Source organism: Myotis yumanensis, unplaced genomic scaffold, assembly GCF_028538775.1.
Source record: "Myotis yumanensis isolate MYYU_CA2020_CCGP unplaced genomic scaffold, mMyoYum1.0.hap1 SCAF_1, whole genome shotgun sequence".
NCBI classification, from domain to species: domain Eukaryota; kingdom Metazoa; phylum Chordata; class Mammalia; order Chiroptera; family Vespertilionidae; genus Myotis; species Myotis yumanensis.
The window spans coordinates 59,681,696-59,825,874 of NW_027223752.1; the positions used below are offsets into that span (position 1 = coordinate 59,681,696).

The 144,179-nt window shown below is 40.8% G+C and overlaps 5 protein-coding genes and 1 non-coding gene across 18 annotated transcripts in view; 4 read left to right on the plus strand and 2 right to left on the minus strand.

Moving 5' to 3' along the window:
• Positions 1 to 1,460: 1,460 nt before the first annotated feature.
• Positions 1,461 to 9,665, minus strand: PIERCE2 (piercer of microtubule wall 2). The gene is made up of 2 exons (XM_070404472.1): positions 9,439 to 9,665; positions 1,461 to 1,921 (listed from the first exon to the last, which is right to left on the minus strand). The coding sequence occupies exons 1-2, from the start codon at positions 9,451 to 9,453 to the stop codon at positions 1,574 to 1,576; spliced, it is 363 nt and encodes a 120-aa protein (XP_070260573.1). The 5' UTR covers positions 9,454 to 9,665; the 3' UTR covers positions 1,461 to 1,573.
• Positions 9,666 to 9,842: 177 nt separating this feature from the next.
• CCPG1 (cell cycle progression 1) lies at positions 9,843 to 59,550 on the plus strand. Of its 4 annotated transcripts, none has more exons than XM_070422261.1 (11): positions 9,843 to 9,969; positions 28,662 to 28,730; positions 31,866 to 31,986; positions 34,774 to 34,850; positions 36,545 to 36,749; positions 38,724 to 38,819; positions 40,544 to 40,795; positions 46,645 to 46,766; positions 49,124 to 50,532; positions 52,905 to 53,002; positions 53,540 to 54,067. In XM_070422261.1, exons 2-11 carry the CDS (start codon positions 28,671 to 28,673, stop codon positions 53,554 to 53,556), a joined length of 2,457 nt encoding a protein of 818 aa, XP_070278362.1. In that variant the 5' UTR covers positions 9,843 to 9,969; positions 28,662 to 28,670; the 3' UTR covers positions 53,557 to 54,067. The 4 variants fall into 4 exon arrangements, with proteins under 4 accessions (XP_070278362.1, XP_070278342.1, XP_070278368.1 ...); XM_070422241.1 differs by lacking the exon at positions 53,540 to 54,067 and adding an exon at positions 59,019 to 59,550 and having other exon boundaries at positions 9,845 to 9,969; XM_070422250.1 differs by lacking the exons at positions 38,724 to 38,819; positions 53,540 to 54,067 and adding an exon at positions 59,019 to 59,549 and having other exon boundaries at positions 9,846 to 9,969.
• LOC139000067 (U6 spliceosomal RNA) lies at positions 46,016 to 46,122 on the plus strand. The gene has a single exon (XR_011469517.1). It is a non-coding gene; the product is annotated as a U6 spliceosomal RNA (small nuclear RNA).
• On the minus strand, positions 53,625 to 81,312 carry PIGB (phosphatidylinositol glycan anchor biosynthesis class B). Of its 2 annotated transcripts, none has more exons than XM_070422289.1 (12): positions 80,800 to 81,312; positions 79,160 to 79,295; positions 78,612 to 78,729; positions 73,898 to 74,002; positions 71,104 to 71,222; positions 68,112 to 68,252; positions 66,545 to 66,596; positions 65,038 to 65,249; positions 64,399 to 64,463; positions 56,120 to 56,333; positions 54,336 to 54,516; positions 53,625 to 54,024 (listed from the first exon to the last, which is right to left on the minus strand). In XM_070422289.1, the coding sequence occupies exons 1-12, from the start codon at positions 80,927 to 80,929 to the stop codon at positions 53,887 to 53,889; spliced, it is 1,611 nt and encodes a 536-aa protein (XP_070278390.1). In that variant the 5' UTR covers positions 80,930 to 81,312; the 3' UTR covers positions 53,625 to 53,886. The 2 variants fall into 2 exon arrangements, with proteins under 2 accessions (XP_070278390.1, XP_070278379.1); XM_070422278.1 differs by having other exon boundaries at positions 71,104 to 71,234.
• PIGBOS1 (PIGB opposite strand 1) lies at positions 80,772 to 84,379 on the plus strand. Of its 6 annotated transcripts, none has more exons than XM_070422344.1 (2): positions 80,772 to 80,970; positions 84,001 to 84,379. In XM_070422344.1, the coding sequence occupies exon 2, from the start codon at positions 84,075 to 84,077 to the stop codon at positions 84,237 to 84,239; it is 165 nt and encodes a 54-aa protein (XP_070278445.1). In that variant the 5' UTR covers positions 80,772 to 80,970; positions 84,001 to 84,074; the 3' UTR covers positions 84,240 to 84,379. The 6 variants fall into 6 exon arrangements, with proteins under 6 accessions (XP_070278445.1, XP_070278424.1, XP_070278414.1 ...); XM_070422323.1 differs by lacking the exon at positions 80,772 to 80,970 and adding an exon at positions 81,048 to 81,326; XM_070422313.1 differs by lacking the exon at positions 80,772 to 80,970 and adding an exon at positions 81,049 to 81,332.
• A 16,135-nt stretch (positions 84,380 to 100,514) lies between these two features.
• RAB27A (RAB27A, member RAS oncogene family) overlaps positions 100,515 to 144,179 on the plus strand; it is a 66,985-nt gene continuing 23,320 nt past the window's right edge. Inside the window, exons 1-4 of one of the 4 annotated variants that reach the window (XM_070422374.1) lie at positions 100,515 to 100,641; positions 117,048 to 117,165; positions 128,226 to 128,283; positions 142,456 to 142,628. In XM_070422374.1, coding sequence (XP_070278475.1) covers positions 142,476 to 142,628 — 153 coding nt within the window. In that variant the 5' untranslated portion in view covers positions 100,515 to 100,641; positions 117,048 to 117,165; positions 128,226 to 128,283; positions 142,456 to 142,475. Of the gene's footprint in view, positions 100,642 to 117,047; positions 117,166 to 128,225; positions 128,284 to 141,134; positions 141,199 to 142,455; positions 142,629 to 144,179 lie in introns of those variants that run through there. The other 3 variants (XM_070422365.1, XM_070422382.1, XM_070422392.1) reach the window with 3 other exon arrangements.

Below are 144,179 nucleotides of genomic sequence, written 5' to 3' on the forward strand. Positions count from 1 at the left end.
TGAAGCTGCAGAGTGAATGAGCTCTTTCCTCACATCAAGCCATTTTTGTAAATAGGTGGTCAAGCTTTTCTGATCCCCTAGTGACTCACAAGATTATTCATCCTAACTGATGTTAATATCCTGAGCCTAAAACAAAGAGAAAAATAGAAATAGTGACAGTAACAGTTTTTGGTCAAAACAAAAATCCTCTTTGGATTTCTTTCAGTTAGCAAAAACGGGTACTAATGTAGGTCATCTGTAGGTCATGAATTGGTGTAATGCAAACTTTCAGAAAGTATTTTAAATAAACATTGCCTTTATAATTATTCAAAGTGTGTTTATATATATTTTGGGACACCCCATATAAACATAAATATTTTAGAATATTTTATTCCCCAATGCCCCCTTTCTCTGACTTCCCAGTAAGCCAAAGCAGGCCAGTCTAGGTCAATTCCCCACCTAGTCCCTCTCTCGTTGCTTCTTCTATCCTAGGCCCTTCCTTGTTTCACTGACCCAGCTTTAATAAATGTCTTCTAAAAACCACCTGGACTCATACTATGAAATCTTTCCTGCACGAAGTCAAGAACCCACACACTACCAGTGGCCCTAGGTAGACCTGATCAGGGCCAGGCCCTTTCCTGGTAACAAAACAACAAAAGTAACATACATAAATGTCTTTTTTTTTTATAGTATGTATATTTACATAGTATAGTGTCTACCATAAGTAGGGGTTCAATAACTACTTGCTGGCTTGGCCAGTGTGGCTCAGTGGTTGAGCATTGACCTATGAACCAGGAGGTCACAATTTGATTCCCAGTCAGGGCACTTGCCCGGGTTGCAGCTTGATCCCCAGTGCGGGGTGTAGGAGGCAGCCCATCAATGAGTCTCTCTCATCATTGATGTTTCTCTCTCTCCCTTCCTCTCTGAAATCAATTTAAAAATAATTACTTGGTGAATGAATGGATGAATAACAAGTCCTCTCACCCTATCAGGATAGCTCAGTTGGTTAGATTGTCATCCCGATCCACCAAGGTTGTGAGTTCAATCTCCAGTCAGGGCCCATACAAGAAGCAACCAATGAATATATAAATAAGTGAAACAACAAATTGATGTTTCTCTCTCTAATCAATATTTTAAAATGGGGGAAAAAATGTCCTCTCTTCCATGAGCCTAGCAGAGGGAATTAACATTTCCCCAGGTTCTAAGCCATTACTTGAAATAACACACAAGTGGGAAATTACTGGTCAGATTCTTCCTTAATTCAATCTTTTTCTTAGAGCTCCTATGTTCCTTTGTCTTGATAAATATATCCAGTAGACAACTGAGATCATGAAAGTTTTTTTTAAGATTGTGGAATACATGAACTAAATAAAGCTAAGATGTACAAAAATGCTTCTACCTTTTATTCTGCTATTCTAACACATTTTTAAGAAGTCAGTGTCACTCAGTTATCAGTTGAAATACTTTATTTCTTACAAATATTTTTTAAAATTAAAATCTTTCCATATTCCCAATTAGGTATTCTAGCCTTAGACTTAAAACTCATTTTTTTTTCTGAGTATATTTTCTGTTAAATATACAAAAGAATATATTTTCATTGATTATGTTGAAAATTATGAAAATTATAGGTTCTGGTTCTGTCAGGTGCAGTATTTAGAGTGTTATTTTGATAAAATCCAGTAGCTCTGATATGCCTTGAAAATTCTAGCTCTTTTGGAGTATAAATGCAGGGGAAAAACTGTGGCGTAGGTATACATTCACCATAAGTACTTGAATTGGTTTTATACATAATCATCTTAGGCTCTGACAGTGAGGTAGCTGTAAGGAGTGTTTTTGGATCCAACATACATGAAAACACAGGATTGCCAGGGTTCACACAAGTAGGCAGTTGTTGAGGTTTCATTTCTGTGTCTGAAGTTGAAGGTAAAGTACTTTTTTTATCCTAAAATATAAACACATCAAATCATTCTCAATTATAAAGTTGTTGATGGGAGGAAACACCAAAACTATTAAACTTAGCCCCAGCCCTAATTTTAATACCACTCATAAAAATTAACTCAAAAAAATTTACTCAAAATGAAGACTTAAATGTAAGGCCTGAAACTGCAAAACTCTAGGGAAAAAGTAGGAAAAAACTCATTAGTCTTCACAACAGGTTTTTGGATGTCACACCAAAAGCACAAGTAACACATGCAGAATAAACAAGTGGGACTATATCAAACCAAAAAGTCTGTACACAGCATAGGAAACCATGAACAGAATGAGACAACAACTTAAACAATGGGACAAAATGTCTGCAAACTATATATCCGATAAGAGGTTAATATTAAAAAACATACAAGGAACTCATATAATTCGAAAGCAAAAACCCCACACCAAACAATGGTCTGATTAAAAAATGGACAGAAGAGATCCAAAATGGCAGCGGAGTAAGTGGAAGCTACACTGACACTCTCCCAGGACCAAACTGGAAATACAACTAAAATACAGAAAAACCAGCCCCCAAAATCAACTGAAGACTAGCTGGAGAGAACCTTGATAACCAAGGAGGGAAAGTGGAGACTGCATAGAGACTGGTAGGAAATGCGGAGGCATGAAAGGGCTGGCCAGGCTCCCAGGGACAGTAGCTGAAGTGCAGGAAGTATATCTCAACTGTGGGGGGTTCCCACTGAGAACTCTGGAGTCTAAACCCCAAGCTTGGCTCCCCAGCCCAGAGCACCAGAACTGAGAAAGGTGCCCACATAATATCTGGCTGTGAAAAGCAGCAGGTTTGCTGCCTGCCAAGGAGAGATGGCTTGAAATTCACACACCCTCTTAAAGGGCCAATGCACAAAATTTTATGTGCAGCCACTCACCTTGGGCCTGGCAGAGGGAGCACAGAGTGGACTGGAGGTGTGTGAGTAGAGTCCAGGGTTGGGGGCTCTGGGTTTGGAGCTTAGAGGGCAGCCACCTTGGTTTTCTGTGCTGAGTCATTCACTCATGCTGCTGAGGACATCTTTCTCTGGCAGTACTTTCCTATCCAAGTGGTTTTTGCCTAGGAGAAGGCAGTTGCCCCACCCTGTTGGAAGACTTCTCACCCAACCCCGTGGTCAATAGCCTGAGGTTAATCAGTGTCAATCCCACTGCAGGTAGAGGTGGATCTCTGGAGGCTTTGAGTCTTTGCCTGGTCTCCTTCTGGGCCTGGGGCTAGATAAAGCAGACCCTGGTGCACATCTTGGTCTTTCCAAAGGCACCCAGCCCCAGCAGAGGAAGACACAAGTTGTGGGTTGCTGAGAGCTCCTAACAGGGTACTTAGGGTCAGTCACAAACAGCTTCTGACATTGTCCTGCACTAGAGATTTGGAGTCATAGCAGATCTACCTAATACACAGACACAAACCCAAACAGGCAGCCAAAGTGGTGAGACAAAAAAAGCCCTAAATGCAAGAGAATTCTCCAGAAGAGCTAAATGAAATGGAAATAAGAAACTGATCAGATATAGAGTTCAGAATAATGATGGCAAGTATGCTCAACACCATGAGAAAAGACACAGTAATTATGAAAAAAGACCAGTCTGAAATGAAGAATGACCTAACGCTAATAAAGAACACATTGGAAGGAATACAGCCAATTAGGGGAAGCCAAGGATTGAATCAGTGAATCAGAAGACAGGGTAGAAGAAAATCACTCCATCAGAGAACCAAAAAGAAAAAACAGGAATTTACAGGAGGAAACCAAGATGGCGGCATAGGTAAACACCAGAGTTTACTGCCTCGAACAACCACTTCAAAAATACAACTAAAAGATGGAACGGACATCATCCAGAACCACAGGAAGGCTGGCTAAGTGGAAGTTCTACAACTAGGAGGAAAGAGAATAGCATACCGAGACTGAGAGGAGGCGCAGTGCTGAAGTGAAATACTAAGGTGTGGAGCGCATGTGGAGAGGGCTGGTGGCTGAGGGCGCGGTTGTTGTTTTCAATTGGGAGGGAGTCTCAGACTCTGAGCTCCAGATCTGGGCGAGTCTCTAGGGACCCAGACTCAAACGGGAGAAGCGGGACTGTCTGGCTTCGGTCGGAACTTGAAGGCAGCTTTCTCTCCAAGGTTTGCAGTGGTTGCTGGGACTCTGAGAAGCAGAGCCCCTGGGGACAGGACCGAGAGCAGCCATAACTGCTCGCTCCACCCGCCCTGTAGATCCCTGGGCACCCGCCCCGCCCAAGCCCTGCACAGAGGCATTTGCCGGATAGCCTTAGGCAAATGCTAGATTAGCACCGCCCTAGAGATCCAGCACAGAAGTTCTTCCACTGCAGACACAGCTGATTCTCATAGCCAGTTAGCCTGGAGGTCAAATCACCCCCAGTATTACCGACAACAATCAAGGCTTACCTACAACAAGACTTTACACAAAGACCACAAGGGGGTGCACCAAGAAAGCATAAAAAAATGTGGAGACAAACATGACAGAAATGGAGGATATAGAGCTCAAAACCGCACTTTTAAGGTCTTTCAATATTTTTCTAGAAACTGCCGATAAGCTTAATGAGATCTACAAGAAATCTAATGAGACCCTTGATGCTGTGATAAAGAACCAACTAGAAATTAAGCATACACTGACTGAAATAAAGAATATTATACAGACTCCCAACAGCAGATCAGAGGAGCGCAAGAATCAAGTCAAATATTTGAAATGCGAAGAAGCAAAAAACACCCAACCAGAAAAGCAAAATGAAAAAAGAATCCGAAAATATGAAGATAGTGTAAGGAGCCTCTGGGACAGCTTCAAGCATACCAACATCAGAATTATAGGGGTACCAGAAGATGAGAGAGAGCAAGATATTGAAAACCTATTTGAAGAAATAATGACAGAAAACTTCCCCCACCTGGTGAAAGAAATAGACTTACAGGTCCAGGAAGTGCAGGGAACCCCAAACAAAAGGAATCCAAAGAGGACCACACCAAGACACATCATAATTAAAATGCCAAGAGCAAAAGACAAAGAGAGAATCTTAAAAGCAGCAAGAGAAAGAAACTCAGTTACCTATAAGGGAGTACCCATAGGACTATCAGCTGATTTCTCAACAGAAATTTTGCAGGCCAGAAGGGAGTGGCAAGAAATATTCAAAGTGATGAATGCCAAGAGCCTACAACCAAGATTACTTTATCCAGCAAAGCTATCATTCAGAATTGAAGGTCAGATAAAGAGCTTCACAGATAAGGAAAAGCTAAAGGAGTTCATCACCACCAAACCAGTATTATATGAAATGCTGAAAGGTATCCTTTAAGAAGAGGAAGAAGAAGAAAAAGGTAAAGATACAAATTATGAACAACAAATACACATCTATCAACAAGTGAATCTAAGAATCAAGTGAATAAATAATTTGATGTACAGAATGAACTGGTGATTATAATAGAATCAGGGGCATAGAAAGGGAATGGACTGACTATTCTTGGGGGGGAAAGGGGTGTGGGAGATGCAGGAAGAGACTGGACAAAAATCATGCACCTATGGATGAGGACAGTGTGTGGGGAGTGAGGGCGGAGGGTGGGGCGGGAACTGGGAGGAGGGGAGTCATGGGGGGAAAAAAGAGGAACAAATGTAATAATCTGAACAATAAAGATTTAATTTAAAAAAAAAAAAGAAAAAACAGGACAGCTTAAGGAAGCTGTGAGACAACATAAAAACGTAACAATATTCGCATCATAGGAGTGCCAGAAGGGGAATAAAGTGAGCAAAGGATAGAGAACTTGTTAGAAGTAATAATAGCAGAACTCTTCCCTAACCTGGTGAAGGAAAAAGTCATACAAGTTCAGGAGGCACAGAAAGTCTCAAGCAAGAAGAATCTAAACAGGTCCATGCACAGACATATAATAAAAATGCCAAAAATTAAAGAAATTAAAGAAATCATCAACAAAATGAAAATGGAGCCAACTGTATGGGAGAACATACTTGGCAATGATACATCTGATAAAGGATCAATATCCAAAATATATAAGTAACTCACTACAGCAGATTTTGATTCATGAAACTAAGACCCTTTAAGACTTCTAAATCCTTAAAATTAGCAAGCATATAATCTGCTTCTTCAACTCTAAAAGGAGATAAAAATGTTTATAGAGCTGTTCTGTCAAACTAATGTGAGGACAAAGCCTTTTCTGAGTTGCATACTTGGATCAGATTAGTTAGGTTCCTCTTAGTGTAACCCAACTCACCCTGAATTCCTGGGTTATCTACAATAATAAAAGTGTAATATACTAATTAGACCGGACATCCTTCCAGACGAAGCTGCGGCGGTAGGGGCTGAGGCAGAGGCCCCCAGCCATGGCAGTGGTGGGGGCCAAGCCCCTTGCACCAATTTCATGCATTGGGCCTCTAGGTCTATATAATGTCTCAGCAAAGTTAAATTTACTAATGTTCAGAACCTATTAGTTGTAAAAGCTTGAGTTCAAATCTGCAAATGTGAAGTATTTAGTACACTTTCTCTTTCTTTTCCTTTGTTCAGATTTAAATGATTATCAACCTATGATCCAACCCTTCATCATTATCATTTCCCTTTTGTATATCATATGTAAAACTGGTTTTCAAAAGCTGCCTTAGTCTGTGCTTATGAAGATATATATACTGAAAGAAAATTGGATGTAAAGATAAATTGCTATGTAAAATGGAATCATTTTTTATCATTTTCTTTTTTGCACGTTTACCTCAATGCTTTTGTATGCTCTTCCAGAATTCAGTTCTGAAATTTACAGGTTAACAACACTACATTAGTATGCTACAATCTATAAATATAAAAGGCTAATATGCAAAGTGTCCCCTCGGGAGTTCGGTCAGGAGACTGGGAGTTTGATCAATCGCTATGATGTATGCTGACCACCAGGGGGTGGCATAGAATGAAGGGAGGCCCCAGCTGGCAGCCAGAAGGCCCCGATCGTCCCTGATCGCCAGCCAGGCCTAGGGACCCTACCCATGCAAAAATTCGTGCACCAGGCCTCTAGTTTACTAATATTCAGTTCATACTCATATATCTTATGGGAAGCTGGCAAAATTAGAAATAGAACTCATCAGATTTTGCTATTTATTCTTTTTGATGCTGCGTATTAATTTTTTTTTTTTAAATATCAAGAGCACAGACATTGGATGATAATAAACTCCCAGCATCCTATGGTGTATCAACAGGACAGCTTTTCTCAAAATGTCTAGGTTACCTCTGCACAGGGAAAGCCTCTTAGGTGGAAGGTGACTGCCCTGTGATTTGTGGGGAAAAGTACCAACTCTAATTTATGGACACCCAGTCAGTTTGCCCAGGAGAACCTCTTTCACAGAGGACTCTCATCAAATCACTCTCTACTTCTGGTTCTAAATTTTGATCAGCTTTGGTGCAAAATGTAATACAGAAAACCAAATCTAGTTAAAATAGAGGATAAGTCAGCTGATAAGCTTTGTTGGTATAATTTATATCACACAATCTGGAAATTAGTGTTTACCTAAATCTTTTAGACCTCCAGGATAATTCACAAATGTTTATAGACTTAGAAACAAAATACACACTACTTTCACTTTTTTGTCATAGGCCCTCACTGCAGCTTTCTTATTTGGGTTTCACCCTCCTCAAATCTCATATTCTTAAAATGTGAAGTTCAAACTGTATACAGTTTAAAATAAAACTAAACAAAATAGTCTAATACAGTGATGGCGAACCTATGACACGTGTGTCAGAGATGACACGCGAACTCATTTTTTTGGTTGATTTTTCTTTGTTAAATGCCATTTAAATATATAAAACAAATATCAAAAATATAAGTCTTTGTTTTACTATGGTTGCAAATATCAAAAAATTTCTATATGTGACACAGCACCAGAGTTAAGTTAGGGCAGGGATCCTCAAACTACGGCCTGCGGGCCACATGCGGCCCGCTGTATCCGGCCCACCGGGTGTTTTTGCCGCTGCCTGTTGCTTAGCAGCCGACGAGGCCCGCAGTGCGCATGTGTGGAATATCCGTCACACTCTCCAACTCCCCTCCTCTCTCTGTCTCTGGACTCCTTCTCTCAGTCTCGGGTGTGATCGGAGGAGTCACGAGCTTGCCTGTGCAGAGCCTGCTGCTGCCTGAGGACCGAGGTAAGAACAAGTTAGGAGGTCTATTTTTTTTTATTTTGCAGTTAGTAGGGCCTTTTTTTTTTTTTGAAGTTTTATTTTTTTACTTCAAAATAAGATATGTGCAGTGTGCATAGGAATTTGTTCATAGTTTTTTTTAAACTATAGTCCGGCCCTCCAACGGTCTGAGGGACAGTGAACTGGCCCCGTTTAAAAAGTTTGAGGACCCCTGAGTTAGGGTTTTTCAAAATGCTGACATGCCGAGCTCAAAAGGTTCGCCATCACTGGTCTAATACAAAGAATAATAAAATGATTATTTTAAGTTCTCTGTCAGTTATGCATGGGTTCAGCAACTGTTTTTTACTTAAGGATAAAAAGATAAATTAAAATTGTAAATGATTATTTTAAAATTGACTATGTCGTAGAATTGGCTTGGGAAAGAATACAATCCTACAAATAGATGATAGTAGCTTTCTTACTAATTTAATTTGTAAGGCTTTCCTAGAATTAGAAAAAGCCTGGCCACTTTAATTTTTCAAAGTCCTTCAGTATAAACACATATTAAAAAATATAGAAGCCATTGAAATAATAAAAATATTTCTTAGCCCTAGCTGGTTTTGCTCAGTGGATAGAGCAATGTCAGGGCCCAGGTTTGATTAGGGTCTAGGACACATGCCCGGGCTGCAGGCCTATCCCCTGAAGGGGGCGTGCAGGAGGCAGCCTATCAATGATTCTCTCTCATCATTAATGTTTCTATCTCCCTCTCCCTTCCTCTCTCTTAAATCAATAAAAGTATATTTTAAAAAAATATTTCTTAGAGAAGCTGTAATTATAAATTATTTTTTTTTCTTTTTTGGTGTCACAGTTGATGTTAACTATAGTAACGTCCAAAGCAAAAAAACACACAAAAGTGTAAGTTTGAGACACCTTTTGTTTCTGTTGAGGCCCACCATCTTTCTTGTTAATGTTTTTCTTAACTTTTTTATTCCTTCCACAATTGGGGGACAGCTAAAGCTTAGCTTTCTAGTTTCCATCAACAGTATGAGTGCACTTACCTTTTGTAGCTCGTATTTGAGCAAGGTACAATGTAAATAAACGAAAAATGAACAAGGTACATTTTTTGTTGTTCAAAGCCATCACCTCATGGTTCGCCATACGGTGCGAGTTGCGTACCATCCCCAATCATCTTTATACCTTTAGAGCAATTCTGGCTTAATTCAACATTGCACATTTGCATCTGTGTAGCTCAGTGGCTGCCTAGAAAGGTGGTGTTTGTTGTAGTTTTGTGGAATTTTTTTTTTGTTTTTTTTTAGGATGGTGCCCCAAATTTAAAGCAAAGTAGACGAACATTCAAAAACATCTAGCCCTCTGTCCAAACCCACTCAGCCATACCCGGTCATTCTCCATATCTTTCTTTTATCGTCAAAGGCAGTCTTTTTCTTCAGCGGATGACGAGGCGGCCAAAGGATGCGGCTTTTTATGTACACCCAATTAAAGCCTGAAAGAGAAGGGAAAACATGGGCTGGATCAAAATCCCGGGCAGTCCTCAGGGTTGGAACCATGAATCCTTTGGAGCGATTGTAGCAGCCCGTCTCCATAGCAACCTTCCGCGGCGCCTCTCTGCCTTTAGAGCGGCCGGGCCCGGATGTTATGAGACTCGTGGCTTCCTGCGGTCTCCCCGCGGCGGGCTGCGCTGCTTTTCGGGAGTCGTAGTTCTTCCCTCCGCTGCCGCCCGACGCAAGACGCGGGGCGAGACTACGAGTCCCAGCATGCACTGCGGCGCTCCGCCGGCCGCCTCCTCTCGGGAGCGGACGCCTGCGAGCAGGTTGTTGTTTTTATAAGAAGCGTCACTGGGCTCGGAGCTGTGACCAACGCCACCGCAACAGCCGGCACTTTGGGGCGGAGGTGGCGCTGCCCCTTCAGGTACGGCCCGGGGTGGGTTTGGGCCTCAGGAGAGGAGTCGCGGCCACCTTTCGGGGCCCTGGCTAGCACCCGCGGCTCATAAGCCTGGCGGAGGCATTCGCGCGGTCTCCTCTGAGGCTGAGCTCGGAGTTCGACTCCTGCCGCCTGGTGCGTGTGGCCGCACCGGTGGCCTCGGAACCGGAGTCTGCAAAGAGCCGGTGTCGGTTCCTGAGACGTCGGGTCTGGTGGTCCTGCAGCCTCTGACTGCCACGTGCAGACCCCAGCGCTGCGCTCAAGGTGCGGGGGAAGCGTGCGGCTCGCGGACCCTCCTTCCTCCCCTGGGCTGGCTCGGGTGAGAATCCATATGGTGAGATGTTCCGTGCGTCACCCTGCCGGGTTTTCAGCCGGCCCATCTTTTTTTGGTGACGTTTGAGCCCCGTGATGCCAGGAATAGAGAAATTAAATATTAAATAGTGCAGGTGAGATTTCTGCTCGTACACCAGGCGCTCCATATCCTTGTCCTCCTCCAGCGGCCCCCTTTAGCGTCGGCTTTCTAATCGAGAAATCTGCTGGATTAGCTCTCCATAGAGTGCCTCGCAAACCTTACATGCTTCCCTTGTTTGATGAATCCAACTCTGCCAGTGGGAGTGCCAGTTTTAACGAACTCAGTCCATTAAGGTACTTTGTTGCGGGGATGAAATTTACACTGCTTCATTCTAGCTTTATTGAAAAAACGGAATGGAGTTTTCTTGTAGCTAGAACAGGTATTACGAATTTTAGGAGACTTGCATTTTCCGGTAAGATCGCATCCTTTGGATAGTGCTTGAAATGTCACTATTAGCCCATCATATCCTTTGGCTTAAGGTTTTAATATTATTAGGCTCCAAATTTTCGGTGATATTTATCACACCACCCTAGTGTGAATGGTTTATTCTTTTCTGAGCTCTGAGCCTAAAAGGGAAGGGAAAGAGAAAGTGTGTGGGTGGGGGAGGGTGTAGGTATTTTTTATTTTTAAATTAATTTATTACCTATTATAACTTGAAGTTAACAGAATTCTAATTCTTTTTTTAAAAAAATAGTTTTTTATTGAAACATCAGTGATGAGAAAGAATCATTGATCCGCTATCTCCTGCACACCCCCTACTGGGGCTCGAGCCTGCAACCCTGGCATGTGCACAGATTGGCATCTAACCATGACCTCCTGGTTCATGGGGCCATGCTCAACCAGTGAGCCACATTGGCCCGGAAGGGGGGTATTCTTTTAAAACATAAATTTAACCCTTTACCTACGGATGGGATTCGAATTAAAGAAGCTGTTAAAATCATTCTTAAATGTGCGAAATAGTAATTTTTAAGTAAAATAGGTTAGAGAATAGTGTGATTCTAATTTTGTAAACTACATAGAATGTAGAGTAATTATATGCCTTTGAAATGTCAATGTAAGAAACATTTAAACCTGTAGAGTTTTTATGAGTTTATTTGAGCCAAATTGAGACAGTTGCTGGGAAGCAAAATCTCAGTGGATTGAGAAAATGCTCCAGAGAATAGCAGCTTTGCACCTTACTTTATACATTCTAATCAAAGAGGAGGAATAAGGATTACATGAAATCCATTGATAATAGAATATTAGGAAAGTGGGAGAAAGCAAAGCAGGGAAATCTCTGGGATTAGATAAAGAGTAAAATAAATAGACACATACTTTTACATTTGTGGATATAGGATAACTAGCAGTTAACAACATGGTAACAATAACAATGAGGGTTTTTGTGGTCTGCTCTGATGCAGTGAGGGGTCTGGTAAAAGGAAATTAGCCAGAAATTGCAAAGGTATGTTATGACCAAAGACCTCCCCTGAACTTGTCAGGTTTAATATGTGGTCCCTTTTTGGTCCACAGAAATAAGACTGAAAGGATAGTTTTAATTATAAAAGTGAAATTACAAATAATTTTTTATTTTTATTTTAAAATATATTTTTATTGATTTCAGAAAGAATTTTTATTTTATTGATTTTATTGACTTCAGAGAGAGAAACATCAATGATGAGAGAGAATCATTGATCAGCTGCCTCCTGCATGCCCCACAGTAGAGATCGAGTCTGCAACCCCGGCATGTGCCCTGACCAGGAATTAAACCATGACCCTGGTTCATAGATCAGTGCTCAACTACTGAGCCATGCTGGTCTGGCACAAATAATTTTTTCTTTATACTTTCTGGTATTTCCCAAATTTTCTATAGAAAAAAACCTTAATTTAAAAATGGAGACAGGTGTAGCAATTCTAGTTATAAAGACTCTTTAAACATTACTTAAAGAAGCAAATAAGTCACAATGAAAAATGTAACTCTTGAAAGGGACAAGAGTTCATTAGTTGGACTAGAAAGGTAAAAAAAAAACCCATGACAATAATTCTTAGTATTTGTACATCTCATCTGACTTTGCTCTGTTTTCTTTTCACTTAATACAGTAAAATCAAAGAAAAATGTGCTAAGCCTTTCTTCAATTAAGGCAGTGAAATCTTGATTATTTTAATAAATCCATCAGGTGATAAAATACGGAGATATTAATCTGAAAATATATCCAGATCTGGATATAACAAATCTATCATTTGTTATTTTGTAAGCACTTGACAGTGGAAATGTTGAGCAATTATTATAAAATGGGAATTTTAAATTTGTTTTCATTGAATCACTTTGAGTACTATTTTGAATTTATGTTAATTTTTGTTTCCTATTATGGGTGTTAGATATGGTAGGTAATTAGCATATTATTAAGCCTACATTTTGTTGTGTGTTTTTTTTTTTACATACAGGAAGGGCCATATTGTTCTGTAGGAACAGTTGATGTATTTTTGTAATTATCAGCCTTGAAAAATTGGGGTTTACCTTTTTGCCATTTTACTGTGTTGGCTCAATATCTTAATAGATACATGAGTCCATTTACAGGACATAAGAAGCATGTATAGTTAACATGTTTGATTTATGAACTGTTCACAAGTATTGTGGTTCAGGTTGTATAATTGTATTCTTATCCAAGTTAAATAAGATTTCTAAAAATTAAGTGAACTGCTAAAATCATAGAAGTAGCAGTTTCTGAGCATGTAAAGAATGTGGACACAGCAGCAAGGCCTGTAAGCCCAGGGTGTTTTAAAACAGAAAATGCAGACTCATCTAACACTGCGGAACTACTAGGGCTGGATTGTTTTTGTGTTGGTGTGTGGTTAAGGTGAGGAAGTTGCCAATTGTAAGTGATAATTTACATTTTCAAGAATTGTCTTCCTGGCAGTTATGCAATTTTGACTAGATTAAAACAGCTAAAAAATATAAGTCAGCTTCAAAGATCATGTCCAATAAACTTGAAAAAAATATCTTAAATTGAGTTCTAAAATGAAATTTAGCTCTGTAATATGGGGAGGATTACAGCTAACTGAGGAATTTTTATTTTAAGGGCATTTAATGTGTGGAAACCTGTTTAAAGGTCTGTAGAGTTTTCTGAAGGAAGTATTAGGAAATGAGTTAAGTAAGTAAAAGAATTTCCTCTGTCATCCCGGGAAGTCAAAATCTAATTTTTTATTAGTACTTGTCTATAAATTACTATCCTGAAACCTTACTTCTGGTTCATATTGCCAGTGCGATGGAATGTAAAAAAAATTGGATTGGGAGTCAGATGTTTAATTATGTTTTGCAAGTACTACAATGTTATGGGTCCCTGTTGTTTCTATTTGTGTTGTAAATAATAGCCAATTGCTTTACTTCATGGGGTATTGGTGAAGATCAATCAGATATGAAAATGCTACCACTTTGTAAGAGTGACTCATGGGAAGTATTAATGGCCTGCTAGCATTTACATAAAACATATGTATTTGAAGTGTGATGACTCAATGTAATATATATTTTTTTGACTGGGAAGTTTGGAGAAAAGTCAAAGGTGATCTTTATTTGATATTTCTGGTATAGCTGTTTGGCTTTTTTTTTTTTTTGGATTGAAGGAAACCTGGCTCCTCTCCTGATTGTGACTTTGCATTCTGCTGCCTTAAAGGTCCTGAAACTGAAGTGTGCTTTTATGGTTGTGCTTTTAATTTTGGTTTTGATTTGTTTTAATCGCACATCTAAAGTATAAGGAAGATAAGTCTCACTTAACAGAAGAAAGTAGATGTTGTTTTTAATATTTTAAAATAGCACTTTAAGTTGAACTGGCCCTCTGAGAGAGAGAAATTGTATGTGTAGTAAGCACTGGTCTTTCAGTGCAAGAAATAGTTTAGGCCCTAGCCGGTTTGGCCCAGTGGATAGGCCAAAGGACTAAAGGGTCCCAGGTCCCATTCTAGTCAAGGGCACATGTACCTTCGTTGCAGACTCTGGTGGAGGGCGCGTCTGGGAGGCAACCACTCAACATCTCTCTCTTACATCCATGTTTCTCCCTCTGTGTCTCTCCCCCTCCATTCCACTCTCTAAAACTGAATGGAAAAATATCTTTAGGTGAGGATTAAAAAATAAAATAAATAGTTTAGAACTTAGATGCCTCCTTCTGGGGAAGTCAGTTTTGCCTCTTAGGTTCACATATTGTATACAAGCATAAGGTCTTTTAGAAACTTGTCAATAAATTCTGAGGACTTAATGAAAATAAATATAAGTAAATAGAGTAAAAGCAAAAAAATAGGTTATTTATTATGGGTTGGTAAAACCACTTATTTGATTAGTTAATAATGCAAATAACATCTTTACTAACATTTTTATCTAATGTTACTACTAGAAAGTAACAATGAATATATACTTAATTATTCTGTAATAAGGTGTACAAACTTTGAAAAAATTAAAACAATAAAAATTTATAAAATTCCTTTGTTTTCCATCTTTTCATCTTTTTTCTCAAATGAAAAAGCTGAAGACAATTGTAAAAAAAAATTAGGACAGGTAATCCTTTTGTGAAAAGTATGTTTAAAATAAACAAAAATATAGCTTATGTGGCACTCTCCCTCTGGAGAGCAGGCCCGTGCCTCTCCCTTTCCCTTCTCCCTCCCCTTCCCTGCAAAAAAAAAAAAAAAGATGAAGTGATGAATATATATATTTTAACAAGTGGAAACAGATTACTTTTTAAGAAATTGAGAATAGAAGAAAACAGAGTCAGGACCCAAAAGTCTTACTTATCCCTAGTAGGGAAAAAAGGGCCCCCACCAGGGGCTCTGGTGTCCAAATAAGGGCAGTATGGACCTGACTGAGTTTATATATTTGTTGGCTCTTTCAGGTTTGTCCAAAATTAAGATATGACAATCCGGAAAGTAAGGATTTTTCTCAGAAAGAATACCTTGTGAAAGGAATATTTCCATACTAACAGGTATCTTAATTTTCCCATAGCCTTTTGGATTCGTATTGTTTATTCACTTCATTTCAAACTTTTTATCAAAGGTGTGGCTTCTTTTAGATTGAGGCAAAAGGAGATATTTTTATCTTCAAATATGGCAATAGTTGCTTTTGTTTCCCAATTTGAGGGATGTTGCATCATAGAAGGAAACTTGTGAAGAAATTGTATTTTGACTCACTTCTTGCGGAGTTTATTTTCTAGATCAAAAGGTTTATCTGTTGTATGTAACAGTATCCTGGGCATGAATAAAATGAAATTACTGCTCCTGTTTAAGATATTTTTCCAGATGCCTATCTTTTGTGATAGATTTCAGTGTTTTAAATGGTATGCCACTCCATTAGAAGTAGGAGAGCAGTTAGGCATCAATCAGGCTGGCAGGGGAGTGGTTAGGGGATGATCAGGCTGGCAGGCAGAAGTGGTTAGGGGCAATCAGGCAGGCATGCAGGCATGCAGTTAGGAGCCAGCAGTCCCGGATTGTGAGGGGGATGTCCAACTGTTGGTGTAGGCCTGATCCTACAGGTCTAAACCAGCAGTCGGACATCCCCCAAGGGGTCCCAGATTGGAGAGGGTGCAGGCTGGGCTGAAGGACACCCCCCACTCCATGCACGAATTTCGTGCACCGGGCCTCTAGTGTCTTAATATGATTCTCTTGAAGAAACTGATCACCTGGAAGATGATTGGATTTGTATCATTCGCTGTACATAAAATTGGGTTTGTCTTTTCATTTTTAAAAATGTTTATAAAAAATATATTTTTAAAAAATGTTTATTTTTGCCCTGACAGTGTAGTTCAATTGGTTATGGCATCATCTCCATATGCCAAGGGGGTTCGATTCCCCTGTCAGGGCACATGAAAGACTCAACCAATGAATGCATAAATAAGTGGAAAAATAAAGCGATATTTCTCTCTCTAAAAAAATCAATAAATAGCCCTAGCTGGTTTGGCTCAGTGGATAGAGTGTCAGCCCTTGAACTGAAGGGTCTTGGGTTTGATTCTGGTCAAGGGCACGTACTGACCAGGCAGAAAAGACATTTAAAGTTTTTCATTAGTTGGGATATAGAATCTTCTTCCTTTTCTCAAATGAAGTCCAGTTTAGAGTAGACATTTTCATATCCTTTTGGGGAGATAAAAGTTTCAGAACCTTTGAAAACCATTATAGAAATAGGTTCTTGAAAGTTATCTAGGCTGACTCTCATCTTTGATCACATTTATAGTGCACAGCACTTTTGGGACCTTTGCTGTCAGCCCATTGGTTGTCTTTTGTCGGAATTATAGACCTATGGGAGAATAATGCCCCTATTATTCCTCATCATGTCTAATTCTAGAAGATAGAGTGGTGGAAACCTTACTTTTCCATAGTGAAATGTAGCTAACCAGGAATGATGAAGGGCACCATCATGTCAGGTAACATTCACTTAGGTTATATTTTATAGGTAGAATTAATATTGTTGCTGTATTGTTAGTTTTGACAACTACCACCTAAATTGTTTTAAAATTACATCTTTGGCCCATCACTATCTCCTAAATTCAGCCTACTTGTTGTTTCCACTTGGATGTGATAATAGCTGTCTCAGATTTAACATGGCCCAAACTGATTTACCAATTTTCCTTTTATAACTTACTGCTTTTGAAGTCTTCCTGTCTCAATTCTTGTATTTGTTTAGGCCAAGAGTCGTTCCTCTTACCCATTTTTAAGTACATCAGGAAGCACTGTTGACTCTATACCTTTCAAAATATATGTATAATATGTCCATTGTCTTCACTGCTGCCACCCTGTTCCAAACTACCATCATCTCATCTAAATTATTGTAGTAGTTTTGCAAATGTCTTCCTGCCTCTGTCTTTGCCCTTCCATAGTATTGTCTCAGAAGGCAGCCAGAGTGAGCTTTCTATTCCTTTCCTCAAAATCTCCTGTGACTTTTTGTTTCAGTAAAAAGCTAAGGTCTTGGGATCTGTAATTATTATTTGTAAAGCCCTTAAATGCAGAAGGGGTTATGTATTTACTTATGGTCAGAATAATGAGAGAGGAACCTCAGAATTTTGAGTTCCTTGAGGAACAATTTAGGTCACATCACTCAAGAAATCTGTTTACCTTTATTGAGTGCCTAATATGTGTCAAGCATTGTGCTGTTTGGGGAATATATAATAGGCAGGTAAGTAAGCAATTACAGCCCAACATTCTATTTTTAGTAGATTAGGGAAACTGCTGGAGTCTTTGGGACTGAAATCAGGGGATGGTTCACAAAGAAGTGATGTATTAGCTGAGATAGGAAGCAATAGGCAAAGTATTTGGGTTGAGATAAGGTGTGGGGAGTATGCAAAATCTCCAGAGTTAACTGAAAGCCAAATATTTTAGGGGAGTTGAAAAGTCTAGGGGAAAAGGGATTTGCTGAAGAGAAGACAAGATGCTAGAGATAAAAACGAAAAGATACTCCAAGCCTTTGGGCATTGTCTTGAAGACTGTACTTGAAAGCTTAACTTTAAAATATCTTAAGTATCTATACTAATAAAAGGGTAATATGCTAATTAGACCAGACGTCTTCCCGACATCTTTCCTGACAAAGTCAGGCCCAGGCGAAGCCACCCGTGGTCCTGGGGGAAGCCAGCCTGGGTCTCAAGTGCCTGTAGCCAGCCAGAGGGAGGGAAGCCTGGGTCCCGGGTGCAGGGGCCAGGGCAGAGGTGGTTAGGGGCGATTTGGCTGGCCGGGGAGCAGTTAGGGGCGATCAGGCTGGCAGGGGAGCAGTTAGGGGCGATCAGGCAGGCAGGCAGAGGGGTTAGGAGCAATCAGGCAGGCAAGCAGTTAGGAGCCAGCAGTCCCAGATTGTGAGAGGGATCCCCTGCAAGATCGGGCCTAAACCATCAGTCAGACATCCCCTGAGGGATCCCGGATTGGAGAGGGTGCAGGCCAGGCTGAGGGAACTGCCCACCCCCCCATGCATGAATTTCATGCACCAGGCCTCTAGTCTACACTAATAAAAGAGAAACATGGTAATTAGCGTACGACCGCTACCCTTCCCATTGGCTAATCAGCATATCCTTATGCAAATTAACTGTCAGCCAAGATGGCGGTCGGCAGCCATTCACTGAAGTGAGCAAGGAGGCTTGCTTGCTCCAGTGACTGCGGACTCCAACGTTCCCCGCCTGCCGCTGCCTGCCTCTCAGCTGCACCTCTAAGCAACTATGTACTATGTTGCAAATAAGAAGCTAAACAAAACCCCAGAAACCGGCTTTCATTCAGCCAGGCTTCAGCCAGCCGGACCGCAACATTGTATCAATGTTTTCAGCAGAGAGGCCTCAGAGCTAAACCTGGCCCAGAATAAAAAAAAAGAAAAAAGAAAAAAAGGAGCGGTTGGGAGCTTCAGTCACCCGCTTCCGGAAAACAGTCCTCAGCCCCTCACCCAGACTGGCCAGGCACCCCAGTGGGGACCCCCACTCTGATCCAGGACACCCTTCAGGGCAAACCAGCCAGCACCCACCCATGCACCAGGCCTCTATTCTATATAGTAAAAGGGTAATATGCCTCCCGGCACCGGGATCAGCAGAGCAGCGAGGCTCCCGGCACCAGGATCAGCGTGACAGCGGGCAGCGCCCAAACCCCCTGATCGCCCTGCAGCTCTGTTCGTGACAGGGGAAGGCACCCCAACCCCCTGATCAGCCCTGCTCTGTGCCTGATAGGGGGGAGCTCCCCAATCCCAAGATTACCCTGCGGCTCTGTGTTTGACAGGGTGCAGCGCTCTAACCCCCTGATCCGCCCTGCTCTGTGTGTGAAAGGGTGCGGCGCCCCAACCTCCCCCACCCCCGCCCCCACGGGCCCTGCTCTGTGTGTGACAGGGTAGAGCCATAACCTCCCCATCGGCCCTGCCCTGAGTGTGACAGTGGCGGCGCCCCAACCCCCTGATTGGCCCTGCTCTGTGGGTGATAGAGGGTGGCGCCCCAACCCCCCTCCATGGGCCTTGCTCTGTGTGTGACAGGGTAGAGCCATAACCTCCCCATTGGCCCTGCCCTGAGTGTGACAGGATGCAGCGCCCCAACCCCCTGATCCACCCTGCTCTGTGTGTGACAGGGGGCGGTGCCCCAACTCCCCTATCGGCCCTTCTCTGTGAGTGACGGGGGGAGCTCCTCAACCCCCTGATCAGCCCTGCTCTGTGTGTGACAGGGTACGGAGCCCCAACCCCCCTGATGGGCCCTGCTCTGTGAGTGACAGGGGGCAGCGCCCCAACCCCCTGACCGGCCCTGCTCTGTGCGTGACAGGGGGCGGCGCCCCAACCCCCTGATCGGCCCTGCTCTGTGCGTGTCGGGGTGGTGCCGCAACCTCCCCATCGACCCTGCCTTTAGTGTGACAGGAGGCGGTGCCCCAACCCCCCAATTGGCCCTACCCTGAGCGTGACTAGGGGTGGCATCGCAACCTCCCGATCCGCCCTGCTCTGTGCATGACAGTGGGCGGCACCCCAACTCCCCAATTGGCCCTGCTCTGAGCCTGACCAGGGGCTGCACCTAGGAATTGGGCGTGCCCTCTGCCACCCGGGAGCAGACCTAAGCCAGCAGGTCGTTATCTCCTGAGGGGTCCCAGACTGCGAGAGGGCACAGGCCGGGCTGGGGGACCCCGCCCCCCCAGTGCACAAATTTTTGTCCACCGGGCCTCTAGTATATATATAAAAGCCAAGCAACCAGAACACCAGAACGACTGGTTGCTGGGGGGGGGAGGCGGCCCCACCCCCCAGCCAGCTCCGCCCTGATTGGCCCCCATGGGGGGGCCAGCTGGACCCCACCTGTGCACGAATTCGTGCACTGGGCCTCTAGTGTATATATATATTTGTATTGCTTTTAGAGAGGAAGTGAGAGAAAGGGGAGATAGAAACATCAATATTGAGAGAAAATAATTGATTGGCTGCCTCCTGCATGCCCCACACTGGGGATCGAACCCACAATCCTGGCATGTGCCCTGACTGGTAATCGAACAGTGATCTCCTGGTTCATAAGTTGACCCTCAACCACAGCCTAGCTGGCTGGGCAAAAGCTTAACATTTTTTAAAAATATATTTTTATTGATTTCAGAAAGGAAGGGAGAGGGAGAGAGAGATAGAAACAATGATGAGAGAGAATCATTGATCAGCTGCCTCCTGCATGCCCCCCTCTGGGGTTTGAGCCCGAAACCCAGGCATGTGCCCTTGACCAGAATTGAACCCGGGACCTTTCAGTCCTCAGGCCGAAGCTCTATCCACTGAGCCAAACCAGCTTGGGCTAAAAGCTTAACATTTTTAAGGAATGATGTGAGATTATCATTTTAGGAAGATCACTTACAATGGCAGTTTGCAGAGTCAGTGCCTCTAGGGTGGGGCTCAGAAAGTTTTGCTTTAATTGCAGCACATCCAACTCTTTGAGAGCAGCTGAATTAAAATGGTTCTATAGTATGACAGAATTTTGTTTATCCAAACTGTTACTTTGGTGTTATGGCCTGTAAGAATCTTTTCCTTTTTTTTTCTTTTTTTTAATATATTTTTTATTGATTTTTTACAGAGAGGAAGGGAGAGAGATAGAGAGTTAGAAACATCGATGAGAGAGAAACATCGATCAGCTGCCTCCTGCACATCTCCCACCGGGGATGTGCCCGCAACCCAGGTACATGCCCTTGACCGGAATCGAACCCAGGACCCTTCAGTCCACAGGCTGACGCTCTCTCCACTGAGCCAAACCGGTTTCGGCGAGAATCTTTTTCTTATTTGGGCTAGATGTCCATCTTGTCCTTCCTCCAAGACTTTAAACAAAGAATCAAATTAGGGCTTGATTAAATTGGGCTCTTTGATTTGAGAAATTCAAGTATGATAAAGCTGTCCCAATTTAGCTATTTGTATTTAACTTTCTTTTGAAATGTTGTTTTTGTTTATTTCATCTGAGCTATTATTTTGTTACAAAGCAAAAGCTAGGAACTACCTGTTTAAAAGAACTGTTTAAATGGAAATTACTTAGAGAAGGGCATGGGATATACCCATATTAAATATTTCTGATTGGGCCTGGCAACTCAGAAGTTTTGGAACGTTATTAAGAAGATAAAGCATCTAAGTCTTAGGGGTGAGTTATGGAGGAACAGTGAGAATATAGGCTACTAGAAGAGGTTAGAAGGTGGGGTATGCAAAGGGAAGGAGAGAAGCTTTCATATGGTGAAGAGTGCTCTAGGCATCAGCCACTTTTATGTATGTCAAAGTCATATCTACTTTTTGTTCCATAGAGAAAGGTTTTTCCAGTTACCCACTCACTTTACCAGAAACCTGCACTTACTATAGTTGGTTATTTAATTCTCTTAAAAAAAAAATCTTGCTCAACTTCTCAAATTTCTCCTAACTCTTCCCTTTCTTTTTTAACCCCTCCTTTGTCAATACTGGTTAAATTTACATGCTCACTTTTATCATGGAATATCGCACTCATGCCTTGCATCCCATAGGTCTAGGTGCCCTTTAGTTGCTTCCTCATCTTAATATGTGCCTTTTAAAAGATTCGTATCTGTTCTTATAATACTCCATTCATACTCGAATAATTGACTTTCTTAAAACTTTTATATTCTTTAACTTTTTCTGCCTTTACTTTTTTTTAAGCCCGATGAGGGCTGAGACTTATAGTAGTCTGTCTTGTTCTCTTATTTCCAGAGCCAAGAACAGAGCCTTGTATACACTTGGTGCTCAATAACTAAAGGGCTATAAGACTTCAGGAATTTTAACAGGCTGATGCTTTTTAAAAATCAGTTATAGATATATTGTTTATACTTTATGTATTACATATAATTTTACATAATTATAATATTTTATTCTTTCCTCACTGATACAACACAGTCAAAAATCCCATGATAAATGAATTTCTTTAGGTTTCCCTGGTCTTTTCCGCCAGTGTTGTTTTTTGTTTTAATCATTTGTTCTATTACTTAAGAAGGTAGAAAAAGCAATGATATGACTCATGTTGGTTTGTTTCTTTCAAGTGTTTCATATTAGTCTCATGGCTGTGTATGGTTTGGTTGTTAGAATAAGCATAGTTTAGGCAGGATCTGTAACAGTTCCCTGGAGCTATTGTGGAAGAGCTTATGTAATAAATACATAATTGTGAACTTGTTAAAAAGATACATTATTTACTTACTTGTCCAACATGACTCCTTTCAGCCTACCTGGTAAGTAAATATTTAGCCAGTCATTGATTTGCAACCAGTGTATAGTTTAATGCCCCTATAGAAATGAAATACACAGCCCTGGCTGGATAGCTCAGTTAGCTAGAATGTTGTCCCGCCTATAAGCCAAGGTTGCAGGTTTAGTCCATTGTCAGGGCACATACAAGAATCAATCAATGAATGCATACATAAGTGGAACAACAAATCAATGTCTGTCTCTTTCTTCCTCTTTCCCTCCCTCCCTCCTTTCTTCCCTCCCTCCCTCACTCTCTCCTCTCATCTCTCTAAAATCAAATATTTTAAAAAGAAATAAAATACACCATTAAAAATAATGTTAAAGTTACTAAGAGGTAATATTTTCAACTGATGATCCTCATCTATATATATATAAAAAAGGCTAATATGCTAAGTGTCCAACTGTCCGACCAGTTGCTATGACGTGCACTGATCTGGCTCACCTGGAAGATGCAGTGCAGGTGCAGGGCGGGCTCCTCGCAGGAGCCTGGCAACCTGAGCATGGTGGGTTCCCCAGTGCGTGAGCCCTGGTGTCCCAGGGGAAGATAGCAGGGGGAGTGAGAGTGAGCTCAGTGGACACCCCGCATTCTCACTTCACCTTCGTCCCTGTCACCCCCAGGTAGCCAGCTAGAAGTGGCAGCCTCCCTGCCTGTGTGCCACAGGAGGTTGGTCACCACCACCCACCCCTAGTTCCCCATCCCAGCCCTGGGGCCTGGCCCTGATTGGGCGATCAGGGCCTGCCAGCAACGCTGCTGGTTGCCGTCTACAGGACGATCAGTTGGGGCTACCCCCACCCAGCCCCCCCCACTGCTGTGGCCTACTCACCTGCTCCACTATCCCGCTGCTGTCTTGCTCTCTCGTCAGGACCCATTGGGGCCAGCAGCGCCTCCACTGCTGCCCACTGCCAGCGCTGTGTCGCCTACGCCCACCATGTTCCGCGCCGTCCCCTGGTGATCAGTGCACGTCATAGCGAGCATTCGAAATCCCTGTCGAACTCCTGGTTGAACAATTTGCATATTAGACCTTTATTATCTTACCTAATAATAGACAAACATGTAAATTGACCACACCTTCACTACGCTAACCAGCCAATCGGGAGAGTATGCAAATTAACCTAACAAAGATGGCAGTTAATTTGCATATGTAGGCTCCAAGCGGTGGAGTGAAGCCCGACAGCCCCGGGGCCGGAGCAGCAAAGCTGGACAGTCCCAGGGCCGGTTCTGCCGGAGCCCTGCCAGAGTGAAGCCCTGGGTCCTGGGTGCCAGAGGCAAACCGGTGCCAGCAGCCAAGGGAAGGGAAGGCCTGTTGCATGAATCTCGTCATGCAACAGGCCTCTAGTATAGGATATAAAGCTCTCACTAGTGCCAATCGCATGCATGTGTTTCAATCTGTCATTGTTGATCGTGAATTTGGTAGACACTTGTAGTATAGAGAAAGGGTGAATAGTGATATTAAAACATTTCTTCTAATTAATTTCCTTTCAGTGTGCATGAATTCATGCACCGGGCACGAGTCATAAAATAATACTTAAAAACTTTTGATAGTGAGATTTTAAAATTATTTTATTTTAAAATACTTATTTTGTTAATCCCCCCTCCCTTTGGCAACCATCAACTTGTTCTCTATGTGTCTGTTTCTGTTTTGTTTTGTTTAGTCATTTGTTTTGGATTTTTGGATTCCACATATAAGTGAAATATAGTATTTGTTTTTCTCCCTCTGACTTATTTCACTTAGCATAATACCCTCTAAGCCCATCCATGTTCATCCATGTCAGAAATGGCATGATTTCATTCCTTTTTTTGGCCAGATAATATTCTGTTGTATATATGTTCCACGTTGTCTTGATCCAGTTGTCTATGGATGGATACTTAAGGTTGCTTCCACGTCTTTGCTATTGTATAGGGGTTTATATGTCTTTTCAAATTAGTGTTTTTGTTTTCTTAGGGTAAATATCTGGAAGTGGTATTGCTGGTTCTTAAGGCAACTCTATTTTTAATTTTTTTGAGGAACCTCCATATTTTCCATAGTGATCAGTGCACGTCATAGCGAGCATTCGAACTCCCTGTCGAACTCCTGGTTGAACAATTTGCATATTAGACTTTTATTATCTTACCTAATAATAGACAAAATAGTGGCTGTACATATTTACAGTCCCACCTATAGCAAAGGAGTGTTCCCTTTTTTCTACATCCTTGGCAGCACATGTTATTTGTTGATTTTTTGATGATAGACATTCTTACAGTTGTGAGGTGCTGCCTTTGCTTTTGTTCTGTAATGCTTTTCCGTTCTCTTAAGAAATTCTTCCAGTGTTATATTTTCTTTATAAGTGAGGAACCAGAATTTATTTTTGTGTGATTTATCTCAATTTTTAAATGTTGACAGTAACTTCAGTTTAAAAACCTCCCTAGCATGTCTGAAAAACAATGTAACTCATTTATAAATCCTTCTTTGACCTTTCTTCTTTGCTCATGCAAAATTAATTGCTCAGTTTTTGTATAGTCCCATATGTCAGCCCATAATTTTCAAGTGTTGTTAAATAATTTAAACACCAGTAGTAACATATCAAAAAGTTTTTAAAAAACTCATATAAACTAGTTCAATGAGAAAATGGGATTTATATAGTCAATTTAATAAGGAATGCTAAACCCAGCTTGTGTTGCTCAGTTAGTTGAGCATCATCCCCTATACCAGGAGGTCACTCACTGGTTTGATTCCAGGTCAGGACACCCAGGTTGTAGCTCAGTCCCCAGTAGGGGCGTGAAGGAGGCAGCCAATTGATGTTTCTCCCTCACAAATGTTTCTATTTCTCTTTCCCTTTTCCTTCCTCTCTCTGAAGTCAATAAAAATGTATTTTTCTAAAGGAATGCTGAAATAGAATTGCTAAAATATGAAATTGGTTTATCCTATAGGGTCTCAGACTGTAGTCTTTGGAATAATCATCTCTACTGGGCAGAAAAAAATTCGCTGTAATATTTTTTTATAAGTTTATCATTAAATTTGTAAACTGTCCAGCTCCTAATTAGTTGTAAATAGGAAATCAAACAATCAGATGACCTCACATGAACTTATTAGAAAGTGCTAGAGCATGACCTTAAAAGCAACATAATTTTATTTTAGATTGAGACCTTTATCTAAAACATGCTAATATTTTTACTGTAGTAACCAACCACCCCTTTGCATCTTCTCTTTTAAAATATTAATTTATAAATTACTAGAATCATTAATGGAAATTTCAGATATATTTTTTGCTCTGTTCTTATTTGACTATCAGTTCCATATTAAATTTTCTGCAGTAGAGTTCTATTAGAATGCTAACCATCAGCTTGGATCTAATGTGTTCTCAGTATCTACACTAATAAAAGAGAAACATGGTAATTAGCGTACGACCGCTACCCTTCCCATTGGCTAATCAGCATATCCTTATGCAAATTAACTGTCAGCCAACATGGTGGCTGGCAGCCATGCACTGAAGCGAGCAGGGAGGCTTGCTTGCTTCAGTGACTGCGGACTCCAACATTCCCTGCCTAACTTGCCAGCCTCTCAGCTGCAACTCTAAGCAGCTATGTACCATGTTGCAAATAAGAAGCTAAACAAAACCCCAGAAACCAGCCGAACTGAAAGCCAGCCGGACCGCAACATTGTATCGATGTTTTCAGCAGTGAGGCCTCAGAGCTAAAGCTGGCCCAGAATAAAAAATAAAAAAAAAAGAAAACAAGGAGCTGTTGGGAGCTTCAGTCACCGCCTGCCACTCCTGCCTGCTGCTCCTGCTCATCCCGGCCCTGCTGCACTTGCCGTGGGATCGTGCTCAGTCAGTCCCAATTGGGAGAGGCCTGTGCCGCTGTAGTGGCGCTCACCAGCCATGAGCCCTGTGTCTGGCACCCATCCCAAGGGGGTTGGAGGGGGAGGGGCTGGGATGTGATCGGCCCTCCAGGAGGGCAGTAGGATACCCTTGCCATCCGGGGATCTGGATGCATCCTGCTGATGTTCACGCTGGTTGTTGGGAGCCACCTGGCGGCCACTTTTATATTGTTTTTTCCTTGCTGAGCGTCTAGGGAGGGAAAGCGACCGTGGTGCCTGAGATCGACTTCCACTAGACCCACCAGCGCTGGTCTGTTGGTGCCTGGCCCATTCTCCGGAGATTGGACCTGTAGGACTACTGAGGGAGAGAGTGGCTGCTGCTGGGCTGGTGGGCTGCTGGGATGGGTTGGTCAGCTGAACTGTGCTCCTGCAATGGGAATGCATTAACCATCAGGGGGCAGCTCCTGCATTGAGCATCAGCCCCCTGGTGGTCAGTGCGCGTCATAGTGACCGGTCGACTGGTCGGTCCGTCGCTTAGACTTTTATATATATAGACTAGTGGCCCGGTGCACGAAATTTGTGCTTGGGGGGCTCCCTTGGCACAGTCCACACCCTCCAATTGGGGAGCCCTTGGGGGATATCCCTCTCACAATCTGGGACTGCTGGCTCCTAACTGCTCATCTGCCTGCCTGCCTGATCACCCCTAACTGCCCTCCCCTGCCAGCCTGATCTTGCCCCCAACAGCCCTCCCCTGCCAGCCTGATCTTGCCCCCAACAGCCCTCCCCTTCTGGCCTGATCTTGCCCCCAACTGCTGGCTTGATCACCGCTAACTGCCTGTGCTCAGCCCCCACCATCATGGCTTTGTCTGGAAGGAAGTTGGATGTCTGGAAGATGCTGGTTGACCCGATCTAATTAGCATATTACCCTTTTATTAGTATAGATAGATTATATAGGATAGGATTGCTTAAATGGGTGGGAAAGGCCTTTTTCAGCAGGAGGAGATGCTCTTGGCAGACAAAAATACATAATTCCTATATCTGGACTGATAGCCAGCCATATACACTATGCTACCAAACCAGTCATTAAAAAATTGAACCACTTTCTTACACCTTACACCAAACAGCTGTTGCTCTTAAAACTCCTCCTCAGCCCCCACCTTAGGTTCTGCCTTTGCAGTTCACCCAGATTTGGTTCTGATTGGTTGGTTTCTATGCCAGTCAGCATCAAAAGCTCTGCCTCCTAGGCAGCCATTGGCTCCTTGCAGTTCACCCAGATTTGGTTCTGATTGGTCAGTTTCTATGCCAGTCAGCGTCTCCAGGCCTATCTACGGCCTGATCAGAGAGGTGGGGTTGATCAGCAGCCCCTGTGGCTGCTGGCGAGGCCCAGAGAGAGAGAGTGGCAAGGGCTGATCAACAGCTGCCACGGAGGCTGCAGGTCAGACTCTGCTTCTCTCTCCGGGCCTGATCTGCAGCCCCCTCAGTAGTCAGTGCTGGGTTGCCATGCCTGCAGCTGCCGACTTCTGGTGTTTGGTCGTCCGTTCAGTCGTTTTGGATGTTACGGACCCTGGCTCTTTATGTATAGAGAGAGATATCTTATTTTTGAGATGGAGGAAGAGTGACAGAGATAGAAACATCAATGATGCGAGAGACTCATCAGTCAGCTGCCTCCTGGGGATGGAACCCTCAAACTTGGGCATGTACCCTGACCAGGAATGGAACCATGATCTCCTGATTCATAGGTTGATGTTCAACCACTGAGCCACATCAGCTGGGCAGATTTGAAGTTTAAATAGGAGTGTCAGAAAGAAAGGGGAGAACAAACCAGGTAGAGACAAATGTATGTTGGTTTAGGACTAGGTCTAGCTTATTGCCAGTGACAACAGTTTCTAACCAACTTCTGCTCCCCAACCCCTCCTCCACCCCATTTTAATTTCAATTGAAGTATTTGCTGTCTAGACTATTTACAGTTTAGGAGGATCTCCTTGTTTTAAAAGTTTGGTTGTATTTGTTTATTCAGTTAAGCAATCATATCTTGTATGGTAAATTCATGGGTAGGTTGTCTCAGTTTCAAATGAGAGAGAGCAAGTCACTTTTCATACTTGGGTCACATATAGTTCTTTTAATAGGATTTTAAAAAATATGCCCGCCTTCCTGGTATGGCTCAGTGGTTGAGCTTCGAACTATGAACCAGGAGGTCATGGTTTAATTCCTGGTCAGGGCACATGCCTGGGTTGCGGGCTTGTTCCCCATCAGGGGGTGTGCAGGGGGCAGCTGATTGGTGATGCTCTCTCATCATTGATGTTTCTGTCTCTCCCTCACCTTTCCTCACTGAAATCAATAAAAAAAATATTAAAAAATAAAATATGCCTAACATGTCAGTGTATTTTTGTGTTTGTAGACCTGAAAAATGGCTGAAAACTCCAGTGACAGTGATTCATCTTGTGGTTGGACTGTCATCAATCATGAGGTATGCTACTCAATACTTTTTATAAGGCAGTTCTATGTATGTAAAAGGCTAATATGCCAATCGACCGAACAATGGAACGACCGGGGCAGATGCTCAACACAGGAGCTTCCCCCTAGTGGTCAGTGAGCTCCCACAGGGGGAGCGCTGCTTAGCCAGAAGCCGGGCTTAAGGCTGGCAGGTGCAACATCGGTGGCGGGAGCCTCTCACCTCCACGGCAGCGCCATTGACCCCTTGGGGGCCTGCCGGCAGTTGGACATCCCCCAGGGGTCCTGTACTGCAAGAGGGTGCAGGCCAGGCTGAGGGACCTCCCCTCCCCCCAGTGCACAAATGTTGTGCACTGGGCCTCTAGTTTGTAATATTATTGTATTAGCAGTGATGTAAAAATTGAGTTCTTTGAAAGTCAGTATTTTTTCTACATTTAAGCATACGGTTTCATTGTCTCTAGCTTGGACATTTTCCCAGCTGCATTAAACTTCATTACTGAAAACTCTATGAGCCAATATCATTTACATTATTGCACATTACTTTTCTCATCTTTGAGACAGTAGGAAAATATTTATTGAGGGTTTATTATTGGTCAGGTTCTGTGCCTTACCTGTGTTCTCACATAATTTTAAATATCTGGTATAGATCGTTTTCATTCTCATTTCATAGTTGAGAAAAGTAAAGCTTAGAGAGGTTAAGTAATTTTGCCAAAAGTGTGCAACTGGGAAATATCAGAACCTGCATTTAAAAACATCCAGAAAGGAGCATGGAGAATATGTGTTCCACTTGTGATAAATAGTAGTAGAACTTGCTAGGAAAAGCACTATGGCTAGAACTGTATCACGAAATGAATTTTATTATAGAAGTTTGATGTTTCATAATTAGTACATAATAAACATTTTTCTCACACTGGTAATACATGTCAATTACAGAAAAATCATAAAATACTGAAGAATAGAAGCAATATCATAAAAATCATCTATACCTATTCAAAGTTTAATGGATTTATCTGTCTCTCTTTTTGTTTTCAGGATCTCTTAAGCCTCACTTGTTTTTCTTCATTAATAAGGGTTTTAATGGCTGATCTCAGTTGCTTAGAGCATCTTCCTGATATGCCAAAGTTGTGGGTTTGATCCCTGGTCAGGGTACATACAAGAAACAATCAATGAATGCATAAATAAATGGGACAAAAAATTGATATAACTCTCTCTCCCTCTCTCAAATAAATAAAAAATTAAAATGAACAGTATGTCAAACTTCAAAAATATTTTAGATGGTATTTTTTATAATTACTTTGATAATGTGAGGTTTAGACAATTAGTCATATCTTCTAGAAAACAACATTAACAAAAAATGATTGCTTTTCTGCAAGAAAGTTTCAAAATTTAATAGCAACTTTACCAATTGAGTTTGAGATGGTTTCTTTTCTTTCTTCTTTTTTTTTTTTTTATCCTCACCCGAGGATATTTTTCCATTGATTTTTGAGAGAGAATGGAAGAGAGAGGAAAAGACAGAAAGAAACATCTATGTGAGAGAAACACATTGATAGGTTGCCTCCTGCACCAGCTCTGACTAGGGCCTGGGCCAGGGAGGAGCCTGCAACCAAGGTAAGTGCCCTTGAGCGGAATCGGAACTGGGACCCTTTGGTCCACAGGCCGACACTCTATCCACTGTACCAAACGGGCTAGGGCAGTTTCTTTTCTTTATTTGGGTGAGGTAGTTTCGGTTTTTTTTTTGTAAGTCAGTGACTTTTCTGTTTTTAACCTGTTTTCTACCAAGCTTAGCTCAACTCCCTTAGCAACAACTTCTCCTTCAAAGATAATTAACTAGGCAGCTGTGGTAGTCTTACTTGGGAGTGTAGTGTGAAGCAAGACAGTAAGTAAACCTCTCTGGCATGAGGGTATTCTGTGTTAGGGATAGCTTGTCACAGAGTAGATCATATCTATATTTGTATCCCTCTTCCCTTCATATCTAGTTATCAAGTCTTACATGTTTTTGTTTTTGTTTTCCTTTTCCTACTGTCCCCATTCTGATGTAGGCCACAACTGATCTCCCCTGAAACTACCAGTCCATCCCCAACCTTGCCTCGGTTTCTACTATTTCCTCCCACTTTAGGCAACCCCAAAAACTTACATTTAGGATTATTTAAAACCCAATCCTTTAATGAGTTATTTTCATTTGTTGTTGTTGTTGTTGTTGTATGTTTATCAGGAGAACTCAGACCTTTTGGTTTCATAGATTAGTAAACTATAGGAAAATTGAGGGCACGGGTAGAGGCAGAATCAACTAGTGGTTAACTTTATTTCACTAATCAAGACACAAGGAAAAACCCCTCAAAATCCACTAACTATTTATTAAGTAAAAGACAGTCTAACATCAAAGTAGGAAGGACAAGCTTGGAAGAATAAATAATACTCTAAAATTTTATGAGGAACCCCATTAATCTAAATGGGTTCATTGTATGCCTTGCCCTTAAACTTTTTCATTTATACATTGCTATAATAAGTAGTTATTTGCATGTGGCTGTTTCTCTGAATAGGCTGTAAATTTAAAAGTCTAATTTTTTCTACCTATCTTACCTAACAAACTCCGTAATCTTGAGTAGAAGCAAATTAATAAAAATAGCTCACAAACATTTATTCGTTGGGATTCAAATTTATTGCTTGGGTTTGTGAAATAGAGTAGTTAGAGCATTCAACTTTTAGTCTGACTTCACTTTTAGAATCTAAACCTGTTCTCCATTTTGCTGTTTCCCTGCCATAGGCCTTTATGGAGTAAATTGAACAAAAGGTAGTCAGATTAGATACTGCTCTCTTTGGATTATAGCAACATTGGGACTTTAAATAATGGATGCATCTACTTGTATTCAAAACTTTGATGGGTCCTGGCCGGTCTGGTTCAGTGGATGGAGCGTCGGCCTGCGGACTGGGGGGTCCCGGGTTCGATTCTGGTCAGGGGCATGTGCCTTGGTTGTGGGCGCATCCCCAGTGGGGGATGTGCAAGAGGCAGCTGATTGATGTTTCTCTCATTGATGTTTCGAACTCTGTCCCTATCCTTTCCTCTCTGTGAAAGGTCAATAAAATATATTTAAAAAAAAAAAAAAGCTTTGATGAGCTGATAGACAAATAACTGATTTTCACTTTTTCCTAGGGGTCTGATATAGAGATGATGGCTTCTGAACATGGGACAGCCAGTGACAGCTGTGAGCTCCTCCCAGAGTATTCATCTTTAGAGCAAGAGGAGCTACAAGTATTGCAGTTAGAACAAGGAGGTAAGATGTTTAATAAGTTGGATATATTTATTTTTTAAAATTGGACGTGTTTGGGACATTACGAATCTAGGTGGACAGCTAAGTGATTAGGCCATTGAAGGACTAATGTGTTAGTATGGACTAGGTGGGCAACCCTGCAGAGTCTGGTGGTACCAGCCTTCCCAGGGCCTTGTTTATCTGCAGCTGTAGTATATGTTTGAGCTTCCAGATAACTCTTTGATATTGCACATGAGTCCTTCAGTGACTCAATATTATCAATCTTGATTAAGACTAGTGATGTACAAAATTATTAAATTATCACAAGAGATTTACCAAACTTTTCCAGTTATTGTCACACTTCAGAGTACTTTGGTTAGAAGTGGTAAATGGCATTTAACAACTGTGTTACATCTACATTGGGTATAATCCCACTTCCTATGGGATTTGATGTTCACATTAATTATATGAAGAAATATGATGCCCAAATAATGAATGTATATTCTAATCTTCGTATTTAAATTACTTCTAAACTTCTTTTAAAAATTACTAAAAATTTAAACAGAACATTTTCCCCCTGGAGAATCAAGTGGAGGTGTCCAGGCTAGAAATACAATAGATTATACCTGTTAATCTTGTTTTTAGCCTACCTGTTGATTACTGATTTCCTTTGAACAGTGATTGTCAACTTTCATGGATCAGAGATCTCTTTGAGAAACTGAAAGCTAGGGACAGTCCCTCCCAAAAAAATGCATATACTCATGTATCTAAAAACATTTCCATACTTCCTTAGGAGTTCTTGGACTCAAGTCCACCTTTGTTGAGGAGTCTTACCTCCAAATTAATATTCTGTTAGGGACTATAACATACAAAAGCAGTGTATGTTTTTTTTCCTTCTTTTGTATGGATTAAATTATATGGGAAATACATGTTAGGGAAAAAATGATGAGCAAAAAAAGAAATTGAACTACCCATAATTTTTTTGGTCTGGAGATAATTGCTGTAAACATTTGGTATGTGGGAAGGCAGAAATAGGTTTACAGTTATAAGTATGTGAAACACAGAGTTTATTCTTTCTTGTATTACCATTTATTATTGTACTAGAGGCTCAATGCAGCCCCTCACAGCCTTGGCCAGCCCTCGCAGCCCCGACTTCTTCCAGAAGGTCGTCCGGATGGTTGTTCCGCTGTTTGGTCTAATTAGCATATTAGCTCTTTATTATATAGGGCTATTTCCCATATGAACAACTATAAACCTACTTTTGCCCCACCATGTATGTTCTTTGCTATGCATAAATTTACACTTACTATATTATTTTAATACTTGCAAATTTTGTTAATATTGTATAGCCTTTCTAATATGAACTCTTGTACATTTTTCCAAGTCCTTTTTAAAATATGTTTTTATTGATTTTTCAGAGAGAGAGAGAAAGGGGGAGAAAAAGAGAAACATCAATGTGAGAGAGAAACAATCAATTGGTTGCCTCTAGAACAGCACCCTGGTCGTGGACTTCAACCAGCAACTTGGGCATGTGCCCTGACTGGGAATCAAACAGACGACTTTTTTGGTGCAGGGATGATGCTCAACTAACTGAGCTACCCTGGCCAGGGCTCAAGTTCGTGTTTTTTTTTACAGTCTATTTTTTATTATAAACTAGGGACCCGTTGCACGAAATTCGTGCGTGCGTGCGTGCGTGTGTGTGTGTGTGTGTGTGTGTCCTTCAGCCCAGCCTGCACCTTCTCCAATCTGGGACTCCTCGAGGGATGTCTGGTGGGCCCTTACAGCCCCGGCTTCGTCCGGAAGGTCGTCTGGATGGTCGTTCTGCTGTTTGTTCTAATTAGCATATTAGCTCTTTATTATATAGGATTATTTTCCATATGAACTAGTTCATATGGAAAGCGGGCAGTCGGACATCCCTCTCACAATCCAGGACTGCTGGCTCCCAACTGCTCACCTGCCTGCCTGCGTGATTGCCCCTTACCTCTTCTGCCTGCTGGGCTGATCACTCCCTAACCTGCCATCCTGATTGACACCTAACTGCTCCCCTGCCGGCCCGATTGCCCCCAACTGTCGTCCCTTGCCAGCCTGGTCGCCCCTAACTGCCCTCCCCTGCAGGCCTGATTGCCCACAACTGCCCTCCTCTACCGACCTGGTCACCCCCAAATGTCCTCCCCTGCAGGCCTGGTCGTCCCCCCAACTGCCCTCCCTTGCAGGCCTGGATTCCCCCCCAACTGCCTTCCCCTGCTGGCCTGATCGCCCACAACTGCCCTCTCCTGCAGGCCATCTTGTGTGTTGGAATGATGGTCAATTTGCATATTACCTCTTTATTACATAGAATAGTTAGTAATTCGGAGCCATAGTTTTGATTCTTGTGTTGCCAGACATTGATAGTCATTAGAGTAGTGGTACCTTTAGCTTGAATAAACTTTAACAATGCAGGATATGTTCCATCAGATATCTGAGAATTGGTTTTCCATGTTAACAGATTTTTATAAACACCTTGCTTTAAAGTAAGTACTTTGGTATTGTAAGGTAGAGACTGTTTACTTAGAGATTATATTGCTTTAGTTGCTCTTAACTGAGTTCAGTTCAGTGTCTAAAATTATCCCCTGTCAATTTCAAATATTGAAATAATTATATTGAAATACAGATCTTTTTAGCAATAGAAGAATGACTTATGTCATTTGATTATGTCATTTGATTAAATCCACTTTAAAAATTTGAGAATACATTTTTTTGCACCCAGATCATTATATATGTAGATTGCCAAAGTGATAAAATGTAATTGAATTGATTTTTTCTTTATATCAGAGAGCAGCCAAACTGTCACAATGGTAGTGGGAGAAACTGCTTATCCAGCTTTGGAGGAAACACAGTTAGCACTTGTGGTAAGCTTGTGTTTTACTCTGTGGAAATATGGTAAACATAGAGAATGCTAATCAAAGCTTCCATTTCTAGTTGTGCATTCTGTTCCTATTTGAATTAAAAATAAATTTTATTGAAGATTTTGAGAGTTCCCAGATTGATCAGTTAAGGTTAAAGTTGTTAGCTTTTATTTAAACTCCTGATTCAGATGTGTTTTAATTTAGAAAAGTAATTCATTGGTAATGTGTTAAAGTCTTATTCATATAACCACTAATATAATTTTCCTTCAAAGTAGGTTGTATATATATATTTTTTGGTATATAATTTTTATAAGAGTTTAAGCCAAACCCCTGGCATGCTGGGAGCAAGATCTCAAATAAGTTTTGCATTTTCTTTTATGCATTTGAAATTAAGGAAAATTATGTGGGGGCCAGAAAAAGTAAGGTAATGGTTAGATTACATGATAGTTAACAAGATTATGTCCTATCTTGGGTGGTTACAGTTTATTTCATAGGTGCGTTGACCTAGATGTACAGATATAATGGACAGGGCTTGTTTATATGCCTGGGGCATGACTACCTACCATGACTTGCCCAGTTAGGAATTTATGATCAGATCATCCTGTGAGGTTACTTTCCATAGAATCCCCTTTTTTCATCCACATTTCCCCCTTTTGATCATAAATCTGAAGGTCGAATAGTGTGGTCTCTCAGTTCTAGGAAGGCTCATTCTTAAGAAGTCTCCGTATGGATATCATCTTGATTGTTGGTGATGGGGCAACATTGTAAACCCGAGGGTCTGAGTTGAGGCTGCATTTTCCCAAACCAGGAAAGGCAGGTAAATGGAAGGCAGTCAGGTTTTATGGCCTTCATTTAAAAAAAACACTCTGGACCATTTCTATCCTGAGAACTATGATTTGAGTCCTGCCTTCTGTCTCTCATCTTTCTGCATTTGGCATCTAGTATAACACTTATGTAAGCCATGAAAAGAGTATTAACAGTTACACATGTTCAGCCATCATAAACAGTTGAACTATATAGAAAAACACAAAGAACAAGTACAAGTATTATTATGACTAATACCATTAGCAGACAGGAAAAGACAGTCAGACAAAATGGATTCAGAGTTTAACATCAATCCATAGGTATACAGGCCTTGTTGATGTATTGGTATATAGTTTGTCTAATTAGGTTACATTCTTGAATTATATTGAGAAATTAAGCTAAAATCAAGGTCAGTTTTTAATTTGAGAACAAACTAAATCTTATCCTTTAGCATTTACCTGACTTCTAGATAAAACTAGATAGCTAGATGATCTTTACATGGCATAACTGTTAAAGTTTATTGTATACATAACCAGGAAAATTTCATCTGTCTTTTAATGGGCTCCCTGACTACACATAAATAAACCCATGGAACCGGTAAGAAATCCTCTCCTTTCTGTGTTCATTTCGGTTGTAAAGGTGGGCTTCTTAGCTTTTGCAGCCTACAAGGAGTTGTCAGTAGTTAGAGTCCCCAAGGAGTTTGAAGGGGTTTTCATACTAAAAGATGAAGCTACTATTGAGTAATCCTTTCCTATTAGACAGGATTCATATCTTTTATTTCAAGTCCAAATTACCGTACTACTTAAGTACCATTTTACACTTTGAACGGTGTAGAAAAATAAGGCCCTTAAATAATTGTTGAATTTACTATCTTTCAAATTATGATTCCTCAGGGAGAGGAAGAAAAGTCACCTGAAGACAATGTTTCTTTTGGAACTGTCAGTGACGATTCTGATATTGTGACCCTTGAGCCACCTAAGTTAGAAGAAATTGGAAATCAAGAAGAAGCCATAAGTGTTAAAGAAGCACAGAGTCCAGAAGACTTTAACATGGGCTCTTCCTCTAGCAGCCAATACACATTCTGTCCACCAGAAACTGGTAAGAACTATACAAAGAATACACTGATAACAGACGTACAGACTCCTATGACCATATTTTATATAATGACTTGTTTTATAATCCTAAATCTCAAGTTTTGAATATTTGAATTAAACTCAAACATTTTTATAAAATTTACTGTTATATTTAATGTTTTCCTAGACTCTAGGGCCTAGAGCACAGTCTTTTGCTGTAACAATAAATGCCATCTCTTATTAAGTAAAAGACCAAAAAAAAAAAAAAATGCTTTAAGGAGGAGGTTTGTTAATGTCTCAAACACTCCTTTTGACGTATTTTAGATCTTTAAGAGTGGAGATTGTGCCATTTTGCCTAAAAGCAGGAGAATGTTGAGATTTCTACCTACAATGATAAAAATTTTATATTGTAAAAATAGTGAAACTTCTTTCTCTTCAATTATTAGTCATTCAACAAACAGTTACTGAGTGCTACTATGTGCCAAACAGGGCTCAAACAGCTGGCAGTGCAGCGGCATCCCAAAACCCTGACCTTCGGATCATTCATTTTAGATTGAGTTATGAAAATGTACCTATTGTAAGTCACGTTGTTAATGCAGTTAATGTCTATTGTTCAGACAGAATCATTTGGAGGTTAAAATGTGAGTTACTGAACTAATTCCCTCTAAAATTTTTTGGCTCAATTTTAGGGACATATAACATCTTTCAATGTGGTATAACTATTTAGACACAAATTACTAGAAAATACAAGAAACAAACCTGTAATTAACCAACAGTTATTAACCCACAATTATAACTTAAGAGTGATTTATGTGAGACACCTTGGAATACTGCCAGTGATTCCAGTAATTTCTTAATTTGATGCAGAAACAGGAACATGTAGTATCTATTTTAGATCATTTCTTTAGATTTTACCATTCTTTAATATTTACATTTGCCAAAATCAGACAATGGAATTTTTATTCAGTTTAAGTTAATAAAATGTTAAGTAGAGATTTTTTAGTTACCTCATTTAATGAGTTATTTTCAACTAGTGTTTCAATAGTTTGACTATAAACAAGAGCTTGAAAACACTTTATTCAAAATGTTTAAATACTTATGAGATGATCTTAGTGATCAGAGAGAAATTTTGGTGTTGGCTAGAATAGGGCAAACGTAATTGATTTTAGAATCCATTTTGGTCATCGGATTTTATTTATTAAAATATAGGATTCATACTTTTATATATATTCAATTACTTTTTTTAAAGGCTGTGGTGGTTTAATCTGAGAATATTAGTAGGCCAGAAAAGGTAATTAAATGAAGTAGGAGTAGTGGAGAAGGGTCCAAGCAGACATTTAAGAAATTGACGCTATACATGCTGTTACTTTTTTTCAGATACTTGGACACTTCAGAGCACATTATTCTAGTTTTAATCTACTTTCTAAATTTGGACTTCTTGGGAATTTTATAGATTCAGTTAAGAGGTATATTTTATTAGGTGTTTTTATCAATTGCTATCCCTTCCAAAGGAATTACTTCAATAAAGAACATGTTAAAAATAATAAGTTACATTGGACTATGTTGAAAATACTACATATACTAGTATTTATCAGTTGCCCAGAGTTTTTGTTCTCTTTGCCTTATCCCATATTTTTCTCGGTTTAATTTCCTCCTACCCTATTGCTTATTTTGTTTTTTTCCTTTCTTCATCTGTGTTGGATTTCAACTTCAGTTTTTTTCTTCTTCTAAATTAAATTCTTGTGACAGTAATCCCTTGTTTATGTAAGAACACTCCTCTCCTTCTCCATATGACTCTTTCCTCCCCTAAGAGAACAAATTGGTAGTTGTAGAAAAGTTTGTATTGTATATGTTTTTTAAAAAGGCATAATTGTTAGATTCTGATGGAGCACAAATAATAATGTTAAATGATAATTAAAAGTATTTTCAATTCTCTTTTTTTCCTTTTATTCTTTATAATAAAGCTTTATACATCTTTTTTCCTGTTTATTCACAAAAGAAAGGTGGTGGGAGAAGCTGTGGAAGATTCCTGAATGCATAAGGGCATGGGATGGTCAGCTGAAACACCATGTTCCTAGCCAACTCCTTTTCCAAGGTGGTGTGACTAAATCTATCAGCTTTTCTAGAGCTGAGTGTGCCTAGTCACATTTACTACTTACTTAGTGCTTTAAAGATATCTGTTGTCAGCTATGATACTCTAAGCAGGTGTCAAATTTATTTTGTGATAAAGCTGGCTAAGCTTATTGCATGCCTTTGCATTGCTTGCATCTTGGACTGTGGGCCAAATTAAGCTTTAAAAGACTTATAAAAATAAAAATACTTCAGCTATCATATGTATGGGTTAAAAAGATGGAAGCATTAGATAAGGATGTACATTTATTAATACCGGTTAGGCTGGTTTACTTGGAATATATAATGAAGTCCGTATGTTAATGTAGAATTGAAAGTTTATTAAAGGAATTTTGACTAAAGGTTTGTTTTTACATTGACCCATCTTAATGTTGTCAGAAAGTCTGACTTAAATACTCCATCCATGATCATGAATGCCTTTGTATTATGTTATGCTTTATTTAAGTCTTCCTTTCTTTCTCTTTGTCCAAGAAATGTAACCTCACAGCTGAGGCGGCGGCATCTTGGAAAAACTAGTGGTCAGGAATAACCAGATAAACATGATGGGCATAAGGGTCATGAACAAAAGATCTCTCAGTAGCTTCTGTATCACTAAATATTAGGAATATTCATTAGTGCCTTCTGTCTTTGTGTATTTCGTTGTAAATGTGAAAGTTAACTGAACCCTCCATAATCCTCCTTTAAAAAGTATTGCCTAACCTAGGTTACCAGCTTTGCTTTGGCATGGATAACCTGCCTTCTGAAGAACTGTTTTGCTTTTTTAAAGCATGAATGTTTGTTGTTTTGGAGCTCTGTGTATCAAGTTCAAGCTCACATTTTATCCTTACTTTTAATGCTCTTTTTCTTTCTAACTGGTCAGGGGGAATTTCAGAGTCACGTAATTTTCTGTCAACATATAATTTTTTGATAATATAAAACTGTGTTAATAAATTATACATATGAAAAACTGAAGATAATTTTTCTGGTGTATATGTTTTCAGGACCTGTGATTTCTTGTGAATTTTTTTAAAAAGTTATGGTTTACTATTCTTTTCATAAAGGAGCAGCACCAGATTAGTCCTTAATATCGGAGATAGCTATTGTGTCACTTCCTCATGCTGACATATTTACTAGAAGGGTGAAATTAATAGCCTTCTAGTAAGAGTGGCAGTTGAAGGGAAGGGCTCATTTGACTTCTGGAAATCTGTGCTTAACTAGAGTGCTCTGAACCTTGATTATGGACTCATAGAATGGAAGTGAAACTAGAAAAATACCAAGGAACTGCTTGTATATGTCCCTGTGTTCCTTAAACAGTTGAGCTTAAATTGAAATGGAAGAGATACAGGGTGTTTTTTTTCTTTTCTTCTAGAAATAGTATTTGTTTATAGCTCTACTATCAAATAAATTTAAGAGACTATGAGAATGATTGTTCTGATGGTATAAACTATAAGAAAGGTTTAACAATAAAGCAGCTAGACCTTCAAAGGCACAGGATATGATTAACAGATTCTTGTGTATCACAGTTGAAATATTTTATGTTTTGGCATTATGTTCATAACCTTGAAAACTTGAGTTCATGTTGTGTTGTTTTGTTTTTGGCTGTCTTATGTAAAAGAAGCATGTAGGGATGGCATTGATTATTCTAAATCATATATACTAGGGAAACTTTTATAAAAATTTTAAATATTTATCTACTTTTTTTTTTAATAGTATTTTCATCTCAGCCGAGTGACGACAAATCAAGTAGTGATGAAACCAGCCATCAGCCCAGTCCTGCCTTTAGACGCCGCCGTGCTAGGAAGAAAACTATTTCTAGTTCAGAATCTGAAGAACGACTGCTCGCTGACCAAGAAACTGAACCCTCTAAGGAGCTGGGTAAACGCCATTTCAGTAGTGGCCTCAATAAGTGTGTTGTACTTGCTCTGGTGATCGCAATCAGCATGGGATTTGGACATTTCTATGGTAAGTAATTGAAAATTTGTTAAACAAACTGATGGCTTAGGGTAGAGACACTAAGAGTGAGGAAAGCTCATATATTTAATGACAAAGCTATTTTTACTTAAAGTAAGCAGTATTTATTTAAGAAATGTAAGGATTATTGGCATGTATTTTTTTTATAAGGAAAAGATTAGAAGATTAAAAATCTGAAATGCTTACAATGAGGTAAATAGTTTATTTTAGAACCACAATTAAAGTACTTTGAACTCTGACTTTATTAGGAGGATTATCTAAATCCCAGTTGAAATAGTTACAATTGAAATGTCAATAATTGGTGCTCATTATTTCTGCCTTCAGGTTTTTTGTTTTTGTTTTTTTGTTCTTGCCTTCAGGTTTCCCTCAAGCCATATATATATATATATTTTTTTTTTTCTTTATTGATTAAAGTATTATGTGTCCTTAGCCCCCCATTGCCCCCACCCCCACCCCTCCACTCATGCCCTCGCCCCCCTGGTGTCTGTATCCATTGGTTAGGTTTATATACATGCATACAAGTCCTTCAGTTGATCTCTCCTCCTTACCCCCACCCTCCCCTACCTTGTTAACATTTGTAGTTTTGTAGTTTAGCATTACAGTGTACTCTGTTCACTGTTAATCTTGTTAGTGTTTATGTACATTGATTATCTTAATGAAAAGCCTGTGAAAGTCTCTTGGGTAAAAAGAGTAAGGACTTCCATGTGGTGTTATTTTTCATTTGGGAGCCCAACCATTGAATCTTTTTTACCCTCAATATTTTAATATGTAATTTGTTGATCAGAGAGAGGAAGGGAGGAGAGATAGAAACATCAGCAATGAGAGAGAATCACTGATCGGCTGCCTCCTGCATGCCCCCTATTGGGGATCCAGCCCACACCCGGGCATGTGCCCTGACCTGGAATCCAATCGTGACCTCTTGGTTCATGGGTCAGTGCTCAACCACTAAGTCACATTGGGTAGGCCAAATATGAAATCCTATTTAAGGTACTAGAGGCCCAGTGCACGAATTCCTGCATGGGTGGGGTCCAGCCGGCCCGACCCCAATTGGGGCCCTATCAGGGCTGGGTCGACTAGGGGGAGGGGCCATGGGCAATTGGTCGGCGGGGGGTGATTGTGGGTGGGACCAGTGTGGGGGAGGGGCTGCAGGTGGTTGGCCAGCCTGTCCTGCCCCTGATCGGAGTGGGGGGGGGGCTGATCGGGGTGGATCTGGCTGGGGGGAGGGAGGGGCTGTGGGCTGATTGGGGTGGTAAGGGCCTATCAGGGGTGGGGCTGGCTGGGGGGGAGGGAGAGGCTGTGGGCTGATTGGGTGGTGAGGGCCCATCGGGGGCGGGGCTGTCTGGGGGAGGCGCTGCAGGAGGTTTGCCAGCCGGCCCCGCCCCCAATCGGGTGGGTTCACTGGCCACTCTGGACATCATAGCTACTGGTTGTTCTGGTCGTTACTGCATTCTGGTCGCTGGCTTTTATATGTATAGATATACGAATTTGCACAATGCTGAGAGTGAGAACTGAACAGTCACACACTGCTATATTAGAATTAAAACAAATGTCTTAGATCTTGTCAACAAATTTTAGTTTGCCTTATATTAACTACTTTTAGGATTTTTTTTACTACATAATCCACAGTTTAACTTTCTGAAGTATCCCTGTTTTGTTAGTTCCTTCTACCAATGTGTTTCTTATATAAAGATTGAAGAAATACTCCATGTTGATTTGTGGAAAAAATACATTATTCAATGTAGTAGAATGTGAGGTAACTTACTGAAGACAGTCAATACTTGTTTTAAGTTAGAGTCAGTAAAATGTGTTTCTTCTTGTATTTAACTTTATATTAATAAAAATAAGTAATTACACTCCTGCTTGAATTTATTATTGAAATACTATAATTTGTGTCCTTCCTTAAAATTTGTTGTGATGAGATTTGACTTAACTTTTTTATTATCTAGCTGGAGCATATGTGTGAATATATTTTATTTTTTGAGCATGATTTTTTCCCCCCACAGGTAAACCTGGAGGTAACAAAGGAGAAGGTCATCTTAATCTTTTTTCCTACTAAAAATAAAATTAGTAATTTAATGTTAATCCAGATTCCATTAAAACCTCACCAATTGCATGAACTTTTAAGTATTTTGTAGAAAGACCAATTTAGAGAGGAGTGCTTTCAAAATTGAGAAATTACTGCCATTATTTAGGATTTGGGTCATTTGTAAAATTTACTTTGATAATTATATTTACTAAAACATTTTCCTGTACTTCTTGAAATTAACTTTTCAGAATATGAAAAGACTGAGTAACATAATATGAAGAAGGTTTATATAGTAATAAGACTGGCTCAGTGAACATACAAAAACTTACCTGAATAATTATTACTTTTTCAAGATCATTATTTAAACTACATCACATTTTTAAAAAATTCTGTCACTGATCTCAACACTTTAAGAGCTCTTTAGAGTTGACTTCAGAGCCAGTTTGAATTTCTCATGTACCATGAAGTCAGTCATTGTACACCATAATCATTTTCTTTATAATCATTTTTTTAAAAATACATGTTTATTGATATCCGAGAGAGAGAGAGAGAGAGAGAGAGAGAGAGAGAGAGAGAGAAAAAGAAACATCAATAATGAGAATCATTAATCGGCTGCCTCCTGCACACCCCCTACTGGGGATCGAGCACACAACCCAGGCATGTTCCCTGATTAGAAGGAATCATGACCTCCTGGTTCATAGATTGACACTTAGCCACTGAGCCACACCAGCTGGGTTGTTTGATAATCATTTAACAAAAACATACTACTAAGAGAGCCACCCAAAACATTTACCAACTTTGGCTTTATATAATTTTGGAGTTTCAGACCTATCCTGGAAGGAAGAGAAAAGTAGTTTGAGGATAGTAAATTAATGTACTTACAGGTATTTGTGACTGCTTAAGGTTCTGAAACTGCTTATAGAGGTTTAAAGAAAAATCTTCATATATGATGCACCTATCTTCCTTTTCTTTGTTCATAAGCTAGCCATATTCTAAATCATTAGTGAAAGTCAGTTGATTCAGTTTTCTCATGAAGTTGCTTTAAGTATTGGTAGGCTGCCCAGCTCTTGAACAACAACATAACAGAATATAAGTAGGTACCACATTATGTAGAACAGACAAATTATAGCTCAAAGGCTACACTTACTGAGTCATCCTGGAGATGGTAGGATTTGAGGTGTGTTTGGTCTTAATTATGCTTATGCGAAATGGAAGGAAAGTGGAACATTCCTGCAATGGAGAGTCTGATAACTTGAAAGTAAACTTGCTGGGTTTGGGAGCAGTCTGCCTGGACTAGAGCAGAATTGATATTTAGAAATAATGGAGTGTAAGGTTGGACTCTGTGGGATGCTGTTATATTGTAAAACATCTTGGAACTTGGTAGGAGAGTTTGATTTATAGAGTGAACTGATGGCAATAATTTTAGAGAAAAAGTGTAGGAAAGAAAAATGGTATGAGGAAAATTAAAACAGTCATTCGGAAAGTTTTGTAATTTAGATATTCAGTGACCAGGGCAGGGGTGGGCAAAGTTTGTGACTCGAGGGCCACAATGGGTTCTTAAACTGGACCGGAGGGCCGGAACAAAAGCATGGATAGAGTGTTTGTGTGAACTAATATAAATTCAAAGTAAACATCATTACATAAAAGGGTATGGTCTTTTTTTTTTTTTTTAGTTTTATTCATTTCAAACGGGCCGGATCTGGCCCGCGGGCCGTAGTTTGCCCACGGCTGGACCAGGGCCTTAATTATAATGATAGTGCATATGGAGAAAAGGTTAGTGAAATAAGGGATATTGAACTAGTAATGGAAAAGACAACTTTGAGCTAGGAAATGGAGATATTGGTGGTTTGTTTTTTAAATTGCAGTAAGTATGCTACTGCTTTACTTTTGGAGGTGGGGGTGTTAATGGGGAACAGTTTTATTAGATGATAAATAAATAGATGGTGAGCCACTTTGGTTTGTTTGTTTTTACCCAACTTTAGAATGGTTTAGGGCAACAGTTAAAGTTTTAGTTTATTTTATTTTTATGAAGTTGTCCCCAAAATTGTGCCCAACAGGCGGCTGGAAGCTCTGTTGAGATTGGTAGAGAAGTCTTAACAGCAGTGACAGCAAAAACTGACAGTGGGTTATTAAGATTAAGGTAAATAGGCTTGTACCAGAAGGCCAAAGATTATACTTTGAGCAGTAACACTTTATAGTTAGGCAGCTGAAGATGTGTATGTATGGGGGGAGGACCAAAACTTCAGGGAGTGGCTTCCACCTCACTTTTGGAAAAAAACCAAAAACCTAATTGGTTGAAAAAGTCCACATAAAGACAGTCATCAAACATATGCTATGTAATAGTACTGCCAAATCAGATATCAATACATAGTTTTAGGTTATTTTCCAGTGAGCGAAGGAATTCATCCTATTAGAAGTTTGAAAAGAAAGATTTTCAGTCACTCTGGGAATTAAAGATGTATTTATTTCAACAATTTTAAAAATCTGAGATTCTTTTGAGTAATACTGAAACAAATTTGCCATGCTTTTATAAATTAGAAAATTTAAAGAAAGAATGTAAATCCTAACAGTATCAGCTGTTAATTGGTAACAGTTGTCTAATTTGGCAAAAGTTTTTAGTGTTTTTCAAGATGTATTGAAGAAACTAAAAATTAATTTGTAAGAGAAGAAATACTAAACTGTCATTACATCCTTTCATTACAAAACTCTGCGATATCTTTACACAATGCTATGCCACTCAGTAGATATAATATTGTCAAACACGTTTTGCCTTATTTTTTATTTCGTGGTGTTTTTTTCTCATGCATGAAGCATGTAGCAGCATGTGAAAATGCATGTCTTTGCAAATTAACATTTTATATTTTCAAGGTGAAAATAGATAGCATCCTAGTTGGTTTAAGATCCCTTTATCACTGCTGGGATAGGGATAGTGATACTTCAGTACAGACCTAACCAATGCAGTCTTAAAAGATTTGGGCTTTGAATGGTGGATAATCACAGCCAGTTATTTTCCTTGTTATACCTTTTGGGTTTGTGTTATATTACTTAGGTAAAATATAGTAAGAAAAAATATAAATTTTTGTTTTTCCTTATAACCTGTCAGTAGACTTCATGCTTGCTTTCTCTTTATGGGGGAGTGCAGTACTTGATGTACTTCAGAGATCCCTCATAACCAACAGGCCTGAGTGCTCGCTTTGGCAGCATGTATACTGAAATTGGAACAATACCGAGGAGATTAACATGGCCCCTGTGCAAGGATGGCACTCAGATTCGTGAAGCGTTCCATATTTTGTGCAGTGCCCCAGTGGGCATCTTCACACACTTTCATTAGCGTGGAAGAAATATGAGTCAAAGCACAGTGTGTGGCACTCAGAGCAAAATTGTGACTTTTAATTATAAAAGAAACGCCCAAAACCAGACCTGAGTGCCTTTTAGAGTAAGATAAAAACATTACATAAATTGTTTACTTTGTTAGGGTAGTGTGGGCTGCTTGTTTTAATCAAAAGGATTGTGAACCACCTAAATGTCCCTGGTATATGAGAAATAAAACAAAAAATATATTAACCTATTTGGCTTGATCTGTTATATTAACATTGATCTACCACGATTTGATGAATGACAGCGTGAGATTTTACTTATTCATTCTTTGTTTATTATATATTGAGAATGTTTATAGAACTGAAGTGCTGTTATTTTAAAGGAAATGATCCTATCTTGATTAGTTAAATATATGCAGATTAAATGTTTTCTTATGTTTCAAAATATTGGTAATCATAATATGTTATATATCTCTAATAAAAATGTTCATTTTTAGGCACATTTCAGGTTCAGAAACGTCAACAGTTAATCAGAAAGATACATGAAGATGAATTGATTGACATGAAGGACTATCTTTCCCAATGTGATCAGAAACAAGTCTCTGTTACAGATTATAAGGTGTGTACTACTAAACCTATATAATAAAAGGGTAATATGCAAATTGACCAAATAGTGGACCTACCAGAATGCCCTCAGCCCCTTGCCCCAGCCGGCCCCGCCCCCCATCACACAACCCCAGCACTGCCCCTGATCGCCCCCCCACCCCAGCCAGCCTGCTGGCTGAACCCCACCAGTGCATTCGTGCACTGGGTCTCTAGTACATTTTATAAAAATTGTTAACCCATAATATGCTGTTCAGATATAGTTATAGTATAGATTGGTAAATCAGTAATATTAATAATTATTGATTGAATACTTTTTGTGTCTTTGTCACTTTTGTGAGTACCTCACATACAATATTTCTCATTTCTCATCACTACCCTTTGAATTAAGCAAGTGTTAACTTCACTTCAAAGACTGGAAAGAGATTCAAAAAAGCTAAGTAACTTTCCCAAGGCTAGCAACTGGCAGAGCTTAATTCTGACTTCGAAGATGTTAGTCCTAATCACTTATATTACAATTAACCTATCTTAAATTGATATTATATATAACATTATTATTAACTGTATTTTTACAGAGCTGAGCAAAACATTTTCATTCAGTGAGAAAGAGGAGTGTTTGTATCTTAAGCCCTTCCCTTGATCAAAGAAAATAAGCCAGTTTTTTTCTTTTAAGGTTTCTTGTTAGTTCTGATGGAAGAGAGAGCATGTTAATATTTTCCTAAAACTCACCTAACTCCAGCAGGACTGTGCTGTTCATTTTGTCTAGTTACCTAACACATTTGTGGGTTATGAGGACCAGCAGAATAGCTGGTCTCCTGTTTAGTTCTTTCCTGAGAAGGGTGTAGGGATTATAGATAAAATCAGGTTAGGAAAATAAGCTATTCTATTTTTTTTTCAATTCCCCCAAATTTCCTTTATACTTAATTTATGTATTTATCCCGGCCCATAAAGGGTTCTGATTATATTTCTTCTGAAGACAGAATACCACATTTCAGGGAAGGACTACTAAAGTTAATTGTAAATAGTGTAGTTTTCCCTACCTGGTCAGAGGATATTTTTAAGAGTAGGCATTTTCTTTCACCATTATGGTTTTTGGTTCCCTAGGCCACTGGCTTTTAGGAGACCTGCCCTGCATACATCTTTACTGAGTTAGTTCTTGTAGAGCTTTTGTCTCCAGTTGTTAAATGTGGTTTGAATTTTGAAGATCTTCATGGAGGACCTGCTAATGATCTACTTACCAGTCACTTAATTCAAGAATATACAGTTTACTGGATAAGGAATGTTGTGCCTTCTAGTCATTCTGTGGCTGCCTCTGCCTATGCATTTAAAGATATGTCTATAATGAAACTTTAAATTTTAATTTGTTCTCTGAAGAGTCATAAGCCAGACAGTGAAATAACCATTTCAGGTAGTTATTTTTCAAGTGGAAAATACTATCATTCTCTTAAAGGACTTAAACATATACATATATATATATACACACACATATATACATATACACATATATGTATATATGTGTATATATTTGAATATATATATTTATTTATTTCAGAGAGGAAGGGAGAGGGGGAGAGAGATAGAAACATCAATGATGAGAGAGAACCATTGATTGGCTGCCTCCTGCATGCCCCACACTGAGGATTGAGCCCGCAACTAGGAATCGAACCATGCCTCCTGGCTCCCAGGTTGATGCTGAACCACTGAGCCATGCTGGCCCGGTGAACATGAGTTTTTTTTTAAATCAAGGGTGTTGACCTTGGAGTTATATAGCTAATCTGATTAGTTTTTTCAGATTATTTGAATTTGGGAGAATTAGTTATAAATGTTAGCAAGATTCATTCTGTACTTTTAAGGGCAAGAGAAATTATATGATTTATCAGAACTTAGAGATGTTAATTTACATAGGACTACGGTGTTTCAAATAGGATAAAGATTATTGAAAATTTTTTCCTTCAGAGAGTGCAGTATATATAAAGAGAATTTTTTGAAGCATGAAGTCATCTCTCACTTTAACTTTTTTATAAAAAATAATCTCCCTCACACAAGGATCACAGAAGCCTTTAGTCCTGCCTACATTCTCTCTAGGAGCCTTCTCATGAGAGATTAGAATCCTGTAGTCAACAGATAGGAGGCCTATTTCCTTTTCTCCAGTAAGGATTTCAGATGACTATGTGAAACTCATGGACACAGACAGTACGGTGGTGAAGGCCTGGGGTGGGGCGGGATCCAGATGGAGGGAGGCAAACGGGGGAAGAGAGGGGCATCTGTAATACTTTCAACAATAAAGATTTTAAAAACTATATGTCTTAAAGATTTAAATTTAGCTTTTAAAGCACTTGCCATTTTTCTTTCTTCTCTTTCACAAAAATTTAGTCATTGAAGGAAAACCTTGCAAAGTGTTGGACCCTTACTGAAGCAGAGAAGATGTCCTTTGAAACTCAAAAAAAGAGCCTTGATACAGAAAATCAGTATTTAAGAATATCTCTGGAGAAGGAAGAAAAAGCATTGTCTTCATTACAAGAAGAGTTAAGGAAACTAAGAGAACAGATTAGAATATTGGAAGATAAAGGGACAAGTACTGAATTAGGTACTGAAAACCAGAAACTTAAGCAGTATTTGAAAGAAGAAAAGCAGAAAACACGCAGCATGCTCAATCAAAGGGAGACTTTATTGGCAGAAGCAAAGATGCTAAGGAGGGAACTGGAGAGAGAACGACTGAAAACCATGGCTTTAAGGGTGGAACTTCAGCAGTTAAGCTCTAGGCAGTCAGATGGCAACCCAGATTCTCCCAATGTTTTGACAGAAAAAAAGGAAGTAGAAATCTTACGGGAAAGACTCACTGAGCTGGAACGGAAGCTAACCTTTGAACAGCAGCGTTCTGATTTGTGGGAAAGACTGTATATTGAGGCAAAAGATCAAAATGGAAAACAAGAAACTGATGGAAAAAAGAAAGGGAGCAGAGGAAACTACAGGGCCAAAAATAAGTCTAAAGAAACATTTTTGGGTTCAGTTAAGGAAACATTTGATGCCATGAAGAATTCTACCAAAGAATTTGTGAGGCACCACAAAGAAAAAATTAAGCAGGCTAAAGAAGCTGTAAAAGAAAATCTGAAAAAATTCTCAGATTCAGTTAAATCCACTTTCCGACATTTCAAAGATACCACCAAGAATATCTTTGATGAAAAGGGCAATAAAAGATTTGGTGGTTCAAAAGAAGGAGCAGCTAAAAAACCAACAGTTTTTAGTGAATACTTACATCCACAGTATAAGGCTCGTACACAAAACCAGAATAATAGAGGCCCTGCCATGCAAAGAGAGGGAAGGAAAGAAAAGCCAATTCACTTTGAAGAATTTGGGAAAAATACAAATTCACAGAAATGCAGTGCTGAACATGGCTGTAGTGAAAATTATAATTCTTTCAGAAAGTCTTGTTCTGGTGTATTTGAGTGTGCTCAACAGGAATCCATTAACCTTTTTAATATGAAAGTGTCCAATCCTGTAAGGATAGATGAATTTAGACAGTTAATTGAAAGGTACTTATTAGAGAAACTGGATAGTTTTCATCATTGGAAAGAACTTGATCAATTCATCAATAAGTTTTTCATACATGGTATCTTTATACATGATCAGAAGCTCTTCACTGACTTTGTTAATGATGTTAAAGATTATCTTAAAGACATGAAGGAATATCAAGTAGATAATGATGGAGTGTTTGAGAAGTTGGATGGATATATATATAGACACTTCTTTGGTCACACTTTTTCCCCTCCATATGGACCCAGGTCGGTTTACATAGCACCATGTTATTATAATAGTTTTTAACATTTATAGATTGGATAGCATTTTATTATTTGATAAGTTTCTTGGATGTTACTATTTGTAAAGTACTTATACAAAAAAAATAGTGCTATTTGTAAAAGTACTTTATTGCCAGAGAATTTAGAATAAATTAAATTGAAAGATATAATTTCAAGTTAATAGCTATTACAAACTGAAAATTTCATATAATCAGTTTGACTTATGCCAATAGTTTCATTAGCTTATTTTGTTTCTTTTCATTTTAGTGTATATGAAAAGGTAATCACCTTAAGTGAAATTTTCCTTTAATCTTTTATTTACTCACTTTGGGGAAGCTAGGAGTGAACAATTCAAATTAAATTCTGAAGTCAGAAGGGCTCACAAGTAATGATTTGGATGTCCCACTTATTTTCATTTGTCTATTCCATTTGCCAACTAAATTACAATATTTAATACACTTATTACAGAATTATTGTAGTGATATGATTAAAGAGGCAAACTTGACAAGCCACAAGTTCTAATGTGTGTGCTTTGTACATAGCTTCTAAAAATAACTATCTTTTGCTTATCACCTTTATATTCAATAATATAAAACTTGACTAATCTTCAAATGTTAGCTTTATTTTTTACGTTTGAGATAGTTATACAGTGTCCCAAAAAACATGTATACATACTTTAACAGCTGATAGCTCAGTTGATGTTTCTTTCTTTTTAGCCAGACTAAGCTTTGAACAAATAAAATTTATCCAGTAGGCTTTTTTTATGAGGATACATAAAAGATAAAGTTTACGGCACAAAACAGATGAATTGAGGGCACACAAATAGCGAACAAAATGATTCTTGATGTTTGCTTTTCCATTGCTTCGAGTTACCAGCAGTGCCTGGACCAGAATGGTCATCAGTTTGAAAACAGGCATTGACAAAAACCATTCATTTCTGTAAATTCTTTTAAATTTTTAAAATGAACTGTATATTAATAAATACCATCTTTATAATCATTCAAAGTGTGTATACATTTTTGGGGGACACCCTATATATCTGAATAAAAGTAATGTGTCTGTAAAATAATGAGACTGGCGTCATTAGTCATTCAGTGAATATCTAGTGCTTATGCTGAGGAAAGCGCTGTGAGGCTGCACTGAGGAAACAAATGAACAATTCTTGCTGTGAAGGAGCTCACAAGCTTTTGAGAGAGTCAGTAACTAAACTTTTTAAAACTGACTTTTGAAGGAGAAATGAATTTGCCAAGCAGATAGGTATTTGGAGATGTGACGACATGCCACTTTAGGGAGGCAAGATAGTGCTGGGGTATGAACAGAGACAATATTTAGCTCACATGAAGAGCCACATTTTATGCTCAAGGATGTGCTTTATGGCATTTTGGATCACTGGCAGTAGCCTGTGGGATTTATTGGAAAGGATGAAGCTAAGGTGGTTTTTAAAACAATACAGACATGAACGGAAAGGGGGAGATATTTGAGTAATACATAGTAAAATTAGTGGTGTTTCTTGTGAAAGAAGTAGAAAGCAACAATTTCCAGATTTCTGGGTTAAGGTTTTGAGTAAGGGGAATTGGAAATGAGTTGTGCTTGGAGGAACCTATTGCCATCTGAAGAAGAGGATTAGTTGGCCATTAGTCTAGCCCAGACTGTGTGTGTGTGTAGTCTAGGCTGGAAGTATTTATCAGACTCCTGGGGAACACCAACATATGAGGGGTTGTAGGAAAAGAAGGCTGAGAATGACAAGACCAGAGAGTGGCATCATGAGCATCCAAAGATGATCTCAAGTAAAAAGAATATATGTGTGTTAACGCTTTTAAAAAAAAGGACTAGATTTCTTGGATGGGGAATTGAGTGGCCATGGATGGCATTATGGACTGTTTCAAGGGAAGTAGTGACAGAAGCCTGGTGGCATTATGGACTGGTTGAGTAGTGACCAAGCCTGATTATAGAGAGAGAGGAAACCAGTAACTGTAAACGGGTTAACTTGAGCTGTAAGAGGGCAAAGAGATTTTGTTTTGTAAGTGATACTAGTATATAAACATAATTCTGCTGAGGGATGAAGCCAATGGGGAGGGCTTGATTTTTTTCAGGAAAGGAAGAAATAGTGGAAACATCTCATTATTTTATTGTCACATTTCTGGGGTGGTTTTTTTTTTTTTTTTTTTTTTTTGGTCTTTTTTCTATAGGATAAAAGTAGACAATCTTTCTGGCATGGTTATACTATGATTATATTTCAGATTAACACCCTTTCTCAGTGTTCAGATAATAGATTAGTGGAGAAAAACATTTAAATTGTTTTTTGTTTAAATAAATTTAACTCTAACATAGATGAAAAATGTGTTTACTGCTTTCAGTCGGCCAGATAAAAAGAAACGTACGGTAAATATTGAAAACTCCAGACATCGAAAACAAGAGCAGAAGCATCCTCAGCCACAACCTTATAAGAGGGAAGGTAAATGGCATAAATATGATCGCACTAATGGAAGACACATGGCAAATGTCGAAATAGAATTGGGGCAGTTACCTTTTGATCCTAAATATTGACCATCAGGATTAAGTTAAATTAGAAAACTAGCAAATACGGATGCTTTCTACAATGTTTGTGTTGAAACTAGGATGAAATGATCAAGATAATGTCTTTTTATCATTTCTAAGTATCTGTTTGATGACTATATATTACTCAGAAGCATCAAGCAAAAGCTTACTAACCTGCATTTTCCTGTGTAGCTTTGCTGAATATTTTTTGGCACTGGAAATGTTCAACTATAGTTCTGTTAAGGAAGCCAGGCATGCAACAGGTTCTGTGCATGAAATGAGACTTCCTTTCAGTGTATGAGCTTAAAGCAAGCTCAAGTCATACATGACAAAGTGTAATTAACACTGATATTTGTGTGAAATTTGCAGTTGAGCTTGAAAAAAGTACATTGTGATAAAATTTCTTAACATTTTATAATTTTACTCTTGCTTCTTGTCTTTTTGTGGGTTCAAGAGCCCGTAGACTTGTGAAGAATTTGCTGCCTTCTTAAGAGCTTGCTGACTTGTTCTCTTGTGAAATTTCTTGCACATCTGAATATTGTGGAAGAAACAATAAAACTACAACATGAGGAAAACTAAAGGTCTTTATTTAAAATCTGGGCATTATATTAATACAATTTTATATTTTGTGATAATTTTCGTACATTTCCTCAGTAGTAATATTTGGTAGAGCAGTTCAGAGGTGTTTTGCTAGTTCCATGAATCTTACCCAGAGTTTACTAGTGTATTTAAGCAGCATCTGAATATTTTTACCGAGCAGTGTCTTTTTCTCTGGGAAAGATCTAAAAACAGTTCAGAATTTCATCTTCTATAGAGTTTCCCTTTTAACTTCCGTTCATAGATGTATATGTGACTTCCGGTTCGACCCTCTGGCAAGTGAGTGTGGAAGAAAATAGCAGTTCTCTCATAGTTTCTTGAAATTAGGAAAGCACTGATTTCCTAGAAATAAATGTTCAAGTAAATAAAGGCTACATTTTGCTCAGTACTGTTTCAAGAATTTTAGAATGACTTATTCTGATTTGCGCCTGTACTACTTAATAAAACAATGCAGTTTCTTAAATCATGGTGAGTAATGTATATACCTTGATATACATAGAACTGGAGCTGATTTTGTCTAGGGAAAAGGCCAATTACAAAATTATAGGGGTTAAAAAAGGACCATAAAAATTATGTTGTCTAATTCCGTGAGCGTTTACTAAACTTCAGGTGAAATAAAAGTACTGTTTTTCCCTTTTTTCATGTTTTCTTACCTCTTCCAAAACGTTGAAAATGATCAAGTAAGTAGGCAACGTTGAATTGTTGTGAAACTCTTTATACAACCAGCTTAAGGGATTTTGATAAAATACATCTGCTTCATCAAGATACTGACTTTTTCCAGTTAGGTCTGGGGGACACTGGAGAAATCTCATCGGAAGTGGGTGGTGGACATGGCTATGAAAAGAAAGTTATTGTGGAAGTTTTCAAATTGCTCTTAAGATATATCGTGTTTACATAACAAAATGTGAAATCTGAATCTATATTGGGTTCCAATTTAGGTGAAGAAGCAAGCCTTTAATGCAGTTTTCTCAAAGTTGGAGAATATGATTTTCACACCATGTACCTGTGCAGTAGCACCTTTGTAAGAGTTAGTATTAGAGAGCAATGTATGTTCACTGGTTAACATCCAAATAAGTAATGGTTTTACTGTGGCCTAGAAAGACTAGAGAATGTATAAAGAAGATGGACTGATGAATTATGACAAGTTAATGCCAATTACTTGAACCATGCAAAAAGCAGGTTTATAACTTTGCCTTAGGAAAAATTAATAAAAATAAATATATGATAGAGGTTTATTTTATTTATGAAATGCATACAAAGTAAATTCACACAAGACCTAATACTTCATGACTCTTATAATTTTGGAGAAGATGGGCAAAGCAGAAACAGCTGGCAGCCTTATATTCCAAAGTAGACATCAGAGTTTTTTTACTGCATTGCGTACTTTGAAAAAGCCTCTGATGAGAACTTGATGACATCAAACATCGCAACTATGTATGGAAAGCAACTTGGTATCTCTAGAATGCCTGTTCTCTGCAGTGTTGCCACTAATGTGAGCAGGAAGGGCGGTGAAGGTCCCTCTTTCACCTTTAGTCTTCCTTATATAGTAGGGGAAGCTGAGGTTGAAGGGATATTTGGGTCTTACATCTAACCTGTGCACTTTTGCTAGGTAATCCTAATTTTCCAAATTGTGTATAAATGCTTGACTTAAGTAGAGTATTAAAAAATGATAAATTACCTTAAAAAGATAACATTGATAAGTTGACTGTGCACATGGAAAATTAATTTAAGATTGTTTAAAGCCAGATTAAGATTAAGTTAAATAGGTGTAGAATTTCCTGCAGAAAAGCTGTTTGCCCTTGTACAATTAGGCAATTAGTAACTAGTACACCTTCCTGAAATAACACGCATTGGGCTAAACGTATGTCTTTAAATGTACTGCAGAGTTAGGACAATGTTATTGTTATATTCCCAGAAACACTAATTCAAGAATTAGGATATCATCTAATTGAATTTGCTAACTTTTATAGGTGAGACAACTGATATCCAGAGTTTAAAAAGACTGATTGGTTTAAGACCAGGACAGTCGTCCATAGTAAATCTGGACTAGAAGCCAGTGTTTTGAGATTAAAATTATATATATATATATATATGATATGATATATGTATCACAAAGATTTGTGATAAAGTCAGTGATAATTTTTTTACTAAGAATACCAGCAAATAACCTATATAAAATTTATATTATATTTGAATCTGATTACTTAAATCTAAATTGTTTAAAATTTTTAAAAAGGATATTGAAGTTAAAAGTGGTGTATGATTTTAATTGACAAATGCTTTTTAAAATTCGGTGAATAAATATGGAGTTTCAAATTTTTTATAATCATTTGATCAGTGATCAATTAATTTAAATTCCTAATTCCAGAACCTGAAAGGAATTTTAAAGTAGTTTCATTTTCTTAATGATTGCATGTAGTGGAGCAACTTTTATTACCTATAAAAAGGAGTAGAGTGGCAAGGCATCATTACAAATACTGAAGCTGCAGATTTATTGAGATTGTTGTATCCGAGTTCTTGAATATGAGTCATGACATCAAGAGTACCTCTTTGATGAACTAAACCAGTATAGAGGGCAAGGAGCATATTTGATAAAAACAGGAAACTTAGAGCTGGTTTCTTCCACATTTTCAGGTGGTTTAGTGAATACCCTGTATGAAGATAGACATGACATGTTTTATAATCTTTTGTGGAAGTAGCACAGCTGTAATGCTGTCATGGACATACAAGTTATATATAACCAGTAGGTCACCTTTATAATTGACAATTCACTGTCATTGTCCGTTGTGATCTCGGTCTTAACCTCTTTATAGAAAAAGGAATTGAAATATAATTGAAAAATTATGGCCAGAGTGTCCAGCAGACCCAGATTTGAATTCTGACTCTGGCACAAATTGCTTTACTTTGTTGAGCATTAGTTTATCCATCTGCAAATGGGATAACGGTACCTTTTTCAAGTATTAGTAAAAAAGGTCTGTCCGGTGCCTGTCCTGGTACATAGTAGTTGCTAAGTAAATAGAATCATTGATCAGCTGCCTTCTGCATGCCCCCTACTGGGGACTGAGCCCACAACCTGGGCACGTGCCCTGACCAGAACTGCAGCCTTCTGGTTCATAGGTCTGCACTAAACCACTGAACCATGCTGGGTGGGCCAATTTCCCTTTTTTTTATGTGTCAAAAAAACCTGGTAGAACAAACAAGGATAAATTAAAAGGCCCTGTCTCCCTCCCACAGTCCTCTCTAGCAACAGCCACTGATAATGAGCACATTAGAATCTGTTGAAAATACCATCAAAGAACAGGCCATTGCACTAGAAAAGAATAATCTTTTTTTTTTGTAATATATTTTTATTGATTTCAGAGAGGAGAGGAGAGGGAGAGATAGAAACATCAATGATTAGAATCATTGATCGGTTGCCTCCTGCATGCCCCCTACTGGGTGTGCCCTTGACCGGAATCGAACCTGAGACCCTTCAGTCCACAGGCCGATGCTCTATCCACTAAGCCAAACCGGCTAGGGCAAAAAGAATAATCTTATTAGTAAAGTTCCTTGACATTAGGTTTCATACTCCACATACATTGTCTTCACAGAATAGATAATAGTTGTTTTGGAATTTGGGTATCCAGGATCCAGTCTGTGGCCTGCCTGAAATTTTAGCACTAATTCTCACTGGGGCCAACACACAGTTTTCTATGACCATTACCTAGCTGACTGCTATCAGCGGTCTTATCCTGAACATGAATAAAATGAATTTAGAGCTGTTTCCATTTAACCACAACTAACAAAGGTGGCCTAGGAAGGATTGATGAAATCAAAGTTGGGCAAAAAATCTGAAGTGCTCAGTTTTGTTCTGTGAATAATTTAGATAACATTACTTCTGGTTCACTTCATTCAGTAGTTGGACTGTCACATCATTTCACCTAGTACTGTTTGAAATAACTCTGCGATTATCCAAAGAACATTACGAAGAATGGTGATAAAAAACATAGCCAGATGAAGAACCCCCAAACCTTCATTTAAAACTCAAATTTGTAAGATGTTTGAAATGGTAAAATGAGGAACCTACTAAAGAGGATGAGAACTAGAACTATCTTTGTTACAATGGAAATAGGGTTCCAAAAGTTCTGCCATCTGTAATAATTCCAGCCACAGATAGAGCAGACTATTGAATACAACTTGAAAGTGACGTGCTTTCTACTTAGTGGGCTCAAATTTCACAGCCTTACTTGCCCTCAGGAATGTTCAAATAAATGTACCATGGGCCTCTAAAGTGGTTCACTCATTAACAATTTGTTCACTATGATCATTAAAAGTGTTATCAAAAACTATGGCATTAGGGATACAGTAGCTTGGGCAACTGGTACAAAGTAGAATACAAGATGGTGAATACAAGGTGGTAAAAATGGCATTCTGCAGCGAATGCAGGAAGATAATGTGCTTGTATTCCCAGCTTAAGTATTGTAACCTTCTAAGTTAGGTCATGCTTACATTACTTGGTGGCAATTTCACTTTCTGAGGCTAGCTCACTTTAGAATGATGGATCCTTCCAGTGAGAAATGAATTTCCATATTTGGAGAAATAATAAAGCTTTAAGAAGAGAAAGAATAGTCTAATATGACTGAGGGTCTTCAAACCATCCCCATGTTGCTAAAGGGAGAGTAGGAAAGATACCAGCTTGAATGCTAAACTGAGTCATAAGAGAAGCTCAGAATCCATGGTTTTCTTATAGGGACATAGTATGGCTTCTTTAATATTTAAAAGAGGTAATTAACAAGATCTTGATAGCTACCATCAGTAAGTCTACTTAATTGTACATACATGTAAGGAGGAGATGCAGTTGTCACTAAAATGAGCTAGCTTCACAAAGTTCGTCATCACTCTGTAATGTAAGCATTACCTAAATTGAAATATAAATCCCTACTTCCAATAACTGAAGATTCTGGGAACACACGTTTTCTTTCTGTCCTATAAAGCCACTTACAGAAATCTTCCAGCCTCATGTAATTTCCAGTAGAACAAAGACATAGTATGAACCATGTGAATTACCTGTCAAAATACAGGCCTCTTCATTTCACATAGTGGCTAACTCAATGCTAAATAGCATCCCAGAATACTTAATTTTCTCCTGTTATCTGAGCCTACCAAAACATTTAAAAGTAGGTATGTAGAACATTTCTGGAAGAATTTATAAGAAAGTGATAGTTATCTCTGGGGGATGGGGCCAGATGATTAGATGATGACCCTGATGGTTTATCATTTTTTGTACCATGAGTATTTTTATAATTAAAAATACACTGGGGCTTTTCACCCTCTTTCCTGCTCTCCGGTGGCCGCAGCCATGAAGGTCGAGCTCTGCAGCTTCAGTGGGTACAAGATCTACCCCGGACACGGGCGGCGCTATGCCAGGACCAACGAGAAAGTTTTCCAGTTTCTTAATGCAAAATGCGGGTCGGCATTCCTTTCCAAGAGGAACCCTCGGCAGATAAACTGGACTGTCCTCTACAGAAGAAAGTACAAAAAGGGACAGTCGGGAGAAATTCAAAAGAAAAGAACCCGCCATGCAGTCAAATTCCAGAGGGCCATCACTGGTGCATCTCTTGCTGATAAAATGGCCAAGAGGAACAAGAAGCCTAAAGTTAGGAAAGCTCAGCGAGAACAAGCTGTCAGGGCTGCCAAGGAAGCAAAAAAGGCTAAGCAAGCATCTAAAAAGACAGCAATGGCTGCTGCTAAGGCTCCCACAAAGGCAGCACCTAAGCAAAAGATTGTGAAGCCTGTGAAGGTTTCTGCTCCCCATGTTGGTAGAAAACGCTAAGTTGGCAGATGAGATTCTTAAATAAAGACCTGACTATAAATAAGTAAGTAAATAAATAAATATTCACACACGCACACACACACTGGGTTCTTACCAAATGACTCTCATCAGACTACTATTTAAAAAGTATTCTAAATCTTTTATGTTCCAGTTGATTGCTCTCCAAGGTAAAAAGTCTAAAATCAAATCTATGAGAAGGTGCCTCATTAATTGGTTTCTTCTTAATTCAGCCATATTTCCTAATCACCAATTATAATGTATCTTGATATACACAATCACATTTTAAGTTTTGGATATTTAGTGTGTTAATCTGCATTCTTCAGTAATGACTGAGGAGGTTCATTGTAATGAAGAGGATGGGAAAGTTTGGGGCTGTACGTTACTGATCTCATCAAACACTGAGGGGTAGCAAGGATGCATCCTCACTTTGGCAAGAATTACTGGAAAACTCAATGTTTAGAAAAATTACCAAGTTCTACCAGTTACAGATATTTCTGAGTTAATGTTTTCATTTTTAAATACTCCTTGGGAAAGCTGTAAGTCAACTTGATTTCAGTGTTCGGATGAGAAAAAGGGTGGTTTAATCTGAAAAGGGATGTACAAGAGAATGGGCCTGGAACCATAAAGAACCATAATGGAGTGCTGGACACAGGGAGGCATACAACATTTTATGTTATACTTTGCTAAGGAAAGAAGCTATATTTTCATCCATAGTGAGAAGTCAAGAGGTAAAGTCAAAACCAAAGATCTTTAAGGGTGTTATTAGCATTTTATTTAGAGATAAATGACAAAATAACCACCTAAAAGCGACTGCCTCGGGTGAGGGGAAATGGGAGAGAGGGCAGAAGCATTTAAAAAAAATGCTTTGTTATGGCTTTGAAACAATGCACTTACATAATTTTGATTAAAAAAATTAGCATATGGGAAAAAAGTGGCCTAATAAGAGACAAGCAAGTCTGCACTGGCTACTCTGGTGAAAACGTTAAACAGACACCCAGCCCAGCATGGATAGCAGGTGCTGGAAACACCAGCACAAATGACAGGTTCAGTCTAAGAATTTCAGTGCTATTAGACTAGTGGCAACTTTATTTTAAGGAAAGGAAACTGAGGCACAAGGTTATACAGGTCAGTAAGGATCAGAGGCAATTACAGAAGATATGTTTTCCAGGCTTGAGTCATTTTTGGATAGGACTGAGGGAAACTCAAACTAGAGAAGAAAAGTTATTGCAGATTGGAAAAAAATGGCTCCAATTATTCCTCTTCCTGTGTCCAGTCCCTACACAAGCCTGAAATTTATTTCTCATCTTGAGAATCTGCCTGGGCTTTGGGACTGTGGTGGAAGCAACAGTTCCATGCTTGCACCTCAAGGGCCTTGTACACTTTTGTTCCTTCCCTTGGAGCCCTGCCTACCCCAAGTGAACAAGCCCTAGGTAGCCTGCTGGAGAGTGAGCGCACACAGAAGAGCTGAGGTGCCTTAGCTTACAGTCTGCTGAACCCCAAACGTGAGAGCCCACCTAGATCAATAGAGCTGTGTGTACCCCATCTGCAGCTGATTACATTTGTATATGTGAACTCAGTGGAGACGAGAACTGCCCAGCTGAACTACTAGTATAGTAAGTAAAAATAAGTGGAGCTTTAAGCCACTATTTTTTTTTCCAGATATTTTTAGAGAGGGAGGGAGGGAAACCATGATATGATGTGAGAGTGAAACATAGGTCAGCTGCCTCCTGCACGCCCTCTACTGGGGATCAAGCCTGCAACCCAGACATGCCCTGACCAGGAATCAACTGACAACCTTTTGGTGATGAGAGAATCATTGATCAGCTGCCTTTTGCACTCACCTTACTGAGGATCAAGCCCACAACCCAGGCATGTGTCCTGACCGGGAATCGAACTGTGACCTCCTAGTTCATGGATCGACCCTCAACCACTGAGCCACACCAGTCGGGCTAAGCCACTAAATTTTAAGGTGGCTTGTTATACAGCAATTGCCAACAGAGGTGTCATGTTTATATAAATCAGGTTAAAATAGCACAGGCTCTGGCCAGTTTGGCTCAGTGGACGAGCGTTAGACTGAGGACTAAAGGGGCCTAGGTTCGACCTGGTCAAGGGCATGTACCTTGGTTGCAGGCTCAATCCCTGGCCATGGTCCCAAAGATGTTTCTCTGTCTCTCCCCCCCCACTCTCTCTAAAAAATCCGTGAAAAAATATCTTAAGGTAAGGATTAACAAAAAACACACAAAATAGGTCACAAAAGAATAGAATAAAACTCATATCTGAAGTACAGTATAACTCAAGATTTCAGGTAGTTTCAAAAGACTCAAACATCAAGAACTCCAAAGAGAACTGTTGTCTGACATCGTTCCAAAAACTGTCAAGGTGAGTTCACTACTTCATTGGTCCTATTGTTGGGACCTGTTGGCAGTTAACCCTTTGCGGTCGTATTAAATTTGGACATGGGTGTCGTACTGGTCGGAATTAATTTCCATTGAAAGAGCAGTGATACATAACATGCAAGATTATGAAGGATAAACAAGATTTATTAATTCTTTTTTGGAACTATGTCACTACTAGTAGAATCACTACAAACGTTATCACTTTCTACGTCAGAGTCAGTATTCAAGGTGCCAAATAAAACTCTTCACCGTTACTTTCAGATTCGCAGTACACTTCTTTCGGTAACTTTCTTTTTGCCATTTTGGAGTATTATTTGGAAATATCTTAACAAGCGAGAATGCCCAATTACAGTTAAACGTAATTTTTAAAGCTTTATTTGAAATTCTGCGAAGTATCTCCGAAGCTTGTCAGTTTCTTCACTCTCAAAAGGCGACTGACTCGCCACGGTGTTTTGCATGGCGAGTGTGGAACGACCGCGTTTGTTTATATTGAGTTTCGATATCTCCGATTTGTCGGGGCAATGTTTTGGTTCGTGACAAGGTCGCTTAGACACTTAAGAGCTTTCAGAGAAATTATGAACTGATACATGAATGAATAGAGTTAAGATTCATACGGTTCCTTGCTGTGGTGGCTGAGTGCAGACATACGACCGGAATGGTAAAAAGCTTTGGTGGCTGAGAGTAGACAAACGACCGCAAAGGGTTAAGAGTTTTAACTCTTAATGGAAGTATGAGTCTTCTAAGAATCAGAATCTTTTGGCTCACTCAAAAGCCTTAGGTATGTGTCTGCAGGAAAAGATCATATCCTGTGAGGAGGTCAGGGGTTTTGGTGTGTCTCAGTCCTTTAGGGAATCCTTCTGAGTGGACATAGTATGGAAGAAAGTCTAATTCTTGTCCATTACAAGGAAAGCTCAGTCCTCACCAGCATTTTATCTAAGTCTTTGGGCCTGAGAACAAGAATTTACTGGGATCCTAACACTTTAAAGATGACATCTTTTGGACTGGGAAAGAGGTTCAGAAAACTCAGTCTTTCCCTAAAGATACACAAGTGAAATGCTGGGAAGACTCAGATTATAAAAAGAAAACTAAAACAACTTCCTAAATTAACCAAACTAAACAACAAACACATTTGTCTTCCAATAGTCTGACAATACCCAGGCAGAAAACAAGCTTGATTTAACTATAACTGAAACTTTAAAAAAAGAAAATATGAATAGTGATTCATGAACGAATTTGCTATGGTAAATGGGCCCGCTATTCGTAAAAGACTTGGCATATAGTTAGGTAACTATATTTTTATATGTGCCTGCATTGTATATAAAGCAAGACCATAAAGTAATGATATAGCCCTGGCCGGGTGGCTTGGTTGGAGCATCATCCCATACACTGAAAAGTCGGAGGTTCGACTCCAAGTAAGGACACATACCTAGGTTGGGGGTACCATCGCAGCCCCAGGTCAGGGTGTGTGCAGGAGGGAGCAGATTGATGTCACTTTTTCATATCCATGCCTCCCCCCATCCTTCCCATCTCTCTAAAAAAATCAATGAACATGTCCTCAGGTGAGAATTAAAAAAAAAAAAAAGTAATGACAAAAATTAACTTTGGTTTCAGTACTCCAGATATATAAATAGAGTGTTTTTTAATACTTAAATTGGAGAGAGTGCATCTGAGATCTGTAGGAGATGTTTACTCGGTCAAAAAAGGCTGTTTAAGTCTGTGCGTTCTTTGGAGTTCTTTTTTTAAGTAAAAAGATTGACAGTATTAACTTCTCTAGACAGTATTTGCCCTGTCTCTAGTCCCTGTTGATTACTCATCTCATCCCTCCCCAGGCCAGTGATTTTTGGTAATATTTGAAGGAAATCAACAGTCATTTATTCTGAATTAAATGTAAAGTTAGCAAAATTTCAATTCATAATTTTTCCAAGCCAACAAATATGAAAATTCATGTTTTCCAGAGCTGAATGATATAAAACTTTAGAAGTCACATGTAAAAAAATATTGCAAATAACCTACTGGAAAAAATGGAGAAAGGGACAAAAGAATTAGGTGGGAATCACTTTTAAAATTACATATGCATTAGAGTGAGTGTTAAAGCATCAAAAGCATTAAAAACTAGTTTCAACAGCTATAAATATATTTTAATTTATGAAACAAAGAACTTAGTAGTTTTAACTATAAACTGAAAGTAGCTATTCTAAAATAGACATATTATTCCATCACTTTTTTAGTGAAAGATTTCTAACAGCCAGGAATATCACCACCAGAAGGATATTGGATCTTTATGACTTGGATATTGAGTCCTTAAGATTTTATCTCACTTTACAGGACACAGGAAAAGGGATATTTAGGCTGCAGAAAGAATACTGCAGAAACATAATTATTTTGTAATAAGCAATTCTCAGCCTCGTTGAAAATATTTTATAGTTTAATGAGCTTTAATGAGAGCTTACTGTCTTTTACCTACTTCTATATAAGTAATTTTTTTCTATATTGAACAAAAATACTTACCACAGAACACCATACAGAATGGTAAAACTGGATAGATAAACCTGAATTCTTTGTGGCTCAACATGCTATAATAAAAAAAAAAAAATTAAAATATTTTCTCATATTACACAATACTTTGAGAAATTTATGTATTTAAAATGGAATATAATTAACATGACCTGTTCTCAGTACTGAGACTGAATTTCATGCTTTAGGAATCTTGTTTTTTTTACTTATAAGGTGATGATGTGTTAAAAGTAATCCTAACATTTGATGTCAATGTCCAGAGTACAATTACATTCTAAAAAAGGGATTTCTATTGCCAATCCAAGTCATTACTCAAATTTGGAAGAAAGATGCATACATTTTCATTTTAAAATATTATTTTTCTGGTCCTTTAATATTTAAAATTTTAGTATTTCTAAGAGCAAATGAAATTTGTTCAGCTTATTAAAAGTTGAACATAATTCTTAAGTAAACTATACATAGCAGAAGTATTCATTCTGAGTCCAACATAATTACTACCTTTTCTGCTAAATAATCCCAATTACCAAACCCTAATAGTTAATACGTCTCTAAAAGATAACAGTTTACTTCTTGAAGAATTTAATTCCTTGGTAACATCATCAAAATTAACTATTTGAATAAATAAAATCTTACCTATAAATCAGAAGTGTCCACAGTACAGTCACCAAAAGTATCCGGTACCTCTTTGGGGCTAGAAAGCAGCCATGAATAAAGAAGGGTAGGTGAGTACCCAAAACAACTGGAAATCCTTGACTGAAGTACCAATGCCATGGATGAGAACCATAAAATGTCCCCAAATTCTGCAGCACGTTAAATTTCAAAAAATTATATTGAACCAGAGTCCACTGGCATAGTTGAAGGAAAGAGAAACAGAAATGTGTTAGTGCCAAGTTTGAATCTTTGGCATTAGGGTATCTGGAAGAATCTTGACATTAAATCAGGAATGATCTAAAAACCAAACAATAGTTTACACTAATAATTTTATTAATGACCATATGAAAGCATTTTTTTATGTTGTTAGTGTGTTCTTTATTCATTTGTAAAATACTAGGTTTCTGAGATTCAAGAAAGTATGAAATATTCCAATTTTGACAGTGTTAAGTTTTACATAGAATTAAAGCTAAAGAGAACACTTAAAAATAATTTTTATCACCCTAGCCAGTTTGGCCAGTGGACAGAGTGTTGGCCCATGGACTGAAGGGCAGTGCCTGGGTTGCAGGTTCAATCCCAGGCCCAGGGCAGGCGAGTGCAGAAGGCAACCAATCTATATGTCTCTCTCACATCAATGTTTCTCTCTGTGTGTCTCTCCCCCTCCCTTCCACTCTAATAATCAATGGAAAAATAACCTTGGGTGAGGATTAACACCAACAAAAGTACTTTATAAAATTTATTTTTTATCAGAGTGTATATGTGGGGTACCCACATTAAAAATTTTATTCTAGTACCTTACATCACATATTACCTAGTAAGATAAAGCTTTGAAAATATTACAAGTGGAATTACGGCACAAAGCAGAAAATAAACAACAGCAACAACAGCTAACATTAGGTGCTCACTTGTGCCAGGCCCCATTATAAGCATCATAAATGCAGTATCTCATTTAATCTTCCAATGTTATGAGACAGGGACCACAATTATTTCCAGATAAAGAAACTAGTAAGAAAGGTGGTTTGCTTCCAAGCTCACTCACACTGCTTGTCCAAGTTCACAAGGCTAATGAGGGCTTAGGCTTCAAACTGTGGCAATCTAATTCCAGAGCCCATAAGTGACTTAAAAACAGGGAACTTAGAAAAAACCTACAGTCGTGAGATTAAAATGTCAAACCAAATGCTTGAAGAATATTCTGGTTAATTTGAATTTTGAATGATTACCTTCAAGACAACTAAAATAATTTTAATAAATTAAACTTTTATTGCTACAAACCTGACAAAAATACCTTGGACTCTCTTGAACTTCAATTAGGAATACACAATTCTGTTATATAGAAAGCATAACAAATTGAACCAAAGATATGCTAGCAGTCTCTTTTTTTTTTTAATGTAACCCATATCATTTAAATGTTCCCAAATATTCATGAATTAAAAAATCAGGTTGAACTTTTTGTATAATAAATGAAAATAGTTTAATATATTTGACTTACTTGACCAAAAAATATACGATCAATTATCAGAGACCAACTCAAAGTGACAAATCTGAAAAACAAAAGGGATGATTAATATTCTGAACTCACTGAAAATCCATATTGGCATATGGCTTTGCAAATGCCATACATCAAGGCCATTTCAAAAAAACCACTTTAAAAATGCTTTAGTTTCACATACTGAATATGGATTTACACATTTTCAAAGATCTTTCATTACATAAGCTGCATTTAAATAAAGTTTTAAAAAGTAATAAACACTGCATGATCTACTGCTGAATAACAAGTTACCCCAAAACTTGGCAACTTAAAACTATGAACATTTATTATCTCACAGTTTCTTTGAGTCAAGAATCCAGTCAGGTACAGCTTAGCTGGGTGCTTCTAGCTCAAGGTCTCTCAAGGTGTTGGCTAGGGGTATAATTTCATCTAAAGGCTTGATGGGGGGTAATGGAGAGATTTGCTTCCAAGCACACTCACATGGTTGCTGGCAGAGCTCAGGCTCCCACATGTGACCCCCCTCCTTAAGACTGCCTCAAGTGGCTCCCCCACATGAGCCAGCTGAGAGAGTGAGACGGGTACCCAAGATGGAAGCCACAGTCAATATTTATAACCCAATCGTGGAAGGGACACCCTTCTGCCATTTCTGTTTGTTAGAATTAAGTCAAAATGTCTACCTCCTGCTCAAGACAAGGGTGTTATACAAGAGCATTAATATCAGGATGGGATTAGTGGGGGCAATCTCAGAGGCTGCCTACTACAAACGTATATACAGAAAAGTACACTATGAGAATAAGGCTTTGTGAGCCATCTCTATATGAACACGACTGTGTAACTGTCATAGAGAGCAAAATACAGAGCATCAGTAGGCCCCCTCATCCCTCCAACCAGTCAATCTCCACTCCCATCCCAAAGGCTGACTACTATCCTAACTTTCTGTTGTTAATTATCACCTGAGAATATTTTTTCCATTGAGTTTTAGAGAGAGTGGAAGGGGAGTGAGAGAGAAACATCGCTTGGGTGCCTCCCTCACGTGCCCAACCAGGGCTGGGGATTGAGCCTTGACTGGAATTGAACCCAGGACTCCAGTCCGCAGGCCGATGCTCTATCCACTAAGCCAAACCGGCTAGGGCTGGTTAATGCATTTTTAATTTGCCAACCCCGTGTTTCTTCCACAAAACAAAAACACCTACACTTGCCTAGATCTAAGAATTTTGAAAATCATGAGGTAATATGAGAATGCCATTATAAATCACACAGCCCTGTACAAATGTAAAAGAATCAAGTATCTCCTAAAATGTATCTGAGAAATATTTAGGAAATAAAGTATAGGAAAGTTCTAAGAAAAATTGCAGATTCTTATTCATTTAAGCAAATTAAAATACTTAGAGTTAATCAGAATCATTAAGTATTACAATATAAATTTGGAAATAATTCTGTTTCCTTGGTCTGACAATTCTCATTGACATTAGAAGATATCATAATTGACTCAAAGATATAAAATCTTATTTGCAATATATAATTTGCAGGTTATTAAAATTAATAGATGGATTGTAGCAATACTTACCCAACAGGTAAAAACTGATGTAGAATAAGATCAAGCTTTCTCTGTGCTTGCCAGAAATGTCTGAAGAGCAGAGGTATCCATGGAATGACTGCTGTGGGGCGAATTATGAAGGCAAGTGCCACCAGGGATGAGTACTTGACACTGTAAATAAGGAAAATGTATTGTCAAGACAACTAGAAGTGAGTTTAGAAGTTCTGTGATATCACCTTTTTTCTTTAAATGAGAGCATTTTCCTTTTGGTATAAACAGCTATGTGAACTTAGGAAAGTAACGTATACTTTCTGGCTCTTGATTTTTCTCATCCATAAAAAGAGGTTAAAATCTATGTCTTTTCCAGCTCTAATATCCCAATTCTCGTATTTTGAAATAAGCAATTATTTTATGTTTTAATGTTGGTTGTGTTGCTGACAGGTGTACTAGCTTTTAGCCATAGAACTCTGCCAGTTGCTTTCCTGATGAAAAAATGATCAAATCTCTCATAGGATATAAAAGTCACACAAAACCATTTTCTAAGAAAGAAATCAAATGCATTTAAAGAAACATTAGGATTATTTAGGCTATGATGGGCTTCTTTTTTTCTTAATCCTCACCCGAGGATATTTTCCCATTGATTTCTAGAGAGAGTGGAAGGGAAGGGAGAGAGACATAGAGAAAGAAATATCAATTTGAGAGACACATTGATTGGTTGCCTCCCACACAACCCCAACCAGGCGGGGGACTGAGCCTGCAACCGAGGTACACGCCTTGACTGGAATTGAACCTGGGACCCTTCAGTCCTCAGGCTGATGCTTTATCCACTGAGCAAAACCAGCCAAGGCATGAGGGGTTTCTGAGTCCATATGATTTTGTTTTGAAAGTAAGCTGCTAATTTTATTCAACTGAAAAATATATAACTGATAAAAGCCTGCTATAAAACCTATATGATCATGGATAGAAACCTGGATTTTTACTATTAGGACTTCTTTCAATGAGTAGCAAAAGGAGATTATGGATAATTTAATCTAGTCCTAACCTTACTCCAAATTTTCAGACGAGGACTTCTTACTCCTTTCTGAATATTTCTACACAGATAGCTTAGTGGCCTTCAAAATCAAAGTGTCTCAAATAAGCCTCATAACCTTCCCTAAAACAGGTAAGTGTCTACTATGTAAATTAATAGTATCACTCAAGTTCTCAGTCTCCTTAAATAGCAACTTCTCATCTTTACATCCACTTTGTTTCTCTCCCATTCCCACTGCCATCATTTCACATCAAGTCCTGTCATTTGCCTGGAATCTTTTCATAGTCATCGTCGTCTTGTTTTTTTTTTTTATTGCCCAGAAATATTCCTTTACTTAATAATAACATCATTGTTATCATTAATACTTATTGAGCAACTTACTTTGCAATAGGTCCTAAGCTATACACTTTAATAGAAATCAATGCTGAGATATTCTCATACCACCCTTAAATCTTTCATTTATAATACTTGCATTTTTAAAGGAGTTTGAAAAATTTTATTTAATGTCAAGCCAGGAATAGTACCTGTCATGGAACGAATGCTTATATAGTGGTCGTTTATACCCCATGACTCTCCTGACTGAATCAGGCAGCCAATCTAAGGCTGGCCAGTGTGAAAGCTATGTCCAAATAAGGACAATGACATTTAACAAACCTAATCAGAGTCTCTCAAAGTGAATGTGAGATACACAGGAAACGGGGCAGTTGGTAATGAAAATAGAAGCAGACAGAGAGAATGGCTAAGCCTCAAAATGATGGATCCCTAAAAACAGGGATTCACAGGCTGGGCTATAAAGGCATAAGAAAACAGCCCATTCCTCAAAACTACCTTGCATTCTGCATAACCTTCTAATTCATTTGTGTGGCTAAGATATTCTGTAATTTTCTTCTAGGCCTGGCCACAAGCCTAAGATGCCTATTTTCCTTATTTTCACTTTTTGCCTTGTGATAAAGTTCTCATCATATAGATAATTTAACTGAATGCCTATTCTCTCAGTCAAGCGTCTAATTGAGAAATGATCTTGCTTAATGTCATCCTTGCAACCACCTTTTAATATGAGAAGGGACACTGGCTTCTTAACCAGACTCAATTTCTGGCTTTCTCCCTTTCATTATATCCTCAATATAATTTAGCTACTACAAGAGAATTCTTTCTAAATCAGATATGATTATGCCATGCTTCTCAAAAGCCTCCAAGGGCTTCTACAACCTATAGAATAGAGTTCCAATTCTGGAGAAGGGCAAAGTCCCTTTTCAGCTTCATCCCTTACTCTGCTGTTCTCCCATGCATCCTACCACACATTAGCTACTCTGGACAAGCTGCCCAGACTACAATGACGCCCCTTTACGGCTTTATGCTTTTGGTCACGTTGTTCCCTTGGCTGGCATTTGCTTCCCTAGTTTCTACGCACATACCCAAATTAGGTCCATATACTTTCTAGTTGCCCTTCTAGACCTGTTCTCCTCCACGCTTCACCTACTCCATGTGCAGGGAGGCTGACCCGTATGGACTCTATCAATGGGCTATTTTGCTTTTTAATTGGCTTTGGCTAACTGAAGGACAGAAGAGTTAAGTCATGGTATTTTATTCTCCCAGCTCTCTCCTTGCAATGGCTAAAGGCTGGCTGTGCCTGTCTCCTGTTGGGGCCCTCTCAAAGTTTCAGCTCCGTAACATTTCCTCTCCTTGCTCCTTGGGGCCAGGGGGTAATAGAAACTTCCTGCAGAGACTAGTTCTGGTGTACTATGGTAACCCCTTATTGACTTTTCTAAACATTGTCTACACCTTTTAAACGGTCTTTTTATTAACCTCCTCTTAATTACCAGTTTAAGTATATCTGTTTCCTGCTATAATAAATGTTATCAATTGAAAATTTGTGGGTCTAATAACCTTCATAAACAATAGGGGTCCATTGGACATTACAATGTGTTGATATTTAAGATTTTTTCAAAAGCATGCTTTAGAATTTTGTATATTAACAGCAATATATCTCACCTGTTCATAGACTTTGACCCTTCCAAAGGGTAGTAGAAAAGAGCAATTACAGTGAGAACAGTTTCCATGGTGTTTGTAAGAGTTCTGGTACAGCAATACCATGTGAACCAAGAGCACAACTGGCAAAAAAACTAAGAACAATTATGAGCAAACATACATGCAGGGGGAAATAAAAAAGCTTAGTTAGTGTTATCTTCTATGGAAAATAGCAAGCAAGTCTAAATGCTGCAAAAAACCACATCAAAAGGGAAGTAATATTAAAAGGAGACCTGACCAAACATTGTTTCTAAGAATTTATATCAAATACACATCTGTGATATTAGATCTATATTTGTTAAAGTTAAGTTTATACTTTCAAATACATTTTTATGGCATTGCATATTATTTAAATCTCACTTCCCACTAATAAAAGACAAAAATACAGATTCTTTGATGGTATAGTTTATAGAGAATTGAGACTCATAACTATATTGTCCTAATCAGTATTCCTCAAAATGTCATATAATACTGACAAGTAAATTGACTGTTTTTATTGATCTTGGTTTGGAATGTTGCCCTATTTCTTGATGAAAAATTAAGAAAACACAGATGAGAAAAAACATGTCAGGAGATATCATTAACTTTTAACTTGAAAATTGATTAAATTAGTAAACCAGTTTTTGAAAGAATATGCAAACAGAAGCAACATTAAGTCTACAAAACCACCATCTTAAAAGAAGCTTGTTAGTTGATGCAAGGGTGTTAAAAGGTGTACTAACTTCCTGTCTTTTCAAATAAAGCCTTTTAAAATTGTTTCCAATTTTTGTGGAGTTAAAGGCCTTTTCTAAACTAGAAGAAACTAGTGCTGCTACTTTGGAGGAAGGATATCAAAGGCCTGATGCCTTTGCCATTTTAGGTTGAACCTTTGGTAGTGTATAAAGGCACAAAATAGAGACTGTCTTTATCCTGGAATCAGTTAACAAGGGCTCATTTGCTAGAGTTTTACATGTATCATGCATGCGTGAGTCAACATAGCCTTTAATATATATAGAATACACTTGCTTAATTAGACCTGCTTTCTGATTTAGCTAAACTTTCTCCAGCCCAGTGAAGCACCCCAACTTCCCTTTCAGGTAATTGTCAGCAACATAGCAGTAAATATCAACAAAAAGCAGATTATTATTGTAGATCATGCAGGGGGAACAAAGGGTAAAATATTTAACTACAGCAGTGTTTGACTATATTCTGCGCAGTAAGAAAACCTGAAGTCATTTTCAAGGTCCACCATTTATTACTTCTTTTCAGTTGGGTCAAGTTTCTAAACTTTCTAAATCTCTGTTTTCTGGCTAATGAGAAGAAAATAGGATTCCACCAAGTCTCCTATCTACCTACTCCAGGACTTCTGTGAGGATCAAAGGAGGTGAGGCATGGGAAAACGCTTCACAGACATTTGGTTAAAGTGTGAAAAGTTTGCACCTGGCTATAAAGCAAGTCGTGTTCCTGGGCTGAAGAAACTCCAAGGAGACTAGTCATTGCTAGGGAGAGGAAGCCAGGCGTTGCTATGTGACATCATTACCCAGTGCCCACTGTGCCCGTTTCCGGGCTGGGTTGGGCTGTGGGCCGAATTTTGCACCATGGGGTCTTGGCAGCATTGGCTGTGATTTGATGGGCTGTCGCTCCAGGGTGGGGGCGGGGCCTGTGTGCCACTTGGGGGAAACCAAGTGTTGCTTTGTGGGCGCCAGGTCCTTGGTGCCAGTGCACATCACGGCAGCTCCTGTGTTGAGCGTCTGCCCCCTGGTGGTCAGTGCACATCATAGCACCAGCTAGATGGTCGGACACTTAGCATATTAGCCTTTTCTATATATAGATTATATTCTAGAATTGTGTTGGTTAATTGGTACCTTGGAATTTGGAACAAACTTGCCAATAAAAACAATGCAAAAAAGGTGGTAAGATTTCTAGGCGGCTCAAATAAGCTTACTTAATTTAGGAAAGAGCCAAAGTGAAATAACAATACTACAGCATCCGATCACTCTTCAGGATATGGCTTAAATGGGAAAATCCATTCAAGGTTTGAATGGGAGATCAGGAATCTATCTCCCCTCTGTGAAATAAGCTAAATGACAAAAGACAGCCTTCTACTCCACATCCTCTTCCTTACAGAGCCCAGCTGTTTTAAACACTAACCAAAGCTGGATCAGTGCTTTAATGAAAAGGCATTTCCCGGGCTGAGTCTCAGGTAACTGGAGGAATAGTGGACAGGATTGTAAAAGGCTGAGGCAACTTGTGAGGTAGGCAGTGATTTAGAACTATTCCTTCTGGTGAGGCAAGGACTCTGACAGTTGGGGAAAATGAAGGTGCTTCCAGAGGAGATATACTAGGTCAGTGATGGTGAACCTATAACACGCGTGTCAGAGGTGACACGCGAACTCATTTTTTTGGTGGATTTTTCTTTGTTAAATGGCATTTAAATATATAAAATAAATATCAAAAATATAAGTCTTTGTTTTACTATATCAAATATCAAAAAATTTCTATATGTGACACGGCACCAGAGTTAAGTTAGGGTTTTTCAAAATGCTGACACTGTCCTAGGTTCACCCCCTCACAGGGTTTGAGGGCATCAGTGACTTCCACCACCTTCAGTTCCATCAGAAGAGGGATGGTGTGCGCCATTCGCATTTTACTGTTCTTAATTATGGAAGTACTCTATAAAATTGTATGAATTATCTTCTGAAACTGGTTTTGGAATCGATATTGTTTATGCTCATCTGAAAATAACTGGCATATAGTTTCTAAAGTGCTGAGGACTTACCACCCATCTTGCTACTTGCTGATTTTCTAGTTGCTTCATTAATGAGTAAAGCTTCAAGTCGGCTATAGCAGACAGAAGTGCTTGGGCAAGTCTAGGAATCCAAATCTTCATTAGTTAAAAAAAAAAGAAAAGAAAAGAAAAGAAAAACATCTGTTGGTTCACACTGAATTATCATAAGAAATCAATAAGCTAATCCAACTATCACTACACACACACACACACACACACACACAAATTTTAATTTAAATAGCCAACAAACCATTTCGTGTTAAGGTTCTATTTTAGAAGCATATCTAGTTATTTTCATTAGCATAACAATACATAATTTTTAATAAAACTTATACAGTACTGTATGCTAGGTAGGTATCATATTAAGTATATATTTAACTTTATTTTTAAATTTTTTAAATTTTTATTTTTGTTAATCCTCACCTGAGGATATTTTTCCATTGATTTTTAAGGAGAGTGGAAGAAAGAGGGAAAGACCGAAGAAACATCAATGTGAGAGAGACATACTGATTGGTTGCCTCCTGCACAAGCCCTGACCAGGACCCGGGCTGGGGAGGAGCCTACAACTGAGGTACGTAAGTGCCCTTGACCGGGATCGAATCAGGGACCCTTTGGTCCACAGGCCGACGCTCTATCTATCCACTGAACTAAACTGGCTAGGGCTTAAGTATATATTTTATATGTATCAGCTCATTCAGTCTTCCTAACAATCCTATGAAATTGATACTGTTTTATAAATGACAAAACTGAGACACAGAGAGGTTAGGTAATTTTCTCAAGGCTGTACAGCTAGTTAGTGTGAAAGCCAGGATTCAAACCCAGTCTCCCTGACTCCAAAGCCTGTGCTCTTAACTATTAAGTTACAATGTTTCCCCATCTTGCAATATAAATAATAAAATAATATTCAGATAACATTAAAGAGCAAATTTAAGAACAAATTTAAACTAAAAAGTAAATATATTGTATAGGGGTTGGCAAAAGTAGGTTTACAGTTGTGAGTATGTGAAACCCAAAGTTAATTCTTTAATTATTACTAGAGGCCCAATACATGAAATTCATGCGGGGGGAGGGGGTGTCCCCTCAGCCCGGCCTGCACCCTCTAGCAGTCCGGGAGCCCTCACTCCTTACCCCCGCCTGCTCGCTGCTCCTTACCACTCAGCTGGCTGCTCCTTAGCGCTGTTGCAGAGGCGGGAGAAGCTCCAGCCACTGCTGCTGCTGCGCTCGCCAGCCATGAGCCAGCTTCTGGCTGAGCGGTGCTCCCCCTGTGGGAGTGCACTGACCACCAGGGGGCAGCTCCTGCATTGAACGTCTGCCCCCTGGTGGTCAGTGCGCATCATAGCGACCGGTAGTTCCACTGTTTAGTCAATTTGCATATTAGGCTTTTATTATATAGGATTTTCCATATGAACAACTGTAAACCTACTTTGCCACCCCGTATTATAACTTAATTAAAGCTAGTAATTCTAATGCTATACATTAGCATCTTAAGAGTTTTTTTAAAATGTGTCATAGTTATCATTATCAAAATAACACTGCTGTAAAGCATAATTTAATGATTTGTTAAAAAATGTTTTTAAAAACATATAGATTTGTATTTTTGTTGGCTCAAACTTCATTAACTTTACATTATAATGAGAGTTGCTTAACTTTCAGTTGTCAGTGGCATCTAACACTTTAGCTTTGTATTCCTTTTCTTTGCCAATAACCTATAAATGAATGTGTAAATCTTAGAGTTACAAGTATGCTGTACTTCATAATTTCACTTAAACTGTGCCCTATAAAATACAATAAAGGGCACCTATTACATACCTTCTATTTACTCTGCATAGAGATCTATAAGCTTCATTCTCACCTCCTGGGCCTGAAAGTAGTTCATTTGAAAACTCAATTTGGCTACAAACTTAATGAGCCAACAGTGGGAGGTAGCCACTAAAAAACTAAAAGAATCTTTGTGCCCTGAGAGAAGAATATTTATGAAGTAATGGTCTCACTATACTATTTTGAAGTAGTTACCCTAGCTTTCAATATTGGGCTCAGTTTGGAGATCCACATTTTCAGATGGATATTAATTAGATGTTTAGAGGACATTATTTGATTATGAGGTTTAGAACTAGAGTTGTTTATCCTGGATAAATAAAACTTTTTGAAGGGTTGTCATATAGAAATCTTAAATTTAAAAGGTAGATTTTGCCCTGGCCAATGTGGCTCAGTTGGTTGTCGGGGTACATGGCCTGGGATGCAGGCTTGATCCTTGGTGGGGTTGTGCAGGAGGCAGCCAATCTCACACCCATGTTTCTCTCTCTAAAAATCAATCAAATCTTTAAAAATGAAAAATAAAAGAAGGTAGATTTTAGCTCAATACAAAAATAACTGGAGATGTAAATTTCCATTATTAGCAGTATTTCCAGACAGTTAAGATACCATCATTTTCCAGGTTATGCTAAGGACCGGAAAAGAATTAAGTAATACTTTCATATGGTTTCTGGAAAATACAAAGTAGCGGTGTGGGGCAAAGAGGAGAAAACATGTCAGGGGTAAACCTTGAGGACGAGGCCTGTGTTGGCAGCTGACCATTCTATATTCCTGTTCTTTAAGCTCCTAATTCCTCCCTTAAGCTCCAGGAGCCAAATGCCCTTGCACCATCTTCTGACTACTCAAAGCCCCGCTGTGGTACCCATCAGGTCTCCTTTCTTATCCCTCTTCTCACATGTTCTAAGCCAGCACCGACTGTCCAGCAGAAATAGAATGTGAACCACACAAAGTAAAATATCACAAGCAAGTAAAATGAATTTTAGTTACTTTATTTAACCCAATATATCTAAAATATTATCATTTCAACATTTTAATCAATATAAAATATTATAAGTATTTTATATTATTTTATACTAGGTCTTGGACATCCAGTATGTACTTTATACTTATAGCACTCCTCAGTTTGGACTAGTCACAAATATTTAATAACTGCATGTGATTAGTGGCTACCATATCGGACAGTGCAGTGCTAAGTCATCCCTCATTTTGTGCATACACCTCATGCAGTTTAAAGAGAAGCGATCTGTAAAGAGCATTAGGCTGTGAATAAGTAGACCTTGGACCTAGTTTTAGCTCTGCTTTAAACATGCTGTGACCCTGGTCTATGTACTTCACTTCTCTGACCCCTTCTAGTTCAAAATTATATCACCTTTATTTAGAATAATCAATATGAGAGTATGAATGACTGATGATCGTATCCTAATTTTCTCTACCTGGAATTTTACCAGTTGCTTTTTTGGCAGAGGTGGTAGCGTGGGGTGTGGATGGGGACCAGGGGAGGTTTCCTCTTAATCACAAAATGGCCAAGTGGGCAAGCTACAGTGAACAGGGCTTGGAGGAAGAGGAAGTTTTCTTGAAGACCCCTTCATTGATAATAAAACCTATTCTGGAGATACGTATAAGATTTCCTTGATGACATCATGTATATCCAGACTTTATGGATACCCTGCATGATCAGTTGTCATGGGTTGTCATATAGAAATCTTACATTTAAAAGAAGGTAGATTTTTCCCTGGCCAGTGTGGCTCAGTTGGTTGTCGGGGTACATGCCTGAGTTGCAGGCTTGATCCTTGGTGGGGTTGTGCAGGAGGCAGCCAATCTCACACCCATGTTTCTCTCTCTAAAAATCAATCAAATCTTTAAAAATGAAAAATTGGTTGGCCCTGAGAGAAGAAAAGAGAATTCACAGCTCCTAAGTTCTACCCGTGTCGGTGAAACTCTGCTACCGTTCAGGATAGTTCCATGAGAAGCATAGGTCTGATCCTTGTTTCTTAATAATGGGGAATCAAGTATCATTGAAAAGGGGAGGGTATAATCCTGCCTTTAATATTTTTTAAATCCCAGAACCTCAATGTCTTTCAGGCTTAAAAAAACCCCTCAGGATTTGGACTGCCTTTGGAATTCTGGGGTACTTCCCTAACAGAAAATGGGAAGACCCCAAGTACTGAGTCCAACTTGATGATAGCTTAAAGGATCTTGACAATGAGGTCAGAGAAACTTGTGTTCTATTAGTTCTTCTTTTGTATCCTCTCCTGGCAAATAACTCCAGAAATTCATGTTCCAGGAATTACAACCCTACTTACTATTGAGGCCTAATTACAATGTAGCACAATGATTGTGCATATCATTAAATTTTTGTCAAATTGATTTTGTCTAAGTTTTAATTACAACACAATTCTTAGTGTGTTTATATGTATTTAATCTTCATAAGCTCATATAACATGGTCTTCAGCTCACAAGTTAAAAAAAAACAAGATACAACCTGCTCTCAAGTGATTCTTTATGAAGGATCCAAATAATTAATATATAATGTAATCATTCTGAAAATCTTAACAGGATTGCTCCCAGCAGGACACTTCCATGCTCAGTCTTGTATTTTAGCGCATATTGAAGAGCTACATCAGACACAGCACGTCTTTGGAACCCTGTGCTTCCCAGAAATGGTCAGAGTAGCCTTTTAAAAATGAACTTTATGATACCAATAATACCATTTAGTTAATATAGACTAACCTTTAAAAAAGAATGGAATGGGAGGGTAGGGGCAGGGTGGAGGCGGTCAATGGGGGAAAAAAGGAAACAACTGTAATACTTTCAACAAGATACATTAAAAAAATAAAAAGGATGGAATAATCTACTTTTAAGAACTATTTTGATTACTTTTTTTAAAACTTACCAGCAACTGAACACTATCATTCCCCAAAAGCTGCAGAATCTTGTACATGCTTGCAAAGATTAAGGGGTAAGTGTAACCCCTCAATCTTTCTGTCCATTCCCAGGTCAAATAACCATAATTAGTAATATTAAGGACTAATTTTAAATAGCACTGAAACAAAACCAATTTTCATTTCCATATATAAAACTGTTTTATTTTCTAACACAACTTTAAAACACAGCATTTTATACTAGATATTTAAATTAAAAATGCAATTGGCCAACAAAACTCTTAACTTCTTCAAGGCAGGAATGTGTTTTTTAGTTCATATATTTTCTCCACAGTTCTGAGCACTGTGGAAATATGTGCTAAAGGTGAAGTCATGTACATTAACATCAAGTAAATATACAGATGAAATGTTAGCATAAAATAATGGCATACTTTGATAAATTAAAATTACTTGGAGAAAATATAGAGGATTGTCTGAAAATGTATAACAGAAAGTAACACAATTCCCAAGATGAATTGAATACACATTTCTAATCTGGACAAGAAAATACAAAGGATATTTGAAAACCATATGATGTGCAACTTCAAGAGACTGCCAGTACTCATCTGGAACAAAACTTGTCTGGACTAAAAAGCAGTTACATATTCGTAATGCTATGGTAAACAAGACCAGGTAAATGTTCTCACCAAGAAGACCTGAAAAACAAAACAGGTAATTGTGGCGCAAAAGTCAGGCAAGAACTACGATCTGCTGCTCTGCTGGGCCCCTCGCGCAGGCTGGAAGGCACAGCGGTGAACTCTGACCCCTCCACACCACTCTCCCAGCACCTCGGGGTGATTCACCACTCCTGTCATTTAACCAACGTTCCTCGCAACTTACTGTACAAGGAGAAAATACTGAAAAAGAGATTGGGTTAACTAAGGCCTTAGGTGGAATACGTTAGCCTATATATGTATGTAAAGAAAGAAACCAACTAACAAATTACTAACTTAGGAATCAACTCTGTAATATGTACCAAACAGTAGCTTATAAAATGATCTGTACATTTAAAATATATATATATTTTATTGATTTCAGAGAGGGAGGGAGGAAGAAATAGAAACATCAACAATGAGAGAGAATCACTGATCACGTCCCCCACTGGGGATGGAGCCCAGAACTCGGGCACGTGCCCTGACCTCCTGGTTCACAGATCCAGGCTCAACCACCGAGCATGCCCGCTGGGCCATCTGTGCATTTTTAAAGAGCACTCGTGGCGCTTACAAATGCCAGGCACCGAGTTTATCCCTTCTCATGCCCTATCTCATTTAATCCTCAAAACAATGCCACGGGGTAGATATTAACCCATTTTACAAATGACGAAACGGAGGCTCGGAAATAAATTGCCTTGTCTAGAGTCAAAAAAGTTGCAAATGACTCAACAGGATTCCAAAGCAGGTCTGTCTGCTGACTCCAACACCCTGCTCTTAACCACAGATGGAGCCGATAGGCTGAATAGAGGGTTTCTTTAAAATGGTTTAAAAAAAAATCCTCACCAGAGGATGTGTTCATTGATTTCAGAGAGGGAGGGAGGAGGGGTGTGTGTAGAAATATCAATGCGGGAGAAACCTCGATTGGTTGCTTCCCTTACAGCGCCCGCGCCCCCGCCCCCCCCCCCGCCCCCCCCCTCCCCAAGAGAATGGAACCCGCAACCAGAGTACGCGCCCTGACGGGGAATCAATCCCACCACCTTTCAGTGTACGCGTGGGCGCTCCAACCGAGCCACACTGGCCAGGGCCAGAGCTTTTTTTTTTTTTAATTTGAATTTAGTGCCCTGAATGAATGGGAAGTCCATCTTTATATGACCCCCCCCCCCCAAACTTGGTGGGGTGATTTTTCCTGCCATGTCATCCTGACCCAAGAGGAGGCAAAGGGAGTAAATGAACTAAGGCGGGCGGGACCTGGTCGCACTCCGGGAGCCAGCCCCTCGAGGCTGCGGGGCCCGGGGGCCTCTCTAACACAGGCTGGCCTCGCCATGCCCACGCACTTCCCCGGCGGGGAGGGCGGCCTTCCACCCCGCAGCACCCGGATCCAGGATCCCGCAGCGAGCGCACCAGGTCAGGACTTCCTGCGCCCGCACCAGCAGGCGGAGCCCTCGCTCCGAGGCCGGGCCCCGCCCCCGCCCCCTTCCCCGCGCCGGCCGGCCTCCCCCGCACTCACCGCGGCGCCGGGAGCTCTCCTGGGGGCCGAGGTACAAGTCCGACTTTCTCTTCCGCAGCTTCACCTTCTCGCGGGAGCGGTTCTGGAGGCCGCGGAAGAAGAGGCTGCGGTCGCCGGGCTCCCGCTCCATCCCGCAGGTGCTGCAGGTCCCGGGCCCCCTTCCGGCGCGAGGTAGGCTCCGGGAGCGCGCGCCGCTTCGAGGCGCCCTAAGTTTGGCCTCGGCGAGCTGCCGTCCGGGCGGGCGCAGAGGGACCCGGGAAAGGGCTACTTTCGCCAACTCCGCCGGGCAGTGGTTCGCCGCCGGGGGCTGCAGGTTTGGGCCCGGCGGCTAAACTTGGCCGAGGGCTGCCCACACTTTCCCGGAGGCACTTCCTTCCGCCCGGGCTGCTGCCGCCTTGGGTTCGGTGACCTGTGCGCCGGAGAGGAGAACCCTCTGGAATAATGGTCGGACCTCGCCTCTGCGCGGACAGGCGGGAGGCGGGGTCAGTGGCCGGGAGTGAGCAGCGAGCGGGGGAGACGTCTGAAGGGTAATGGTAGGCGCACAGGCATACCTCGTGTCGTTGCGCTCTGCTTTATTGCGCCTCGCAGATATTGCGGGTTTGGGTTTTTTTTCTTTCCTTTTTTTGTTTTTTTACAACTTGAAGGTTTCTGGCAACCCCGTGAAGAGCAAGTCTACCAGCGCCATTTTTCTAACAGCATTTGCTCACTTTGTGTCTGTGTGTCACGTTTTGATAACTCGCAATAATCTAAACTTTTTCATTGTTGTTATATTTGTTACTGGGATCTGTGATCAGTAATCTTCAATGTTACGATTGTAATTGTTACGGGGCGCTGAGAACTAAACTCACAGAAGACCACGAACTTCGAGCTTAGTAGATACCTGTTTGAGTTCTGGCTGCTCCCCAGCCAGGCTTTGCACCCGCGGGCTCCCTTTCCTCCCGCCCGACTCCCTACTCCCTGACTTACAGCGACATCGGAACTGGGCCAGCGGATAAGCCGGCAATGGCCCCTAAGTGTCCAGGCGAAAGGAAGAGTCGCACGTCTCTCACCTTAAATCAGAAGCTGGAAATGATCAAGCTGAGCGAGGAAGGCCTGTCGAAGGCCGAGATCGGCCGGAAGCTGGGGCTCCTGCGCCAAACCGTGAGCCAGGTGGTGAACGCGAAGGAGAAGTTCCTGAAGGAGCGGGAGAGCGCCACGCCGCTGAACACGCGCATGATCCGCAAGCGCAACAGCCTGATCGCCGACATGGAGAAGGTCCTCGTGGTCTGGATGGAGGACCAGGCCAGCCACAACATCCCCTTGAGCCAGAGCCTGATCCAGAGCAAGGCCCTCACGCTCTTCAACTCCATGAAGGCCGCCAGGGGGGCCGGGGCCGCGGAAGAGAAGTTCGAAGCCAGCAGAGGCTGGTTCAAGAGGTTCAAGGAGAGAAGCCGGTTCCCGAACCTACACGCTCAAGGTGGAGCCGCCGGTGTCTTAGCCGATGAGGCGCTGCTTCTCGTGGATGAGCAGAGGAAGTGGCTCCTTGAGATGGAACCTACTCCCGGGGAAGACGCGGTGAAGATTGTGGAAATGACAACGAAGGATTTAGAGTATTACATCAACCTAGTGGACAAGGCCGCGGCAGGATTTGAGAGGATTGACTCCAATTTTGAAAGAAGTTCTGCTGCGGGTAGAATGCTGTCCAACAGCATCGCGTGCTACAGGGAAATCCTTCGCGAAAGGAAGAGGCAATCCCGGCAGCAGACCTCCCTGTTCACGCATTTTAAGAAATGGCTCCGACCTCCCCAGTCTCTAGCAGCCACTGCCCTGCTCGGTCAGCAGCCATCAACTTCCAAGCAGGACCCTCCGCCAGCAAAAAGACTACGACTCGCTGTAGGGTCAGATGACGGTTAGCATTTTTTTTTTTTAGCAATAAAGTATTTTTTAATTAAGGTATGTATCTTTTTTTTTTTTTAACATAATGCTGTTGCACACTTACTGGACTTCAGTATAGTGTATACAACTTTTACACGCACTGGGACACCAAAAGCTTTGTGTGACTTGCTTTATTGTGATAGTCCCTTTATTGCGGTGGCCTGGAACCAAATCTGCAATATCTCCGAGGTATGCCTGTAATGGTCATTATAAACGTGTTTATGCGGCATTTCACTGTCTGGGTGATCACACAATAACTATCTATTGAACGGAGTAGACAAGGTAAAGTTGACTTAGCCTGTTGCATGGATATGGAAAATGAGGTTCAAAAAGGTAAAATGACTTGGTCAGGGTCAGTTAGCCAGCCGGTGGCAGAAGGGTCATTATCGATTTTCCAAAGAGCAAATAGCTCCTTTTTTTTTTTTTTTTTTTTAACACTTAGCAGATATTGATTCAAAGTATGATTGGTGACGTCTTCATTTATCTAGTTAACGGTAGAGTCCAGGAGAAAACAGGTTTTTCTTTCCCAGATTAGTTTATATTACATTTTAATGATATTAAGGGCAAGCTAGTTTCTAGTATCATTTCTGCCATTAATGATTTTTGTGACCTTCAGGGTTGGTCTAGGAGGCTATGAAATAATGGGGATATGTAAAACTTTTACTCTGCTTTCCTCACTCATAAACACCTACCTAGTTTCTCCAGAGACTAAGATGTCAGCAAGGAATATAACTTTCCCAAGAAGTGCCAGAGTCTTAACTCCTCTGTTGTTAGAAGTAAAAACATCCAAATCTCCGTTATATTTTTGTCAAAAATGGATGGCAAATGATTTAGATTTGATGTCTGCTTCTACTTAATAAAGCATCAAAGGAAATTCATGCAATTTTTAGCCTGTTTTAAAAGACCATTGTATTTAATAATACATATTGCCAAAAATATGATAGTAAAGATGGGCTAATAATGAAAAGTAACATTACTCTGTCTCCTACTTCCAGATTGGACTTGTATGCCTCAAAGGCATAAAGAATATGGCTCAACCTTGTCTCACTTCTGCCCTTTTAAATTATCCATTGAGAACATTCTCTCACAGGATTTAGCTTTTACACCATCCCCTAATGCTCATTTTCCATACTCCCTAAATATATGTATTCCTATTTTAGTTAAATCAATAAGTAGTATTTACATATTATGAGGAAACACTGTTCACTCTGGAACAAACTAGTGACTTGAAATCTTTAAAAAGTATCTTGTACTAATTGCTTTGTTTTCCATTTTCTTTGTACACAGATCTGAAGAGATTTCCTGAGTAGGGTGGAGTTTTTCAAAGCCATCTTTGTACCGTGTGGTATTTGTTAAAAAACATGTTTGGGAGAGTGACTATTCCACAAGCGCTTTTTGCTGGCATCCTTGGAATTGCTGGAGGGATATATATTTTTCAACCAATATTTGAACAGTATTCCAGAGATCAGAAGGAATTAAAAGAAAAGTTGAAATTGGCAGAGGAATCAGAAAAGAAGAAAAGCTAATACTACAGCGAATTGAACTGTAATTGCTTAAAGTTCCATTGAAATGATATGTTGACTATAAATAGTCTCATAAAAACTTCTGAAGTACATATTAAACATAAATAAATCCTAATGATGATTTTTAAAACTAGTATTGTCAATCTTAATGTTTACTGTACTTTTATTTGCCATCTTATTTTTTTTCATTGGGACAGATTAATAATTTCCTTTTAAGTAAAAATGAATATTGGAAGGGATATTTTATTTCCTAGAAATATTATATTTTATAAAATAGCTGGGAATGGTATTTACAGTAGTGTTTGTAAATGAAGTGAATCAAGTTATCCACCGCAGGCAGAATGTCTCTTTAAGAAAAAAATGTTTTTATTGATTTCAGAGAAGGAGAGAGAGGGAGAGAGACATAGAAACATTAATAATGAGAGAGAATCGTTGATTCATGAGCTGTCTCCTGCAGGCTCCCTACTGGAGACCAAGCCCACAACCCGGGCATGTGCTCCAACCAGGAATTGAACCTGCGATCTCCTGGTTCATAGGTGGACACTCAACTACCATGCCACACCAACCAAACAGAATGTCTCTCAATTAGCCTACAGTTAGCCTTCAACTGCAGCCCTGTCTCATCCCAGGCAGAATGGAGGAATAAATTGAGAATTGGGTTGGCTCAGATCAAATGAGGTTTTAGAGGGGGTATATGGTGTTATATAGGGTGGCAAATATGACACAGATCTATTTAACCTGCTAAGCAAATTTGCATTAATATTGGTGGTTAGGGAAGAATTAATTTGTTATGAAGCTATTATTCATATAGCTAAAGGGTGTTTTGAGATTGCTAAGAACGGATACGATATTTTTTGTTTTTTCTTTTGTTTATGTTGTATTTTTTGTGTTTGGTTTTATTTTTGGATACTACTTTTAAAAAAAATATATTTATTTGCCCTGACTGGTTTGGCTCAGTGGATAGAGCGTCGGCCTGTGGACTGAAAGGTCCCAGGTTCGATTTCGGTCAAGGGCATGTACCTTGGTTGCGGGCACATCCCCAGGAGGAGGTGTGCAGGAGGCAGCTGATCGATGTTTCTCTCTCAGCGATGTTTCTAACTCTCTATCCCTCTCCCTTCCTCTCTGTAAAAAAATCAATAAAATATATTTTAAAAATAAAATAAAATATATTTATTTATTGATTTTAGAGAGGAAAGGAGAGGAAGAAAGAGATAAAGATATCAATAATGAGAGAGAATCATACATCTGCTGCCTCCTGCACTCCCCCTACTGTGGATCAAGCCCACAACCCAGGCATGTGCCCTTGACCAGGAATTGAACCTGTGACCTCCTGGTTCATAGGTCAATGCTCAACCACTGAGCCATGCTGACCAGGCTGGATACTACTTTTTAAGTTAATATTCTTAAACTTGTATTTTCAGTGAGAGCTACAAATGTACACATGTACAAAGTGCTTTTAAAAAATCTGATAGTTGAAAGTATTACATATGTCCCCTTTTTTCCCCCACTGACCCCTGCCAGAGGCCCCACCCCAACCCCAAGCCTTCACCACCTTTTTGTCTATTGTCATGGGTTATGTATATATATGCATACAAGTTCTTTTATCTCTTCCCACCCACCCACCCTCCCCGCCTTCCCTCTGAGATTCGACAGTCTGTTGCATGCTTCTGTGTCTCTGGATCTATTTTGTTCATCAGTCTATTTTGTTAAATTAGATTCCACATATGAGTGAGATATGTGATACTTGTCTTTGTCTGGCTGGCTTATATCACTTGGCATAATACTCTCCAGGTCCCTCCATGCTATCTCAAAGGGTAAAAGATCCTTCTTTTTTACTGCTGCATAATAATCCATGGTGTAAATGTACCACAGCTTTTTTATCCACTCATCTACTGATGGGCACTTGGGCTGTTTCCAGATCTTAGTTATTGTAAATTGTGCTGCTATGAACATACAGCTGCATATATTCTTTCTGATTGGTGTTTCGGGTTTCTTAGGATATATTCCTAAAAGTGGGGTCACTGGGTCAAATGGCAGTTCCGTATTTAATTTTTTGAGGAAACTCTATACCAGTGGTTCTCAACCTTACTAATGCCGTGACCCTTTAATACAGTTCCTCATGTTGTGGTGACCCCCAATTTCATTGTTACAAATTGAACATAATTAAAGCATAGTGATTAATCACAAAAACAATATGTAATTATATATGTGTTTTCCGATGGTCTTAGGCGACACCTGTGCAAGGGTCGTTTGACCCCCAAAGGGGTCGCGACCCACAGGTTGAGAACCGCTGCTCTATACTGTTTTCCAGAATGGCTGCACCAGTCTGCATTCCTGCCAGCAGTGTACTAGGGTTTCCTTTTCTCCGCATCCTTGTCAGCACTTGTCATTTGTTGATTTGTTCATGGTAGCCGTTTGGACAGGTGTGAGATGGTGCCTCATTGTCGTTTTAATTTGCATCTCTCTGATGATCAGTGACTTGGAGCATCTACACTAATAAAAGAGAAACATGGTAATTGGCATACGACCGCTACCCTTCCCATTGGCTAATCAGCGTATCCTTATGCAAATTAACTGTCAGCCAAGATGGCGGCCGGCAGCCAGGCACTGAAGCGAGCAGGGAGGCTTGCTTCCTCCAGGAACTGCAGACTCCAACATTCCCCGCCTCACTTGCCGGCCTCTCAACTGCAACTCTAAGCAACTATTACTATGTTGCAAATAAGAAGCTAAACAAAACCGGCTTTCAGTCAGCCCCGGACCGCAACATTGTATCGATGTTTTCAGCAGAGAGGCCTCAGAGCTAAAGCTGGCCCAGAATAAAAAAAAAAAAAAGAAAGAAAACAAGGAGCAGTTGGGAGCTTTTAGTCAACTGCCAGCGGGAAAACAGCCCTCAGCCCCTCAGCCAGCCTGGCCAGGCACCCCAGTGGGGACCCCCACCCTGATCCAGGACACCCTTCAGGGCAAACCAGCCGGCCCCCACCCGTGCACCAGGCTTCTATCCTATATAGTAAAAGGATAATATGCCTCCCAGCACCGGGATCAGCGGAGCAGCGAGGCCTCCCGGCACCGGGATCAGCGTGACAGGGGGCAGCACCCAAACCCCCTGATCAGCCCTGCTCTGTGCCTGATAGGGGGGAGCTCCCCAATCCCCCGATTGCCCTGCGGCTCTGTGTGTGACAGGGTGCAGCGCACCAACCCCCTGATCGGCCCTGCTCTGTGTTTGACAGGGTGCAGCGCCCCAACCCCCTGATGGACCCTGCTCTGTGTGTGACAGGGTGCGGTGCCCCAACCCCCTGCCCCCACGGGCCCTGCTCTGTGTGTGACAGGGTAGAGCCATAACCTCTCCATCGGCCCTGCCCTGAGTGTGACAGTGGCGGTGCCCCAACCCCCTGATCCGCCCTGCTCTGTGTGTGACAGGGTGCAGCGCCCCAACCCCCTGATCTTCCCTGCTCTGTGTGTGACAGGAGGCGGTGCTCCAGCTCCCCTATCGGCCCTTCTCTGTGTGTGACAGGGGGGAGCTCCTCAACCCCCTGATCGGCCCTGCTCTGTGTGTGACAGGGTGTGGTGCCCCAACACCGCCCCCCCCCCCCCACGGGCCCTGCTCTGTGCCTGATAGGGGGGAGCTTCCCAATCCCCTGATTGCCCTGTGGCTCTGTGTTTGACAGGGTGCGGCGCACCAACCCCCTGATCGGCCCTGCTCTGTGTGTGACAGGGTGCGGTGCCCCAACCCCCTGCCCCCACGGGCCCTGCTCTGTGTGTGACAGGGTAGAGCCATAACCTCTCCATCGGCCCTGCCCTGAGTGTGACAGTGGCAGTGCCCCAACCCCCTGATCGGCCCTGCTCTGTGGGTAATAGAGGGTGGCGCCCCAACCCCCCTCCACGGGCCTTGCTCTGTGTGTGACAGGATAGAGCCATAACCTCCCCATTGGCCCTGCCCTGAGTGTGACAGGGTGCAGCGCCCCAACCCCCTGATCCGCCCTGCTCTGTGTGTGACAGGGTGCAGCGCCCCAACCCCCTGATCTTCCCTGCTCTGTGTGTGACAGGAGGCGGTGCCCCAGCTCCCCTATCGGCCCTACTCTGTGAGCGACAGGGGGGAGCTCCTCAACCCCCTGATGGGCCCTGCTCTGTGAGTGACAGGGGGCAGCGCCCCAACCCCCCTGATGGGCCCTGCTCTGTGAGTGACAGGGGGCAGCGCCCCAACCCCCTGATCGGCCCTGCTCTGTGAGTGACAGGGGGCAGCACCCCAACCCCCTGATCGGCCCTGCTCTGTGAGTGACAGGGATCAGCGCCCCAACCCCCTGATCGGCCCTGCTCTGTGAGTGACAGGGATCAGCGCCCCAACCCCCTGATCGGCCCTGCTCTGTGCATGACAGGGGGTGGCGCCGCAACCTCCCCATCGACCCTGCCTTGAGTGTAACAGGGGGCGGTGCCCCAACCCCCCAATCAGTCTACCCTGAAAGTGACTGAGGGTGGCATCGCAACCTCCCGATCCGCCCTGCTCTGTGCATGACAGGGGGCGGCGCCCCAACTCCCCAATCGGCCCTGCTCTGAGCCTGACCAGGGGCTGCACTTAGGGATTGGGCCTGCCCTCTGCCACCCGGGAGCAGGCCTAAGCCAGCAGGTCATTACCTCCCGAGGGGTCCCAGACTGTGAGAGGGCACAGGCCGGGCTAGGGGACCTCCCCCTCCCGAGTGCACAAATTTTTGTGCACCGGGCCTCTAGTACATAATAATAAAAGCGTAATATGCTAATTAGAATGCACAGCCGAATGACCTTCAGACATCATTCTGAACATCCTTCAGGATGAAACCACGGTGGCGGGGGCTGAGACAGAGGTGGTTAGGGGTGATCAGGGAGGCAGGCAAGCAGTTAGGGGCGATCAGGCAAGTAGGCAGAGTGGTTAGGGGCAATCAGGCAGGTAGGCAGGCAGGCGAGCGGTTAGGAGCCAGTGGTCCCGGATTGCGAGAGGTTTGAGTTTATTCTTGTGTATAGTGTAAGTTGGTAATCTAGTTTCATTTTTTTGCATGTATCTGTCCAATTTTTCCAACACCATTTATTGAAGAGACTATCTTGATTCCATGGTATGCTCTTGCCTCCTTTGTGAAATATTAATGGAGCATAATGGCTTGGGTCCATTTCTGAGGTCTCTGTTCTGTTCCATGGAACAGGTACTAGCCTGTTCTAGGCTATTTTGATTATGGTGGCTTTGTAGTATAATTTGATATCTGGTATTGTGATTCTTCCAACTTTGTTTTTCTTTCTCAAGATTTCTGCAGTTATTCGTAGTCTTTTTTGTTTCCATATAAGTTTTTGGAGTATTTGTTCTAGATCTATGAAATATGTTGTTGGTATTTTAATAGCGATTGCATTGAATCTATAGATTGCTTTGGGTAGTATGGATATTTTAACAATGTTAATTTTAATAATCCATGAACACAGTATATTCGTCCACTTATATCTTCTTCTGTCTCTTTTTCAACATCCTGTAGTTTTCTGAGTACAGGTCTTTTACCTCTTGGTTAAGTTTATTCCTAAGTATCTTAATTTTTTTTGTTGCAATGGTAAATGGGATTGGTTTTTTAGTTTCCCTTTCTGAGAATTCATTATCCTATATAATAAAAGGGAAATATGCAAATTGACCCTAACAGCAAAACGACCAGAATGACCACTGGACAGTCACTATGAGGCGCACTGACCACCTCTTGGTCTTTCCCCAGCCGGCAGGCTCTGATTGCCTGATGGCCATACATGGCGGGGGCAGAGCTGGCAAGCGGGTGGGAACAGCCGATCACCTGATGGCAAACAGGGAACCGGGGGTGGGTGGCGGCGGGGGGCGGGGCTGGCTGCAGGCAGCTGGGGAAGATGGATCTGATTGCAGGCCAGGCCTAGGGACTGTACCCACGTACAAATTTCGTGTGCCGGGCCTCTAGTTGGTATATAAAAATGCCATCAATTTTTGGGTGTTAATTTTGTATCCTGCTATGTAGCTGAATTAATTTATTAAATTTAGTAGGTTTTTTTGTGGAGTCTTTAGGGTTTCACAAAGTGCTTTTTTAAAACTAAACACATTTTTTAAAAATAAACTCATTTTTATTATTGATTTATTTTTCTTGAAAAGTAAATTCACTATAGCTTAATCTAAGTTGAATAGACAGTATGGGTAATTTAAAAAAACAGTGAGTAAAGAAAGAATTATAAAAGTTGTAAGTTCATTAAAAACTCCAAGCAATACAAAAATGTATCAAGTGAAAATTATCCATGCATACATTGATATAATCAACACAATAGTCTAGTGAGCTTTTGAGACTTTTTCTTTAATGCATATAAAATATATATAAATTTAAATTAATGTACTGGTATCAATTATCTGACAGGTTTGGTTTTGCTTGGCTACAGGTAGACTGGGATTCTGCTATATATGTCTTCCGATTGTGGGACGTAGGCTCAATGAGCAGAACTCTGGGATATTACAGAATATAGGATTGAGAGAAACTGAGAGGAAACATGGAATTGTAAACTTCTGCTCAATTGTGGCAAATAGCATGTCTTCTCACATTCTGTTGGTTTAGACCATGCCATGTGGTCAAGTCCAAAGTCAAGGGCAGGTATATAGACTTCCCACAGGATTCACAGTCAAGTCACATGACAATGGGTAGGAATACATAATCCTATTATGGTAACTAATATAATCCTCTATCTACTGGTAACATCAAGTTAATTTTTTTTTTTTAGTAAAGATACTGTAGCCATTCAAATCAAAGCCACAATGAGATATCACTTCACATATATTAGGATGACTACAATCAAAAGACAAAGTGAGTGGTGGCGAGGATGTGGGGAAATGAAAACCCTCATTCATACACTGCTGATGGGAATGTAGAACTGTAGCTGCTAGGAAACAGTTTGGTGGTTCCTCAAAAAGTTAAATATAATGTTCCCATGTGACCTAGCACTTCTACTTCCAGGTATATACCTGAGATAAATAAAAACATGCCCACACAAAAATTTGTACATGAATGTGCATAGCATCATTATTATGGTAGGCAAAAAGTAGACATAATCCAAATGTCTACCAGCCGATGAATGGATAAACAAATTGTGGTATAGCCATACAATGGAATATTTTTTTAAATAAATCTTTATTGTTCAGATTATTACAGTTGTTCCTCTTCCCCCCCCCCCCATAGCTCCCCTCCACCTGGTTCCCACCCCACCCCATGCCCTTACCCCCCCCACCCCGTCTTTGTTCATAGGTGTAAGATTTTTGTCCAATCTCTTCCCGCACCCCAACACCCCCTCCCCTCCACAATAGTCAGTCCACTCCCTTTCTATGCCCCTGATTCTATTATATTCACCAGTTTATTCTGTTCATCAGATTTTTTATTGACTTGATTTTTAGATTCCCTTGTTGATAGATATGTATTTGTTGTCACTTTGTTGTTCATAATTTTCATCTTTACCTTTTTCTTCTTCTTCCTCTTCTTAAAGAATACCCTTCAGCATTTCATATAATACTGGTTTGGTGGTGATGAACTCCTTTAACTTTTTCTTATCTGTGAAGCTCTTTATCTGACCTTCAATTCTAAATGATAGCTTTGCCGGGTAGAGTAATCTTGGTTGTAGGTTCTTGCTATTCATCACTTTGAATATTTCTTGCCACTCCCTTCTGGCCTGCATAGTTTCTGTTGAGAAATCAGCTGACAGTCCTATGGGTACTCCCTTGTAGGTAACTAACTGTTTTTCCCTTGCTGCTTTTAAGATTCTCTCTTTGTCTTTTGCTCTTGGCATTTTAATTATGGTGTATCTTGGTGTGGTCCTCTTTGGATTCCTCTTATTTGGGGTTCTCTGTGCTTCCTGGACTTGTAAGTCTATTTCTTTCACGAGGTAGGGGAAGTTTTCTGTCATTATTTCTTCAAATAGGTTTTCAATATCTTGCTGTCTCTCATCTTCTGGCACCCCCATAATTTGGATGTTGGTATGCTTGAAGTTGTCCCAGAGGCTCCTTACACTATCTTGATATTTTTGGAGTCTTTTTTCTTTTTGCTTTTCCGGATGGGTGTTTTTTGCTTCTTCGTATTTCAAATCTTTGACTTAATTCTTGGGATCCTCTAGTCTGCTGTTGGATCTCTGTATATTATTCTTTAATTCAGTCAGTGTATATTTAATTTCTGATTGGTCCTTTTTCATATCCTTGAGAGTCTTAATTTCTCGGAGGTTTCTAGAAGATTCTTCAGTAACCTTATAACCATGGTTTTGAACTCTATATCCAGTAGTTTGCTTTCCTCCATTTCTTTCATTTGTGACCTGTTTCTTTGTCTCTGCATTATGGCTGCTTCCTTGTGTTGATAGAGTGGTCTTGTGTGCTAGGTGTCCTCTAGGGCCCAGTGGCTCAGCCTTCCCAATAACCTGAGGTGGACACTCTTGGTGCACCCCTCTGTGGGCTGTGTGCACAGTCTTATTGTAGTTAAGCCTTGATTGCTGTTGTTATCACTGGGAGGAATTGACCTCCAGGCCAATTGGCTGTGAGGACCAACTGTGTCTACAATGGGAGAACTTCTGTGCTGGAGACACCCTTATGGGGCAGGACTTGCTTCAGTGGGTCTTTGGTGCTCACTGAGTCTGCCCCTTGAGTGTGTCGCTTATGGATGTGAAGAGTTGTAATCTGGTATGGTCTCACACTGACCACTGGGTACACTGGCTCTTGTATTTCCAAGGAGGTGCAAAGTTAGCCATTGCCTGAAGCCACCCAGCAGGAGCTACAGAGAGATCTGCAGATTTCTCCTCTTTGTTTGGGGTTTGAATGCCCAGATGAGGCCCAGCTGTGAAGCAATGCAGGCTGCTGCTGCCAGGCCTTGGGCCACCTTTTGGAAGCTTTGGAGCTCTCTCACCCAGCTTCAGCTTGTTAGGTTTTAGGTTGCAAAAGGACAGGCTATTCATATGCAAAAGCTGCTGTGCATAGCTTGGGTGGGGTTGTAAATTGTGTGGGGTGGGGGTCTCGGGGAATCACCAGGGTGGAGCAAACAGCAATGGCTGCCAGTCAGTCCTGCCCTGGAGAGGTCTCTGTGTCCCACAGCCCCATGCAGGAACAGTGATCGCTGTGAGCACCCCTGAGAGAAAGCCACCCTCGTGTTCCCGCCCGATGCCAGACAGTCCAGATTCTCCCCATATGAGTCTGGGTCCCCAGAGTCTCACCCAGAACTGGAGTTCAGAGCAGTCGGGACCTTGTATCTCCCTCACGATTGAAAAAAACAACAGCACACCCTGTTGCCAACCCGTTTTGTGTGCGCCTCTGCACCTGCGCACCTGCACACCTCCTACCAATCTCAATGTGCTTTTTTCTTTCCTTCTAGTTGTAGAACTTCCACTCAGCCAGCTTTCCCATGGTTCTGGATGATATTTGTTTTGTCTTTTAGTTGTAGTTTTGATGTGGTTGTCAGAGGCAGCAAATACAGGTGTTGACATATGCCGCCATCTTGGTTGTCTTTCATACAATGGAATATTAACTCAGCTCTAATAAGGAATGAAATATGATGCATAGTACAACATGGATAAACTTTGAAAACATGAAAGAAGCTGGGCATAAGAGTGATTCTATATGTATGGCATGTCCAGAACAGGCAAATACATAGAGACAAAATAGATTAGTGGCTACCAAAGACTAGGGGAAAGAAGGGATAGGGGTTGACTGGTAATGGAGATAGGGTTCCTTTTTAGGGTGCTAAAAATGTTCAAGAGCTAGGTAGTGGTGAACATACAACTTTTTGAATATATAAAAAACTACGTAATTGTACACTTTAAAAGGGTACCATAAATCTATTAGCCATCACCACAGATCCCTATTGGTCAAGACACCCTGGTTGTACTCCACCTTTGCTTCCCAGTATAGTGTTATGTCTGTCATCTGTCCTTTGCCCTTCAGAAATTCGTTTATTCCTAATTGATTCTAGGAAGCTTTGTCAATGTCAGTCCATAAAGGACAACTACCACTGAGCTTTTCAAAGATGTCAGTGGCCTCCTCAGCAATTCGTGTATTTTCACCAGTGCCTCAGTGAAGGTGTATCATCAGGGCCTTCCAGGTAACACAATCAGGTGGTGGTTCTCCAGTCTCATTACAAATCCATTCTAACCCCAAGATCAGGAGTACAGGATAGGGAGAGAAAAAGAGTTAGAGGGGAAAGCCAAGACAATAAGCCAAGACAATGATAGATTATCAAAGGGCCACTAGATTTGATCCTGGGGGATTTTCTAAAGAGACTTTTAAATGTTTAAAACTATTTTGGGCCCTGACCGGTTTGGCTCAGTGGATAGAGCATGGGCCTGCGGACTGAAAAGTCCCGGGTTCGATTCCAGCCAGGGGCATGTGCCTTGGTTGCGGGCACATCCCCAGTGGGAGGTGTGCAGGAGGCAGCTGATCGATGTTTCTCTCTCATCGATGTTTCTAGCTCTCTGTCCCTCTCTCTTCCTCTCTGTGAAAATTCAATAAAATATATTAAAAAAAAACTATTTTGGAATAATTTTGCACTTGGAGAAAAGGTGCAAAAATAATAAAAGGAATTTTTATATACCTGCTATACAAATTCTAGAAATATTAACATTTTATTAAATTTGATTTAATCTCTTCATATTTATGTATATACAAACAAACACACATTATTGTTTTTCTAGACCCATGAGAATAAGTTGCCCACATGATGCCTTTTATTCCTAAATATTTCAATGTGCAAGTCCTAAAAACAAGAATATTCTCTTTCTTAATCCTATATAATAAAAGCCTAATATGCTAAGTGTCCGACCGTTTGTTTGACCATTCGACCAGTCACTATGATGTGCACTGACCACCAGTGGGCAGACGCTCTGACCAGTAGGTTAGCTTGCTTCTGGGGTCCGGCTGATCCGGACTGGGTAAGATGGTCTGGACATGCCCTGGGGCCCCCCTGCAGTCCCTCCGCAGCCTCTAAAATATTTCTTCTAATTAATTTCTCTTCAATGTGCATGAATTCATGCACCAGGCCTCTAGTCCTATATAATAAAAGCCTTATATGCTAAGTGTCTGACCTATCAACCAGTTGCTATGATGCATATTGACCACCATGGGGAGGATGCTCCAACTGGTAGGTTAGCTTGCTGCTGGGGTCTGGCTGATCCCGACTGGGCAAGAAGGGCTGGACACACCCTGGAGTCCTCCCATGGTCCCTCCCCAGCCCTGATTGTGCACCTGTGGGATCCCTCAGCCTGGCCTGCTCACTCTCGCAATCTGGGATCCCTGGGGGATGTCAGAGAGCCGGTTTCAGCCCGATCCCTGCAGGCCAAGTGGAGGGACCTTACCAGTGCATGAATCTGTGCACCGGGCCTCTAGATACAGTATAATGATCAAGATCAGGAAGTTAAGGTTGATATATTATCCAAATTCTACCAAACCCAATTAATGTTCTTTAGAGCAAGAGGTGATTTTTTTCTGCTCTGGGAACTAATCCAGGCTCATATTTGAATTTAGTTGTCATGTCCCTTTGGTTTCATTTATTCTGGAGCATTCCTCAGTCATTGCCTTTCATGACATTGACATTTTTTAAGAATACTGGTCTACTGTTTTGTAGAGTGTTTCTTAATTTGGATTTGTTTAATGCTTCCTCATAATTAGATAGATTCAGGTTTTACATTTTAGTAGAAATACTGCAGAAATGATGTGTCAGTTTGATTTGCAGATTCCCATTTTATTCCATGTGTTATAATCTATTACTGTCACCAGGGCTGACCGCATGATTTGTGGGGCCCAGTGCAAAACCAAAATGGAGGCCCCGGGTGGGGATGAGGAAGTTAGTCTCCTCATGGGCCCAGCACTCCAAACACAAATGGGCAACCCCCAAGGGATTGCAACCTCCAGCCAGGGCATCCTTGATTCCTAGGTGGTGGCGAAAGGTGGCCCCTGATGAGTGGCACAGGAATGTGTCTTGGCACTGCCTTCTTACCCATCCGATGGAGCTATGGGGCATGTGCCCAACCTTGACTCCTCCTGCATTCATGCCCAGGCCCCTGCTGGGGTAGAAGGTGATGGTGGAATGTGGGCTTCCCTCAGCCAAGGTGATCCAGTCAGTACCCTGGAGCAATGCAGTGAAGACAAGGCTGCGCAAGGCCCAGGGCACCAGGGGTCAGGAGTGGGCAGGGGTAGGAGTCAGAACCACGTGTAAGCAGATACTCCAAGCCCCCAGCTTGCTTTATTGTGCCATCAGATTTCACTTATAAAATGCAAATTTAAAGGTAAAATTATCAAGAATTTTACGATGGTAACTCCAGAGCACCAAAATTCTGAGTGCAGGGCCCTGGGTGACATGCAAATTGCATGACCAGAAAACAAGCCCTGATTATCGCTATCTATTTTGATCTTCAAATTGTCCAGGATTTGGCCAGTGGGAGCCCCTTCAAACTGGCTACTGCATCCTTTTATATATATAAATATAATTATATATATATATTTTTTTTTTACAGAGAGGAAGGGAGAGGGATAGAGAGTTAGAAACATCGATGAGAGAAAAACATTGATCAGCTGCCTCCTGCACACTCCCTACTGGGTATGTGCCCGCAACCAAGGTACATGCCCTTGGCCGGAATCGAACCCGGGACCCTTGAGTCCGCAGGCCGACGCTCTATCCACTGCGACGCTCTATCCACTGAGCCAAACCGGTCAGGGCTCCTTTTTTTTTTAAAGTTTATTTCAGATATGAAAAGTAATTTTTAAACATTACCTGAAAATTGTGTTGTTTAACAAATACAAAACAAGACTTCTAAAAATTACAAGTAGGTATAAAATACTTAAAGGAATAAACTTTGATGTTCACAGTGTTCACAGTGAGCATTTTTGAAAAATTTTGTGGATTTTAAACTGTGAGCTTAAAAACAAAAATATATTCACAGTCCTAATTAAAATAAATAAGTCTTAGCTGAGGAACAGTCCTCTCCCTGGATGGATCCTGTGGTCTTTTGACATATCCATGTCATTCTTTGAGCACTTCTTTACTTTCTGGCTCATTCTTTTCTCTCCTAGACCAAGTATGTGTGTGTTTTCCTAATGGAAACAAAATTTACATAACAAAATATTAACCATTACATATTTTAAATTGTACAATTTCTGTGGCATTTACTACATTCACAATGTCATGCAACTATCACCTCTATCAAGTTCCAATACATTTTTGTCACCCAAAAAGAAACTCTGTGTGCAGTAACAGTCACTCCATGTTCCCCCTTCGCCCAGCCCCTGGCAAACAATCTGCTTTCTGTCTCTCTGGATTTGCCTGTTCTGGATATTTCATGTAAATGGAATCGTACAGCATGTGACCTTTTGTGACTGGCTTCCTTAGCATAATGTTTCCAAGGTTCGTCTATATTGTAGTTTGGATCAGTACTTCACTCCTTCTTATAGTGCAATAATGCTCCATTGTATGGCTGTACCACCATTTGTTTATACGTTCATCCACTGATGGCCATTTACCAGTAGGTTGTTTCCATCTTTGGTGATTGTAAATAGTACCTCAATGAATATTCAGGTGCAAATATTTATTTGAATACCTGTTTTTAATTCTTTTGGGCATATTTCTAGGAATGGATTTGCTGGGATATATGGTAATTTTCTGTTTAACTTTTTGAAGAATTTCCCAATTGTTTTCCAAAGGGACTGCATCATTTTGCATTCCCATTAGCAATGTACAAGGGTTTCAATTTCTCCACATTCTCGCTAACACTTTTCTTTAAAAAAGTTTTGTCCAATCTAATAGGCATGAAGTGGTATCTCATAATGGTTTTGATTTGCATTTCCCTAATGACTAATGACATGGAACATATTTTCATGTTGTTGTTGACCATTTTTACATTTTCTTTGGAAAAATGTCTACGCGAATCCTTTGCCTACTTTTAAATTGGGTTGTTTATGTTCTTTGTTGTTGAGTTGTAAGAGCTCTATATATATTCTGACACTATATTCTTAAAAAAAATATTTTATTTATTTTTTACAGAGAGGAAGGGAGAGAGATAGAGAGTTAGAAACATCGACCAGCTGCCTCCTGCACATCTACTGGGGATGTGCCCGCCACCCAGGTATATGCCCTTGACTGGAATTGAACCTGGGACCTTTCAGTCCGCAGGCCGACGCTCTATCCACTGAGCCAAACCGGTTTCGGCTGTATTCTTATCAGGTATATGATTTTCAAATATTTTCTCCCATTCTGTGGATCATGTTTTCACTCTCTTGATAGTGTTCTTCTTTTAAAAAAAATATTTTTATTGATTTCAGAGAGGAAGGGAGAGGGAGAGAGATAGAAACATCAGTGATGAAAGAGAATCATTGATTGGCTGCCTCCCACATGTCCTTGAAAAGCCCACAGCCCTGGCACATGTCTTGGAATCTAACCATGACCTCCTGGATCATAGGTCAATGCTCAACCACTGAGCCACATGGGCTGGGCTTGATAGTGCTCTTTGATGTACTTTAAAATTTATATATCACTTTCTCTGGGAAGTCTTGATTTGGTGTCATTTGTCTGTGTTCCAGTGGCAGTATTTAACTTCTTTATTAGGCATTTTATCTCACTGCACTGAAGTTAACTGCTTACTTGTTGGTCTTTCAAGCTCCCTGAGGGTACCTAATGGAGTGCTTGACTGAATATGGGCCATAGGCCACTATCCATTTTCTGATCTACCTGATATACTCCTCATAACAGCAGGCACAAGTGGGGAGCACTGAAGTGGGGACTCTCCCCGTATCATATCATCATATCAGCCATTAACAGTTGCTGCATTGCCCCTCAACCCTCTCCCCCCCAGCCCGCCCCCCCCCCCCCCCCCCCCCCGCCCCACATCCCCAGATTTTAGCTGATCAGTGACTCCCAGGGCTGTTTCTCTACACATCAGTCAGGGGCTACTTTTCCTGTCTTACCTTCAACCAACAGCAGTCTGATGGCCCTTCTCTCAGCTGGGGAACATCCCTTGAAACCATCACCTTGTGTGAAATCTGTTACCCCTAATTCTGAGATCACTATGTTATATTTGCCTGGAAATATTAGATTGAATATATATTCAACACCTGGCAATTTCATATGGTTATTCTATATGTGATTTTGTAAATTGGACATATATCTGAGAAGCTAATTGTACTGTGATGCAAACTGTGAGTAGTTACAGACTGGTAGGATGATGGGGTTGGGCAGGTGGGTCTGGGACAGCTGGAATTTGTGGTGCAAATAGAGGCAGATCAGGGAGATAGAACAGATGACAAGAGAAGCTGGACTAGGGCTTCCACTCATTTTCCTCTGTTTGGAAGTGAAATTATTTGGTTCGGAAGTGCTTTGCCTGAGAGCCCACGGGGGCAGGCCCAAGGCCACTGCTCAGACCCCCAGACCCCCGGAGGAGAAATTTGGCCCTCTCAGTGGGAACCTGGAATCCTGAACTGATTTCCCAGCAGCAGGTCCAAGCAGGCCCATGCAAACCCTAGGGGGCAGCAAAGGCTCGAAGATTTCTCCTTACTGTATTTTTTTTTTTTTTTAATGAATTGCTCTATCACTCTTAGAAATTTAATGTTGAGTGATTTTATAATCCGAACTAGACTGTACGACCAGAGACCCTGTTTGTCATTTCCTTCCAGAAATATATTTACCACCCCCTCCGCTCTCCCAAGGTCATTTCCAGAAAGGCCAGAGATTTCCCTCGTGCTGGGAAGGCTGTGCCCAGGCCGACTTGAATGAGGAGCTGGCATGGACAATGGCAGAGCCGGACACCCGGTGCGGACGGGGACGGGGACGGGGGGGGGGGGGGGGGGTAGGCAGCGGCGGGGCAGCGATCCCGGGGGCTTTAGGAACCCGGTGGGCTGACTTTGCAGCTCTCAGCAATTCTTGCTGCAAGTGGAGACACCGATGATGCCCTAGAAAACACCTTCAGAAAATGGCTTTTGGAGGAGATTTGGGAGAGTCATTAACCATATGTCGCAGCGCACTGATCCTGGAGCAGTGTGTAAATGTCACCCAATGTTCAAAACGACCCCCCCCCCCCCCCCACACACACACATGCACACGCACACCACACGCGGGTTTGCGCCTTCCAGGAAAGGGCAGTGGAGACCTGGCTTGAGCCAAAGGAGGCGACCGGACCTTTCCGCGGCTCCGCAGGTGCGGCGGGTCTGCCGGCAGCGCCAGGCGGCGCCCGCCCAGCACCCGCTCGGAGTCGGGCGGGGGTGCGCCCCGAGGTGACAGGAGGAAGCGGGAGGTGGAGGGTGGAGAGGAGGTCCCGCCCCACCTCGCTCTCCTTTACGGGAAGTGATGTGGGGCCAGACGGAAAATACCCGCCAAGGACCCAAAAAAGGCCTGCGGGCGGCTGCTGCGCGCACAGAGGCCGAGCGGCGGGGGACGGTGGGCTGAGCCAGGTGAGTCGGGAAGCGCGTCCTGGCCCCGGCGCCGCCAGCGCGGCCGGGCTCCGCGTCGCCCAGAGGGCTGGGCGGGTAGCGGCCAGGCGCGGGTCTGGTCCTGGTCCTGGGCTGGGCTGGGCTGGGCTGGAGGCTGCGGCTGCCTCTCCGCTGGCCTCGGGTGGCCGAGCCTGCCAGGAAAGTTGCTTTGCTGCACCCAGGCCCTGGATGGCCGTGGCACAGACCCCACGATGACAGCTGGCCGGGACCGAGGTCTGCTTGGGCGCGAGGTGCTGATGCAGGCTAGTCCTAGGTTGGGATGGGGGGCTGAGGTCAACCCCGGGTGGCATCCAGGTGCGGGGGTCCCCATTAGTGGGGGAGGAACTTCCCTGGGAGGAGAGAAGGAAGATCCCGGGCCTCCTGCACTGACCTCTAGTTCTTTGCTCCCTTTTGCTGTTTTGGGGTGAATTATGTAACGTCTTTGCAACACCTTTGTTGGTCAGGGTCTGGAAGGCAACTGGCGGGTGGGAGAGGTTCCCCTTTCTCCTGTCGGTCAGACAGAAAGTCTACCTGGCGGCCAGGCTCTCAGTATTGGCTGGCGGTAGTACTGTTGTGATGACAGGTTTCCCAACTATTGCCAAAGGCTTGTCTCTGTCCCAATAGATCACAGTTAAGCAAAGTCAGGCCCGAAGTGAAGGAAATCTTGTGAGCTCTTGACTTTGCATTCCCAGCCTCCGGTTCCTACTGACTACCTGGGCCACCCGGCCTCAGACTCTCTGCCACAGTGTCTCCCCTTACCTTACCTCTGTGGCTAACAGCTGTTCTTCCTACTGGATGGCTTCTCCCTTTATGGTTGGCTCCTCAATTAGATGTTTGGAGGGGCGAGTAGTGTTATGCCATGTAAGTTTTCTATAATTATTGCTGATTTAATTTGTTGGTGGTTCACTGTTCCTTTCTTTTTCTTTTCTTTTCTTAAAAACTTGCTTGGGGGGCGGAACACAGTCTGGAAAATAGGGTTTCTTTAGGTGGTTGGAAATGAATAAAGGTTAATATTAATGCTGAGAGAACTTGACTGAGGATCATTCTTTTCTGTATTATTATTTTTTAATCCTCCCTCGAGGATATTTTTTTCCATTGATTTTTAGAGAGAGTGGAAGGGAGAGGGAGAGACAGAGAGAAACACTGATGTGAGAGAGACACATTGATTAGTTGCCTCCCGCATGCCCCTGACCAGGGCTGAGAGCCTGCAACCGAGGTACATGCCCTTGACCAGAATCGAACCTGAGACCCTTCAGTCCACAGGCCAACACTCTATCCACTGAGCCAAACAACCTATTTTATGTTGCTTTTCATTCCCACTTTCTTCCTTTTCTCCTTTTTATAATTTCCATGGCCTGCCTTGATTTTGAATTTTAATAAAGTATAATTTATTTAATTTTTTTCTTTTGTTGCTTGTGCTTTCGGTGTCAAATCTAAGAAAGCATTGCCAAATCTAAAGTCATGAAGACTTATGTCTATGTTTTCTTCTAAGAGTTTTATAGTTTTAGCTCTTACAGTTCAATCTTTAACTCATTTAAAGTTAATTTTTGTATATGATATGAGGTTGGGGTCCAACTTCATCCTTTAGCTTGTTGAAATCCAGTTTTCTAGCACCATTTGTTGAAAAGACTATTTTTCCCCCCTTGAATGGTCTGGGTGCCTCTGTTGAAAACCAATTGACTGTAAATGCGAGAGTATATTTCTGACCTTTAAATTCTGTTCCATTGACCTATATGTCTATCCTTATTCTAGTACCATACTGTCTTGATTACTGTAGCATTGTGGTAGTTTTGAAATTGAGAAGTGTGAGCCTTCCCACTTTGTATTTTTTTCAAGATTATTCTGGCTATTCTGCATCCCTTGAATTTCCATATGAAATTTAGATTCTCAATTTCTACTGCTTTGGTTTTGTAACAGATGTAAGGGTTTGGGAGTGGGCAACAGCCTGTAGGAACCAGACTCTTGATTTTCCCATCCCAACCTGCTTTTCCCTTAGCTTCCTGTTTAATGGCATCTTCATTCTTCCAGATGCTGAGGCTAAACACCCAGGAGTCATCCTGGTTCTCTTCTTTCTCTCATTTCCATATCTAATCCTTCAGCAGATCTCATTGGTTCTACATACTTTGCTGGGGTCCAATCCCAGCGGGTCCAGGGGTCCCCAAAGGTGTGGACGGAGTCGGCGAAGAAGGAATGACACGAAGACAGCCTTCAGTTGATCAGCAGCCTAGTCAGGACCTATAGCCAGGATCTCCAGCCAAAGTTCTGGTCAGAGTTCTGGTTAGGAACTGATGAGGATCTGATGTTTATTGTCTTGTTACATCCGTATTTATACCAGCCGATTTTAATCTTGTCAATTTCTATTACAAAGGTTAGGGCGTTTCTTATCTCCATTCCAGGGAGTAAAGATTATGTAGCTTAACTACCCGCCTGGTACTTAATTAAGGGGTTTTATCCCCTCCCTAACCTCAGGGAAAGATCCCCACCTGGGGAAACAACCTTTCTCCGAGAGGTGACCTTGGTTAAAACACATGGCGATAAAGGGAGCAAACATATTAAGAACAGTATGCTATATACGCCAGGTCCCCCGAAACATACGCTGTGCAGATGTTTCTTCTCTGCAGCGACTGTGTCAAGCAGCAAGGATGGACCGGCTCCCGGCAATACTTTGAGAGTATATCTAAGATAATCACCATTTCTCACCACTTCCAATGCCACCATGAAGTTCCTGGATCACTGCAAAAGCCTCCTACAGGGCCACCCTACTGCCACCCTCACCACTTTACAGTCTATTCCAGGGGTGGGCAAACTTTTTGACTCGAGGGCCACAATGGGTTCTTAAACTGGACCGGAGGGCCGGAACAAAAGCATGGATGGAGTGTTTGTGTGAACTAATATAAATTCAAAGTAAACATCATTACATAAAAGGGTACGGTCTTTTTTTTTTTAGTTTTATTCATTTCAAATGGGCCGTAGTTTGCCCACGGCTGGATTCTCAACAGAGCAGCTAAAGTCACTCACTCCTCTGTTCAGACTCTCCAGGAGCCTTTTATCTCAGAAGAAAAACAAAGTCTCATCATGACCTACATTCCCCTTACATAGTATGGGACTTCATTTTCTTTTTTTAAATATATTTTTATTGATTTCAGAGAGGAAGGGAGAGTGAGGGAGAGATAGAAACACCAATGTTGAGAGAGAATCATTATTTGACTGCCTCCTGCGTGCCCCCTACTGGGGCGCAACTTGGGCATGTGCCCTTGACTCGAATCAAAGCTGGGACCCTTTAATCCGTAGGCCAACACGATATCTACTGAGCCAAAGCAGCGAGGGCTTCATTTTCTATTTCGCTCTCCTTGGCTTACTCTGCTTTAGCCAGGCACACCTCAGGAGCTTTGCACTTGAAGTTTCCTTTGCTTGAAATGCTCTTCCTTCAAACGTCTGCATGGTCTTCTCACTCATTTCATTCAGGTCAAAAGCCATTTCTGTATAGAGCCCTTCTTGAACCATCCCATTGAAAATAGCATCCCTCACCCCTCCCATCATTTTCTGCTCCCTTACCTTACCTTATTTTTCTTTAGAATCTCTAATACTGTTCTCTCTCTCTCTCTCTCACTATATTTGTCTCCCATTGGCAGATTACAAGCTCCATGAAGGTCAGGAATTTCTCTTCTTCACTATGGTATGCACAGCATTTAGAATGGTTCCTGGCACATAGTAAGCACTCAAAAATGTATTGAATGACTGAAAAGGGAACGGGAGAATAAGAAATGGTTATCGCTTTGCTATTTCTTCCTATTTTATCTAAGAGAAGCAATGTCCATAGCTACGCCAACACCTCTCTCCTCTTCTACCCTCCTGTTGTCCCCAAGAATGGCTTTACCCTCCTTGGAAAGGGAAAGGGCAAGCAAGTAGAAAGATGAGGGCTCTGTTCTTTCCACAGTGGCCGTGGGGAGCCCTCTTCTCTGGAGCCCAGAGAACTTGGGTGGGGCATTCAGTGCTGTCTCCAGTGATTCCATCTCTTATGCTTGTCTAAGGGGGGAAAGAATTCCTTGGAAATTCAAGAAAAGGGAAATTCATTTCTTGAGGAATACTTTGTACCGCAATGAATTAATCTTTCTCTGGCATCCACCTGAGATTGCCAACTTGGAAACTCATTTTGACATTTAATTGTGAGACTGATCCGCTAACGGGGCACCTGACATTTAATTAAATGACTACTTTAGACTGTCAACTGTTTATGTGTATGTCCTTATTTCTGTGACACATTGTAATATCCTGGAGGCCAGGCATGACTTCAGCTCATTTTTGAGGCTTATACTGCAAGGTATCTTACTAGTAGACTAAAGGAGTGTTCAAGGAACTCTTGCCGAATGTAGACCACACATTTAATTTTTCTTAGCCAATAGCTCCAAGCAGCTTGTTTTAGTCCAGCTCATCCTGCTCCTGCTGATGGAGCAGTACTGGCTGCAGTTGAATGGGCTTTCCTGCTGCTCTTTCCCAGAAAGAATGGAGTTAATTGGCTTGCAGTGTATGGTAATTAATCTTTTACTTTATTTTTAAAATTGAATCTGCCTTCCATTGCGATTTAAATCTATCTTAGAATGTGCCTATTTATATCTTCACTGCAGTGTGAAAAAGGATTATTTTTACATATGTGTGATATATAAACTTTCCCTAATAAATTATGATAGATTTGATATCTCCTGAAAAACAAAAGAGGGCTTGCATGTTTAAAGTGTGAGCCCCTATTTAACTAGATGGAGGGAATCCTTTTACATTGTATATGTACATCAAAATCCCCCATGATGTACCCTTTAAGTAACTTGCAATTTTATTTTTACTTTTTAAAAATAAATTATAATTTCACATGTCAACTATACCTCAATAAAGCTGAAATTTTTTTTAAAAAGCGTGAGCCCCTGAGAAGCAAGATTGGCTTGCCATTGTTCAAACAAGATTGCCTTCTGTGGAGGGTAATTTTCCCGTTCACCGCCTCCCCTCCTGAAACCCGGTGCTGTATTTGCTTGGGTCATATTTGTTCCTCTGCCTCTTGGTCAGGAAGCTTGAGTTTATGATCTGGTTTCCCTTAAGCTGATTACCTTGGGAGCAGACGTGAGCTCTGAGTTGGAGGAAGAGATAAAGGGGGTGGAATTAACTTTCCGTCCATAGGGTGAGCTGTGTGGAGCAGGGAGCATCCAGCTTGTTTTGGCCTCCTGTCTGCTCACGCAGAACAGAGGGGCACACCACATTCTTTGTCTTGTATCAGTGAGGTCTAACACTCATTGTATTTACTGCCTCCTTTACTCAAGAGGAGTGTTGAAAGTTATTCCTCTTTTCCTGTTGTGTGTGTGTGTGTGTGTGTGTGTCTATACATGCTATTGTTGAGAAGGTCTCCCATTGAGTGCCTTAGCCACTCTTAGAACCACCCATATGTATGGAATCAATTTTTAAAATTGAACTTTTAATGTGGGGTCAGAGGTAGGGTGCAAGATTTAGCAAAAAAAAAAATTGCATTTCAGATAAACAATGAATACTTTATTACTGTAAGTATGTTCCATGCCATATTTGGGACATACTTGTATTTTAAAAGTGTCTGCTTTTATGAAATGTAAATTTAACTGTGTCTTGTATTTAATCTGGTCACCCTAGTCAGGTCAACCCATGTGTATGCACAGGAAACGCAGGGATCATGATAATGTCCAGAGGATGACTGAGCGCATTTTGGTGACTGCACCTGTGTCCAATTTAAGGACAGAGAGGACTCGAAAACCCAAAAGTATTAGAAGGAGATAGAATTTGGAGGAGATTTAGCTTTGCTCTAGATTTTTGTAGTAAGGAAATTCACATTCAGAGACGTGAAGTCACTCTGTAAGATCACACAGTTAGTGGCAGAGCCAGAACTGGGACTCTGGGTCCGTGGCTGGTCTGCTGCACAGTGTCTTCCCTTACGAGATCCGGTATAAATTGCTTATGTTTTCCTGCTGACCCACCCCTGCGCGATTACTCCGATGTCATGCTCTCCTCCAGTCCCCAGATCCAATATGTTGCAATCAAAGCCATTCTCAGGAGACACCCTTGACTTTTTTTGAGGGCCACCACTTGGTTGTATTTCCTTCTCTGTGTTTTTAGTCCTTGTAAGGGCCTGTTATTATTTTTGTCCCTTTTGAATTTTTATTGTAGGATGCTTTGATTAAGTTGGACTGAGAGTAATTCCTCAATAGCCAAGTATGGTCTTATTGAAAGCCTGCTTGCTCTGCATGGCCCACTCCTATGAAACCCCTCATCCCTCTGTATTTTGGTAGAATAAATATGGCAGATAGGTGGTAAGAACCAATGTAGGTAGATATATGTGACTTGTCTCATTTACTCAAGAGGAGTGTTGAAAGTTATATGTGACTTGCCCTTTAGAGATGGGTTATTTTATTATTATTATAAGGTCATTTGTATCTATTTAGGAAAGTTGCCCTGAAAATGAACATGTGTTCTCTGACCGCCACTAGAATACCATATTCCAGGGCCACTAATTTTGTTTCTTCATAGCTTTGTTGATTAATTCATATAAAGCCTTACCAGCTGCCAGGTCAAAGCATAATAATAAAATTGGTTGCCAAGAGACTAAAACATCTGTTTGTTCTTATTAACTGCAGTTTCTCTATCTTGCCCTGATCTCACCACCTGGGCGGCTGATCCAGTCTTATCTAGCTTGGCTGGTTATGTATCTCTTGTGTATTTATATCATTAAAAGCATACACAGGGTCTCAATCAGCAAACTAAAGGTGACAGTGAGGTATTTTTATTGTTGTACTACCGCTAAGGTGGGAAAAATGACACATATAGAAATAGGTCATGATTTAAATGTTCCTTTGAGATACCTAAGAATTTTAAAATATAATCCATGGTCATGGTTGGTACTTCTTTGTTTCTTGCAATATGTGAATTCTTTCATAATGAATCTCACCACTGCAAGGGGTGACCCCTAGAATGAGTAAAAGGGTTCAGCAGCCCTTGGAAAGATAAGGTCAGATACTGGAGGCCGAGCGTGGCCCAACAGGCTGCTGGCCGCGCCTGGCGGGGCTTCTGTCACTGGGGCCAGGGCCAGCTCCCACTGCCCCTGCTCTGCTTCCTCGAGGAGGGCTGGGAAGTGGGCTGTGGTGTTTGCTCAGGGAGTGACTCACTCTGGGTTCCGGAGCTCCTGCTTGATTGTAGAGGAACCGACATAGCTGGGAGTTAGTCTGGTTTGTAGGCTCCAATATTGCTGATAATTAACTATGTGCTATTACACCAGTGCTTCTTAACCGGGGCTGATTTTGACCCCCTCACCCCTAGAGACCATTTGGCAACGTCTGCAGACATCTTTGATTGTCAAAAATACAAAATGTTACTACTGGCATCTAGTGGGTAGAGGCCAGGGATGCTGCTGAGCGTCCTACAATGCGCAGGCCAGCCCCTCATGCCAAAGGGTTATCCTGCCCAAGGTGTCAGTGGTGCGGAGGCTGAGAAAGCCTCTGGCCTGCAGCTTTCCGCTTACACATTCCCTCCGTCATGTGAGGTCGCTAAGCCTAACTGCACCACTGTTGTCTCTCTAATCTCTCCCTCACCCCAAGTCTAAGTTGTTACATGTGGCGTAGGGCCCAGGACTGAGAACCACTGCCCTCAGGCACCACGTGGAGTGAGGTCCTTGAGGAGGAGTCAGGTTGGCTGTTTGAGAGGAGTGGACCCTGTGGTCAGCCTGTCCATAGGAAGTAAGAGCCCGGCTGCCCAGTGACTCAGCAAAGGCGGAGCGGGGAGAGGGGCTGCCAGACCACAGAGCGCGCTGTGACTGAAGGTTTGGTGCCTAAATTCCTCAGAGACCTGTACCCTCAGCACTCAGGTGATGAGCTCTCAGATGAGCAGGCGTGTCTACTTCCCAACGTTCCCGCTGGCCAGAGGCGCCCCAGCCACCAGAGTTTCCCAAGGAAATAGTAAGACTGCAGGGTTTCTTTATTAACACCCGTTCCCTGCTTAACCAGAGCCTCTCTGGGAAATTGAAAGTCAATGACGGGAACCTCTACCCTGAGTCATCAGCTCATTTTGCCACTTAGATTAGGAAACCTCACTTACTCTCACAGCATCACACAATTTAAGGGCCAGTAGGCACCTCAGAAACCTCACAGTGCAGGCTCCCCTCCCCCTCAGAGGTTCAGAGCTGCGCCCAAGGTCACATGGCTAACCGATGCAGAGAAGGTTTTAGAAGACACGTCTCCGGGTTCCCCATGTGCTATTTCTATATCCTTATGCTAAGATTTCTTGATTGTAACCAGTTGTCAGGTGGGCAGTCCAAAATTGTGTTGCTTTATTGTTCAAAGGAAGTGACTTTCAGATGGAACATTACCAACAACCAGTGTCTTATCACAGGAAGGGAAACAAGTGGGTTATGATATCACCAGGGATATCTTGGTGCCCACTATGGTTATGTGCCAGATACCAGATAAAGGCCATCATTTCTTGCCTGTCTTGCTGCTTTTCTGGTGCCATTCTTATTTTATTTTATTTTTCTTTAAATCTTTATTGTTGAGATTATTACAGATGTCTCTTTTTCCCCCCATAGCTTCCCTCCATCCAGTTCCCACCCCACCCCAGGTCCTCAGCACCCTATTGTCTGTGTCCATAGTCTGGTGCCATTCTTGCCTCCGTCATGCACTCCTCCCCCAGCCCATTCCTCACACAGAACCAGCGCTCTTTAAAAAAATATACATCAGGCCCTGACCGGTTTGGCTCAGTAGATGGAGCGTCGGCCTGCGGACTAGGGGGTCCCAGGTTCGATTCCGGTCAAGGGCATGTACCTGGGTTGCGGGCACATCCCCAGTAGGGGGTGTGCAGGAGGCAGCTGATCGGTGTTTCTCTCTCATCGATGATTCTAACTCTCTATCCCTCTCCCTTCCTCTCTGTAAAAAATCAATATAATATATTAAAAAATATATACATCAGATCATATTCTGTTTCAAATTCCCCAGTCGCTTCCCACTGCAGTTGGTATAATATCCACATGTTCTACCCGTGGTCTGTGAGGGTCTATGATCTGAGCCCTGCTGGCCTCTGTGGTGCCCCTCATCCTATGTAATTCCTCATTTGTCTTACACATTGGGCTTTTTATACTGAAACCAGAATGTCAGTTTATTGATACATGAGAAAAGGAACTGTTAAGCAGACTAGTTTCTTTGCTTTGAGAACTAATGTACTCACTTCCTGCAGTAAAAACTCCATGGGAAGCAAATATAAAGGGAGGTTCTTTGGTAAGCACAGACTCAGGGCACAGGGACTTAGAAATCAAAAGGATGAGAGAGCTTTCATGCTGGAAGAGGCCTGCAAGATCACCGTGTTAATGGGTCCTCAAAACTGGCTGCCCAGGAAAATCACACAGGGAGATTTTATTTAAAACAGACCCACAAAAAGCAACGCAGTTTCAGTCTCTCTTTCAGAAATTCTAATTTTTTAGATTTAGCGTTAGGTCTGGGGAACCCATGTTTTATTTTAAATGCTGCTGTAGTGATTGAGAGTGCATAGCCGGTTTAGGAACCTGTGACCAAGCCCACCTCTGTTCCCAGTGAGTAAACTGAGGCTCGGAGAAGTCATGGCCCTCACTCAGGGCCACACATCTAGTGAGCGGGCAGATGGCACTCGCCTCTCCCAGTCTGCTCTCCGTGCTTCTCAAAAAACAGTGAGAACGCTAAGTGAAATAAGTCAGACAGAGAAATACAAATGCCAGATGATTTCACTTATTTGTGGAATCTAAAGCACAAAATAAACAAACAAAATAGAAACCGAATTATAGATACAGAGAACAGACTGATGGGGAAGTTGGTGGGGGACTGGGTAAAAAAGGTGAAGGGATCAGGAAGTACAAACTGGTAGTTACAGAATAGTCACAGAGATGTAAGTGACAGCAGAGGGGATCTAGTCAGTAATATCATAATAACTATTTGTGGTACCAGCTGGGTACTTGAAATATCAGGGAGTCCGCTCTGCAAGAACATGATTGTCTACACATTACGCCTTAAACTAGTCCAGAATAATATTGAATGCAAACTGAAATTGAAAAATAAAAATTGAGAAGAAACACAGTAAGAAAGATTCTCTGGAACAGAGGCAGCACAGCCTCGGAAACTGTTGGTTTATTACTTTTCTCTTTACTTACATGTAACTAACCCGTCTGGTGTCAAACAGGAAATGCATACAGCATAGTTTTCTTGTTTTGTTACCAAGTGTCAGATCAGTTAGATTTTAGATTCTGGGGCTGTAGAGCGATGATCACAGTGTGGTTCTGGGCCCAACACTGTCGGCACGCTCTGAGAACTTGTTAGAAATGCAGATTCGCAGCGCCATCCGAGACCTACAGAATCTGAAGCTCTGGAGATGGGGCCCGGTCTGATTTAAAGCCGTCCAGGCGATTCTGACGCAAGGTGAGGCCTGAGAACCACTGTCCCCCAGACATTTCACAAGCCAACCATTGGTTAGAGCTGCTGGCCTCGGCCTTTTCGTTGGTGACTCATTAAAGTCAAGGCTTTAACTTAAGCCAACCATCTGCTTTCCCTAATGACATTTATTCAAAACAGGGCCGATAGTTATAAACCTTCCTTAGAATGCCATGCACACAAGAAGAGAGGGGATGGGCTAACACTATTGAACACCTGCTGTGTGAGGCACCATGCTGGAGGCTCTTACGTGTTACCTCCTTTCACTCTCATCACCATCCTGCTGTGGATGTGTGATTACTCCTCTTTTACGGATTTGGAATCTGAGACTGGACGTGGTTAAACGTGGACTTCCCTGCAGGTTATCTGCCCAGCTATCGTTGCATATTTTGCTGTTTTCTCCCTAGAGCAGTTGCTCTCACACCTTATGCATCACCAGGAATCCCCTCAGACGCCTGTTATAAATGCAAATGCCCAAATGTTCCTCTCAAAGATCCTAATACAGAGGCTTGGGTGGGACTCAGGACTTTGGATTTCCATCAGGTGATCACCCAGGTGACCCTGCTGCCAGAGGCATCAGACCAGACTTGGAGAAATTCTGTCCGGGATCCATTCATCCTTACCCAGTGGTTGGACCAGATGCCCCTCCAGGCTCCTCTGAGGGCCTGTGGTTCTCCAGGGTTTCACGCTCCCAGGCCTTGGGCCCTGGGTGGGAACGTTGGCAGAGGAAACATGAGCACGGGAGGAGGGAGCTTGGAGCTCACATGGAGAAGTCTCTTTCTCTCGTGCCTGGCTCTTCATGTTCTCTCTGCTGCCTCCTGGAGGGTTCCCAGCCCATGTCTTGGCTTTGAGTAACTTGTGATGCTTTCCGTTATCTACCCCTAATTGTGCAACTTTCCTTATGGCAGCCTCACCCTTGTGTTGTGGGGTGCACGGATGTGAGTAATTTTCTCCAGGCTGTAATTCATATCTATTGAGTACTGAGTTACTTCAGCTTTTGAGGTCAGAAATGGTGTTTCATCTGTTTGATAAGAGCCTTTATTTTTTAGGGGTAGAATTGACATATTTAGTGAGTGAGTTGTCAGTCCACTAGGAGACAGTGATTTGGTGCCATTATGAAGGGGAAAAGTATGTGCGACTTTAAAAAAACAATTTCAGGTCTGATGCCTGATGTCCTTTGTGAGGTGGCATGGTGATTTCTGTCTGGAAGTTCAGAAGCAGCTACTGACATAAATACTCTTAAGACGTAGGTGTGTGAAAGAGAAAATGTGTATCAAAAGATGGTGGACACCTGGCCTTTGCCCAGTGCAGAAGTCAGAAATGTTGAAATATTAGGGTCCTTTAATATGTCTTGGTTCCTGAACAAATTGTGTAGGACACGAGTGGAAGACAATTCACAAGAGCAAACATTTCAGCTTGCCAGTAAGAAAATAACCAAGGTACAGGTTAGGTTTCTAATAATACTTTGTTTGCCACTGATATTAGAGTTGATAATAGCAGGATAGTAGCTAGAGCTACCATTTATTTAGAGCTTACTATGTGTCAGGTATTATACAAAATCCTCTCATTTAATCCTCAACAGACTTTCGAAGTAGATATTAGCCTTCATTTTATAGATGATGTAACAGGCTCAAAAGGATGAAGGGACTTGCCCAGCGCTGGGGTTTCCAGGGACTCAAGACTTGCAGGGCTGAAACTCCGTCAGCTCGTCCTGGGTAACCTGGGATGGTTGGTTACCCTGAGGGTCACCCAGCTGCTGACCCACAGTTGACAGTTAGGAAGTAAACCCAATGGGTCCTACACAGTCAGACAGATGGCTCCTCTATTGAAACTTGCCGATCAGCCTCACATTTTCTTCCATTTTGTACACTTTACACACAGTTCTAGTAAGCTTGGCCATTTGGTTTCCAGGTGTCTTGTCAATTAGAAACTGCACATTGGCCTGGCCTGTGTTGCTCAGTGGCAGAGTGTCGACCTATGAACCAGGAGGTCACAGGCTCGATCCCTAGTCGAGGCATGCAGAAGGCAGGAGAGATCGATGGTTCTCTCTCATCATTGATGTTTCTGTCTCTCCCTTCCTCTCCGAAATCAATACAAATATATTTTTTAAAAAAGAAACTGCACATTGGAAGGGGGAACGGGTGATTCTAGAAAGGCATGGCCAGGGAAAATAAAATAAACTAATAAAAAGCACAATCAGTACAGAGGTCAGGAGGCATTTATTACAGGGGCAAACTATTATTGAACATTTACTATGTGCCAAACACTACGTACTTTATAGGTATTAGATTATTACATTTAATTAAATACTAAATTATTACGAGATAATCCTGTTATTATCCGCTCCCCAGATGAGGAAACTGAGGCATAGACAGGTTAGGTACCTTGCTGAAGGTCACACCGTCAGCGAGGGGCATAGCTGAGATTCAAAGCCAGACAGCCTGTTTCCAGAGCCTGGTCCTCAACATCCCGCTTCAGTGGGGGTCCTTCCTAGACCCTGAGCACAGCAAGTTAGTGATGTTTATTGTGATGTCCCGAATCAGCTGAGAAAAAAAAATATTAAAAGTACGGGCATTCATTTTCTTTTGTATTAATTAAACATTTTTTTAAAATCAAGATTACACATGGACATAGATCTACAAAGCCTGGTTGCAAAAAAAACATCAGACTCCCCTCCCCCAGCTCATTTCCTGCTGCCCAGAGTCATCCGCTTTCAATTCTTACAGCTAGTTGACTCTTGCTGGTAGTTGCAGCCTCTGTCTCTAAATGACATACTTATATTTCGATGGTTGATTATTTTCAGTTTTAGGCATTACCTATTGACACTTTACTATGGAAGAAGAGAATTTTAGCTGGTTGTCTACCTACCTCTATTACACTTGTGTACCATTCCCATCCCCTCCTTCATCCCACGGCACATCCTGGTTTTAGTTAGATCAGTATGTTGTTGGCTCCTTTTATCTTTAGGCCTTCCCTCCTGGGTTGGGCAGATTGTCTAGAGAAGATCATTTGAACATGGTCGGTGGAGAATGCCTGCATTCTGGAAGTCATTGCGTAGGTGGGTGGTGGTGGCAGTGGGCGGGGGGGGGGGGGGGGGGGCGGTCATCTCAATATTTACTATGTAACTTCGCACTGCCTCCCTCTGTCTCCACTGAAGTTGGTATGCCTCCGAGAGCCTCCAAGAGTTTGACCCTCAGAATTTTACTCTCTCCAGAGAATAAACCTTCGACTTCTGCCAGAGCTGGAGGAGTCACAAGGCTGGGACCTAAGCAGACTTCCACCACTTTCAGCAGTAACTTATTCCCCCCCCCCCCCCCCGGGGATGTTCAGCTCCAAAGGCCTTTCTGGAGATTCTGTGATGAGTTGCTTCTTGGCCTTCCCTCCTGGCAGATGAGTCACCTTTCCTGGTCTGCTAATTGGTTACCTCATGTCCATCTATAGGGTGTCCCAAAATTCACACAGCATTTGCAAGTGAATTGAATTGCAAATCTTGTGTGAATTTTGGGACACCCTATACTTTCTAGCTTCCAATATTTTAATGTTGTTATTTCCACTTGCTTTGTCCTTGTGAGTTTATGTCTAAGTACAATTCCTTTATTGTTATGTTAGTGAGGTTTGGGAAGGTAGCAGAACTAAATGTGTGTGTTTCGGATGTCACCTTTATCCTGAAGTCTGAAAGACATTTTAGAAAGCTTTCCATGCAGAGGGGTCAGAAAAGGTTTTGTTGCTCTGCTGGATAGACCGATAGTTCTCTGGAAAATGGGGTTGTCTATACTTTACCTGCTACTCAAAGTGTAGCTCTAGGACTGGGTGCATTAGTATCATCTGGGCATCACCTGAGTGCTTGTTAGACGTGCAGATTCCTATTGAATCATAATTAGCATTTTAACAAAATCCCTAGGAGAGTCCTATGCAAGCTGAAAGCTGAGAAGTGCTAATATGAAACTTTATTCAACTTCTGTAATTAGACTAAGCTAACTCTGATGAATTTTAATCTGGGATTTAAAAATCTTGCTACAGCCACACCAGTGTGGCTCAGTGGTTGAGTGTCAACCCATGAATCAGGAGGTCACGGTTTGATTCCTGGTCAGGGCACATGCCCGGGTTATGGGCTTGATCCTCATTGAGGGACATGCAAGAGGCTGCCAATCAGTGATTCTCTCTCATCATTGATATTTCGATCTCTCCCTCTCCCTTCCTCTCTGAAATCCATCAAAATATATTAAAAAGAAAATAAAAATCTTGCTACATTCCTCTACTAAATTATTCTTCAAAGTTGAAGGTTGCTGTGAGATAATAAAGAATAGTACATAAGTTTTCATGAAGATGCACTCTTTCCCCTTTATACATCTGAGTCTATACATCTGAGTTGGCATCAGATGTGAACCAAAAATTCTGTTACCATGAAAGATGTCAGACTGGTTACGTTCACTTTGTTAGTTTTCCACAGTTCTTTCAGTTGGTGATGGGATTTTGTAAATTGGGTAGGTAGAGTCTTCTGTGACACTTTGAGCTGCTAAAGTCATAGTGGCTTCTAGTGGCAAAGGATATAGTCACTAATTTTTTATGTCCAGCATCTATCTCAGTGACAGGTAAGTGTTCAATAAATGATTGTGGAATGAGTGCATCTATTAAGACACAATTCCTGAGTCCCAGATATTCACCAACCAACCAGGAATAAGTCTGTTAATTATACAGGGTTGACCAGTTTGAAGAAAAAGTATGGAGAAAAGGCATCGAACTCAGCATTGCTCCTTAGAAGGAGGAGCCAAAGGATACGTCTCCTGGGAACAGAGCTTGGTGGATCCAGGGCAGAGGCTCAGTTCAGCATGTATCAGAATCACCTGTCTGGCTCGTTAAAACACGGACTGCTGCCCCATCCGTAGGATTTCTGATTCAGCAGGCCTGAGGGGGGCCCCAAAATGTGCATTTTACACAGTTTCCCAGGTGATGTGGATGATGCTGATTTCACATCTTGAAAACCACTAGTTTCGAGAATTACATATAGTTCTGGTGGCTGGAGGCAGGAGGCAGGGAGTAGTCAGAGGCACTGAAGGCAGAAGCCTAAGGAGTAGGGGTTCCATCGTGGAGGTTGCGGGGGCCATTGGCAGGTTTTAGAGGACAGTGATGGGCCCCGTTTGTCTTCTGGAAAGATCACTTTGGGTGCGATGTGGAGGATGCGTCCGCGGTGGGGCCAGGATGAGGGCCAGAAAACAAAATACATGGTTAATGGTAGCCAGCAGATGGGAAATAAAAGCTTGGAATAAAGGCGAGAGAAGGAAAGATCCCTTCAATGTGGTGCCAATTGGAAAGGGGTGGGAAGAAGGGGAGTCAATGAGGACCATCCGATTTCCGGCTGGGCGCTTGTCGGGACTGTGTTACTCAACACACAGAGAGAAGTGGGTCTGAAGCAGGGCCCGGGGAGAAGAGCAAAGGAGGTAAGTTGAATTTGACATGCTAGGAAGATATCTGGGCGGACCTCCCAGCAGATAGTTTTACTTACGGGTCTGGAAGCCAGAAGCGAGAGTTCTAGTAAGTCATCTTAGCCCCATTCCCTCCACCACTTCCATGTGTCTCCTTTATTCCTTGGAGGGGCTTGAGAACAAGATACTTTTAAAGATGTTTTCTCAAGAAAACAAATGTTTAACTTTTTTGATTGGGGGAAGAGAACGAGTTGAAGTACAGACTAGTCTTTAACACAAGAAGCCGCCTTCTGTCGGAGAGGCCAGTCAAATCAGGTTTTAGAAAGCTTGAAAGGGTAAAATCACTTGACTGGTCTGCAGACCATATGACGAACAGCTGAGGCTAATTAGCTGGGTTGTGGGTTTTACAGAGATGCCTGATTTTGAAAGTTGATGGAGCAAACTGCTTTTCAAAAGACTCTTTTGAAAAAGTTTTGTAAGTAGGCGATTCTGACTTTAACATTTCTCTTTGTATTAGACAAAAAGTCAGCTTTTTGAAGAGGACATGTGATTGGAAGTTGTCTAATTGTTGAAGTGTTGGGAACTCCAGTCTCTAAAGTCTTAGAAAAACAACTGAGGATTTATACTTTGTCAAGGTATGTTTTACATTTATCTTTTTTTTTTTTAGTCTTTGAGTTCTGCCATGTCATTTTCAGGCACTTAAAGTGTGTGCAATTTAACATGGACTACCACTGCACATATTAGTATTTTTTTAAAAAAAATCAAAGACTTTAAGATGTCTGCTAAATTTCTTGAGTTTAGTTTGAGAAAAGTGCATTTTCAATGACCAGAGAGGGGGTATGAATACTGACTGCATTTCTCCTTTCTTTTCTGTACTTTAATAAAGTAACAGGGTTTTATTCTCAGATAGTATGTTGATTAGGAGAGCTGACTAAGGAATTGAGTTGTTCTCAGAGTCTTGTTCATCCTTTGAGGATTTTATTCACAAAAATTCAAACTTATTGGGATTTTGTTTTTAATATTGTCAATAGCTTTTATGGTGTAAGTTGTATTTTATAAGGTGTATCTTTCCTATGAATTAAATTTGCATTAATCTTGTTAGGTTTGGTAATAGCATTGTGGTTATGTAAGGAAAAGTCCATAGATTTGGGGCGGGGGGGGGGGGGGGAGGTAATTAGTATGCAGTAATGAAAGATCTGGGTGATGACTTTGAAGCACATTTTATTACTTTTGGATTTGTACCACTTGTTTGCTAGGGCTGCCAAAACAAAGTACTACCAACTGGGTGGCTTCAACAATAGGCATTTATCGTCTCAAGTTCTGGAAGCCAGGAGTCTGAGAGCAAGGTGTCGGCTGGGCTGGCGCCTTCTGAGGCCTTTCTCCTTGGCTTGTTGATGACCGTCTTCTCCCTGAGTCCCTTCCTGTCATCTTCCTATTATGCATGTCTGTGTCCAGATTTCTTCTTCTAAGAGCACTAGTCAGATTGGGTTAGGGTCCACCCTCTTGATGATCTCCCTAAAGGCCCTATGTTCAAGTAAGGTCACATTCTGAAGTACTAGGAGTTAGGACTTCAACATACGAATTTTGGGGCAACACCGTTCAACTCACAGTTGAACAGGTTTCATAATATCATATTTTAAAGATGTGCCTGCAAGTGCATTCAATCATCATTTGTTAGCCAAGTGCCTAGAGACTGTGCTGGATGTTGAGTGTGTGAAGATGAATGAGACATGGCCTCTGCCCACTAACGCTGGTTTAATCAAATATATGGGTGTGATTTCCTGTGCCCTGTGTATGTGTTTACTTATCTTTTCTGTTGAGTTGTGGTCACGTTCACAGCCAGATGTCCCGGGGCACAATCAGAGTCCTGGCACGTGAGCAGCCTAATACTCTTTGAGAGGCACCTGGAAGGGCTCTCTCACTCCTGAGCACCCTCCACATAGGCTAGGAGAGTGGGAGGATCCTTACATTCATCTAGTAAAACCTCCCCATTTCACAGATGAAGAATTGAGATTTGGAAGTGCTAATGTCATTTGGCTGATTAGTGTCAGAGCAAAGGCAGTGTCCTGTCTTCCACTGTGGCGTGCTGACCAATACCTCACTTAGTTTTCTTTGCCACACGTTCATGCTTTTCATCTATTCAGAAATCACTGTGGAAAATAGCCTTGATAAAAAGCTGACATTCTCTGTCAAGATTCTTGGATTATAGGTACCCCCCACCCCCCCCAAAAAAAGCTTTAGGGAGGAATGTTTATTCACGAGGGAGGTTCATCCATAGAATGTCCAGATTGGACTTAAAACGTTTCAAAGGGGTTTAATCTTATCTTGGTTGTTTTCTCTGTCTCTTACATTTTCTCCTTGTTCTTCCAAGATATAGTATTCAGTGACCGAGCAGCCATTAGAATACAAACATTTTTTTCTTCTTTCCTGTTGCTGCCCACAAGACAGAAACTGTGGCAGAAGAGAATGTTGATGAAACTTGCCAGCTAGCCGATGGCACCATGGCAACCAGGACCTGTGCATGTGAGCAGGTCTCAAAGCCTCTACTGCTGTTTCAGCCTCTGCCCTCCTTAGACCCTCAGTACCTGAGTGCTCACAGAGGAAATGCTCACCACTTCCCTTGGTTTCTGTTTTCCCTTTTTAGGATTAAAGCTTCCTCAGATATCTGCCCATCTTTTGCTATTATTATTTCTTTCTCCTTCCCTTTGAACTTGGTTGATTTAGAGCTAGAGTTCAGGCTATAGCATATGTGATAGCTGATAAGTCATGTAATATGTCCGTTCAAAACAAAAGCTGGTTTTTTGCAGAAGCCATCATTCTTCTGTGCTGTCTTTGCAATAGGACAGCTTCCTGTTTCTTCTACGTTTCTGGTGTGCCTGGGTCCTGGCCAGGTCCCTGCCTTCTGGCGGAGCAGAGGCTGGATTGGTGGGGATTGGAGGGTGGGAGGTAATGAATGAGATGAGGGTGCTGCTTGAGAGAGGAGTTTGCATTGTTGTAGCCTCTGGAGACAGGAGCCACTGTGCACAAACACAGATGCAAATCATCCAGGAGCTGAGGGCATTGATTTTTTGTTTGTTTTCCCCATTCCATGCTTTATTAGGCGCATCTTCTCCCTGATGTAGTTTTCGAGGGGATCCTTTAGGCATGAATGTTAGATTCATCGTTCAGCAATATTGAATGGATCCGCTGTTTCACAAGAAGGAGAAAGTCCAGACTGTTTTAAGCTCGTACCTCTATGCTGTGGTGACTGACCAGCTTCTGGACTATCATTTAAAAAACCTCCTTCCTAGTGTCCTTTTCGGATCTCTCTTACCGATCCTGATATTTTGGCTCTCTCTTCACTCTAAATATCTTTGTTATCACTCCCTTGGCCTCAGAAATCAACTATGTTGATGACTCTAAAATCCATGTTGTTAACCCTTATTTTTCTTTTGTGCCCGAGTTCAGTTTTCCAAATGTCAATTAAACACAACTCCCTGGATGCCCCTCAGACATGTCCCAGAGAGTATAACGTATTTGAGAGTGTATCTGGGTTCAAATTTTGGCTCTGCTTTTTACTGGCTGTGTGACCTTGGAGAACTTACTTAACCTTCCTGTGCATCCGTTTTTTCATCTGTAAATTAGAGAGCTCATTGGGTTGTGAGGATTAAATTAGTATTTAAAAGGGCTTAGAAAAGTACTCAATACATGTTAGTTATAATCATCTCAAACCATCTTTTCCTCTTAATGATAATACTGTTCATTCAGTTATCAAGCTAGAAGTTTTGGTTATCTTTAACGCCTATTCCAGTCAGTTAAGAAGTTATACTGATTTTTCTTCCTCCTAGATATATCTTGAATTAATCCCTTCCTCTCTATCCTCACCATTAATGACACAAGTCACTCACCATCATTCCCCATTCTCCCGATCCTCTGTGTATTCCCAGTCTCCATGTGGCTGCCGGAGACATCGTTCTAAGGCACAGACCTTGTGTCCCTCTCCTTCACAAAAGCCTGCAGTGGCTTTCCATTGCCCAGAGAAAATGGAAACATGTTAGGGCCATATAGGAGTCCTTACAGGCCTAGGTCCCAAACTCCCATCTTTCAGCCTCTGTTTGGACACATCCTCTCCTGTCCCCATGCACCCATTAGCCACATCCATCTGCCCATGTCCCCTAAATGCATCATAACCTTCTCCTGTCTTATTCCTTTGCAAGTATGAATGCTCTCCTATCCTCCCAGTCAGTCATGCCAGTACTTGCTCCCTTCTCATGGCTCTAAGTGTGGCCTATACCTTGATGTCTGGCAGCCCTTACTTCCATCAAAAATCAGTTACACATTTTATTGGATTGGCATCAATGACCATTTTGTTGATAGTGTCTATTCCCTTTAAAGGATAATGCTTATTTGACATATGATGTGCAGCCCTTTACCACATCATCCTGTGAACTGTCTGTTCAATACTTTTGTTGGTCATAACTAGCACAGTAAGACAGGAAATAAAAATAAAAGGTATAGAGAGTTATTGGTGCTGCCAGGGTTCAGGAAGTCCCTGTTTGTGACGCCATTAATATTGATGAGTGTTTCTCAGCATCTGCAAGGGTTCAGGAAGTCCCTGTTTGGGCGCCATTAATATTGGTGCTGCCAGGGTTCAGGAAGTCCCAGTTCGAGTGCCATTAATGCCGAGGTTCTTGTTCCAGCATTAAGAAGGGTTCAGTGCCGTAACTAGTTTGGCTCAGTGGATAGAGCGTCGGCCTGCAGACTGGAGGGTCCCGGGTTCGATTCCGGTCAGGGGCATGTACCTTGGTTGCAGGCACATCCCCAGTGTGCAGGAGGCAGCTGATCGATGTTTCTCTCTCATCGATGTTTCTAACTCTCTATCCCTCTCCCTTCCTCTCTGTAAAATATCAATAAAATATATATATATATATATTTTTTTTTTTTAAAAAAGAAGGGTTCAGCAATCTGGAGAAGGCTGTGTGTAACTTAAAGAGTCCAGAGACGAAGCATAATTTTGAAAGGCATATGGGGGTCAGAGGAGCTTAGCTAAAAGGAACTAAGATCTCCTCGTCTCAGGACCCCATGCTTTTTATTAACACAAACTGACCCGAGGCGAGGCAAAGATATACACTTCAAAGGGGTAGGGTTTCTATACAGAGGCATTGTCAGAATGGGGGAATTAGCCTACGGCTATTCAGGTGTTTGGCCAGTAGGAGGCAATAACATGTAGATTAAGATGCCCTGAGCTGTCTGGCAGCAAGCAATCATCCCTTTTCAGGTTTGGGGAAATGCCTTCAGCCATTCCCAACAGGTGACAACATATGTGACTCAGTCCTTGTTGAGTCTCCAAGTTCCATCAACCTTTTGATGAAACTCTTGCAATTATGACATGCTGGAATTGGCTTTTGGCAGAGAGTAGAAGGGATAAACAAAATGTACTATTTTTAGCTAACAAAGCATTAGCATTAGTATGGCTAAGTAATAAATAGAAGATATGTATGATATTACTCATAATAGTGACACAAATATAAAGTATCAACAGTCTAACGATGTGTAAGATCTTTATGAGGAGAATTTATTTTCAACAGTTTTAAGGGCATTTAAAAGACATAAATACATGGACACAGATAGGTAGGGTCAATATTATGAATATGTCAGTGTTCTAAATTTCATCTATAGATTTAATTTATGTGGAACTTAGATGGAAGTGTGAAAGGTCAAGAATGTCCATAGTACAGTTGAGGGGACTAGTCCTCCCAGACATAAAGTTGTATTGTAAAGTCATGGTAATTAAGGCCTTGTGACATTGGCCCAGGGGTAGTGAAAATGACCAAAGGGACAGAAGAGAGAACCCTAAAACAGATCTGACCATATATGTTGAATTTTTTTCAATAAATGGTACTATGACAGGTATCCTTCAGGGGGAAACAATGAAAGTGAACCCCTCCATATGCCTTAATAAATTACCAATGGACCAAAGACTTAAATGTAAAAGGCAGCACCTTTAGGAAATGATGTAGAATATTTTTATCTCTTTAGATAAGGAAGGATTTCTTTGACAGGATATTATCAGAAACAGCTATCAAAGAAAAGATAGCTAGATTAGACTACTTGAAGATTGAGCAATTAAAAAAGTGAGAAGACAAACCACAAACAGGAAGAAGATATTTACAACATCTATAACTGACAAAGGACTAGCATCAGGAATGCAGGAAGAACTCCCTCCTGCATGTCCATAAGACAAGACAACCCAATAGAAAAACAGGGAAAGAATATCAATGTGCTTTTCCATCAACAGAACCTGAATGGCCAACAAATTAAAAACAGATGCTCAACCATATTAACAATCAGAGAAATGCTAATTTAGATCACAATATGTTACCATTTTGAGAAGTCTGACAACAAACACCAAATGTTGTTGAAGATGTGAAGTTGGGAGCATAAAACAAGTATATTGGACAACAATTTGGCATTATCTTGTATTACTGAACGTTCATATACCCGTACCCCAGGAATTTCACACTCTCTATCTACCTAGAGCAGAGCCTCTGTGGTGTGCTTGTGCCCTGAAGTTGTGTTGAGACATTTATTGAACCCCTCTTCTCTCGGGGTGGATGGACTGGGTCTGGCATTGCTAGAGCCCCGAGATCTGTTGCCCTCAATCATGAGCATTTGCCCCATTTTGTCATATAAATAGCACGAAGAAGGTTGGGAAGCAAGTTCCTGGAGAAACTCTTGCTGGCATGCATCAGGAGACACCCACACATATAGCAGTGGTGTTTTCAATGAGAGTAAGAACATGGGGGGGTGTGGCTTAGTTAAGCTAATTCTCCTCTGAAAACCCACAGGTATTAAGTAATTAGAGAAGGTTTTGGAATGTCATTTCGTAACATCTGTGGTAAAATGGTAACTATTTCAAGGCAAGTGAGAGAGACTGAGATAGAGGCTGAAGGAAGATGATATTACTCCTGGGCAGTAACATGTAGTCAGCTGGGTGGTGTATAACGATGGGCAAGGTCCAAGTTTTGAATGAGTAGATGCCTTAGTAAAGGCTCCCCCGTGGAGAGAATGCGTTGGAGCCAAAGTGACAGCCAGTTGTCTTCGCTGACATTTCACTCTTCCTTATTGCCAGATAAAATATCTTACCACAGAGGCATGATGTTTGCAAATGAAATTTCATTGGAAAGGCAGGGACGGCCCATCATGTCCGATGTAATTTACTTTAGCTGAGAACATCCTGCTGTGACCCTGGGTCTTTGGTGTTCCCTCTTCTGTGGTTTGTACAGTCATAGTCTTCTTTTTGGACCTTTCACTCCCAAGGACAGAGATAAATGTGGGACCATAGGGAATGGGATGGTTTTCAGGCATTTCTCTCGGTTTCTTTCTCTTTTTTGGCTCCATCTTCTCCCCAGTGCAGCAATGCATTATGTTATTTTAAAATTAATGCCTCACAGGTTCCTTTGTTTCATTTTCACTGCTGTTGCCCTTTTCTAGGCTTTAAGGAGTAAGAGGGGATACCAGGGACAGCTGCCACCATGACCCCATTTAAATTTGTCATGGCTAAAGTTTGGACCTCGAACCTAGGATCATACAGCATAGAGTGTTTGTACAGGGAAGAGACCATTGAGTTTAAACCTCTTATTTCATATTTGAGAAGGAAAGGCCAGGAGGGGTGGTGACCCATGCTGGCTCACACACACGGTGGCAGAGCTGGGACTAGAACGCCGCGCACTGGTGGTTGTCATCTAGCCCTCCTCAGCTGCCACATTGCCTCAGCATCATTCCTCAAGGGATGATTTATAGTTGTGCGTTTCTCTTGTGTCTCTCTGACTACATTTTGAGGGGAAGAGTGACATCTCACTGACATGTGTAGCATGTGAGGTAGTTAACAGGGCTCTCAATACTGTCACATTTAAGTGAAATCATGCTCTTGCACCAAACATGCTGTCTTTCCTCTTCCTCCCCATCCAGCTAAACCCTTCCTGACTTTGAAGGTGTGCAGCTCAGGCCCTGGTTCCTGCTTGAAGCCTTGGTCAGATAGTTCCCTCTTTCTGACCTCTGAGGGTCCTCTTGTCTTATAAAACTATTATCTTCACCATCTTACAGGTACCCAGCAGCTTACAGTTTATAAATGCATTCACCCAATGTATCCTTTAATTCCAATGATCTTTAATTGGAATATTGCCATTTTGAGGAAACAGGCTGGGAGAGGGGAGGTGACTGGCCTTAGGTCACATAGCTAGGAAGTAAGAAGCAGAGGGCAGGTTTTCTGACCTCAAGCCCATTTAACTTAAAAAGAGAAGAGAAGAGGAGAGGAGAGGAGGGGAAGGGAGGAGAGGGAAGGGGAGGGGAGGGGATGGGGGGAGAGGGGAGGAGAAGAGAAGAAGAGATTTGTTGTTCCACTTATTGATGCATTCATTGGTTGATTCTTCTATGTGCCCTGACCGGGATCAAGCCCATAACCTTGGCATATCAGGATGACGCTCCGGCCAGGGCCCTTTATTTTACTTTTGATGTCCTGTGCTGCGTGGTCTATGTGGTGTGCCAGACATTGTTCTCCCTTATTATCTTGATTTACTTGTCCTTTGTTGACAAGGAGCTCATTTTGTTTCCTCATCCCAATTACCAATTTGTGAGGGGAATGACTGCCATTCAGAGTTGCTAGCACAGTGCTGGGCAGGTAAAAGTTGCTTATTAAATACTGCTGAATTGAATGCAAGTATAATTTAATTTACCAAAAAAGAGCAGCTATCAGCGGAGCTCCAAGACATTTTTTGAGTCACTCCTGAATGAAATCAGCGGGGAACAGAGGGAACCAGAGGAAGGAAGAGGTTGTTAGAGAAAGCCAGATGGTAGACACAATTAGCAGTTGAGTGACAGCTGGCCTACGGTCAGCTTCTGGTGAGAGTTGGTGGTGAAGCAATATAGAAGTAGACAGACTTCAGAAAACATGCACGTTTACTGGGGAGATGAGACACACTCATAAGATGGTAGAGGAGGACTTAGAATTAGCATCATACCCATAAAGTTAAGCAGGTAAAGCACTCAGACTTATTGAGAAGAAACTGGTTAAAGGAATATCCAGAGTTGGATGTGGCTTATGAGGACGAGTTTCCAGGGAGCGAGTGGAGTGGGTAGAGAAGCATTTGGCTTAGTTCGTGATCCTTCTGTTAATTACTGAGGCTGTGAGAAAAGGAGCATAAATAGGTGAGGGTATTTCCATGAAAACAACTTCCCTTCCCTTTTCTCTACGATGGAATCAGAAGGACCTCAGCGCTGAGCCTGGTGGTCAGAAGTGAAGAGAACCCAAATAATCACATGTGTTCTCTGTGCACGGAGGTGAGTTGTGATGACCAACTGCGTGGGTTTTCTGGTGCTGCCCCATTTCACCCGTTCTTGTGCATTTGCCCCATAAACCAATGAGAGGCTGTAGAAATTCTAATGCTTTGAAACTAAACTGTATTTCCAGCTCTGCCTTTTCCTGAAAGGGTCACAAAAAACCCACTGGCAGACCTCATGTCTCAGATTTTGGTTTGAAAAATCACACTATATCTCTTGAGTCCATAAACATTGTGTATCTAGACAAAAGTGTAAAAGTTCTCTACTAGAATGCATGTGAAACTAATTTCCTAATAGACGTGTACACATGTTCTTTTATGAGCTTCTGTCTTCTCCAGAGAACATAAGATCAAGACCTTTTAGATTAGAAGTCATACAACTTTAATATCTACTCCTTCCTGTTTCAGAATGTTCATAGTTTAGAAATATTTTAGAGGAGCTAAAGGAATGTGTATCCCAGCTGCTTAGAGGCACCAGCAATTAATGGAGATTATCTCAAATGACTACTTGTAATTTCTATGCAGAATGATTTTCTCTATTATGTTCTTTGTGGTAGGCTCTAACATGTAAATAGGTAAAAGCTTTTCTTGGATATTTATGTATGAATTTTTAAGTTTATTTCTCATTGCTGGGAAAATTGATTAACATTATTGGGGTTTATTGTTAGAAGTTTTAGTTTATTTTCATTGCTTGATAGCTATATGCCAATTGTGTTTTCATGTGATGTATAAATACATATGGGCAAGTTTAACTTAAAAAGGATACATTGATAACATCATTTTTTAAAATGGAAAGATAAGTCCTGAGATCAAAACACTCAACTTATAAACTTAGGCAATTAAGAATGTTGGTATGTGGAGATTAACTTTATACTTTAAAAAGTGAACTTCCTAAGTCATGATTACAGAATTATTCGATAGATTTTTTTGTGTGGCTTATAAAACCTTTTCCATTACTTTGCAGTCACCTCTCTCATATATAGACCCTGATTTCATCCTCATTAAAACTTCTCTAATATCACGCTTCTTTAATTCCCTTCCAACACTAAAACAAAATTCCCCAAGTTGTGGCTTATCGATGTCTTATAAACTCATGGATATTTACATCTCATGGTGTTCTTTTCCTGTGCTTTATGCTCCTCTTGTCTGTAACTTTCTTTGTCTCTTGTCTCCTTCTCTTGCTGATTCATGCTTTTTCTGTGAACACATAATCTTTATTTTGTGTTAGTAAATCTATAATGAAGTTTCTTTAGCCACTGTTTTTTTTTAAACAGGCCCCTCTAGATTCTTTCTGAGTGATCGTATTGCCCTCTCACTTTAGTCTCTGAATTCTTAGCCTTCTACTCAGAAGTGCATTCAGAGAAGAGGGGCTTGGTTCACAAAGTTGCCTTATCTCAGGCTTGGCTGATGACAAAGACAAGGTACTTCTTTGGAGGACCAAGTTCTAACTTGGATGCTTGGCTTTCTATCTGTCCAGGGCAGAAGCAACCTGGCAGAAGGAACCTGGCTGGAGCAATTAGGGGGAGCCTGAGATTGAATGGGCTAAGGATAGGGGAGAGCAAGTGGATGGAGTAAGTTGCCCTGACTTAGATGTCAGCTGAAAAATAATATCAACTAGGTGTTTCATTACCTAAACGATTTATTCTGGAAAAAGAAAGGGTTGCAACCCAGTGCCTGCAGACATGGCAAGCCATGCGCACTCTCTGTGTGCCAAGATGGAGTATTTATATAAAGGAAAAGGAAGTTAAAGGAAGGTGAAGTTCGAACCATCGAGCTTTATTATAAACAGAGTTCTTCCTGTAGGGTTCTCAAAATTACATAGAGTAGGAGAACTTCCATAAGCCCTCGCTCCTCCCATAGATACTCCCCACGGATTATGTTTTCTTAAAGTTCCAGTTAGTTTTTGTCAAAGGTAAGAGAATCTCTTTGACTTTTGATGAAGTGACAACTACTTGGGCCTTTTCTAGTTATTATTTCTGCTGAGCTAAGTAAGTGGTCCCTTCAGTCTGTATGGCAAGCTGTCCTCCTGATTTCCTGGGACCTTCTCCTCCAAATCCATAAGCCACCTCTCCCCTTTTTGAACTTGTTAATTTGTTTTGTTTGACTTTGATGTAACTTTGGCCACCTGTCTGGCACCTCCATTTATACTTAACCCCTGGATTCCTGGAATTGGTTCTATGCTACCTTTACATAAGGCTGTCTGCTCCAATAGGCAACACGAAGGGTCGTTCTGTTCCCATCTGCCCTATGCCCTTTTCTTTCCTGTAACTTTCTAGGAGTTTTAAATAGCAAAGCTTTTATATATAAGCATACCTCATTTTATTGAGCTTCACTTTATTTCACTTCACAAATTTCAATTTTTTTTTTCCAAATTGAAGGTTTGTGGCAACGCTGTGTCAAGCAAGTCTATTGGCATCATTTTTCCAGCAGGCTCAGGTGATGATTAGCATTATTAAATAATAAAGTATTTTTAATTAAGGTGTGTACATTTTATAGATAATACATTTGCACACTAAGTAGACCATAATATAGTGTAAATATAACTTTTATAGGCACTGGGAAACCAAAAAAAATGTGTGATTCACTTTATTGCAATATTCACTTTACAGTGATTCTAGAACCAAACTCACAATATCTCCAAAGTATGCCTGTAAACCATTGCTCATGACATAGTCATAAGCTGGTTCAAGGGGTTTTGTGGATAAAATACAATAGAAGCAATTTCTTCTGAATTCATAGAAAAAGATTAACTTAGTGGAGATAATTTTGTTTTTCTATCATTGGTATTAAAAAAATTTTGTGCCTCTCTATGATATTCTGTGCTTTAATTTAGTCTAAAGTGGTTTCTAACATAACAAAAAAAATAATGTATTCTCAATTATTCTAAGTTTGCTATGTTCTTCAAAGAATATCTTGACTTTTGAGGGTTCCACCTAAGTATAGGTTAGTCCATTAAGACTAATCTGGATATCTTTTCTTTTTTAAAAAAATTTTTTTATTGATTTCAGAGAGGAAGGGAGAGGGAGGGAGAGAGAAACATAAATGATGAAAATCATTGATTGGCTGCCTCCTACATGCCTCCTACTGGGGATCGAGCCTACAACCTGGGCATGTGCCTTGATTGGGAATCGAACCATGACCTCCTGGTTCATAGGTCCACGCTCAACTACTGGGCCATGCCAGCTGAGCTGGATAGATTTTCTAGTGGCCTCAGTGTGTGCATTTAGATACAGGAAAAGATAACCAGAGTTCCTGGTTATAAATATCGTTCTGACAGTTCACTTTTTCAAGGATGCTAGTTTCCTGTCCTAAGGGGTGGTGCTGCCTCTTGGTTCACTTCCATCCAGTTTGGTCTAGATCTTCCCAGGGCTGTTCAGCCCTAGACCCCCAGCTCTTCCTTCCCCATGAGTGTCCAATGATCATTGTCCCCGAGATTCTGTCCTACAGACTTCTTCCAAACTCCAGGTTGCCCTTCTTGGAATTCTCACCAGGAACACCCAACACATTTCAGATTTCCCTCCCACATGAGAAGAGCCCTAAGACTGTGGTAAGTGTGGGAGGTCTGAGAGGTGGCACCTTTAGGAATTCTTAATAAAAAAGCCCGGGAGACCTTGTAAATGAGTTGTCAATCTAAGGTGTTTAGGTAGACAGGAAGTGTTTGGGTACAAAGTTGAAGGCAAATGACCCGATTCAGAGCCAGGTTGAATGTAGAGCTTTGTGTATTGGTTTTCCAAATGTGTACAGTGGAGCTCTTGTTAGGTCTTTGTTGGGCTCACAGGCCTTGGAGGTGGTGGTGGGGGGGGGGGGGGAAGGAGGGGTCTTACCTTCATTCCTTTCATCAGGATGGTTTTACTTTCATTTATTTTGTATGTTGGAGTGCCATGTAAGATTTCACCTAGAGAAACTTGTTGTAGAATGTGTGCAATCAGCTGAACCAGAGTGGTTTTGTGAGGCAGTAAGATTTGCTGCAATGGCATTATGCAGGTTTCTGAGGCCCTACACAGTAACATCCAGCTGGCTATGAAGACATTGACTTGCTCTGGACTTAGAGTAGCTCTCATATTTATAGAAGCCAAACAAGAAGCTCCCCAAACATAAAATCATCTCTACCGTGATCCATAATAAAATGTTATGATGCAACATATTGTGTTCATTCCTTATTGCTCAGTTGACTATCCTAACAGTATGAAAGCAAACATGGGCTGAACAGATGTGTTGGAGCCTTGCTGTCATTTAGTGAGTGTAAATGACACAGCACTTTCTTAAATATTTTCACAAGAATGGACACGTGAATCCACTCTGAATTTTTTTAAAAAGGAAGGAAAAAGAGAAAAAGCTAGTGCAAATTAAGCCTTTTCAATTAATGACCCATTTATAAGCATTTCAAGTAACATATGCATTAAAGCAGAAGCAAATAACTTAGCAAGGCAGCATAATTTGGAGGTGTCTAAATCGCATAGGTAACTACTTTGACTATAAGAGTTTTTATTCCCATAAAAAACAAGAACAATCATGGGACATTCACTAAACTTAACTCACAAAATTGGATATTCTGGAGATCACATTTGCTGAGCAAAATGCAAGAAAATTAGCAATCAGCAACAATAATGAAAAAGCTAACTGCGATCCGACAGGCTGATTTAGAAATTGGCTGGATGGCTGCAAGTACATTATAGTTCCTCAGTTCTTTTGCATAAGTAAACCCAAGGCACACCCCATTCTGTAACAGCTGCTGATAGAAATGCAAACAGTCTAACTTTCTGCATTCTGAATAGGTGGAACAAGGAAAGAGTTCTTGAGAATCAATAGGAAGTATATCTGATTAGACTTTGCCCATCAGGTGAGCGAACCCACAACCCAGGTACATGCCCTTGATCAGAAATTGAACCTGCGACCCTTCGGTGCATAGGCCAACGTGCTAACTGTTGATCCACATTAGGCAGGACTAATTACTCTTGTCTCTTTCTCTCACTCTCTAGCCTGCTGTAATTTAATGTAGAACATCTCAGAATTTTTCTCTTGTCAACTCATATTCTCATATTTTAAAAAAGGCAGTGATCAAGGAGTCCCTCTGTTCCCCAGTTACTGCAACTCAGGAATACTTATTTCATTATTTTTATTATTTGGACAGTCATCCTCAACAGTTCTTGCTCCTTCTAATTCATAATTTTTTTTCATCCTAATATTTTTCTTGGACTGAAAGAGGCCTCATTGCTCCTTCACAAAGTGAAGTGGTTTGCTTCTTGATTAGGTGTGTTTCCTGAACAGGTTGACACTTTTCCGGAATTGCAGTACATGAAAGACTTGAGGAAGCTGAGATGCAAGTGGGAGCCAGGCTGTGTTGGTCAGAGGTCTTCTCATGTATGTCCCGTGTTCTAGGAGGGCAAAGCTTGGCAGACTCCATTTCTAGGTCAAAAATGGAAAGGTGTTCTGTGTTTTTCAACGTTGAAATGTTCTAATAGCAAGTCCTTCGAGTGCTACCTGTCCTCATAGTCCTGGGTGTGGGAGCAGCACTGTCACTCCCAATAGTTCCACCTTTGAGTCTCAGGCCCGGGAGTTTGGTGGCACTCTGAGGTTGTCACTTGACCTCTTCAGAGCTTGTTAATGCCAGAATTCCCCCTGCTAACCAGTCACTCCTCCTCTTCCACTTTTGGAAAATATTTTTAGTTTGTTCTCAGAGATTTTAAGCTCTAGAGGAAAAAACACCAGGCTTAAAGCCATATGATCAGTGTTGCAGCCTTAATCCATTGTAATAATAAGAGAGGTATGATACATGTATCTCCATTAGGCATTTTGCTGCTCATTTTACATGGGTCGGTGGTGGTATCCTGTTATTTGGATTTAGGAGACCCTGACTCCAACACCTGTTATCACTGTCTTCTATGTGCTCGCAAAGAACAACCACTGAGTGGGAGTAGACTTTATTGACTTTACACTTCTGTTGAATTCTTACAGACGTCCCTGCCTCATGGTGTCATTAGAGGCACATTTGGCCATGGGTTGGACATTCCATTTCAGGGACATGGTTGTGTCTATAATGGGGGTGCTTCCACCTTATTTGAGGTATTACTCAGCAAAACAAACAGCCACGCCTTTTGCTACTGTAGTGCCTGTATTTTGCAAATGGCATGTTCTATAGTGTGCCCTTTTTCCTGTTACCTATGTCTATAAAACAGGAGGTACTTGTTACAAACTGTAAGTAATATAACATCCAATGTTTTGGTAAGTTTACTTTCCATAAATTCTTAGAAACAATCATATTCTGATTGTAGAAGAGGCTTGGGCGGCAAATAACATCTTTTGAGTAAATGAATCAATGGTCTCCATAATTTTTTTTAAAAGATCCAATATCTCATTTGAGTCATTGACAGTGGTCATCCAGAAGAATATTTTCAAGAATTATTCCAGTGCCTCTTATTTCCTAATGTATAGTTGGTTGTACTATTTGTTTCTTGGGTTATGTTGGTCACCTACTGAGGTGATGGTAACATTTCAGAAATAGTTGGTCAACTCAGGGTTGCGAATGCTGATTTTTTTTTTTATCCTGGTCTGTTCTCTTTAATACTTATGAAGAATTTGCAAAAGTCTGGAGGAAGCTTTTGCAAATGAGGATACATTTGGAAATGTACATTTAACTAAACATTATTTACAGATAATTTATTTGTTCTCTGCATAACTTGCTATGTTGGAATATCACCATCTACTAGAACTTAGTCTTTTCACTTTGCTTAAATGGGGAAGTGGAATATTCCTATGTCACAGGCACATTTATACCTATTAGGCTGAAAGGTATGCAAACTTAGGTCCTGTCAGTTTTTATCCATGAACACCTCCTTTCTCTGTTAAGGATAGACCTAGGATATTACTGCAAAACTCTGTGTGATAGGAATGCCTTTATGAGTCACAGGTTGCAGGTGACGGTCTAACACAGTTACAATAAAATATTCTGAATTCAACAACTCAAACTCATCTTTCAATAAGGAGACAAAGAAGAGCTGGATTCCAATTGCTGTCTCCTCTTATGGAAAGAACAGCCCCACTATGGGACAGCACACATCTTGTGTTTGTAGTGAAAGTAGATGTGTTTCACTCCAGGGTACAGGAATTGCAATGGTAAACACAGTTGCCTCTATTGATATGTTGGTACGTTACAAAATGCCTCTTTTGTCCTGTCCTACTCTGTATGACTTCTCTCCCCCCTTTCTGCTATCTCTATTATATGTGTCCTCCAGAATTCCAGGTATGGGTCAACAATGGTGCCATAGGAAACCAAGAAAAGCCTACTGCTTCTTAACATTAAAGTTAAAAAACACGGATAGGCTTTATAGTTCTATGCAGATCATTGGCATGTGAAATGTTTTCTCTAACTGCACCCCTGGATAAGGGGACATTAAAGTGTTTGAAAGAATATATGGCAATATAGTTCTCAAAAATACTGTTACATGCTGTTATTTGAAAAGTAATAGCTATATTCACATGTGCCTATTTCTACACAGAAATCAGGTGAGGACAATTGAAGTCCATGAACTATGTAGGGACATTGTAATATTTTATAACCATTCTCACAAATGGAAAATATTTTCCAGTAAAAAATTCTTTATAATATACCTAATTTTCTCTTTTCAAAACTTGCTCTTTATTCTCCATTGAGCTTTACATTTTTATTCCCTTTGTATCTTCACATGAATGCCAAAAATGTGGCGTGTGCACGTCTCTGCAGGGGAAAACATGGTGATGTGAATTTTGATGTTTGCTGTACTATATGTATGAGGGAAGATTAACATGTTCATAAAAATTGGTTTCTTTGAAAATGCAAAGAAGCAGGTGTAGTCATCAGGAGAACTTAGATCGGGGCATGGCTAAAAGTGTAAGGTCTACAGTAGGGAAGAAATAAGAAAATGAATTATTTTTTCTTTAAAAAAATCTTTTTTAAAAATATGTTTTTATTGACTTTTGAGAGAGAGAGGAAGGGAAAGGGAGGGAGAGAGATAGAAACATCGATGTGAGAAAGAAACATTGACTGGCTATCTCCTGTATGCACCCTGACCGGGGATCGAACCCACCACCTGAGTATGTACCCTGACTGGGAATTGAACTGGCTAGCTTTCTGTGCATAGGATGAAGCCCAACTAACTGAGCAACAACGGCCAGGGCAAGAAAATGCATTTTTCATAGTGAATATTGGCTCTCTATTGTACTGTGGCACCAAGCACCAGAATAGTCGTTCAATAAATATTTGCAATAAATATTTGTTGACTGAAGGAGCAAGTGAGAGAGCCAGCAATACTTTTATAGAAAACTGAAGGCAGCACCAGAGAAAATAATCTTGATTTGAGAGAAAAATATCAAGCTCAATACCAAACAAAACTATAGGGAGACGAAAACATTCACGAAATTGTTCTGCTTTCTTTCCATTTTGAAATCATAGGAAAGACACAAAACTAGGATTTTTAGGATATGGTACAAGCATCAAGATTTATTTTTTCTTGGATCTTCTATGACCAACAAGAAGCAAATAAAGCCCTCTCCTTAGGGGAACCCATCAGAAGGAAGGGTTTTGTGATAGAGGGACTTCAGGGGCAGAAGTACAGGTCCTTCATTCCAACATCTCTGTGTCCAAAGCTTTGTCAGAAAGCAATTTATTACCATGGCTGCTGGTACCGTATGTTGGTACATTGTAAAACGTCTCTTCAGAAAAGTTTTGATTCCTGAATCAAAGCAACTATAATTGAGGCTCTTGGCTCTGAAGGAGGGGAAACAAATAAAATAAAAATCTTGGTGTGTTAGAAAATAATAAAGAATTGGAATTTAGAAGACATAGTACCTAGCTCAGCCCCATTATCTAACCAACTGGTTGACTTTAGACCATTCATTCGCCTTCTCTGGACCTGTTTCCTATTCTGAAAAGTAGAGGATTCAACTGATGAAAATTCCAGATTCAAAATTGCCCAGAATCACACAGATAAAATTCATTGTTAGATTGGAATGCTAAGGTAGCTTTTGTGATTGATAGGGACCTCATAAACTATTACACCTAAATTGAATTTCTGTCTGATTTTTCTAAAGGTTCAGGTACTGGTTACATTAAGAATGGGTTATAAAATTGCATGCCTTGCTAATATTAACTTGATGAGGCTATTAGTATGGCTAAAGACAAGTTTCAATTATTGAATGCTTAACATAAACCAAGCAATGTCTAAAACTTTCTGTGGTTTAGGTCACTTAATTCTTAAAATAACCCAATGAGCTTAGTAATGCTATCTCTATTTTTAGAGTTGAAAGAATGGAGGTTTAGTTTGAAGAACTTGGACCACATTACACAAAGAGTCAGAATTTGAACCCACCCTACTTGCCATCACATTAAGAAAACACCACTCTTACAGTGTAAGTCTTGTACAGACATTAAGTTCCCTTTAAGGATCATAAGCAGATAAAGTAAAATCATGAATGTTTAGTACTGTCTATGGCCTATGGTAGTTGCTCAGTTCAGTTAATATTATCCAATCCCATGGGCAACAGAGGGAAATTTTGGCTTTTAAGAAATGGCTGAGCTATCTGGAGGAGTTTTGAGATTATTCTGCCTTGATAGGATATTTAAAGGTTTGGAGTCTATGATTGACTTTAATAGGAAGCTTCATGGAGAATTTGGGCTATGGTGTGTGTGTGAAAGCGAGAGCAAGAAATAGATCTTTACCACTCTCTTCTATCTCATTCCCTGAAAAACCAATTAAGTGTGTTTTATTTTTTAAATAAGGAAGAAGATCATTGACTTTCTCTCACGAGGCAATTATCACTACATAGTACATGTTGAGGAAGTGGGTGTTCCTTGCTTTCTATTGTTAATCTGATGAGAGTGAGGGTGGAGAGCACTTTGAAAAAATATTTGTATAAGGAGGAGAGACAGAAGTGAGCTGAATAAGAAAGTCTTTTGCATCTCCCAAATTGGGGCGTTCTCGACTTTTTAGGAGACATTTCCTTGAGGTACTTACATGCTACTTCTTCAAGGTATTTACAGAGTTTAAAGAAATGACCTCAGGTTCAAGTGTTCTTCACAGATCCTTATTTTTTATCTTATTAAATTTTAGGACTCAGTTCTTTCTTGACAGTTCTAGGAAAGGACTATGGTCTGCATATTGCTCCTTAGAAGCTAGATTGCTATATGATGATGCTAATAGCAGTTAATACTTACACAGGACTTACTATGTGCCAGGTACTTCATATGTGTATGCTAATTCAATCCTCACAACAGCCATCTGAGGTAGGTTTACTGCTGTGCTTCATCATACCTGAAATGTGTTGATGGTACATTCTTGATCTTGTTAGAGGACATGAATCAAAGATTTTCACACAACTGTATCTCCAGTGCCCCCTGATTTAATAGCAACTTCAAGGTATCGTGAGTTGTAAGACTGTGAAATGTAAGATGCACCCCAATTTTAAAAAGAAGTTAAAATAAGAAAGTGGATGCACATTAGAATTAATAAACCTCCAATTTTCTCTTTCAACAATATGTTGAACTGAGCCCATGCTAACATGTGGATAGACTGCCCAAGACCCAGTTACTCATGGTGCCATCGCCTCATGGTGCCATCTGTGACAGAATGGCACCGACATCCTTCAGAAGGGAGAAGTGTGTGTGGTATTTACCATCTGCCTCCAGGGCTATGATGAGCATTGTTGTACGAATGCAGGTGAAGTGGTTGGCCCATGGACATCTGACCTAGGCTTCTGACCCATTTTTAGCAAGAGCAATGCAACTGGGACGCCTTGATGATTGGCTTCTCAAGCATCCATAGGCTGGAGTACTTACTGAAAATGCTATGCACAAAATAATGTTTGGGTGCCCCAAATGTCAAATTCTGCACTAGGTTTTTACTGTTTTCCTCTCTGTTCTAAAATACTGACATAAAACATAATTTATATTATTGAGAAGTTTTTTTTTAATTCTTTTTTCCTTTCTGGAAAACAGGCCCCAGTAACAATACTCGAGACTTGAGTAACAAAATTAAGAAACAAAAATAATTTCTTTTATGTGAAGATGGTTCTATATGAAAACCTACCTGCAGTCGAACCTTCGCATATAGTTATCTTCATTTAGTGGTGACCAGCAGTGGTGAGACAGCCACATGTGGGACTGCAGGTTGGGTTTGGGATTGTCGTTTGCTGTGGATTAGGATTATTTTCTGCTGAAAGATGGAATAGTTCCATTAATTCTAGGCTTTGACTCTCTGGACCACAAATTCAAATAAGGAGCCTGTCACCATCAATAACCTGCCAAACCCTGAAAAATCCTTGTTATCACTTCGAAGACTTGCCTGCCCCTGACTCCTTCTGCTTCCTTACTCTTTAGACTTCTGGTCTCTGTTAACCCAGATCAGCTTGGTCACTGTAGCCAGTTTAGGACAAATACTACCTAGCCCCCTAATTTGCTAAGTTTCCCCAACTGGACTCTTTATTTTATTATTTACTTATATATTTGTAATATGTTTTAAAATCGATTTGAGAGAGAGAGAGAGAGAGGAAAGGAGAGGGAGAGAAACATTGATAAGACAGAAACAATGATGGGCCGCTCGTGCACGCCCCCTATTGAGTATTGAGCCTGAAACCCGGGCAACCCAGGCAAGTGCCTGGACTGAGAATCCAACTGGGCTGTCTCTAGGGCTGTGTGTTTTGGGCCGAAGCTCAACCAACTGAGCCACACTGGCCAGGCCTGAACTCTTTATTTTATTGTCTGATCATGGGTTGATGTGTTTTTGCCAGGTCCCTGAGATAAACGGGAGGTGGCTTCTCAACCAAGGAAGCCTTTGTCACTCATCAATCTTTTCCCCATTGTTTATTCATCTTTCCCAATTATTTATTGAGTGTTCTTCTCTGCCAGTACTCCTTTCTCCCAAACTGTTTACTGTACAAGCAGTTCAAGTGTAGAAAGAAACTTTACTGTGGTGGAGACAAATTTTGGGGTACAGACTAATTACAATTGGGGTAATTATAAGTAAAAATTTAAGTTTGTTGGTTCAGTGTAAGTTTAAAGCAACAAATCATTGCTTTTGCTGCTGCTTCTTCTTATGTTATATTTCTAGTCTTGAACTGTTTGAACATCTGATCTGTCAATTTGGATTGTTCTAAACCAGTTTTTATCAGTGGAGGCCAGTAAAAACCATTTTATAGATGACTTGAACTATTTACAAGCAGTTTGATAAAATTAGAGCAAGTATGACCCAGCTAGAGGTGGATTTAATTGGTCAGCACTAGCTTGATTCAGTAAAATATATTCTGAATCAATCAAACCTTCTGTGACCCAGTCAGAACCTGCTTTTCTGGATCTGAACTTTTAGAGCTAGCTAAAAGCAGTCTGAAGCAATTTGAGCTATCAAAACCAGACCCACTTTGGGACAGCCTGGATGGACCTGGAGAATATTATGCTAAGTGAAATAAGCCAATCTGAGAAAGACAAATATCACATGATTTCACTTATTTGTGGAATCTAATGAGCAAAATGAATTGACCAATAAAATAAGACCTGAAGCATGGAGACATGGAGCAGACTGACATACTTTGATGTGGGAGTGGGTGGACGAGAAGAGATAAACCAAAGAACTTATATACCCATGTGCATAGCCCATGGACATGAGCAATAGGGTGGTGAAGACCTGGGGGAGGTGGGTAGAGGCTGGGAGGAGGGGTAAAGGGGGTAGGGGTAAGTGGGAGACATCTACAATGCTATCAACAATAAAAAATATACATTAAAAAAAACCCAACACAGACCCAACTAGCCCTGGCTGATGTGGCCCTGTGGTTAGAACCTCGGCCTGTGCACCAAAAGGGTTGCTGGTTTGATTCCCGGTAAAGGGCATGTACCTGGGTTGCAGATTTGATCCTGGCCCTGGTCTGTGTATGTGCGAGAGGCAACCAATAGATGTGAGAGAGAGTCATCAATGTTTCTCTCTCTCTCTTTTTTCTCCTTCTACTCTCTCTTTAAAAATATCAATGGAAAAATATTATTGAGTGAGAATTAACCAAAAAATAAAACAAACAAACAAACAAACAAAACCCAAACCCAAATAATTTTGATTGTCTGGTTTTAACCAGGGTGGTTTTAGATCAGTCAGAGATGGTTTTCTAGGTAGAACCTCTTTTACTCAACTCTTTCACTCTGAACTAATATGAACCATCCAAATTCTTTTGAACAAGTATGAGTTTGTTAGAACAGATTGCCATGTTTCATACAAATCTGAATCGGCTTTTAAACTGGTCATAACTTTTGAAATTAACATATCTATTTTAAATGAATTGAAAATCATTTGAACCTGCCAAAAAAGAAGTAGTTTGAAAGTGATCCTTGTTGACTCAGCAAACTGTTGTGAGCCAGTCAGCAATCGTTTGTGCTTTACATTTTGAGCCCTGGCCAGTGTGGCTCAGTTGGCTGAGCATCATCCTATGTACTGAAAGGTTGCTGGTTCAATTCCAGGTCATGGTTCCTTGAATTCTTTCTTTCTATAACAATAAAATAAAAACAATTAAAAGTAGTACTAAATATTTGTTTTGAGCTTCCCAGTGGCAATTTCAGAAATTGTTCTAGGTCTTCAGAGTCAGTCTGCTCTGTCCATAATGGGGAGAAAGGAATAAACTAACGTTTACTGAGTACCCAGGATATGCCAAGCATTGTGCTGGGCACTCCACAAAGAGTATCCCATTCACCCTGGCCGGCGTGGCTCAGTGGTTTGGCATTGACCTATCAACCAGGAGATCATGGTTCAATTCCCGATCAGGGCACATGCCTGCATCGCAGGTTCGATCCCTAGTAGGGGACATGCAGGAAGCAGCCGATCAACGATTCTCTCTAATCATTGATGTTTCTATCTTTCCATCTCCCTTCCCCTCTGAAATCAACAAAAATATATTTTTTAAAAAAGAGTATCCCATTCAATCCTTAGAACAATGTCTTGCGATAGTGCATGTTATCTTCTTTTTCATAGAATGGAAACATGAAATACAAGGCTTAAATCCCCTGAATGTGGGTGGATGGTATGTGAGAAACATGGGGACTCAACCCAGCTCTGCTTTTTTTGTGTTAATCCTCACCTGAGAAATTTTTTTCCATTGGTTTTTAGAGAGAGTGGAAGTGAGAGGGAGAGACACAGAGAGAGAAACATTGATGTGAGAGAGACACACAGATTCGTTGTCTCCCACATGCACCCCAACCGAATCGAACCACAGACCCTCCAGTCTGCAAGCCAATGCTCTAACAACTTAGCCAAACTGGCTGGGGCTATATCTAGTTGCTTTTAAGCCCAACATGCATTTGTAAAAACGTGAGTGATGGACACAAAGTTTGGGCTAGAATGGACACTGGGCTGGGAGTTAGGAGACCTGTGTTCTTGGTTGTGCAAATGAATGAACCTTTCTGGGTTCTATTTATCCTTTAGAAAACTGAGCCCAGAGAATGAAAGGTCTGAACATTTATTTTCAGATAAGGCAGATCATTGTCTAAAGGTACAGTCTGAAGAATGCAAACTGTGATGAATATTGATGTTGGCATTTCTATCCTTTCGGTTATAGTATTTGGTTTGTTAACACTTCCTTTATGATGGCTTGGTTTAGGAATGAACTTATGTATCGCTATCAGCATGAATAGAAAACAAAACCCATGAAGATCATCTGTAGACTTACACGTGTGATTCTTCTCCCATGATGCCATTAACTTTTGATGCAACAGAGATAGTTTCATCTGTCTCTACATTCCACTCAAGTGGGTTTAGAGAATTCTAGAATAGTGATACCATTGGTGACAGCATTTTCTTTTGTACCTTAAATGACATAAAGACATACTTTTAGAAATGACCAACTTTTTTTCAAATTAAATGTAAAGAGGAAACAAGGCAGCCACAGTGTCTTCTTGCGTCACTGTCATTGCAGAATTTGGAGTTGCTTTCTGCTTCCTCATTCATTTTGAGGGGGACCCCCCCAAAATGATTAAACATTAACTGGATCTACTTTTCAATTCTCAGCTCTTATTTCTGAATCACTTGGAGCCAAGTGAGATGCTGCGATATGATACACTAGAATATTTATTTGTACCCAAGTGATCATCTTTTGGAGAAGAATTCTGTTATATACCATTCATATTGGCAGCCTACACCTGTGAATGCAGAAGCCATGGCATGGGAAAGCCATCATCTGTAAAATGCCATTCTTTATAGTGTGCAAACAGAATTATGAATGTTTGTAGAGGCTCTGCCCTTATCGACCAACCAGCTGTATCTGAATGTGAAGTTAGTCTGCACTCAGACACTCTGAGGAAGTACATGGAGTGGCTCTTGGGTCTCAGCAATCAGGATTTTTGAGCATAAAGTGAGTCACCAAATTGAGGATGGGGTTGGGGTGGCAACCTTCAGAACCAATGAATGTCCTTGCCTGAGTTTTTATTAATTCTATGGATCTGTGGAAATAATTCTATAGGACATACTGAGAATTGTGGTAAAGTTTCTGGGTAGGGGGCTGGGTGAAAAGGAGACAATGAGAAGAAAATCAGCAGCATCTAAGGTAGGAAATCTGATGTGTGTGTAGATGGGGGAATGTGTATGTTTGAATGGGCAAGTAGAGTTGTCAGTGGTAATGGGATAGCTGATTATTTTTCTAATTTTCAGAAGGATTTCTTGGAATTAGATTTGGGAGGGTAAAGAGAAGCCTTCCTGGGAGACAGACTACATTTTTAGACAGACTGACATTTTGAATAGTTTGAATCTATTTAGAGGATAATAAAAAGTCATGAAAAGTGCTGATTGCAATGGATAAAAAATAAGCATGGTTAGGTCTTGTTGGTAAAAATAATTTTTCTTCTCTAAAGTGGACTTTTGTGTTAGTCAACATCAAAGAGCTGAATAGGTAGCATTTCTTGTTAGAATATCAAGGCAAGAACAGGTCAATGAGCCCTTTGTTGTGAATTATGGTCTCTGTGCAGTGACTGCTCAGATCTAGAACTCAGTTTCCAAGTAAGCAGTGAGAGTCCAGAAAAGTCTGATTTAATGTGTGTCATGTAATAATAATAATAATAATAATAATAATAAAGCTGCAAGCCAGATGTTACCTGCTAATTTAGCATTGTCTTTGAAGAAACTATAATGGCCTGGGAAAATGAATGGGATAAGTGAAATTGCCTAGATGTCCAAGTAAAAGGCGAGAAAAGCCAAGGATCCAGCACTTGGAGACTTTGAAAAAGTAGAGTTGAGGGAGGAATTGGAACCACTTATGCTCTAAGAATTGTTATTATTCCTGTAACATTCTTCTCTCTCTCTCTCTCTCATTAATTTTTGTTCAAATGATCTGCATATAAGACTTAATGACCATTACCTTCTTAATTATCATTCTCAATTGGAATTTTTGCTTCAGAGTACTATATTCAGTTTAAGCTGAACTGTTAGTTATTTACTATTTCAGTAGCAACTCTTCTAGCAAATTACTAGAAGAGGTCTTTAGGGGCAGAGAACAATATCTAATCCTCTCCTCACAGAATTGTTAGGCATATAGGTGTTACATAGACGTACTTGTTGACCTGAATATATTAAAGTATGGAGAAGTCTAATATTTTGTAATGTTTGGTTTTTGCAGGTGAACCAGAGTTCTTCATTATGTCTGATGGAGACTATGATTACCTCATCAAGTTTTTAGCTTTGGGAGACTCTGGAGTAGGGAAGACCAGTGTACTTTACCAGTACACAGATGGCAAATTCAACTCCAAATTTATCACAACAGTGGGCATTGATTTCAGGGAAAAGAGAGTGGTAAGTTCTCTAGCCTTCTATCTAAAAATGTAATCTCTAAAAAAAAAAAAGTAAAAATGTAATCTCTGAGTCCACCATTTGCCTGTCTGTTTAGTTTACTTTGTAGGAATTAGGACGACAAAGGTTGGAATCTAAAATTAAAGGATACAGCCCTGGCCACTGTGGTTGAGTTGGTTGGGCACCATCCCATGCACCAAAAGGTTGGTGGTTTGATTTCCAGCCCAGGCACATGCCCTGTTGCAGGCTAAATCCCCAGTAGGGGGCATTCAGGAGGCAGCCAATTGATGTATTGCTCACATTGATATTTCTGTCTCTCCCTTTCCTTTCTTCTCTCTCTAAAAATCAATTAAAATCTTTAATAAATTAAATTAAGGCGTACATATGAAAGTGTGTTATGTTTAATCCTGGCAATGTGATTTAAAAGGCTGTGCTGAGGGACACTTCTTATATAACTCAGTTGACAAAGTAAAAGTGAAGCTTTTTATTAATTTTTCCTTGTATCTTTTTGGCTTGTATCTTCCCTCCGAAGTCCACAAAGTTATTGCTCAGAAGCCTACAAAACATCCTGTCCCTTCTGCCCCTATTTTTTCCCTCCCCCCAGCCACTCATCTATTCTGGAAGGATTTGCCTATTCTGGACATATTATATAAATGGAATCATACAATATGTGGCCTTTTGTGTCTAACCTCTTTCACTTAGCATATTTTCGAGGATCATTCAAGTTGTAGCATGTATCAGAACTTCATTTTGTTTTATGATCAAATCATATTTCATTGTACTTATATATGTACCACATTTTGTGTATCCATTCATCTGTTGGTGGGCCTTTGGGTTGTCTCCCTTTTATGCATAATGTTTCTATTAACATTCATATATATTTTTTTGTGCATGGACTTATTATCACATCTCTTATGCGAGGACTTATGTTTTCAAATATCTTGTGCATATGCCTAGGAACTTCCAAAATTTTCCAAAGATGCTGCACCATTTTACATTGCCAGAAATGTAAGAGGGTCCCAATTTCTCCATATTCTCACCACTTTTGTTATTATCTATTTGATGATAGCCATTCTAGTGGGTGTGAAATGGTATCTCATTGTAGGTTTGACTTAAATTTCCCTAATGAATGTTGTTGAGCAATCATCTTTTCATGTGCTTTATTGTCCATTTGTATATTGTCTTTGGAGAAATGTCTAATCAGATTCCTTGTCTATTTCTTTAAATATACTTTTTATGCCTTTATCTATTTTGAAGTTGGTTGTCTTTTTGTTAAATTTTAAGAGTTTTAAATATATCCTAGAGAAGTGTTCTCATTAGATAGATGATATGCAAATAGTTTTAGCTCTTACATTTAGGACTATGATCCATTTTGAGATATTTTTTGTGCATAGTGTGAATAGGGATCCAACTTCATTCTTTTGCATATGGATAGCCTGTTGCCCCAGCACAATTTGTTGAAAAGACTATTTTATCTCCTATTGCGTGGTCTTGGCACTCTTATTGAAAATCAGTTGACAATAAATATAAGGTTTATTTTTGAACTTGCAATTT

Coding starts and splice junctions, on each gene's coding strand:
- CCPG1 (XM_070422241.1), top strand. CDS start 28,671: ATGGCTGAAAACTCCAGTGACAGTGATTCATCTTGTGGTTGGACTGTC. Junction 28,731..31,865: donor GGACTGTCATCAATCATGAG/GTATGCTACTCA, acceptor ACTTTTTCCTAG/GGGTCTGATATAGAGATGAT. Junction 34,851..36,544: donor AAACACAGTTAGCACTTGTG/GTAAGCTTGTGT, acceptor ATGATTCCTCAG/GGAGAGGAAGAAAAGTCACC.
- PIGB (XM_070422278.1), bottom strand. CDS start 80,929: ATGGAGCGGGAGCCCGGCGACCGCAGCCTCTTCTTCCGCGGCCTCCAG. Junction 78,730..79,159: donor GCACATCATATGGTTTTCAA/ATATCCTTTGTA, acceptor TAATATTACTAA/TTATGGTTATTTGACCTGGG. Junction 66,597..68,111: donor CATCAGTTTTTACCTGTTGG/GTAAGTATTGCT, acceptor TTTGTTTTTCAG/ATTTGTCACTTTGAGTTGGT.
- PIGBOS1 (XM_070422304.1), top strand. CDS start 81,802: ATGGCCCCTAAGTGTCCAGGCGAAAGGAAGAGTCGCACGTCTCTCACC.